Below are 144,179 nucleotides of genomic sequence, written 5' to 3'. Positions count from 1 at the left end.
ATTTGCCAATGCCCTTGTGTCACACACTGTGTCAGAGGGAATGACAGAGATTTAATAGATCAAAGGAACAATCTTTATTATAATCCAGTACACAAGGTAATCCACACTTGGAATGGCAAAAGACAAGGTCCCGAGGCAACGGAAGGCCTGGACGATGACAGACCAAGGTGGAGCCGGAGGGATGAGGGAGCCCAGCGGAGCCAGTGAACCGATGGGCCACGGTGGTGGAAGGAAGCCAGGAGCGATGGTGGAGCCACAAAGTGTTGTTTTCTGAGTTTAGTCAATTTTTTTTTATCTTTTTTTTCATGCATGTCTATAACTGTAATATAATTGAACCTGTTTTGTTGAACCCTGCACTAAGCAGCAAGCAAAAACAGAACTAGCCTTGATTGGTTACTTTACTGTATGTCAGTTTCTTCCTGTCAGCTCTTGGCCAGAATAAGCTATATTCAGTTTATATATTCTGCTGATGTGGCTTTATGGGATTTACAATCATGTTGATCAAAGAACACAATTTTTCTTTTTGTAATTCAAATTAAGCATTAACAAAATAACAATCAAGGGTTTATATATATATATATATATATATATATATATATATATATATATATATATATATGGGTCATTTATTAGTTAGTTGGAGCCCAGTGTGCATGATTGACACAGAACAGACAAGAGCATACAGTGTGTGCATGACTATTGTAAAGTGAGCAAGAGAGAAAGAACTGGAGATTACTGACAAGATAAATCATCAACAACAACATGAGCCATCTCTGCTCTAACCCAGCACTGCTGACGCTAAAGAAAAGCTAAGGTTGAGCTGTTTGCTGCAGCTCCTTCACCACATAGTCATTTTACAGGAGGCTCTGAGGGGCGCCTATCTGTATTCATCTGTCTCAATTTTCATTGTGTTTCCCCATGTTGTGGGAGAGACGCTGATGCAAACTGCACCAAACTCTAGCCATATCTCTGAGACTGCTGATGCTACACAAACCCACTTTACACAGAAGTCCAGTGCTTTGTCATAAGACATATTGACAAAGAGAGGCCGTTAGATAGCAAAAAAGGTTATGTCACTGCCTTTGCCATGAACTCCATGGTAGACAGGACAACATCACAGTGGATAACAGGTTTGTCAGGTAAGAGTTTATGGATGAAATGACTGCAGTGTTCATCTATCACATTGTGTCAATTTACAGCAAAGAATAGAATGGCTAAGAATCATTACACAGAATATTTACAAAACATTGAATGGTTAGGTAAAAATGTCCTGGTGTATGTGTATGTTATTTCTCTATTTCTAATATAAATTATTTCTCTCTCTCAAGTGTGAGTTGCATGCAGTGGTGTAAAAAGTACCTGAAAGTCATACTCAAGTAATAGTACAAATATCTTACCAGAAAATTACTTTGGTAGAATTTGAAGTCACCTTTAATAATATTACTTCAGTAAAAGTCTTAAAGTATGTGATATTTATTGAACAAGAAGTACTTGTGGTTAGTGAAAAAATTGGATTTGAAATCAAAGTTTCTGCTTCGCGCATTAAAAAGGCCATTGTGATTTTCTTGAAGGAGCAATGTTTGGTTGGTCAGTTGATTGAGAACGGAGTGTTAATAAGTGGTGATCCCTTTCAGTCGGTCACTCTCTACCAATATACTTTTAGTGCAAACTAAATGAGCCAGTGCACATCGGCGTGCAAGCATTGCATACAGCTGCAGCTGATCACAACGTGAGTATAAGAAGGCAGCAGTTGCAATGCATACCAGCTTTTAGCTTCAGAGCCGAGTGACAACATTGTTCTGCTCCATCCTGTGGCACTTGGGGCATATGGCAGCTGCAGTGGCACTTACACCGCTAGGGCTATTGCATATGAGATCACTTCAGTACTGGCTTCATGGCCGAGTCCCGAAGTGGACATAGAAGTGCGGCACTCACCGGGTGCAAGTTACACCAGCCTGTCATCAAACCTTCAACATGTGGTCAGATCTTACATTCCCCCGGGCAGGTGTGCCCCTGGAACAGGTCTCCAGGCATGCTGTGATTTACACATTGCTTCCACCACCAGCTGGGGGGCCACATAAAATGGGCACGCAGTGTCAGGGGTATATGGACGGGTCCCGTTCTGCACATATTCTCCTTGTGACAACCCCTCCCTGGGGGATTCCTCTGAGGAAGGATCTACTGACTCAGAGATGGGGCACCTTATGGCACCCTTGTCCCGACCTCTGTAAACTTCATGTCTGCTCCGTGGATGGGACGCGGAGGTTCTAGGTGACCTACCCCATGTGGTAGTTGACACCATCATTTCGGCGAGAGCACTGTTTACAAGACATGCTTATAACTTGAAGTGGAACCTTTTCGTTGAGTGCTGTTCTTCTCATCGAGAAGACCCCCAAAGATGCGCAGTCAGGGTCATGCTTTCCTTTTTGTAGCAAGGTCTGGAGCAAAGGCTGTCTCTCTCCACCCTCAAAGTCCAGGTTGCTGAGATTGCTGCGTACCATGACCCTGTAGAAGGGAAGTCGATGGTTAAGCATGACTTGGTCATCAGGTTCCTTAGAGGGGCCAGGAGGTTAAATCCTTCCCGGCCCCCCTCCATACCCTCTTGGGACCTGTTTCTAGTGCATAAATCACTACAGCAGGGCCCATTTGAGCCTTTGCACTCAGTTGAGCTAAAGTTTCTTTTATTGATAACTCTGTTCCTGCTTGCATTGGCCTCCATCAAGAGGGTAGGGGACCAGCATGCATTTTCAGTCTCTAAGTAGAGGATGGCCTACTGGATTGTAGATGCCATCACCCTGGCTCATCAGGCACAAGGTGTGCCCTGCCCGATCAGGTTGCAAGCTCACTCAACTAAAAGTGTTGCATCCTCCTGGGCGCTGGCTCATGGTAGCTCGCTGACTGATATTATTTCACTCGCTGAATCCTTGAGAACTGGTAAAAGCTGGGTTCCATTTGAGAGACCTAAGTGGATCCTATATGTGTAAAGTCCACGGTATAGCCTTAAAGCCTGTGTTTCGCCTTTATGGACTACACCACAAAGGGGCGCAGGTAGCTATCACAGGGCGCTTTGGTAGGGAATCCCAATTCGTCGGTGACCACATGCTGTACAGCCGCTAAGCGGCAGGGTCTCCGGCTCGGCTCCTGAGTGAAAACCAGGTATGCATTGCAACTGCTGGCTTCTAATACTCACACAGTGATCAGCTGCAGCTGGATGCAATAATTTCTTGCCAATGTGCATGTCTCATTAAGTTTTCACTCAAAGTTGATGGTCTTTCAAAGCAATATCCTAATTTGTCGGTCAGCAACGTGATGTCTCCATTCCCTCCCTCAGGGATCAAGGGTTACCATACGTAATGGAGACATTTTCTGGTGTGATTCCACTAGTTTGTAAGAATAAAGTGTTAAAACATGGGCTGTCATTTAGAGGCCGATTGTTTATGTTTTTTGAATCATCGTCTTTGGATATCTCTGTTCACGTTCAACATGAAGGGAATTCCTATATAATTTATGTAAACACAGACAGTTTAAAATGTTTTGAGTGTAGAGATATTGGACATAAGAAAAATATTTGTCTATACAAACCGCAAGTTGAAATAAATGAAAATGCAAATGGAACTGAAGTTGTTTTACCAACAGAAGAAATGCAGAGAATAGAAGTAAGGAAAGATCAGGTTGAGACAGAAAAACATGAAGATTCAAAATGTGATGCTGTGCAGGAGAGTGAAAGCAGGCCTATAGTCAGTGAAGTAGTAGAATAAAACAGTGGAAAAAGTGTTGAAGCAGAGAAGTCTGAAATGGAAAATGTATGGCAAAAAGGTGAAGATCACTCATTTGTTTCACAGATTCTGAGAATTGATTATGGAATAGAGGAAGGTGATGACGATGGTAATATGTTTGAAATGTCTGATATTCCTTCTCAGTGTAAAATAAATCAATGAGTTTCTGGATTAAACTTTTGGCAAAAAGTTTGTAGTAAAATAGTTTTTTCCAGATGTTAACAAGTTTTTAATTTCAGTGATAAAAAAATAAATAAAAATAAAAACAGAAATCAGTAGGTTTCAAGGAACTTAGTAGAAGGAAAAGGTTTGGACTGAAGAGAATTGTAACAAAATTAGGGAGATGAAAATGTTCAGCTACACGACTAATGGTGTTTTTCCACTGCAAGCTATGGCACAGTACGGCTCAGTGAGGTTCACTTTTTGGGGGGTTTTCCACTGGGTACAATACCTGGTACCTGGTACTTTTTAGTACCACCTCAGTTGAGGTTCCAAGTGAACTGTACATGTTGTGACATATCAGAAGGGGTTAGACCCATTTGCAGCTTTATTGAGTGTAGTCAGACAATACAGGATAAAATGCAGGATAATGGAGTTCAGGCAGAGACAGAATAGTAACCCCGGAAAGAGATCAGGGCAGGTAGTTAACAAACAGAGTCCAAGAGAACAGTCATAGACTCGAGAAACAGTCCAGGGTCAGTAATACAAGAAACAAACCATGGGTATAACAATCAAAAATGATAGCCAGGGAAAATCAAAACTTTGCAAGGAGTCCATGTAATGGTGTGACTTGTATGTGAGTCAGTAAATGAGGTGCAGGTGTAGCTGCGTTACTAGGTGTGAGTCTAATCAGAGGACAGTTCCCTCTGGTAATTTGGAGGAGGCGGTATGGGAGCCTCCTCTGTTACAGTACCATTAACAAAATGTGACGTGTAAACTCTGCTGTTGTTGAGTCATGGCTTATTGGTTGGAGAGTTTGACTCCTAACAGTAAGGTTGTGGGTTCAAGTCTTGGGCAGGTAATACCATGACTTAGGTGCCCTTGAGCAAGGCACTGAACCCCCAACTGCTCTCTGTGTGACGCAGCATAAATGGCGGCCCACTGCTCCGGGTGTGTGTTCAAGGAGTGTGCGTGTTCATTACTGTGTGTGTGTGTGTGTGTGCACATTAGATGGGTTAAATGCAGAGCACGTATTCTAAATATGGGTCACCATACTTGGCTGTATGTCATCTCACTCAGTTTCGTGTCAGTAATAATAAAAATGTCAAGTCAAGTCTGCTTTATTGTTAATTATTCCAAATGTACAACACTTACATTCGGGGAATTGAAACTGCATTACTATCAGACCCTTGCTGCATACAGAGAACACTAACAGCAGAGCATAAAAAAAGATTAAACATAAAAAAAAAAAAAATCAAAAAGTGAGCATTTATTTATTTAAACTGACCGAGGAGGTAGTTGAATGAGGACAGTTAACTTCTGAATGAGGCAATGAGCAGACCAATGCTGCACAAAGTGACTGGTGCAGGTCAGAGTTTGTTTGTGGAAAGGGGATGTGGAAGGACCTGGGGATGTGGGTCCTCAAGAAAGGGAAAGGGGTTCAGAGTTCATTGGTAACTGGGGCACAAGAGACGAGGGGAAGCAAGATCAGAAAGGAGTTCAGCTTCCTGACAGCCTGATGAACAAAGCTGTCCTTCAGTCTGCTGGTCCTGGCCTGGAGACTCTGCAGTCTCCTCCCTGATGGCAGCAGACTGAAGAAGCTGTGTGACTGGTGTGTGGGATCACCTGCGATGCAGAGGGCTTTTTACAGCTGAGATGGGTTCCATAAATGTCCTGCAGGGAGGGGAGAGAGACACCAATGATCTTCTCAGCTGCTCTCACTATGCGTTGAAGTGACTTGCGGCAGGACGCATTGTAGGCGCCATACCACAGAGTGATGGAGCTCGTCAGGATGCTCTCGATGGTGCCTCTGTAGAAGGTGCACATGATGGGGGGCCAGTGCTCTGGCTCTTCTCAGTTTGCAGAGGAAGTAGAGATTGAAGTAATAATTGTAATTGTAGTAATAATTGCACAGCGGATATACTGTGGTGTAAATTGTATATCAGAATAGTGGTTATACAGTGTATGCTGTCATACCACCCAGTCCTAAGTGGTTAAGTCTTATGTTTGTGGTTATTAATCCATGTAATGATGTCAGACCTTTGAGACAGGACAACGCCAACAATCAATTCAAATCAACTTTACAATGCAAATACCAATTTATTGCCACCAACAAGAATGGACTGAATGCAAGAAGGAAGCTAACTGTGCAAAGAGCATTTACAATTCAGAAAAAAAAAAAATATATAAACAGGAGACTGGGAAGAGTTGATGGATATACTGTGTTGTAAACACTATAACAGAATATTGGATGTACAGTTGTTTAGTCTAACGTTTAAAGGTTATTAAGCCATGTTCTGCTCTCAGATCTTGGAGAGTAAAGAGGTCTTTTGCACTGTAAAGTCAATTTGAATTGATGGTAGATGGAGGACTTCAGTATACGTTTACACCCCATATGATTGCATTTTAAGTGGCCCCAGAGCTCTAAACACAGTCTGCTGTTTGTATTAATATGTGCCATTGCCCACCAGGAGTCATCACTGAAAGGGTCTGAATAAGTAATAATGCAGATATGAATAAATAAAGGACAGTGTCAGTTTGAGATTGGTCATCAGAGACGATCGATTCCAGGTAAGCACTACATTCAAAAGAGTTTTGATTATTTATTTAATTGCCTGCATGATCCTATCTCCTCCGAGCATGTCCCGTTGCCCGCAGCAGAGGGAGAGACCCACGAGAAGCCACTTCCTGCTTTTAAACCCAGCAGAAAAAGCTGAATTGTGGGTGAGTTCCTATCGTGAGGGCTCTGGGGGACATGAAAAATGCATTAGTGGTAAGAAAAAAATAAAGAAATCTGAGTGGAGGGGGAGATGAGGAAATAAAAAAATGGTAGAAATTATCCCTTGATCCTGTTTGCAAACATGGTTTTGCCATTTAGCTCTTGCACAACTTGGAACTCTTGAAAAGGCTATCGAGCTGGACTGAAAGGGTATGTATAGCACAAACCGCAATCACTTCATTTTGTGCTAATAAGCATAAAGGCTGTGAAGAGGCTGTGGCAACGTGCCAAAAGTCGACAGGCAGTTAATAATTCAGTAGAGCTCAATAAAGTTTTTTATTTTTTTTAATGATTTTGAATGAATTATTGAGGGAGCCAAGCACCAGACTCCCATGTAAGCAGACTTTCCTAACTTTCCAGTTTTGGCCCCTTTTGCTGCAGGGCCCAGCGAGGGTTAGACCTCCCAACGAGACCACTATAATCAAGGTGCTTGATTGACAGTTTCAACGGTTGTATGACTTACAAGGCCGCAGCAGATTCAGTTTCATTTATCCCTGAAATCATCCCCGCAGTAATTTCTCTTACCTTCATTTTGACGTCCCCTGTCAGACTTGCACAGGGCTTCTTTTCAGTCTTGTTTTCTGTGCTGCTCCAACCAGATTGCAACTTCAATTTACTGTGGCTCCATGAGCTATTTGGTCCTGACAGTAATATGCAGCACAGCTCCAGAATGAGCTGCATGGAGCCAACTCATTTAAATTCAATCTACTGTTATAGGCATTGCACTTGTGCTCCCTTACCTTAGACAGTAGGATCTATTTACTCCATCAGTAGGATATGATCTGAAAACACACGTGCGCACACGCATACACAATTTCTACAACAACCTGTCATGTTTCTCACAATGGGCTTGCTCTCTGAGGGAGTGAATGCATATTGATCTGACGGCAAACTCTTTACACCAAAGGGCCATTAGGGCGACACATTACTTCCTGTATGTTTCACTTTCCTTTTTTCCCTCCTTTACTTACAGCTTAGCCCTGAGTAAGAGATCCATTGTGTGAATGACACACTCGTGCTGTTTTGACTGGAGCTGTCATTCATAGTGCTGTCTGTCTTCAGCGCCGCTGCTGTATGGGGTTGCACATAGCTCAGGTTACCAAGGACGGGGGCAGAGACAGAGATAGAGATGCACCGCAATCCTCAAGGCTGAATGAAATAAATGACTGGCACTGGGCAGGAATGGACTGAATGAAGGAAGGAAGCTAATTGTGCAGAAAGCATTCACAGTTCAGAAAAAATATATGTCTTCTAAAAATATATATAGGAGACTGGGGATAGTTGTCACCGCAGAGAATTTTCCTCTGGGTGGGTTTTTGAAAGCCAGTTTTTGTAAAGGCACAAAATAAAATTAATAGGTGCAAAAATGTTTTGGTTATAAAAGGCAATTACATTCTTCCAGATCACTGAAGTGGATGTCAAATTGGAGAGCCTATAGGTTTTTAAACTAAATGTTAACAGTAAAATGATTTCAACTGTTCTGAGTTTGGTACACTTAAAACTTGAATTTAGGAAAGCAATACACACCAGCAATCTTTCCAAACTTGTAATAAGAAGCTCTTATAAACCAGCAGTTGTTAACAAAAGAGAAGATTTAATGGATCCCTGCAGACTTGACTAAAGACTTGATGGTTAACTTTTGAAAATGAAGAAATGAAGACAAGACATAAAATGTTAGCACTGCATTTGTACATTTGTACTATTTTTTTTCTTCTTGAATTACATTTTTATTTAGTAGTGACAAATAAAAATAAATTATAATAATAATTATTATTATTTTGATATATAATCCCAAACATTTTGATCAAATTCAGAAAAATTCTGAGGGAAATCTAATTGTGACTTCTTCTTCTTCTTTTTTTTTTTTTTTTTTTTTTTTCAAATAGTGCAATGACATTAAACACAACATGTGACAACTTGTATGACATTTACAACACATTTGACCACTCTCCTTAAAGATTAGATCTAATGCTATTTCATGCATTCTTTTTTACACTGTTAAAGATTTGGAATATTTTGCTAAATTTGGCCTAAGTTTCTTCTAAATATAGTGCTTTAAACAAAATACATTGTGTCAAAGCACTGAACAACATTCATTTGGAAAACAGTGTCTCAATAATGCAAAATGATAGTTAAAGGCAGTTCATCATTGAATTCAGTGATGTCATCTCTGTTCAGTTTAAATAGTGTGTGTGCATTTATTTGCAATCAAGTCAAAGATATCGCTGTAGATGAAGTGACCCCAACTAAGCAAGCCAGAGGCGACAGCGGCAAGGAACCGAAACTCCATCGATGACAGAATGGAGAAAAAAACCTTGGGAGAAACCAGGCTCAGTTGGGGGGCCAGTTCTCCTCTGACCAGACGAAACCAGTAGTTCAATTCCAGGCTGCAGCAAAGTCAGATTGTGCAGAAGAATCATCTGTTTCCTGTGGTCTTGTCCTGGTGGTCCTCTGAGACAAGGTCTTTACAGGGGATTATTATCAAATTGCCTGAGTTTTGAGAACGTAGCGGACGTAGAGGAGTATAATGTAAAAGGAGCTCATTCAAATACTGAGGTGCTAAACCATTCAGGGCTTTATAAGTAATAAGCAATATTTTAAAATCTATACGATGTTTGATAGGGAGCCAGTGCAGTGTGGACAGGACCGGGCTAATATGGTCATACTTCCTGGTTCTAGTAAGAACTCTTGCTGCTGCCTTTTGGACTAGCTGTAGTTTGTTTACTAAGTGTGCAGAACAACCACCCAATAAAGCATTAGAATAGTCTAACCTTGAAGTCATAAATGCATGGATTAACATTTCTGCATTTGACATTGAGGGCATAGGCCGTAATTTAGATATATTTTTGAGATGGAAAAATGCAGTTTTACAAATGCTAGAAACGTGGCTTTCTTAGGAAAGATTGCGATCAAGTAGCACACCTAGGTTCCTAACTGATGACGAAGAATTGACAGAGCAACCATCAAGTCTTAGACAGTGTTCTAGGTTATTACAAGCAGAGTTTTTAGGCCCTATAATTAACACCTCTGTTTTTTTCTGAATTTAGCAGTCTCAGTACTATGATACGGTCTAAATCCTGACTGGAAATCCTCACATATACCACCTTTTCTAGTATCTTGGACAGAAAAGGGAGGTTCGAGATTGGTCTATAATTAACAAGTTCTTTGGGGTCAAGTTGTGTTTTTTTTTTTTAATGAGAGGCTTAATAACAGCCAGTTTGAAGGTTTTGGGGACATATCCTACTGACAATGAGGAATTAATAATAGTCAGAAGAGGATCTATGACTTCTGGAAGCACCTCTTTTAGGAGCTTAGTTGGTATAGGGTCTAACATACATGTTGTTGGTTTAGATGATTTAACAAGTTTATAATTCTTCCTCTCCTATAGTAGAGAATGAGTGGAACTGTTCCTCAGGGGGTCTATTGTGCACTGTCTGATGTGATACTGTAGCTGACGGCTGAATGGTTGCAATTTTATCTCTAATAGTATCGATTTTAGAAGTAAAGTAGTACATAAAGTCATTACTGTTGTGGTGTTGGGAAATGTCAACACTTGTTGAGGCTTTATTTTTCGTTAATTTAGCCACTGTATTGAATATATACCTGGGGTTATGTTTGTTTTCTTCTAAAAGAGAAGAAAAGTAATCAGATCTAGCAGTTTTTAATGCTTTTCTGTAGGATATGCTACTTTCCCACCAAGCAATACGAAATACCTCTAGTTTTGTTTTCCTCCAGCTGCGCTCCATTTTTCGGGCTGCTCTCTTTAGGGTGCGCGTTTGCTCATTATACCATGGTGTCAAACTTTTTTCCTTAACCTTCCTTAAGCGTAAAGGAGCAACTGTATTTAAAGTGCTAGAAAAGAGAGAGTCCATAGTTTATGTTACATCATCAAGTTGTTCTGAGGTTTTGGATATGCTAAGGAATTTGGATACATCAGGAAGATAACTTAAAAAGCACTCTTTTGTGGTAGAAGTGATGGTTCTTCGATACTTGTAACAAAAAGTAGAATTTACAATTTTGGCTATATGAAGTTTGCACAGAACTAAATAATGATCTGAGATATCATCACTTGGCTGAATAATTTCAACACTATCAACATCAATTCCATGTGACAGTATTAAATCTAGAGTATGATTTCGACAATGAGTAGGTCCTGAAACATGTTGTCTAACACCAATAGAGTTCAGAATGTCTATAAATGCTGATCCCAATGCATCTTTTTCATTATCGACATGGATATTAAAATCACCAACTATTAAAACTTTATCTGCAGCCAGAACTAACTCGGATGTAAAAATCACCAAACTCTTTAATAAAGTCTGTATGGTACCCCGGTGGCCTGTATACAGTAGCCGGTACAAACATAACAGGGGATTTATCATTAACATTGGTTTCTCTGGATAATGTTATATGAAGCACCATTACTTCAAACGAGTTATACTTGAAGCCTGCCCTCTGAGAAATCCTGAAATCCTGAAAACCATTTATCTAAGAAATGGTTTTAGAAATTATTCACACAGAAATCTGTTCTGTTTGTGTTTCACAAATGAAACCTAAGGTTTTTATATAGAAATGCAGTTGTTAAAAAAAAAAAAATCTAAATTCTCAGCATAAATACATCTATGAGATTCTAAGAGGATCAGATGGGCTAGAGACATCATGTCACATGAAAAGGTCTTTAGCTACACATCTGAAGCATTCATATGTGTGATTATGACATTTTGATAGATGTTTCCCTTTTCTGTGATTGCAGATAAAGGGGTGGCTATGTTTAGACCAAATTCATTCATTCATTCATTCATTCATTCATTCATTCAAAGGTTATATCTATTTCCCACAGTCAGTTCCTGTATTGACATCTGGGCTTCATTTGCAGCATTAAAATAAATTATATATTTAAATAAGTTACTATTATTTGTGCTAACATGGTCAAGGCAAAATGGTCCTCCAGAAAAAAAATCTTGCTTTTGTCTTTCTGATCAACAGGTTTTCGTTGTTGACATTTGCAAAGAACCAAACAGGACAAGAGCAGATTTTGAATTAAATATCAAAGAAGCTCAAATTACAACTATCGCAGCATGTAAAGAAGAATGTGAAGAGAAAAAAAGTGAAGCAACACATGCGCACTGTATCTCAGGCGAAATCGCTTCCCTGCCAGCTAAGAGTGTCATACTCCTAAGGAGAGAAGCTGGAGTGCAGCAACACAAAACATTACAATGGCAAACGAATCCCACAGATCTACACCAAACACACACCCACATTTCTCTTAAAGAAATATAGGCTCCTTCATCTCAGCAGACACAAGCTCTCAAAGCTACAGTTAAATGTTCTATTAATCAAACCCTAGCCGCTTTTCCACAATTGGGTGAACAGTTCCAGTATTTCTGCGTGAGCCTGGTACAGCGTGGCAAGATTACAAACCCTTCTCAGCCCAGAATTCTGGGCACGATAAGACAACTACTTCTACTCTGCTGGTAGAGTTTGTGTGCATGATGTCGCCACTCTGTTGCCTGGTTACCAGTTTCTTCATAGCTGACTAAGCAGAAGCGCGCTATTTGATCAAAAACCTAAGTAAACATCTACGCTACGTTCAGTATAAAAATAAAATGTCTGAAACAGTTTGGTTTGTGGAGGAAACATTTGCGCTTATTAATATTATACCTGTCATCGCCTTCTGTTTCATTTATCTTCCATGTCAAGAGTTTTTTTCTGTTATTGAACAAAGTAAAGAGTAATACTTGAAATATCTGATCATTGTCCAGATCACTGTTTATTTTACACTTGCGTTACCAAGGCAATGACTGATCCACTTTTATTGCCTTCCAAAGTGCCCCGTCATCAGCACCACAGTGGAAAATGAAATTGTATCCATGCTGACTGGCCCGGACCGGCATGGAATGGAATGGTTAAGCAAAGAGAACCGTTCAGCCTGTTAGTGGAAAAGAAGCTTATGTTTCAGCACTGACTGCTGAGGAAAAGAGAAAATTGTTAATGTGGATGGCTAACTATAATTCTTTACATAAATCTGAGTCAAAAGTTCTCCAGGTGATCTACTGACAAACGCAAATTAAAGGTGCAATTTAGGTGATTGTAATTTTTTAATTTTTTTCTTATGGCTAAAAGTCTCTTCACATTCCATTAGCCATCATAAAGTTAAGTGGTCTGAATTTATTTATACATTGTGTGGAAGGTGTAGGACCAAGAAATGTTGACTTTCCTACCTGCCTGTCAACATTTGTATTTGTATACCTCTGTGCACCGCAGACAGGATATGTCATCAGAACGTTCACGTACGCTGTACAGACATCTGGTATTGTAGTACTTTTACTGTGCTAAAGTTTTCTCACCAGTGTATGACATATGATGTATTGTACTAATGTTGTCTCTGATCGTCTGGTCTGTGTGTGTGTGTGTTCATGCATCCAGGGGATGTGGATTCGGACAGTGATTAGGATGTTCGCTTTCAGTGCTATCAGGCTAAAGTTCGCATTTTCAAGATCTCCTACTGTACCTTTAAAGAACACAGATGCAACATCTCCTTTCCATAATGACCAAACCACCAAAAGTGTGTAAATAATGAAAGAAGCAGCTCTCTTTAATGTTTATTAGTACTAAATGTTAGTAGAGGACATACTTTATAAAAAGAGTTCAGTTTGGGTTTTAAGTTTACATGACGAATGCCATAGACTTGAAGTCCATCTGCATCTTTGAAATTGCACATCACAAATGTCAATCCACTTGACCTAGTGAAAATAAATTTAATTAATAACATGAAAAACACTAATGGACCCCTGAGAGCATTTCTGACTTATTCTGTAGAGCACCTGGGTCAAGGTCTGTTGCACTGATAATGCCTACAACCGCCCTCATGGGCAAACACCTGTTTGCTTTTGCTTTCAGGGGTTGAGAGTAAATAATAAAACACTGAGTGGTGTTTTGGGTTTCATCAGAATGGAATGCCAATTTCTAGAAGTGAATATGAATTTCTAGAACAATTATATATATATATATATATATATATATATATATATATATATATACATATATATATATATATATATATATATACATATATATATATATATATATATATATATATATATATATATATATACATATATATATATATATATATATATATATATACATATATATATATATATATATATATATATATACATATATATATATATATATATATATATATATATATATATATATATATATATATATATATATATATATATATATAATACTGTATATACACACACATACACACACTGTATATTGACAGCCCTACATTTTCTATTTCTCAGGCAACAAGCGACAAGAATATACGACTCTAAAATCATTCCTCTCAGTGTATTAGCTGTAACAGGAGTCTTAATTAGTAATACTACTAATAAAATAACACGAATTAAAGTTAATAATATGCACTGTCAATTAATGAAATAACAATTCTATTATTATTTTTTCACTCTCATCTGAATTTTCAAGAAAACACACATGGAAAAACAACATATTAAAAACATACTGTCCATCAAACAAAATCTAATGATTTTACACACAAATAAATGTATACATCAGCCATATAACAGTATGTATGTGTGTGTGCATTTGTGTGATAATGTATAGCACACATGAAATACCACTTTGATTTTTTTCCCTGCTGCAGCAGGACAATGTAATTGAAACCTTTATGAGAATGGAGGGACAGGCAGAGGAAAAGCTGGAGAATGGGGAAGGCTGGGTCACTGAATCCATAACTCAATTTAATGGAACTATGGACTTGTGGCTGCGGAAAGTAAAACCAGAACACACGTCTTTATTTTCATTTTCAATAATGGGCCGATGACGCAGCAAAACTGCAATTGATTTCATGGTCAGAGCTCTTGCTCTCTCTGTCTGTGTCTCTTCTCTGTCTCACAGAAGTCAAAAGTACCAATAGCACCAGTTCAGAACTACAATGAATGCCTCTTTTATATATCTTTAAACTTAATCACTTTTCTACCATGAGCACCATGCTGTGTCGTACTGCAGTGGACTGTAAAATAAAAGCAGGAAGTGAAGTTCTGGGACTGAATCAGTCTTTTGAATGTTGTCTGCGGGAGAAGCATGACTCTATTAAGCACAGCATTGTGGAGTGACCATTTAGTTATTTAAAGTCAAAGTAAATTAAATATCACTAAAATTCCCAAAGAATGTAAGCAAGCACCAATCACATATGTGAAAAAGACTGAGGCATGGGTTACTCTTATTCTGTCTGCAGACTTTGATCCAAAAGATCACTGGACTGGTATTTTTTAATATTATTAATGATGCTTATGTTTGTCCTTCATTAGAGTAATATTTGTTTTTTCATTTTCCTTTTAACACAGGGTGCTCATTAATCAACCACAAGCTGCTTTCAAGGTTTAAGTACCAAAATATAATATGACATATTACGCTGCTTTATTTTCTTATAATTCTTGGTTAACACTGGATCAATTTGGGTAATAATACTGAAAATACTGTATAAGGCTTACTGGAATCTCAGTTGACAACATTATAGAATAATACTGATTACCGCAGAAAATAACTGGCCTATCCCTCAGTTTTGTAGTAGCAGGCATATATAGTAATGGAAATAAACCAGACTAGCGTCCTAAAAAAAAAAAAAGAGCTAATTTTCTTGTACATTAAGTATTTACATTTTTCAGTAAAAACATTTTTTTTTCCTATAATACATAGCATTGATATTTTGTTACTGATGCAATTATTATGAATTTCATGCGTGCAAAGATGGTTGGTTTCTGAAATCCTTTCTGCAGTGTAAAATATAAAAATCATGCAAACATTAATTCTACTGGGATAACCATGATATTTAATTTGAAAGATAAATCATAAAACCTACAACAAGCATTTCATACTTTTGTTGTGGCTATAAAATGTGTAATTTTTTTTTAAAGAACCAAGAAACAAGTCATGTAATATTTTTTTTGTTGCAATTGACATAATGCCTAAATAATAAGCTTAAATATCCTTCATAAGTATATCATTCAGGCCCTGTATGTATAGTTCATCACATGTGCACACTGACAGTGTCTCTTTCTCAGAAAAAAATGGCAGAATTTGTCTCATTAAAGATTAATTTGTGTCCCATTAGAACTGCATTTCTGTTTACACTTCATGTTAACCACTGTGCCTTTTGTGTGTGGGTGTGTGTGTGTGTGTGTGTGTGTGTGCTGCTTTTATTCTCAAGAAAGTCAAAGTCGTGGTTAATGGGGTACTTTGTTTTTAATGACAGCTTTCAAGGTTTCAAGTAAATGAGTTAAACATTTTCAGATTTATATATTATAACTCTGGACCTTATAAACTCTCTTATAAAAGCTAAGCTCCAGAAACATAATATAAAAAATAAAAAAGTATTCAATGTGACTTGTACAGTATATACAGTTATGTCCATATATTTGCACACTGCTACAATTTGCATCATTTAGAGAGTTTATGCAGAGTGTATGCCTCCAGAACAGAACAAAAAAAAAAAAAAAAAAACGATTAAGATGAAATGGAAGTGTGCAGCAGACTTCGGTGTTCAAGTGCGTTGAGACATGCCTCTGCATGCACCCTGAACACCAGAACACCACAGGTGCTGAATTGGGCTCTTTCACATCTTTCTATGTATGCTTAAACTGCAATTTGTATATGTTCATTCAGGGACAGGAGGACACAAAATTCCTGTAGGAGAGCTCAGTTCTGTGTAGCTGTCCATATGACGTGGCTCTCTGCATGTGCCCCGACAAAAGCCGCGCGAGTCCCACGTCTTCTGTTTGAATGCTTTAAACTCTTTTGAATGTTTAAACTGGAAAGGTTTAAAAACACGTGAAAATTATAAGCTAGTCGGTTGAGATCACTGGGGGCCCCTCTCAGCCGTGGGCTCCTATAATCGTCACCACCTTTCACCCCACTAGCGACGGCCCTGAGTATATCCCTGTACACTTCAGAATTCTTCAGGCTGCTTTTGTCTTCTGTCACTTCATCACTAAACACCAGTAACCCAGTGCATCTGGAAGCCATGCATTATTCTCATAACCACCACACTGCTCCACCATGTTTCCCAGATGATGCTGTATGCTTTGGATCAGGAGCTGTCCCGAGCCTTCTCCATACTCTGTTCTTCTTGTCATTCTGGTACAGGTTGATTTTAATTTCAGCTGTCCAAATAATGCTTTTCATTATTTGGACAGCTGGCTCAGATGTTGTTGTTTTTTTTTTGTTGTTGTTGTTGTTTTCTTTCTTTCTTTCTTTCTTTCTTTCTTTCTTTCTTTCTTTCTTTCTTTCTTTCTTTCTTTCTTTCTTTCTTTCTTTTTCTTAAGTCTTTGAGTCAATTGTCCAATTACTTATGGTCCCTTGAAAAAAAAAGGGGGGGGGGGGGAGGGGGTATACATATTAAAGAGCTGTAATTCCTTAACCTTTCCCCGAAATTTTGATGAGAATACCCTCAAATTAAAGCTCAGTGTATGCACCCATATTCATTATATAACTGTAACTTAAATATGTTTTGGTGAGCAGCTAAAATAATAAAAATTTTGCCTGTAAGTAAATAAGGACCTAGCTGTACTATATACACGATTGACTACATGCAGTATATACAGCCAAAAAAGTCAGTAAGAATACAAAGGGTGTCTCTAACATAAGTTAAATCTGTGACAGCCGAGGTTTTCTTTTTTTTTTCTTTTTTTTTTCTGGATCATTACTCCAGTCTTCAGTGTCACATGATCCTTCATGTGCTTACAATTATGATTTTTATCAGTGGTGAAAATGTTGTTTAATATTTTTGTGGAAACTGTGATAAAAAAGAATAATCATAATAAAAAAAATGTAATGTTTTTGGGACAAACAGAGAGACAGATGGTCATCACTTGCATGTCTCTCATATCTCTCATATTCACCACTATATTCTTTTATATTTTGGTGAGCTAATATTTTGTACACAAAAACTATATGAGCACAGGCCATGCAGCTGAATGAAAACCAAACATCCATTTTGAAAAGACATTCTCCATCTATTCGCTTTAAAACAGCCTGTGGTCTAAAGCAAAGTAAAGGTGAACAACAGCTTTTCTTAAATGTCCTTGGTGCCATTTAAAGATAATGGAAATTGTGTGCTGTGAAGTACGCTAGGTTTCTCTGTGGTAATTCCTCTTTGCATTATGGGTTGAGGACTCGGCACTTACCCGCCCTACTGCTCTGATCATTATTCATGGCCGTTGAAAGCACACTTACACACAAACACCCCGAACGCAGCTCCTCTCTGGAGGTGGGGAGGTGCAACAGAAGAGTCTGCCAGAGGTCCATAGAGTGCCACTATCAAAAGAGAGACAGACAAACAAACGGACTGTGTGTGGGGGGTTATCTATGGCTATGCATGTGTGGTTGTTGTGCTGCAACCACTAGCTGTTTTTTTTTACTGTTTTGTTAAAGGAATATTCCAGCTAAAACAGAAAAAGCTGTCATTATTTACTCACTTCCTCCACAAACCAGTGTGCTCTTATTTTTCCAGAAATTGAGAATTTTTGAAAAAGGAATCTTAATGCATCTCGTCTCTATTACATCAGCTCCCTGCTCCTAAAAGGACCACAAAAAAAAAAAAAAAACATTAAAACTATAAAAGTAGATCACAAGACTGGTTAGATTCTTCTAAAGCCATATGGTAAGACTGTGAGGATGTTGGGAGGCTAGTAAATATAAAATTGTCTACAAATTGTATGCACTCTTAATTAGCTCCGTATCCACAAAAAGTAATTTAGGTTGTAAATAAACAAGAAGATTTCAGTCTTTCTACTTCACATTTTCATGGTTATTTCAATGTGTTACTTGCTGTTTTTTTTTTTTTTTTTTTACTAACGTACTAGCAATTTCTGAGCTATTTTTTTCACCACCCATTTTTTTTTTACATTAAATTATTTAGTGATGTAATATACAAAATAAATAAAGTAAAATAAATAAACAAACAAATACATAAAATAATATGTCAGTGTCATTTAGGAATAGCATTTTTTGTCTCTATATATCAATACGTCCAGTTGCATTTGCAACATAATTATTTTTCTTAATTTATATTTATGATCATCCTTTTTCCTGTTTGTTTCCTTCGTCTACTAAGGTGATGTATTTCAATTTGTATGTTTTTAAGAACAATTCTGATCCAACAAAATCTCTTCCTCTATCTGGACCAGTGGTACTTTGGAATCAGTTTTAAATCTGGAACCATGTGTCATCATATAGTTGTTCTAAGATATAAGATCTGTGTAAATAAAATTTGAGAGATTTCACAATGGGGAAGATTGTAAGTAATGAGTAATCTTGGACTGTTACTCACACAATGCTGGCTTCAGAGGACCTGAAATGTGGTTTCATTAACAAGATTCGGGAGGAGCACTTCAGATACTTAGCCTAATTAGCACAGGTGGAGCCACTTAAGATAATCAACCCTAGGGTATAAATACAGCTGACTTAGCCTAACTGTCTCCATTGACAATTTATCAGCATCCCCCCTCCACCCCATCTCCTCCACTAGAGTTCATTTTACACTTTTATATATGGGGGGGACTCTAGGTTCGGGCCATTCCCGAGCTCGGAGCCCTTCCCCGGACAGCACGCCAAATATGCATTATAATACTTCAGCTAATTATATGTAAGTGTAAACTCGTGAAATTAGTCATAGACCATAATATGTCCTTGTTCTATGGAGCCATTATTATGACAAAATGATTTGAATTTGAATTGTGTAAACTTGAATTATTTGCATGTGTAATCTAACAAAATTTAATTTTAGGTGGTAGTTTAAATAGTTCTGAATTTGATTTTTTTTTTTTTTATGAATATTGAACATTTGAAATTTAACAAACTGAAATGTTTTTATGGCTGAAATTTATAGACATGTATTTTAAAAACTGCTATTTGTTTTGTTCTGAATTTTTATACTGCAAATATTCATCTAAAAAAAATTCAGATTCAAGTTTTCAAGATGAAGAAATTCGGAACTTAAAAATCAATGTCAAAAATTCCAACTCAAAAATTCAGATCTTACAGAAAGTAGGTCACGGGTCATCCACAGGGAAGAGTAGATGATCTCAGAAAAGTCGAACAGAGCATTTTGGCCAATTGGAGACTGTGGAAGTTTTCCAACGCGAACGTGGTGGTGGTTCAAGAGGTTGCCACTCTCTGACTCTGATCATGAATCATCCGGAGGTAAGTGATTCTTAAACATGAATGATTTTGTGTTTATATGTTAGGTTAGCGTTCTCAGCACGTGAGACATTTGTATAAGCGGTATCTGGTGTTTGTTTTAAAGTATATTTTGTGTAAAATTGATTAGAACGCCACCGTGTCTACCTAAGTTACACAGACAGGACGCAAGCGGCGTGACGCAACTCAGTGCTTGAAGCGACTGTTGCAAAGATCTGGGACTAGGTCCGAAATAGGAGGGAAATACGTGTGCTGTTGGGGATTTCACGGTCGCGTCGCACCGTTCGTGTCCGGTGTTGTGTAATATTCGGTTCCCGTGAAAAACTGTTCCCGGAGTTTACATGAATATTCATTAGTTCCCTAATCAGTGCACCCTCCTCAAATCGCTAACGTTACTTGGATTATTTTGAAAAGGTAACGAAGCACTGAACAGTTACTGTAACAGTGTCAAAACAATGCAGTTTGTGTAATATTAATCGTCTGTAAGCTGATTTAATTGATTTATTGCAGGCACACAGAAAAACAATAAGCGAATAACCTATGCTAACCTTGGGATATATAGTTCCTTAATCTTATTTTTTTTTTATTTTTACATTTGGATAAGAAATCATGTGTCTCATCATCACCAATGATATTATATTGCTTTGATTTGCTTTTGTGATGTTTCCACATATATTGATCCTCATGTAAAGTCACTGTCTGTTTCAGATTGGATGAGAGAGCTGAAGTCACTGTTACTGATCATTGTATGAACTGGACATACATGGAGGCTGTTCTCATCCAGAGACAATAAATATCTCAAACACTCACCTAATTTTGCATTGCTTCATTCCATGCTTACTTTCACACAACTTTCCTTGTCTTTTCAATTTGAGTTAAATTCATAAAGCAATTACTTCTGTACTTGTCATAGTAACATTTAATGAATGTAATATTTATGTGTTCTACAATATCATTTTTTGAGTATAATTTTAAACCGTAAACATACTTAAAGATAACATTTTATTTGTTAACCTGCATGCCATGATACTATTAATACATATCAGAGAACTGTCAACATTAAAGAGTGTTGTTAGATTATTGAAATATTAACTTTAATATATCTCCGAGGATATTAATTTCGGTAAGCGACAAGAGAACAGAGTTTTGCTGACAAAGAAACATTTGGGTTTCATTGTATGTAATAGTTGTAAAATGTGAAAAACAATTCTGAATAAGATTTTCAAATGTTAAACATTATTTACACAATGGATCACTATTCTTAAACATGACATGATGAGGTTGTTTTTCAGTGCTATGGTCAAAGAACAGATACAATGTATGCTTATGATATACATTATTATTATATTTATTAGTAGTAGTTCTTTCTCAGATTGTCTAAACCGTTAAGCTCTGTATTTGACTGTTAACTCAATGAATAAATAAAATGTCCATTTTAAAAAGACTGTTCATTTAAATATAAAAAATAACTTGCATGTTTCAATGTTGCATGACTTTAAAATCTTAGTAATAGGATAAAATATGTGACAGAAGTAAATTTGTATTTATAATAATAAATACACTGATGGGGCTAGGAAGGCTGGTAAAAACTGGTTATAAAAAAAAGATTGAAGAAAGCGTGACACGATGCTCAAACCAATTTTATTAAGACACAGATACATTTGTAGTGGTTTGTTTCAGGTTTTGTATACAAATTGTACTGGTCTCTCTCCAATGACAACTATGTAGTCTAATCAAAGCAAACTATTATTAAAAAAAGCCCCACAAATGAAATATATAAAAAGCGAAATACACCAAAAAGTGAAAACTATATTAGGTAAAACAGGTTAAATTAGCTTATTGATTGTTTTTCTGTGTGCCTGTAATCAATCAAGCAAAACATGGAAGACAATTTATCATATTACACAAACTATCCATTGTTTTGGCACTGTTGCAGTTAATTCTAATGAACACTTAACATTGACACTTCGTTACCTGTTCAAAATAATCAATTAAATCAAATAGAGATTTGACGAGCGTGCACTGATATTTTCAGTTCCATTCGTTTGCACGTTGTTTCAAGGACACGCTCACAATAAGGGAACTAAAGAATATTCATGTTAACTCCAGTATTTTTTTACTTTACAGTTTTTCAGGAAACCGAATATAACACAACACCGGGTGATTCATGATCACAGTCAGAGAGTGGCAACCTCTTGAACCACCACCACGTTCGCGTTGGAAAACTTCCACAGTCTCCAATTGGCCAAAATGCTCTGTTCGACTTTTCTGAGATAATCTACTCTTCCTTGTGGATGACCTGTGACCTACTTTCTGTAAGATCTGAATTTTTGACATAGAATTTTAGAAAACTGAATTTGAAGTTCCGAATTTCTTCATCTTGAAAACTTGAATCTGATTTTTTTTTTTAATGAATATTTGCAGTATAAAAATTCAGAACAAAAAAAATAGCTGTTTAAAAAAAAAATTCAGCCATAAAAACATTTCAGTTTGTTAAATTTCAAATGTTCAATATTCCTTTAAAAAAATCAAATTCAGAACTATTTAAACTACCACCTAAAATTCTATTTTGTTAGATTACACTTGCAAATAATTCAAGTTTACACAATTCAAATTCAAATCATTTTGTCATAATAATGGCTCCATATTGTTCTTCTTCTTCTTCTTCTTCTTCTTCTTATAATTTTTCTAAGCTTGAATTGAACTGTCAATAAACAGGAAAAGAATATAATCAAAATAAGGAAAAGTAAGTAAAAGAATTACGTTTACAACAGAATAACAGATTACTATTATTTTTATGTATTTTTTTTTTTTTGTGTGTGGGGGGGGGTGAATGAATAAAAAGGGCATAGAATTGAGTTTCAAACAAGCCCAATATAAGTAAATATACACATGAACAATGACTCATGGGAGAGATAACACTTTGAGCTGGTATGTTCTGTGAGCCAAAAAGCTGGACACCTGTTTCATTAACGGGTTTGACTCACTATATTGTCGTATAGCTGAGGACATAATGTATCACGGCAATGTATCATTACATGCTGTAATGATGTCAATAAGTGCGCAGAAAAAAAAAATAGTAGCTCATGTGGGAGATCTATGTACATTTGCCATCTCTAGAACAAGATGTCACAATGTCTTTTCAGCATGTGCTTTTAGAGAACGCCTCTAATTGGTCTAACAGCGGGATAAATCACAGTGTAAGTGGGTGTCCTGCAAAAAGTGGCTATACAAAACATCTCCTCCCAAAACCCTTGTTCTTTCGTCTTTAATTTTACATTTTCTTGGCACACAGCTCTCTCTCCATATGGCCAATCCCTATCAAAAGCATAAAAGCATCAGAGACTTTTTAATTGGGCTTTAATGTCTGGTAGTAATTAAAAATGAGAGGAACAAAATATAATGGACACTCACAGAGTGGTTGTCATCCTCATCAAAGAGCTTGATTAAAATCTGATTTGTCTTAAACATAGTAAGTGTAATGAAAGGAAATAGTGGATTGGATTTTCCTTTACTGTCCACACTTTAAAGTGCATGAATCAGTAATTCAGTAATGGCTTAATTCTTATGACCCTCATGAAAGTTTTAAAGAGATTGAATGGTATGACAGTGCCGCACATCTGTTGAAATTAGTTTTTTTTTTTTTTTTTTTTTTTTTTTTTTTTTTGTTCTAGTTAAATGCAAGTTGCAATGAATTCTCTGCAAAATGGCCAATCAGATAAGAAAATTTCAGATAACAGATGCCCAGAACAACTTCTTGGATCACATCCACAAGCAATAAAACACATAAGTGTAAATTAACCACAATAACACAGCTGTGAAAAAAGTATCCAAGCAACGGATGGGCTATCAGATGATTAGGGAATTTGGGAGTGCCATGAAAAGACGCAAATGATCACAGTTTTTCGCTCTCATGCCATCCTCACCATCTATACTGTAGCGAAACAATCGTAGTCCACCCACAGACACCTGCTGCCGTTGCTTAAAAGGAGAAGAGTTTTGGCTCCAAGAGATGCATGGGAGGAATATTATGATAGAGTACAAGCGAGAAGTTGAGTCATACTTTCGAAAGCTGACTGACAATCTGCTCTGTGCAACTGTTAAAACAGAGAATAAATTTGGATTTGCAATTAACTGGAGGCTTTTCTATGTGTCGTGAGAGGTTAGGTCATGTTTCTGAGTGAGGGAAAGGAGTCACGAGACAGACAGAGAAATTAAAGAGCGCTTTAAGCTTGGAGACAAATTGGCCGTTAACTTGATACGGGCTGTAAAATTTGGTTTCCGAGCAGCCGGACCTTGTAGCCTGAGAGTCGCCGTAGCGACAGAGGAATTGTGCTAATGACTCGGAGTGTTCCAGTAAATGTTATTGGTTAGACGCCCTAGCCATCGGACTCTTCCCAGTCCAGTGAGCACACATTGTTATTAATCTCTCTCGCACGCACACACAAATGGATGACAGTCGATAGAATAGAAAGTCTGAAAGACCAAAGTCTCACATTAATCACTGCAAACACACACACACATTCTTGCTCGTTTCTACTTTTCTGAAGCTGGAATTATCCGTGTTGCAACAGTGATAATGCATCACTATGGGTTTGTTCTGAAACCTAGTGAACTGCCTTGTAGCCTACATGTTGTGTGTTCTGCTATAACTCAAATGGCACATCATGATTTTGAAACACTCTCCATGTACAATCAAATGTTATTAACTTTCTCTTTGATTTCAGATAAACTATAGCAAAGATTTCCCAATTTCCTTTTTTATGTCACAACAGAAGATCTGTCTCTGCATGTTTCTTTTATCTTTAATCAGTATTTTTAATTATTTTACTTTTTTTTCCCCAAAATATATTTTCCAAGATCTCAATGTGGGCCTGACAGTATGTAAACATGGTCAATATCATCTGCTGAAGTGCATCAGTAAAGGGAAGAAATGTGATTTAAGTGACTTCAAAAAAGGCGTTGTTAGTGCCAGATGGGCTATAAGTATTTCAGAAACTGCTGCTCTACTAGGATATTCACATATGACCATCTCAAGGGTTTACAGAGAATGGTGAGCAGCAGTTCTGGTTCAAGCTTATAAAAGGCAACAGTAACTCAAATTGCTACTCATTATAACCAAGGTATACAGAAGAGCGTCTCCGAAGACACAACACATTAAACTTTTAAGCAGATGGGCTGCAGCAGAAGACCACACCACATGCTACTCCTCTCAGCCAAGAACAGGAAACTGAGGCTACATTTCATACAGGCTCACCAACATTCTGACGAGCCTGGATTCCTGCTGCAACATTCTGATGGAAGGTTCAGAATTTGGCATAAAAAAAAAAAAAAAAAATATATATATATATATATATATATATATATATATATATATATATATATATATATATATATATATATATATAAACATGTAAGCATGGATCCATACAGCGTTGTTTCAACAGTGTGTGGGGATAATATCTTGGCACACATTGGGCCCCTTACTGAGCATTGTTGAAATGTCAAAGTTACCAGTATTCAGTATTAACCAGTATTGTTGCTGGTCATAGTGTACCCATCTTGTGATGGTTACTTCCAGCGAGATATATATTTTACAATTTTATAAAGCTCAAACTGGTTTCTTTGCCATACTCAAATGGCCTCCACAGTCATCAGATTTCAATCCAGTATAGCACCTTTGAGTTCTGGTGGAACAAGAGATTAACATCATGGCTGTCTTGTCAATATGGACCAAAATATCAGAGGAAAGTTTCTAGCACCTTGTTGAATCTATGAAATGTAGAATTAAATAAGTAAGGATGGGAATTGTGTAAGTTAACATCAATAACTTTTTAGCAGTAGCTGATTCCTAAAGTGGACCTGAACCGACATGTGGTATGATTTCGTCCATCATCCTGGTGAAATGTGCTTAGCTCAGCACTGTATATTCTGGGACTACCTGTTAAAAGCACATTCAGATATTGGTTCAGTTTGGCAAGGTACAGTAAGGTACAGCAGCTCACTAGGTTTTGAAGCAAAGATTACCATTAGTATAACAAAGGAAATTATTTACCTGTAATAATTTTTCACAAAAATAAATCACCATGAGGTCAATAAAATAAATGTATGTCAACACTGATTAACCGGTCTGGTAAGATTATACCTATAAATTTAGTTGTTACACATGATCCGTGTGTTGAGTCTGAATAAAATTGCAAGAACCTTGACCCTTGTTACAAATTCTTCCATTCTACCCACCTTTCTGCAGACAAAATATGATGTAGATAAGTGTGTGTGTGTATGTGGCCACTATTCAGGTAAAGCAGCAGGGAAGTATGTTTAATACATGAAATGCACAGTTGGACACCTACTTGTCCAAATGAATTCTTTAAGTTATACAATATAATCCTCCTCTCACAATTTCAATTTCTCTTTCCCTCCACTCCATCACGCCCACACATAAACTCAAGCATACAAAATACGTTGTAGTTTTATACTTGTGTACACGTTGTTGCATCATTTTCCCCACAAAATTCCCCAGTGGGATTACCCAGACTGGAATTACCTGATCTTAAGAGAAGGAGCTGGCCTTTTTTCCAATTACATCTTAAGAGCATAACTGTGTGCAATAAAAAGTAAAAAAAAAAACTTCAATAATACTCTGTTGGCACTCTCAATTTGTGTAAAAAGAAGGTGAAAGAGGGGAGAGGAAATTCTCCATCTAAATTCTGAGGGCTGGAGTCCTTCAGGGTAAGTGCTTCTCGCCAGTGTCATATAAAACATGCTCAAAAGAGAAAAGGGCTTTAATGAGAGTCTCCTTAAAAAAGATGGCAGTGATGGAATGATGTAAGAAAGTGAGAAATAAATATAATTACATGGAATTAAAAAAACTGCAAAATATGTAAGTCATTTGTTCTTTGAGAGGAAGGATGTACCGTGACTAAGCAAGACACATTTGTGTCCATGAACCAAAAAAAACAGTCTTTAATTGATATCAAAAATATTATTATAATAATTATTATTATTAATATTAATACAAATTAGGATTTGTTAGGATAGGATAATATTTGGCTGACATACAACTATATGAATGTTTTGTTAATTAATATTTGAAATTGTAGCAGTTTAACAAAATATCTCCATGGAACATGATCTTTTCTTAAAGGGATGCTCCACCCCAAAATGAAAATTTTGTCATTAATCACTTACCTCCATGTTGTTCCAAACTTGTAAAAGCATTGTTTGTCTTCGCAACACAATTTAAGAAATTTGTATGAAAACCGTGAGGCCTGTGATTGTCCCATATGCTGCCAAGTAAGTTACACTGTCAAGGTCCAGAAAAGTATGAAAGACATCGTCAGAATAGTCCATCTGCCATCAATGGTTCATCCCTAACGTTACGAAGTGATGAAAATACTTTGTGTAAGTGAAGAAAACTAAAATAATAATAATAAACAACAAACAGCTCTGTGTCTCTCCATATCACTTGTATACTGCGTATGTTCTTCTGTATCAGCTGCGCACAAGGATGCACTGTTTTCTTTCAAATCAAAGTTAAATACACGTAAATACATGCATCCTTGTGGCAGATACAGAAGAACATTCACAGCAAACGGTAATATAGAAAAATATATTAAAAAAATTGTCATAAAAGAAAAATCAATAATTTTGACACATGCAGTGTATTGTTGGCTACTTCTACAAATATACCTGTGCTACTTATGACTGGTTTTGTGCTGCAGGGTCACATTTATGTAAATTAATAATTTTCATATGCCAGAAAACGTATCAGGTTACACATGTAACCATGGTTCCTCGAGGGAACCAGATGCTGCCTCAAACGCTATGGGGAACTCTGCATGGCCACGCTCTTAATCACATGTGTAATCAGCCCAATGGAAAGACAAGACGTCATAGGTGGGTGCTGGTGCTAGCTTCTGAGAACTAAGCATGCGCTGGCAGGGGTGCCAGGAATATGGCTTCGAGATGCAACTTCTCGTTCCCTCGATCAAGCATGGTTACATGCATAACCTGAAACTTTCCTCTTCAGGAATTTGAGCTGCTTCGAATGCTATGGGGAACGAGGTGCCCACACAACCAGACTTCCAAGTGCCTGCCTACTGTGCATCCGAAGAGCACAGCTAAGGCAAGAGAACAGAAGAATCTGGAGTGGCTCGCATATCAAATCCATAGAACCTCACAAAAGTTGGAGAGTGTGGACCATCCCGCATCATTGCAGATGTTCTGCATTAACACCTGGCCTCCATTCTCCATGTGGAATGAGCCTTGACTCCCATCGGCAAGGAGAGGTCAGAGGACTCATAGGCCAGGTTGATAGCCTCAACTATCCACCAGCTAAGTGTCTGCTTAGTTGCAGCAAGACCCCTTTTGGGAGGACCATAGCACACATTAGTTGGTCCGTCCTTCTCCACAGGGCAGCTCTGTGGATGATTAAGCTTCTTCTGGTCTGGCAGCACTATTGGTTGTGGTTCCACAGAAGGAACTTTCATAACATAACCCGCTCAAGGGTATAAAAAATGCTTTGGCCATGCCGGGTGCAAAGTCAAGATGAGTAGGGGCCACTGAGAGGGCCTGAAGGTCTCCAACTCTCTTTAGAGAAGTAATTACCATCAGGAAGGCAGTTTTTATAGTCAGATAATGATCTGATATCCCCTGAATCAGCTCGAACGGAGCTCCCGGGGGGACAACCAAGTCCCGGGGGGAACACGCGACCATACTGGAGGCCTCAGCCTCAATGCACCGTGGAGGAAACGTGTCACTAGAGGTTGTCTGTCCACTGACTGGCCACCAAGGGGGACATGAACTTAAGGTGGAGTGGGTCACCCCTGCAGAGAACCTGTCTTGTAGAAACTCCAGAAATGTACCAACTAGGCAGTCAGCTGGGTCAAGCTGGCAGTGGAGAGCCGTCGAGGAGCGTGATCAGATCTGAGAACCATACTCAGCCCAGCCAGAATGGGGCTACTAATAACAGCTGAACCCCATCCCAGCGTACTCTTGCCAGAAAAGCATACAGGGAAAAGCATACAGACAAATCCTCTGTCAAGTCTGTACCATAGCGTCCAGTCCCAGAGGAGCTGGATGAACTAGAGAGAATCAGAGGGGACACTGCAATGTCTCCTGAGTCGCAAAGAGGTCCACCTGAGCCTGTGCCAAAACTCTCCATATCTGCTTCACCACCTCGGGGTGAAGCATCTATTCCCCAGGCATCTGCTCCTGTCTTGACAGGACATCTGCACCTTTATTGAGATATCCAGGATTGAGAGGAGTTTTCCCAGGACCACACAAGGATCTGGTGTGCCAGCTTGTAGAAGGGTTGCGAACGCAGACCTCCCTGGTGGTTGATGTAAGAGACTACTGATGTGTTGTCAGTGTGCACCAATACATGATGACCTCTCAGGTCTGGGTGGAAGTGTTTCAATGCTTGATACATGGCCAGCATCTTCAGAAAATTGATATGCCATGGCCGATAGCGACCACTCCAAAAACCACGGGCAGGGTGGCCACTCATGACTGCACCCCAGTCGGTGAGGGATCTGTCCATCACTAGCGTTACATGGCGACAAGGATCTCCCAGCACCGGGTCCTGATTCAAGAACCAAGGTTTTTTTTCACATGCCTAAGGCACAGATACATTGCTGTGTGATAGTTTGGAGTGGATTATTCCTCTGAGAAAATCCCTTGGTCTTGAGCCACCACTGTAGGGGCCTCATGTCAGCAGGCCAAGAGGTACCACGTTGGAAACAGCTCCCATCAGACCCAGCAATCTCTAAACTGCTTAACAGTGAGTGACTGCCCTTCTCAAACTCTCTTGATTGACAAGAGGATCAACTCGATACGAGCAGGGGACAGACGTGCCTGCATGTTGTCGAATCCCATACCATGCCTAGATAAGTGGTCCTCTATAATGGAGATAGCACACTTTTCTTGGCGTTCAGTCTGGAAGATTAATAAGGGAATTAAGATCAATATAACTCAAAGGGGATTGAATTACAGTGAATAAGAACCAAATTAGTATGCAAATTATTCAGAATTAATATTTAACACTTTATCAACTATTCATCCACCGATACATTGAGATAAGGTTATTTTATCAAGTCTGGACAAAATATTAAGATTTGCACCAGTTTCAGCCAGAATTAGGAGATATTGTGTCCTTGTGTTTGAATGCTCCTTGTAGCTTTGGATGCGTTCCCTTCTGTAATGAAGTGGCTGGAGAGAGATTCTCTGGAATGACTCTTACTTTGACGAAGTTCAGCGAATGATCTTACAGAAGAGTTGATGAGTTTTGAGTGAGCTCTTGGTGGTTTGAAGAATACACGCTGGACAATGGAAAGGTCAGCACAAAACATTGGCAAGAGCCAAAGTCACTGCAAGCAGGGCAAAAAGCTTGGCAAAAATTTCAATCTATTGGTTTTGGAGACAAAGTCTCTGTAATTTACAGCTGTAGAAAGGAGGAGTTCCCTGGTTTAAGGTTTTTGGTGATCCTGGGCCAAAGGAATGCCTTAGCATCCTTTCCTGATAAGGCTTGAGATTTATGCATTGGGGTCACCACAGGGTTTCTTGGTCATTTGGTCTTAGGTTTGGGAAACAAAGATAAATCTTTTCCTGCTGTCCTGGCGTCACTGGTATGAGATTAGACAGGTACAGAAAGGGAAAGGGAGGTGACATCTCCTTTAGCCATCTTGTCACCATGACTGTGTTTTATGACGCACTACTCCATTGAATCTCGTCATTGAGAGCCGAACTGAATGCGATAGCCTTTTTGAGATGTATTTGGCAGTAGTTTCCACAAGCCTTCACCCGGGGAGGAAGTAGCCGCAGTGAGGGCTTCAGAACCCAGAGATCGGACAGATCTAGTGATTGAGGAAGGTGATAGAGGAACCAGCACCGTGAGGTATGCTGGTGAAGGCTCCCTCTCCAAAGAGAGCCTTCTGGGAACGAAGCAGACGCAGTGGGAGAGGCTCGCAATTGTTACAAACCCCACTTTTAAAAGACTCGATCCGGGAGGGGTTAGGCAACATAAAAAGGACGTGCAAGCCAAGAGATCAATATAGCCATTTATAAATGGGCAAACAGACACGCACTGGAACAGGGAGGGCCACTAACACAAGCTAAGCTTCCCTTTATATTCAGTCCAAAGCGTTCTTGCTCAACAAGATGCAGGTGTTTGGAGGCGGAGCTCAACCTTGGGAGAAAAAGATTAAATTAATCAATAAATACACACAATACCCACAAATAAACAAAACTTTGACCATGACACAATGTAGGCAGTCAGCCCCTTCAACGGCCGACTCTGCAAACTTCACTCCCAAACAAGCCAGGCATGTATCCCCACCCGTGATGTAGCGTGGGCAAGGAGGAACAGTTAATGGTTTGTTAATTTCGAGAATTGGATCTTAAGATAAAGTGTGAGCATTTCACCAATAAAACTTGAAAGATTTAAAAATAGAAAAGTATTTTATACTTACCACGTGTATTTATGTGAAAAAAAGAAAGAAAGAAACAGCATTACAATTTGAATGTTTTAAAACATAATTTATTCCAGTGATGTCAAAGCTAATATTAGTCATTACTCCAGTCTTTGGTGTCACATGATACTTCAGGCATCTAATATGCTGATTTGCTAGATAAGATACATTTATTAATATCAATAATGATGAAAATAGTTGTGCTGCTAAATATTTTTTGCGGAAACCATGATAAATGCTTTTCCACTATTCTTTGATGAATGGAAAGTTCAAAAGAACAACATTTATTGGAAGAAAAAAAAAATATTCACTGTCACTTTTGATCAGTTTACTGCATCTTTACTGATTAAAATTATTAAGTCCTTTCACAATATATAAATATATTATCTTACATCTCTAACTGGCCTCAAACATTTGCACGGTAGTGCATCATCTGCCATAAATAAACAATCAATCAAGAGCTAGAGAACTGCCTCCATTTTAAGGGAACATGGGCACACTCCCCATTACTGCCTGTAGAGAGTGTTTCAAATCGATTCCATTTCAGTAAGGATGGAGTTTTAGACAGCTGTAACCTATGTAAGAAGTGGACAGGAGTGCAACTCACTAGATTTTGGAACTGTTAAAATATAAACTAATCTTTTTAATGCTGACATCATTACCATCACTCTCCGGTAATTCAGACTGACAGAAAAAGTATTTTTATCAAAAGATGCAGATGTTCTCAAACTACTCTTTGACATGTATCATGATGTTTGCCCAGTGATTTTTATTTAGTTTCATTTCAGATCAAAATCTCTCACAACTTTCCGCATGATTCCTCGCTCTTGCACATGCCTGGCAGGAAATAAATCACATGCCTCTGATGTCTGTCAAGATCACACGCATTCCTAAGGCACTGATTAAAGCTCAACACCAAGGCTCTGAATCTGACCACTAGTGTTGTTGGTTCTGGATGGGGGATGGGGGGTGGGTGATGTCATACTGCCCTGACAGGTTAGGCTGTTTATAGGAGCCTCATTTAAATTCTCCCTCTAGAGCCAATGCAACTCTGCCTGTCTGGTCCTGACTGACAGGTAAGTCCTTGTGGTGGCTGCTTGCCCGTGGAGCAAAGGGCAGCATGATAGAAACAAAACAGTCTGCTAAGGTGGAAATTTCCTCTAATGAGTGCTTAACCTTAATGACATGAGGTCATATAAATATAGCCTTAGGCGTAAATACATGAGGGTGACCGTAAGATTGCTACCACATTACAGTGAACCAGTATAATGACACTGAAGATTCTATTCTATGCTATTCTATATATATATATATATATATATATATATATATTTTTTTTTTTTTTCTTTTTTTTTTTTTTTTTTTTTACAGTGTATTATAACACACACACAATGAGCTGTCTCCAGTAAAATCATATTGTCATTTTGCAATAAACATTCAATTTAAGGGAAATCTTTCCCACACAATTCAAAAATTTTAAATTCTGTCTTGATTAACCGACTCTCATGCTGAACACAATCTGTATGACTTACTTTCTTTGTTGAAAGATTAGGAAATTTATGTTAGCATGCTAAATATAACTTTTTTACTAAATTTAATACATGGGATGAGGGATAAAGTAGTGATTTGTCAATGCAATGACATATTTGTCGCTGCCCACAACCTAAGCTCCACTACAATGGTAACCACAAAAATGCAAACATAATAAAGTCTTATTTATAAATATCCAATAAAATTCTTTCCTTTTAATTTCAACACTTAGTATCCTGATCCGGCACAATGCAAATTATGCTGGGAACTATAGAAATTGTCATGTTGATTTCTGTTTTATACAAACAAACACCAAAAACTATAAATAAATAAATGTGTGTTGTGACCAAAAAAAAAAAAAAATTCTGTGGTTTTAACTATTTTTAATTAAATAAACTATGCAAGCTGGTAAAAAATAAAATACATTTTTTAAAGTGGATTGAACCTTGAACAGGCCACAAAACATGGTCATCATTTAGTAGAAATGAAAAATTCCTTTCCATGTTTGATTGCATTTTTTAGTAGAGAAAGGTTGGTGGTGCATACAGTGAAGTATTGTCAGAGGAAATGAGTAATGAGAAGGAAGAATAAACACAATATTTAAAATTGCAAAGTCTCCACAAATATCCAAAAGGCAATTTCAAGGGAAAGAGAAGAACTTGCTTGATGGTCATGGTCTAAACACTTTGATCGAATGTTTTGTGTTTGGCTCTGGCAACCCAGAATGACCCTCATTATTGGTTTTGGTTCTGCTTTTACAGTTAAAAGCCGATATTGTGTATCAAATGGTTTTTATAAATGACAAACATAATGGGGATTTCCCAGAAGTTCAGTCTATTTTCAAATGATGAGCCAGCAAAATGCATGCCGCACTGACTCCAGGTGCCTTGTGATCCAAGCTTATAATTAAAGTAAATAATGAAGCTAGACTTATTCTTAATGAAACTGAAGAAATTGAGGATGCCTAGAAAAGTAATTTATTAAAATATCAAGTAAAACAGTGTCCTAACAAGCTATTGATGAATCACTTGTTAGGATGCCTTTTCAAATATGCAGAACCTCATCATTTGTTGAAAAGGCCCAGGCTACATTGATTAAGCATTATTAAATGAACGCATGCTCTTGTATTGACTGCCTATTAAATGCATATCAGTAAGCAGCTAGTATGACAAATGATCGGGGTGTTTAGAGACTTCATTATTTATAAACCATTCCAGGAAGATGCTGTAACAATGTAAATAATGCTCCCCTTTCCCTCACTGAACCCCTTGGGATGTGATCTAACAGATGAGAGTGTAGTGGAAATGTTGAGGAACTCTGTGTTTCAGTAGAAAGTAGGTGTTTTAATCCCTTCTATCAATTGTTGAGGCTTAAAGACAGTCTGGAAATGCTGATCCCAGCAATTAGTACTGTTTAATCACATGTGGGTGGAATCATATTAAACATTCACATTATGAGAATGCTGATATTTTGATGTACCACCAGCTGGCGATTGGAAATAAAAATGTGTCACACATGGTGCAAAAATGGTCATGCTGGACAAACTTTTCAAATTGATATGACCTTAAATTACATAATTTAATCATGAAAGAAAGGTAAAAAGTCTCATAACTAATAATCATTATTGTTAATGAGTCAAATGTATGTCACTGAACAGAAGGAGACTACAAGGTGAGTGAATGGTAAGTGAAGAGGTACTGTATTTATTGATTAAACTCATAAAATTAGAGGACCAGAGAATCAGCAGGTGAGTATTACATTAGATGGTGAGATAACTCAACTTAGCTAGATGAGCTAACTGGAGATCTTTCTTCCTTTGCAGAAAGGTCAGCGAGGGTTCCACAGAAGATGAAGATTGTTCAGATAAACTATTCAGCAAACGGGTAATTAGATGAGTCTCTTGAATTGACTTCAAGACCAGACAAATGTCGCTGAGGAGTGAAGGTGGCTTTATACTGGTTTTGATTGCTTGGTGAAAGGAGCTGGGAGTTAGTATTCTGGTCAAGTCAAGTCACCTTTATTTATATAGCGCTTTTAACAAAATACATTGCGTCAAAGCAACTGAACAACATTCATTAGGAAAACAGTGTGTCAATAATGCAAAATGATAGTTAAAGGCAGTTCATCATTGAATTCAGTGATGTCATCTCTGTTCATTTAAATAGTGTCTGTGCATTTATTTGCAATCAAGTCAACGATATTGCTGTAGATGAAGTGACCCCAAATAAGCAAGCCAGAGGCGACAGCGGCAAGGAACCGAGACTCCATCTGTGACAGAATGGAGAAAAAAAAAAAAAAAACTTGGGAGAAACCAGGCTCAGTTACGAAAACCAGTAGTTCAATTCCAGGCTGCAGCAAAGTCAGATTATGCAGAAGAATCATCCGTTTTCTGTGTTCTTGTCCTGGTGGTCCTCTGAGACAAGGTCTTTACAGGGGATCTGTATGAGGGGCTCTAGTTGTCCTGGTCTCCGCTGTCTTTCAGGGCAGAAGAGGTCCTTTCTAGGTGCTGATCCACCATCTGGTCTGGATACGTACTGGATCCGGGTGACTGCAGTGACCCTCTGATCTGGATACAGACTGGATCTAGTGGCTACAGTGACCTCAGAATAAGAGAGAAACAGAAAAATATTAGCGTAGATGCCATTCTTCTAATGATATAGCAAGTACATAGGGTGTTATGTGAAGTGTTTCCAGTTCCGGATTACCTAATTAATGCAGCCTAGAAATCCTTTAACAGATTTGGATATTAGAAGCATATTAGTATGTTATGTGTATGCCAGGTTAAAGAGATGGGTCTTTAATCTAGATTTAAACTGCAAGAGTGTGTCTGCCTCCCGAACAATCTTAGGTAGGTTATTCCAGAGTTTAGGCGCCAAATAGGAAAAGGATCTGCCGCCCGCAGTTGATTTTGATATTCTAGGTATTATCAAATTGCAAGTTTTGAGAACGTAGCGGAGGTAGAGGATTATAATGTAAAAGGAGCTCATTCAAATACTGAGGTGGTAAACCATTCAGGGCTTTATAAGCAATAAGCAATATTTTAAAATCTATACGATGTTTGATAGGGAGCCAGTGCAGTGTTGACAGGACCAGGCTATTATGGTCATACTTCCTGGTTCTAGTAAGAACTCTTGCTGCTGCATTTTGGACTAGCTGTAGTTTGTTTACTAAGGGTGCAGAACAACCACCCAATAAAGCATTACAATAATCTAACCTTGAGGTCATAAATGCATGGATTAACATTTCTGCATTTGACATTGAGAGCATAGGCCGTAATTTAGATATATTTTTGAGATGGAAAAATGCAGTTTTACAAATGCTAGAAACGTGGCTTACTAAGGAAAGATTGCGATCAAATAGCACACCTAGGTTCCTTACTGATGACGAAGAACTGACAGAGCAACCATCAAGTCTTAGACATTGTTCTAGGTTATTACAAGCAGAGTTTTACTCGTCATCCAGTTTTGTATATCGACTATGCATTCCTTTAGTTTTTCAAATTGGTGTGTTTCACAGGGCCGTGAAGAAATATAGAGCTGAGTATCATCAGCATAACACTGATAGCTAACACCATGTTTCTTGATGATATCTCCCAAGGGTAACATATAAAGCGTGAAGAGTAGCGGTCCTAGTACTGAGCCTTGAGGTATTCCATACTGCACTTGTGATCGATATGATACATCTTCATTAACTGCTATGAACTGAACTATAAGTATGATTTAAACCATGCTAATGCACTTCCATTAATGCCAACAAAGTGTTCAAGTCCATGCAAAAGAATGTTGTGGTCAATTGTGTCAAAAGCAGCACTAAGATCCAATTAAACTAATAGAGAAATACACCCACGATCTGATGATAAGAGCAGATCATTTGTAACTCTAAGGAGAGCAGTCTCAGTACTATGATACGGTCTAAATCCTGACTGGAAATCCTCACATATACCATTTTTCTCTAAGAAGGAATATAATTGTGAGGATACCACCATCTTGGACAGAAAAGGGAGATTTGAGATTGTTCTATAATTAACTAGTTCTTTGGGGTCAAGTTGAGTTTTTTTGATGAGAGGCTTAATAACAGCCAGTTTGAAGGTTTTGGGGACATATCCTAATGACAATGAGGAATTAATAATAGTCAGAAGAGGATCTATGACTTCTGGAAGCACCTCTTTTAGGAGCTTAGATGGTATAGGGTCTAACATACATGTTGTTGGTTTAGATGATTTAAAAAGTTTATACAATTCTTCCTCTCCTATAGTAGAGAATGAGTGGAACTGTTCCTCAAGGGGTCTATAGTGCACTGTCTGATGCGATACTGTAGCTGATGGCTGAATGGTTGCAATTTTATCTTTAATAGTATCAATTTTAAAAGTAAAGTAGTTCATAAAGTCATTACTGCTGTGGTGTTGGGAAATGTCAACACTTGTTGAGGCTTTATTTTTCACTAATTTAGCCACTGTATTGAATAAATACCTGGGGTTATGTTTGTTGTCTTCTAAAAGAGAAGAAAAGTAATCGGATCTAGCATTTTTTAATGCTTTTCTGAAGGATAGGTTACTTTCCCGCCAAGCAATACAAAATACCTCTAGTTTTGTTTTCCTCCAGCTGCGCTCCATTTTTCGGGCTGCTCTCTTTAGGGTGTGAGTATGCTCATTATACCATGGTGTCAAACTGTTTTCCTTAGAAAAGGTGATTGTGATCGTGCAGGCTGAGTGCTGGGACCTGACGAGACTGGTGTTTCCCAGATAGTACCTTAAGGCAGCACATCTGAATGTATGTATGGTTTTCTGCAAATAACTATTAAAGTTTCAGTCTGTTCCTCACTCAAAGCTGTGGTATGACTTCAGATGACTTGAACGTGTAGGGTGTCAAACAGCGTGTATTTCTCCAGGGTCTCAAACCCCCTCAGATCCCAAAGAATTAATGAAGCATGTGGGGCAAAATTGACGCTACTGTGTTGTCTGTGTTTCTTTTTCCTTTATTCACATTGTTTATCTGGTTTCTGTTAATACTGCTCTCCAGCGTGTATTTGTTTAGTTGATCTTGTATTGTTAAATTTGTTCAAATTGTGTTAATTTTGTCTTATGTTTGTTTTCTTGTGTAGGCCTACTTGTTTTGCTTAAGCTCGCTAGTGTATTAGTTTCTCATAATTGTTTGCATTTGTTGTTGTTATTTCTGTTTACTTTGTATTGTCTTGCTCTCAGTGCGCTTTTGCTTTATATATTTTGCTTTGTTTAAAATTACTTTGGATGTTATTTGCTTTGCTTTGCATTGTTTTTTATTTTTTTGTTTTTTTTATTTTGTTTTTTACTTATTCTAGTTGTATTTGTTTTTATTTGTTTTGTTTGTATTTGCTGTGCTCATATGAAGATGTGTGAGTATTTACCCTTATTCGGTGCTAGATGCTTAGCTTCATAATAGGTGTTTTGTGTTTACAACCTTTCCTGGTTTAATAACTAAATATATTTTGCTTCTTAGTATTTTATTTTCTAGTTGTAAGGACTAGTATTTTGTTGTTATTTTGTTTTGTTTGTAAACTATTTTTGGTTAACTTTGTACCTTGTGGCAGGAGCCAAGGCTACACAAGTTTGCCCTTGTGTGTGGTGGTAGGACTCTTTACGTGTGTGTGACTTTACTTTACGTTTGTGTGTTCTGTGACCAGTTCATTGAGTGGTACGTTTTGCGTGATATAAATGCCTTGTGCTCATTAACTAGCTTCTACTCGCATCAAAGGCCCTCGTTTTTCAAACCACTCTCCTGTGTTCTTTTTTTGGTGATCAGTCACTAAGTATTAATATTTCCCTATTGAGAAGATGGCCTAGTCAGTTGTTTCTCATTTTCAACCATACCCCTCGCTACAAATGCATGACATACTGTGATATCATGAGGATCTCTGATCATTTTGGGAGTCTCGTCCCTGATGGTGTGAATTGCAAATTGCGAACTGGAACAGAACTGCCTGAGTAGAGATGAAAGAACGCCATTGTAAGTGGCTGCCAAATGCCAAGCAATGTCAAAATGCCATTCAGAGGCGACTTCTATGCTTTCGCCTGCCCTCCATCATACTTACAACAGATGCAGCCATGTGAATAAATGCTACAACAGATCTTATAAATCTCTGATTATTTGCCTCCTAGATTTCCTGGAGACATATAGTGGCAAAGTGACTTGCTCAAGGCCAAATAAGGATAGAGGCATGGCACAGGATTTTTAAAAGTGATTCTCACCTTGCTGGAAAATCTCAAGGGGATTTAATTCCCAAGTACATTTCCTGACCGTCAGAACACCATGAGAGCTGCACAGTAGAGCATGTGTCCGCTATAATGTATCATGCACAAGACAGCAGTGGTATGTGAAAGGTCTTGTGCCTTTAGCTCAACTTCTATGACGTGAATGACTGCACAAAAGCCTGCCTTTTCTTCCTCGCTTCGCTTCGATGTCAAAAGCACTGTTTTTCTCTCTTTTTTTTTTTTTCAAAATTCTGTCCTAGTTTGCTTCAGGTATGTCTATCTGCCTCAGTTTTTCATTCTCTTTCTTACTTTCTCCCTCTATTCTCTGCCCAGCTCATCTCTCTAGACACCGTGCTAATGAGCCCAGCTGTGTGTGAACATCAGCGAACCATTTATGAGCTAAAGAGGGTTTTGCAGGAAAAGGTGTGTTCGGCTATAATTCAAATTATTAAGACCATCTCTCAAGAGCACTCTGCACTCATTCCCACCTTTCATCACACAACCCCCCATCACTTCATCCTGCTATCGCCAGCTGTCATTCATTGGTTTTTCTTCCTTCCTCTCTGATGGAGCTTCTACCCGTCCTAATCTGTAAATCTCATCAGAGATATTTGAAACTGTTGGTAGACTTTGAAAACCCCATTTACGAGAACTTCAAACCATCATGGGCGGATGAAAATCTAATAGAAGTGACAGAAGGAAAATGTGTATTAAGACGGGAAACACTAATCATTTCATCTGCATGTTCCGGACTCCGTATGTTCAATGTAAATTGTAGATATCTCTTGCCATCTTTCATTTGACGCAGAGTCTGAAAGTCTCCATTTGGCTGGAGAAAATTTAATATTCTTTTCCATACATCTGATAATTTCCTTCAAAAATTTAAATCATAAGGTCAAAGTAACTCTTGGTAAAGTAAATGGATACTGAATAGATGCAAATGTTTTCTATCCAAGACTGAATAAGTTCCCATCCCTTTGAAAAGCACTTAACATGACAGTTGTTTTCATTACGCTTGCTACCTTTCATTATATTACAGCTGGAGATCGCATGGGGTAATGGAAATTTTGGGCGATATTCACAGTTGTCCTTGAAGACAACTTTCTTTTCAAGCTGTTTTTACCTGTTTGAAGAGCAAACAGGTGCTTCCTGTCAAACAAAGGGAGAAGAGTGTCTGTATAAAGAAGAGGTTGTGCTGAAACCTCAGACAGGCAGATGGGTAATTTGTGTCTTGCAAGAGCAAGATGTGAAGTTATTCTCTTTGATTCTCTCTCGCATTGGTAGAAATGTGGTGACTCCATGCAACCTTAATGCAAAACCTTTACAGGAGATCAAATGCTGAACAAAATAAACAAATGTTTTACAGCTGCTGGTATACTTTACATGCTTAATTTATAAAAGGGGTAAAAGTAAAGGCTTGGGTCAGTAAAAAAATATTTTAATCAAGTAAGTTTGAGACGGAACGTGAGTCATTCGTAGACATAAAACATGCAAGATATCCCCAGTCTCCAGTGTGGAGGTCAGTCTGAATATCAAGGATGCACCTGTGTTTGGCTCGCCAGATCAGGGTTTTTGTGAAAGCTGATACGCAGGCAGTTGTGGTCGACCACCACAGTATTGGCTTCTCATCTGACATTTGTTCACAGATCAGATTAGTGAGGAAAAGCGTCCTCCCTTAGGAACTAATGGGGTTTTTATCTCTGCAGTAAGGTATGTGAAGCTCTCTCCATTGTCAAAGGCACTGCTAACTTGTTATATGACCTATTGCTTTCTAATACACATACCCACTTTCAGATAGGAGAAGTAGTACCCTGAAAAGTGCTCTGTAAATGACACACTCGCATAAATGTCTCACTATAGTCTGATAAGGCTCAAAGATTCTCATCCATTGTCCTTGCTGTTGTAACCATGGTTACATTTTCTACAAGTGTTGATTGTTCTGTTTCATTCCCTGAATCAAATAAACTACTAAAACTATAGTGTTATATCTCGTATGCTAATTTAACCCGAAGGTCACTCAAAAAATTTATATATTTCATCATTTACTCTTTCCAAACCGTTAACATATATATATATATATATATATATATATATATATATATATATATATATATATATATATGGTCTGTTTCTCAAAAATGTGCTCATTTGTTTCCCATGGAAGAAAGTAATGGCTTACACAGGTTTGGATTTGTAAATGATGTACTTACTTTGCAGCTGATCTACACCAGAATATTGCCAAATAATTTCCTGCTATTAACATAAAAAAGGAACAACATGAAATTAAAAGCACAAGTATTATTATCTGCTTTTAAATGTGAAAATATATTCAGTGTGAGATATGAACTATTTCCCTTGTTTCATGATCCATGTGTCACTGTCATTTGCATTTACATTTAATCATTTAGCAGACACTTTTATTCAAGTGATGTACAAATGACTACAGAAAGTGAGAAAGCGTTAAATGTGTCAAGTTCTGTACTGTATGCATGTGTGATGTCTGTCCAATTCACACTTTCAACAAACAATTCAAGTTCTCCTCAAATTTTAGATAAAAGTTTTCAAACAATGCTCTATTACAACCCTCTTTCTTTCTCCAGTTCCCTGTGCTCTTTCATTTTTATCATCTTTTGATCCCCTCTTTTGTTGAAGTTTTGTGGTCGGTCTCACTGCATTTGTCATTGATACAGCAGTGTTTGATATTGATTAATAAAAGCTCAAAAGCCACAAAGAAACAGATGTACGCAAAGGTTCCCAAAGCAGCCACACAAACACAACCATGAACTGTAGCTCTAAAGTATTGATGAAAGCACAGTTCCTAATGTGTGTGTTCAAGCCACTGCAACATGGATTTTCTGCAATACTTCAAAAAATGCAACACAAATGCTTTAACCTGTTTAAATAATAGATAAAATGAAGCCTAGATGCATCACACTACCAAAACAGATCAATCGTGCTGCCTCACTTCAGAGAGTGTTAAGTGCCTGGAGATGAAGGCAATATCAACAGTTACATTTATTAGTATTGACGAACCTATAAAAATACTTCGAACACATTTCTGACATGATCATCACAACTTTTTTGAGCCGATCTCCTGAGCTGTAAAAATATCTTGTGACTCTGGAGTTGGAGAAAAATAATTTAATGACAATGCTGTTTCACTCTATAAGAACATGACAGGTACTGGTAAAACACAAACTATTCTATACTATTTATTTATTTTTGTTTATTTATTTATTATTTATTTATTTGAAAGAACATATTATTTTATGAAGGGTGGCATTACATTGATAACATGACAGTAAAGACATGGTTTTTTTTTTCATTTTAAATAAATGCTGTTCTTCTATTCATAAAAGAATCCTGAAAAAAAAAACATTATCACAGTTTACACTAAAATATGAAGTAGCGCAATTGTTTTTAAAATTGATAAGAAGAAGAAAGTTTATTTGAGCACCATATCAGCATGACTGATGAAAGATCATGTGACAATGAAGACTGCAGAAAATTGAGCTTTGCTATTACAGACATAAATTATATTTTAAAATATATTCAAGTATAATTTTGTTTGTTAAATTGTAATAATATTTCATAATATTTATGCATATATGTATGCATATATGTGTGTGTGTTTATGGTATTTTTGATCAAATAAAGGCAGTATACTGTATAAGGGTCTTATTTAAATAAGCAAATAAAATCAAACTTGAAATACAATCGATATGCAAACCTAACAGATAAAAATGCTACTGTAAAAAGTCTAGTATGGTCATGGGAACCAGCGAAACCAATATGCAAGAAATTCCTTATTTACATAAAATATATTTCTGTCATGAAAATTATCGGAGAGTTTGACTGAGTAATGTGTTTGGTCTTGGCATAGCAGATCTGCTATGCTGCTGAGTTCTGAGACTTGCTACTGCCAATACATCCACAATATGCTGCTGTGAGCATGTAAGAAGTATTACTGTTGCACATAACATACATAAAATAACCCCCATAGAGCATACATCAATCACCCCACAGCATATTTATGTAGGTGGAGCTGGGGAAGGTGGAGGGTTTCTGAAGCAAGCTGCAATTGCTACAGCAAGCACTAGCCAAGTAACTGAATGAGGAGAAGCAAGCTCATTGTCTGGTGATTACAAAAAGAACCAATCAGCTGAGCCATGTGATAATGATGTCATTATGTCAGACTGAATTTGACGTATTGAACTGAGCCATCTAGGGTTTGATGTCAGAACTTTAGATGTAGATATTTCTTGGATTGTTGTTTGCCTGTATTTATTAAACCATGCTTATTCGATGCTTAAATTCATTTATAAAACTATTCTGTCTAATTAATCTCAAGATCAAAGCCATCAAGTTTTTGTCCTGACATGAAGCGTTTGATGTACTGTACTAAGTTATGATTGCTGCAGAACTGCATCACTGGAAAAGGAAATAACAGGACTGATACCCATGGCTAAAGAGAACATAGACTTTCTTGTTCTGCTTTGGTTCTCTAAATCAGGGCCAACGCCCTTGGGAGATAAAGGGCAGCATGTCCTCTGGCCCCTCTGGATAAAGTATATAAAGTTTTATTTCTTACCTGTCTCTTAAAAACTACAAACTGCCTGGCAGAAATCCAATTAGCACTCTTAAGGCATAAGAGGCAGAAGGGGCTGACCTAATCACAGTGGAGATGCCGTCTAACAGATGGCATTATGGGATGTGGGGAGAACAGGGGGGATTTGTCAGTGTGCTGCTTGTTTGCTCCTGGCTGATTCCAAAGGTGTTACTTTCAGGAAGTTGATTTACTGTGAGTGGTGGAAAGGAAGATAAAGAAGGGGGAGGAGATAAAGAGAATGCTGAAGTATAAAGCATAAAACCCCAGAAATACTGGATTGAATCTTGGGTATTAATGAGTATGAATTTATGAGTTAAGTTCAACTTGTGTATTGCACTATGAAACAATGGTTTCAAATGGCCACATTTAAAGTCTAATTATGTATATAACTTTGTTTAGGGTGTTTTCTCATATAGAGCGATTTTACATACCACGTGTCATAAATCAATACATTCACAGGTGAAGACACTAGATGCAGGTTTCACAGCTAAAGTTTGTTAAATGAGGTCATGACGCAGTTCTGTCGGATGACGATGCCATTTTTAACCACGAAGCCAAGGCATTTATTCCAGAGTCGTCATCCACACTGAAATTTCCAAAGACACATTACATTTGCCTTACTGTGGATGTTTAAACCTCACTAAGATTATACAGACATTTTTATTATACAGAAACACAGGTTTCATGCAATTATTCTGGCAGGACCAATTTATTTAGGGACATATTTCCCCATTTACTGGCATGATCACTAAAACTTATCTAAGTTTTAGTGACTTATCTACTTATCAGTTTATCTAAAACACAACTACCATCGTGTTTTGCAGCAGGAGAGCTGCATATCTCTGTTGTCTTTTTAGGAACGTAATACGAAAAGCATGCAAGTAAATATCTTTAGAAACCACTAAGTGAATAGCACATAACTGCAATTAATGTTACTGCTAAAATCATGTCTATTGGTATAATGTTTTACAAGACTAAACATGCTTCATCATTTTCAAAAGCCTCTGTTTACACAGTCCATACTACAACGTGAAAACAGTATTCCAAATGTATCCGCTCTGGAGGCGATTAAAAAGGCTGGAAGGCCAAAACGAGAGGAAAGATGCTTTTCCAACAGGAAGTACTCATGCGGACCAGGAATCGTCAAATCAGGCAACCAATTGCTATGCTGGCAACACAGCAGGCTACGCGTTCATTATTTAGCTTGCCCCATCAAATGTTACTAACCCTAAATGCCAAAATACAGTATCATATATATATATATATATATATATATATATATATATATATATATATATATATATATATATATATATATTCTTATTTAACAATATCAATGCAAGATATTGGTAAGGGGAAAAATGTATTTACCATGTAAAATAGTTGTATGATCAAATGCTTTGCAATAATTATTATTTCTAAATAACTACAAACTGCTGCAGAATAAATTAATGTCAATGTTTAAGCTATTAGTGCTGGTCTAGATCATCAATGATCATAACAGTGCTGTTGACCAAACGTCAACCACTTTTTGGGAAAATTTACCGGTTAAGCTAGTGAAAAACCTTTGAAGTGGCACCTACTACATGCATCGTTCAAAACTCATATCCAAGTCTTTTCAACAGAGCAGTGTTCACTCTCGATCAGTTGGTTGCCATATTAGCATTCGTGTATATCTGCCATTTTCTTTGCCTGACTCCATTAGCGATGGCTGTATATCTTTGACTCCATATTGACTTTCTTTCATCTTCTAAAGGAAACTCTATAGCTGTAGATTACAGACTGACCCTAAGGCTCCCTACTCAAGAAGAGAGAGAGAAACTCATGCCAGCTGAAGGTATAAGACACACACACATAGAAAAGCCTTTGACAGGACGAGAAAATGCAGTCATGTTTCTTATAGTCTGTGTCTAAAGCATTTAGCCAAGCATATGTTCCCACACCCACTCAACACCACCTCTTTCTCACTCTCACACACAATTTTACATGTGTGTATGATCTCCCAAGAATGGGTAAGTCCGTGCTCTCTGGAGATGAGAAGTTTATCGGGTTATCTGCTGACTGACGCAGCTTTTGTACCTTCCTTCTATCTCCTAATATTCCAGCACATTCAAACTGACGTATTGTCCTCCCTTTTAAAGTCAAGCCTCCTGTAAAGACCTGTTTCACAGCAAGCATTGCAGGTGAGCTGAATCCACACCTCCACCATCATTAAGAAAAAACAAACCCTGAGTAGACCAACAGGGGGAAGGATTTACACCATATGATCATTTTCTTTGTCTGAATGCCAAATCGTGATGTGTGTGAGAGGTTTTACAGTCACCCGTGGCCCTACCTGGGGTCCATGTTCAGACACACGATACCGTACACAGCTCAGCCGGGCAGGTAGAAGAGGAAGTGGAACGAATCAATACACTTGTTAAAGATCGTGGATAATGAAAATATGGGAAAAAAATATATTCTCTGCCATCAATTATAGATGAGCAGAAAGCCCTTGGAGGCAAAAAGGCCCAAAAGACGCAAATGTAGAAATAGTATACTGGATAAATAATTAAATGAGTATCCTCATTGAGTTATCAATCTTATTTATGTTTCATTGTCTTCAACTCTTTTTTTAAAGGCTAAAATCTAAAACAATGCACCTTAAGGTCATAGCTTTGTAGCATAAGTTTGCATTCAATTATGTTTTCTTTGTAAAGCAAACTGTCAACAGCATTAAAGGGTAGCTCACACTAAAATGAAAATTCTGTCATCATTTACTATCTTTTATGCGGAACACAAATGAAGATGTTTTTTTTTTTTTCATCCATACAATGAAAATCACTGGGGTTCAGAGCAACACTGAAAAGCACGTCCTGATTTTGCCAAGTTCGATGTGTTCCTAGGTCAACATATTTTGTTGACCCTGGAACAACATTTTACTCCAAAAATATATTCTTAACCATATCCCTACACCTAAACCTAACCTCAACCATGAGTAATCCCTAAAATCAGAGGAAATGATAGATGAATGACACTGATGTACAAGCACCAAACACTGATTTTAAGCGTAAATTTCACAAAATCTAAAAACTGGTTCTTCAAATCTGATTGGTTAATCACAATGTTGTTCCAGGGTCAACAACGATGTTGTCCCAGGAACATGTCTCACTTGGTAAAATCAGGTTCTGCCACTGAAACACACTGACTACTGTATATCATCTTTCTTCAGAATATTTTATTTTATGTTTTGAAGCCTGAATACAAATTGTAAGAAGCAAAAATCTACATTTAGTCTATAAACAGACTACACTACGGTCACTTATAACTTTGGTATCACCCCCCAAACACACTCTCCTCTATGCGCACTAGACATTTTTCACACACTGCTGTGTGTACATTATCCCAAAAAAGGCTCAGTAATATGTGTATGCTTACATTCTCATGCAATACAAATCATCTTACACTGCTCCCCAGCCAGCTGCTTGACTTATGATGTTTCTATTTGCACATGTACAGTATTATTTGAAACATTCATATAGTTTGTATGTATAGGCAAACATTTATATAGTATATTTATAGCCAAAATCTGTCAGTAGGTTAGTTGTGTATACAGTAGGTACAGTATTTATGTGAATCATTCATATAGTTTGTATTTTTTATATTACATAAAGGTAAACATTTATGCATAGTATATTTATAGTCAAAATATGTCACTAGGTTAGTTGTGTGTAGGTTTATACTGTTTTACTTAATTGTCTGTATTTATGTAGCACCACAGTCCTGAAAGGCACAACATTTAGTTAAATTGTATGTCTACACTATTATAAAATAGTATGCAATAATAATGTATTGAGTGTAAATTATAATTTTAATTTAAATTATTAAATGGATTCCATTTTCTTGTGACAATGAAGCCCCCATCCCCCACCCCAACCCCACCCTATAATTTATTTTAAACTTTTGATTATTTCCTTCATTTTTATTGAAAATAAAAGTTTTTTGATGTGATATGAGATTTGAAAAGTAAGAAAAAAACGTTTGGCCAAAAGTCCATTTGAACTCGGGTTGATTGCGTCAAAAAGCATGTGCTTTACCCATCGATGCCACCAGAACTTATGTGCGACAAGTGTCTTTTGTAGTGTTGACTAGCCCAATCACACTTTGGTGGGTGGGGTTAGTGTAAATAGACACTTGTTTTGTGTGTGTGTGTGTGTGTGTGTGTGTGTGTTTTAAAATAACTAATCTGAATATACTTTAAATTTTTCCCCATTAAGATATTTTGTTTCATGAAAATGTTCTGTGAATGGTAAAGGTTCTTCATGGAACCAGATGCCAACAAAGCACATTTATTTCTAATAGTATAGGTTTGGAGCAACATGAGTATAAGTCAATGAAGACAGAATGTTCATTTCCCTTTAAAACTGGAACAAAAAATGCCCATTGATCTTGCATGTCATATTTCAGTGCTTTCTTTGCCAATTATAAGTGCATTTCTAAGCTAGCAAGCATTCTATATTGTCTAGTTATGCCTGATACATTTTGCAGAGGTAGTCTAATGGTTTGTGCAAGACTGGCTAATTTACTTGAGATCTAGTTCTACAGATGCTTGAATAAGATACAAACAAAATACTTCAGAAATCAGATCTCATCATTGTACTATAAATGTTTGCTTTTAGATCTCCATGGGAACAGCATAGGAAATATGCCATTAGAATGCACCTGTTTCTCAGCCTTTCATTAGCTCAAGCTTAGTTTCAAACGCTAAGGGGATTTAATAATATGCAGACCAGACGATGCTTTGCACGAAGAAGACACGTTGAGACTTGCATGGAGGCGTTGAAAATGTCTGCTGCTCCGTCAAGATAACCTTTACATCAAACAGAGTAACAGCTGAAACTCCCAGAGAGAGCGAGAGAATTTAGTATTCTACAGAATTTAAATATATGCAGAAACATCCTACACATTGCAAGAGGGGAATAAATATATAATGTGGAATAAAAAAGATAGCCACTTATAATAAATTCATAACATGAAAACTGTACTTAGTTCCTGCTTTAAAATTAAGCTCACACAACACACTTCATAAGACTGCAGCATCCCTCGAAATACAATATATGCTCTTAATCAATTAAAAAGTTCCTCAAGCTGACTGAAGGAGAAAAGAATCAAGCTGAGTTTAGAAAAGCTTCTATAAAACGAGATCTGCAGTGCCCAGGAAAAGCTATTCTTCACTGAAAGTTCACGATCTTGAATGTGCCATATTTTCCTCATCATGAGCTGTCATGTGACGACTCTCTCTGGAACAGATGAACATTTACATCGCTGACACTACAAGAGCATTCAAAGTCCTAACCCTTTCACTACTAGCCGCTATCCTGAGCTGTGAGGTCAAAGACAGCAGAAAAATGTCAAAAATGTCCAAGTCAGTTTCACCCAAGGAAACAACTTCTTCCTAAATTATTTATAAGATCTTGTCAGAATATTACAAAAGCACATTAACTTGCACCATTGAGCACTGCCACAAAAAGCACAATATTGCAGAGTACAAAATACAGATATTCAAAATCAGGCCGTGGTAAAACATCTGGTATAATATAATGGAACTTTTGAAAAGCTATCAATTCACAAAAATCCTATTTAGAACTATATAGTATAGTTTCAACATCTACTAGAAGGCACTAAGCTGTATTGGGTTAATCAGACAAACCTTGTCCTTTTTTCTTTTAAAACAGCCAGTAATATATCTAGTTCATTGTTAAAGAGACAGTGTGTAACAATCTATTGCTTGCCATCACACACTATCAGTAATAAATGTGTGTTTATATGAGTATATTTAGAAATGATATTTTTTGCCCTACTTTCATCACCCCACCATATATAAAAATATATTTTTACACTTTATTCAATATGCTGTACTTTCTCATTAACTTCTAACTGTATTATGTAAGTACTTAAATTCTGTAGCAGTATTGCAGTCCTCTAAACTTACTGTGTGTCTCAGTGTTTTAAAAGGTCTGGTTGGAGTAAATAATTAGCTTAACACTAAAGCATCACAATTCCACTTAAAATTGGTTGATTCATTCAATTAATTAAATTACAACCTTTACTGTAAAGGGTTTATTTCTACATTACAAGCCTACTGAAATGCAATGCGTAGATACTGTATAAGCTAGAGTTCAGAAGTTTTTATTTAAAAGAGCTGTTTTTTATGTGAATATTTTAATAATAATGAAATTATGCCTGTGATTGCAAAGATGAGTTTTCAGCATCATTACTCCAGTAAATAGTGTCACATGATCCATCACAAATCATTTTAGTATGCTGGTTCGGTGCTTAAGAAACATTTCTTCTCAATGCTGAACATTGTGCTGCTTAATACTCCTCTAATATTTATATATTTTCAGGATTCTTTTAAAGTTCAAAATACCAGCATTTATTTCAAATAGTCAAATAATAGTAATAGTACACATGAATAAGACGATAGGTCAGAGATTGTATAAATCATTTTCACTTACCTTATTACATCAAGCCTTCTGAAAATTAACTGGAGAGGTGGAGGGCAGCAGAGTTCTTGCTTTTCCTCATCAGTGGAAACGATTCCCATGTCCGCCATTGAGTGAAGGGCAGTGGAGATGAGAAGGCAGATTATGGTAAAAAATAAAGGAGAGGAGAGATTGTTTGCAGCTTAAAGGGTACGCTTCATTTCTCTTCATTTACTCTGAATTACCCCGGAGTCCCTCGGGAGGCTTGTCTTGCCCGGTGCCCTTCAGTTCATTCAACAAAGCCTTGAGAAGTTCACACTTACTTTACCTTAAAGGAAACTAAAGACCCATTGCAGGTAGAGGTTATGTAAAGTTAAATGAATTCCGTCTCCACACCAGTTGTTAACCTGTGGTAAATAATGATCATGAGGGTGAATATGTTGGTTTAGATACACATTATTTGAACTAGCAATCATTGTAAACACCACAATTTTGCTGCATGAAATTACTCATACATTTTGTTTCATGACCAGAGATATAATTGCACTTTTTTTAGCTAAATTATTCTTGAATATTGTTCCACCCAGCTCCAATATTTATCTAAAATGTAAATCTTCCCCGTGGCTTATTTACAGAATCCGTGATTCTTTTTGTTCCTCCAGTCAAGTCAGAAGTGCTGCCATCAACTGTGTGACATCTTAAACACATCTCTTTGATCTGATGTGCCTTTGATCTCCTCTCTGCTTTCTTTTTTGAATGGTAGGATATTCACTTTTGATTAGACACACGAGTTTTATCAAGAGTGCATATGGATTGAAAGGTCAGACAGTTGCATATTTATAGACTCAATCAATGTAATTCAATGCTTACTTATTCATACACTCTTCTAAAGATACTGCCACCGCAAGCTGTCAGGAAAAAACAAACTTCTTCATTAGCAGATACTACTGTGTTCTTTATCTGTATATCTAATCTTGAATCTTCAGTTTACGCTCAAAAATAAGTACTGGTGTAGTCAGACTATGAACAGTTTATGTATCCAATATGTGTCAGATGGTTAGTGAAAACAAGTGGTCTGTGGGTGTAACTAAATACAACTGGTGAAAAGTGGTCCGTTTAAAAAGCAATATCAACAAGAGATAGACATATAATAAAGTCATGAAACGGGCCTTTCATGTGTCATCAGATTGTATCTACTTCATTTCCTCACTTCTGTTTCTGCAATACTGAAGTGAATTGAACTCCAGCATGGAGTGGATGTCTCATGGCATTTCTCCCACACAGCCAAATCGCCCTCTACTCAAGCTCCACAGCGGGAGTTCAGTAGGTCAGACCTGTTTTAATGAGACACACAGACAGCATGCGTGAGAAAAAGAAAGACAGAGACCGTGTATTAGAAAGTCGTGTTCACATGCTTGCCGCTCTTTACTCTGGAAAGGATCAAACAAACATGTCCTTCAGATATTTACTCAGTCTGAAGCTCATGTTTTCTCATCACACACATAAACAGAGTACTCCCTTGGCGTACCAATATGTCATGGTGATTTCAATTCACTCTCTGACATGAAGGAACTCTCAATATTATGCCAAATATCTCTTAGAACCTGCCCAACACCAGCCGAACAAAGTAGACCATCATGATCTGAACAATCAAAAAGACTGGACTACAAGTCAAACGTTTATAATATTATGTTTTATTGTTTCGGTGGGGGGAGCGTATCTTATGCTCACCAAGGTTGCATTTATTTGATCAACAAAACAGTATAATATTATATATTATATAGATATTATTACAATTAAAAATATATATTTATATTGCATTATATTTTAACACATTTATTATTGTGATGGCAAATAGATGATTTAAACCAGTTAATTTAGGATGAGCTTGATAAAATTCTGACAAATAGGTTTTATGATTGATTGCCCTTTAAATATCAGCAGACAATAATATGTAAAAGTAATTTATAATTGTCACAAGGGTCTTTGCCACTATGAAATGTTTTCACTTGCCTGACATCCTAGTGGATGTGATCCAGTTTCATTTATACAAACTGATCTCAGCAAACACAAGGAAAATCCACCAATAAATGAGAACATTCTTCTTAGACAGAGCAATAAAAAAATATAAATCATATACACAGTTGTATTAATCATAGTCTAACTGATTTCTTCGTATTATTATTATTATTATTATTTATTTATTTTGCTTTAATAAATAAATGCAGCCAAGAGATAAGGCTTAAGGCCACAACAGAAGATCACGTTATCTCAACAAAATGTTGTCATGGCTTCAAAATACAACAGGGTATCACTATACTAACTCTACTAACTAACCTAAATCTAAATTGTACTAAAATAGAAATCTGCAGGACTGTAGTTCTCCAGGAGCAGGTTTGGAGGACTCTGCACTACAGCATGACATACAGGTATGTTATCAATTTTTGGACATTCTAGTACTTTTAAATTCTTATTGTTGCAACTTATTTATTGGAGAACTACACGCATTCGGACACAGTGAAAGAAGATAACACTTTTATTTTTTTATTTATATTTTATTAAGAGGCACACTACCTAAATATACATTAGACAAGTGAGCTCTCCATGGTCCTGGAATCCAGAGCGTGCCACTTGTATCTACATACACACAGTCATAGAACCCTTATTTGAAGCCTCTTGGTTTGGAAAACTGTTTTAGGTTTTCTGACCTAACAAGAAAAAAAGAAAAGAAAAGAAAAGAAAAGAAAAGAAAAGAAAAGAAAAGAAAAGAAAAGAAAAGAAAAGAAAAGAAAAGAAAAGAAATCGAGAGCACGCCACTTGTATCCTCAATCACACAGAATCCAAAGAGCGAGTGTCTGAGATAAGCACAGACTCGGAGAGAGAGAGGCAGGGAGTGAGAGAGGGAGACCAGAATCAGAGAGAGAAAGAGAGAGAGGCAGGGAGAGAGGGAGACACAGAGACAGCATCAAACATAGAGCGCGCGCAAGTTTTGGATCAGTCCTTCAGAGGGATCTGAGGAAACGGCGGGAGTCGCACGCTCATTCGTGGTGGCTGCATCTCATTGTGGCGGGAGTCAAAGCGCTACCTTCACGAGACTTAACGCTTTTCCCCTAACGGTTGTAACGGTCGGAGGTACCTCAAAAGTGTGGAGCAGAGTACTTTTCCAAATATGAGATTCCACAACGGCATCGGAATTCTTCTCCTCACGACGTTAAGCTCGCTAACTTCAGTTTTACTGGCGGGTAACTGTAAGTTAAATAATTTATTATTTCAAACACGGTTGTTAAACAATATGAAAGTTAGTTGTGATAAACCAAATAAATCTAATCACGTTCAAACCTGAGATATTTGAAGAAATCCAGTCAGGTTGCTGACTGAATTAAAAAGGATTTAAAAGGCAGTTTGTATACAGCCAATACGAAAATCGCAGTGTCGTTTATTTGTCAAGTATTAATGAATTAACATTCATTGTGTCTGTTAGGTATTTTCTGACGAGTTTTATACAGCAGCAGATAACTTCTCTTAGACCATTAGGCTTTTTGAAGTGACTCGGCATTGTTTGGAATAACGGTTTTGTCTTCACTCAAATCTGCATCCAATGTCCCTTCGTCGCTAAAATTGTGTATTATTTTATATACAAAAAAATATATGCTAACTTTAAACTTGGGGTGTGTTTAAGGTCATGTTAATTATGTTATCACAGCTGGTGTAAGCTTACACTGAAATGTCTTGAACCCTCTGTAGGTAAGAGTCGGTTATTCAACAAAGATGCATAAATTATCACGTCAAAAGAAAAAGAAAGAAAACTACTCTTTTGATAGCATACAACGAGTTGTAATATATCCTCGTCTTTCATCTGTGCTCTTTCTCGCGCATTCTCACATATACACATCAAGGCGTGCGCGAGCAGAAAGACACTTCTTGAAAAGTCACGCGCCGTGTTGCTCGCTCTCTTTTTAACATTTCATTTCATCTGTTTGGAAGCAAAGGCGAGAGATGGGAGGAGTACCAGAGGGGAAAAAATGCTTGCGATGCCTGTGAAGATCTGCGGCGATCGAACAGCCTCAGATACTCGCACGGAAGGATGCAGTGTGTGAGTCAGGTTCTAGGAAAATCGCATATAAAGGCACAAACAATGTCTGAGATATAAAAATGTAGAGAAGTGTGTATGTCAGAGTAAGGACAAAAATATTATTTGATCAGTAAACAACAGACCAGTAAACAATTTTTTTTAAGGCAAATATCTTTAGGTCTGAATGAGGGTTAGGCTTTAGGGTTAGTGTTAGGTTTAGCAAAGTATGAAAACCATTGTGTCTATGAGTAGTTCTCACCAGTATTGGGAAACCAACATGTGTTTTGGTGTAGCCTACACTAAAATACTTTTTAGTTGCGGTAGAGCATTAAGCGTGTTTGATTAGTATGTGAGTGTTTTGAAGGTTGCAGTGGACTGGAAATATGAGAGAGAGTTTTGGAGTGCACTAAAGCAGAGATTTTAAAATTTTCTTCATTCCAAGTACCAATTATTTTGATTCCCTTGCATGGGGCTGCCCTCTTAAAGTATACAGGCCCATTTATACTGTGTGAGTAAAGCAAGATATTAAATGGGCTATAAATTGTCATTGTACTGTGTGTGTGTGTGTGTGTGTGTGTGTGTTAGTGCTTTCAAAATAAGCGCGTTAATGCAGGTGATTTTTTTTTTAGTTTAACATTTTAAAAATATTTAATGCAGTTATTGCAGGGGTGGAGCTATGGTTGGCCACTCCACTCACAACTGCTGCTTCTGTCTAGTTTTTCTTCACAAGAACCATTGTTTATTAAAACGCAGAATGTCTTTATGACCACATCAAAATGTGAAAAGGAGACTTCACTTCAATACCAAGGGTCACAAGCACGGAAATGGTACTGTGCTTGCAGCATGTGCTCTTCAATTATATATACAAATGCTGCGTGCACATAAAATAACATGAAAAGCTATTATTATAGATTTAGTGTAATTTGTGTAGGCTATAGTTTTAAAAAATCAAATAATGTTCTGCTTATCTTTTATTTATTTTTTATTGTCTATATTCTATAAGTTGTATATACAGGTCTCAGTGCTAAGTATTTTTCTTGCCTTGCCAACATTTTCACTGGCCCTGCCACAAAATATTAGTTTTTGTTTTCATTGTTTTTTGACCACGTTATCTTGTACTCTCTCTAATAATTAGGATTGAATAATAATAATTTTAGATGCCAGCGAGGTTTTACAATTATCTGTTCTAAATTTGAAACCAAATACTAGCCTAACAAATATACAGTTCAAACATTATTAAAGACAAGTAAACACTGAGCAACAAGAACAAATAAACTACAAATTACAAGCAATAGCACAAATAAAGTTTTTTCAGGTTTGTACGTGATTAGGTAGATAAATCATATACTCACTCTGTATAACACTCTATAAATTAATTATAGATTAATTCTTGTTAAAGTTATAACAAGAATTAATCAAAAGTTGTTCACTTTACGACACAGTGCATGGGTTCAATATTAGCTTTCTTTCTCAACTGCGTATGTTCACTGAAGAAGAGGATACTTTAATCACCCAGATGGGTATTTTGAAAAAATTTTGTATGTGTTTGTCTGTTTAAATTCAAGTATACGTGAAGGAAACCCCAATCTGGTGTTTTTGGGTTGTCAGAGTTGTTTCTTTCTGTGTTCATGATGTGTGCACTATATATAAAAAGAGTGAGTAATGAATTGAGTTACTTTTACTTGAATGGTTAAAAATCACTTAAATGTTCAAATTTGCAAGACTTAAAATTGATTAAAAAAAATGATAAACCTTTGTGAGGATGCAGTAGTGGCCCGATCGGGCAGTTCTTATTGTCAAGCCCAGATAGCATAGGTTGTGTTCAGCTGTGTTTAGTATAAGCTGTGGGAAAAAAAAGGAGTGATTTGTCAGACTTCCAAAAAGGTAAATTATGGGAGCCCATTTAGCAGGAGCATCTGTATCCTTAACAGCTTAGTTGTTTGGTGTTTTAAGAACAATTGTGTGTATACAAAGTGTGGCAAGACTTCATTACCAAAGAGTAATCGGGGGCAAAAACTGAAAGTGAATGATAGGATCTGGGAAGGATTATGTTAAAACAGCAGAAAATTCAGAAAGACAACATCTATTAAAGAGCTGCGCCTGGTAAAACTTTAATCACAGACAGCAATGCTAAATGGAGAATAGATAACATGATCATAAAACCTGGACAGTTGGAGAACCAAAATGAACTTCATCTGACTTGAATGTTATCAAACCACTGTGAGCAGTTTTGGAGAGAGGAGTGAGAAGCCGATTCCCTTCTTCAACAACTGGCAGATGTTCTGACAGATGACACTGGACACTGGAGACTACTCATGAGTCATATGAATCCATTATAAGAAGGTTGGAAGCTGTATCAAAGGCAAAACTGATAGCCAAACCCTGAATTTCAAAATTATTTGTGTTGGTTAATTATTTGGTTCCAAATATATATATATATATATATATATATTTTTTTTTTTTTTTATAGAATATTGCCTTAGAATGCTGCAAATCTTCTACAGTAGAAGACCAAACTAAAGGCAACACAAATAAAAACCACAGTTCATATAAAGTTGAGCCGTGTGTATGTGTGTGATTGGTGTGGTGTTTAGTGTGCAGTAAGAGTAGTGCGTGAGAGTGATGAGGTTGCGAATGTTTTGTTGGAGGAATGTGGAAGGCTGCTGTCTGTGAGCAATCAGTGCTGCCCATGTCAGGCAGAGGTGCTGTAGCTTCTGTAAGACAGAGAAGTGGCATTCAACTCACTCCCTGCTGAGAACAAAAGTCCTCTGCAGTTTTCAATCTGTCTCTCACAGACTTCAGCGCCCATGAACAGGTGTGTGAGTGATTGAACTTGTGGACCCTTGCCAGGAGAAAATAAGTTTCCTTTAAATAAGTTACGCTTTGGAAAACGTGCTCTGAAATAGACAGTAACTGTGAGATCAGGGCTATGAGAATAATCAGACAAACCCCTAGAGGTAATGTAGCTGATTATGCTGGGACCATGCTTTTAACAAAAATGTAGACACAAAAGTGCATGCAGGCAGAAATAGGTTTTAGTTTTTACACCCTTTCAGCTTTTTGTAAATGAAGCAGCAATTGTTATAAGCAGCACTGTCACTTTGTAATGTGACAATGTCGTTCTGGCATCATACCATAGAAAATTAAATTGAAGTCAGTTGTATGGAAGTGTGGTTTCTTTGGCATTTGCTAGGGGTTTACATGTATTTCAGGCACATGCATGTTGTCATTACACTGGGAGAGCGGCAGACTTGTTTGTTTGCCTGCACAGAATGTGCTTCCATATTGTACACACACAAATGTCTTAAGAAACAGAAAACATGCTTGCATAAGCTTCCAGCTGTTGATGTAGATTAAAGAATTTAGGCAGTCAAGTCTCCCTGAATTATGCTATGTCTGTGTGCTTCTGAGTCATGTGTTTACAGTCTTTTCTGCTGAGAGTTACGTGTGTCTTGTGGGTGTTTATTTATGGAGCCGTTTTCAGTTAGTTTCCACCACATTCATGAAATGCTGGAGGGACGTCTTACTATATTTATAATCAGTTTTGGGCACCACACCAAATACTGAAGCTGGGTTTTAAATCATGTAGATTTTCAGCAGTGAAGCTATTTTATTGATTAGTAGTGGGGCATGGCTGACAAACTCTGCAGCATAAATGTTTTCTGACAGTATTCAAGTGATCAAGGCGTGTTTTTTCTCTCAGCTGTTTATAATTGGAGCAGACTTTGTTATTAAAGGGGTTATTAATTTTTGTTATCAAAAATGGAAATTCTGTCATTAAAGGGGGGGTGAAATGCTATTTCATGCATACTGAGTTTTTTTACACTGTTAAAGAGTTGGATTCCCATGCTAAACATGGACAAAGTTTCAAAAATTAAGTTGTATGTTTGAAGGAGTATTTCAGTTCCAAAAATACTCCTTCCGGTTTGTCACAAGTTTCGGAAAGTTTTTTTCGAGTATGGCTCTGTGTGACGTTAGATGGAGCCGAATTTCTTTATATATGGGTCCTAAGGGCACGTCTGCCGGGAGAGCGCGCGCTCCCATATAGCAGAGCACTGAGAGGCTGAGCACAGCTGAGCACTGATCAGAGCGAGAGCGAAATGTCACAAAAGAAGTGTGTTTTTGGTTGCCAGGGCAAGACAACCCTGCACAGATTACCAAAGAAAAAACAGCATTAAGGGACCAGTGGATGGATTTTATTTTTACAGAGCATCAACAGAGTTGTGCAAGTGTTTGTTCCCTGCATTTCGAAGATGCTTGTTTTACAAACAAGGCCCAGTTTGACAACGGATTTGCGTATCGTTTATTTCTTAAGGATGATGCAATCCCAACGAAAAAGGGTCACGATCGTGTGTTGGAACCGCAGGCGGTGAGTAAAACTGCTTAAAATATCTCTGCCTCCTTGTTAGTGCGTCCGCCTCCCATGCCAGAGACCCGGGTTCGAGCCCCGCTTGGTGTTAGTCGTTGCTGCTGCTGCTCTCTTTCAGTTTCAGCCTCGGGATCTGATTCTGGATCATAAATAAACAGCTGAATCTGTTAGCCATGGTTTGTTTTGGATGATGGTTTTTTCCTCAAGGTAATGTCACAGCTTCCAAAAGCTCTCAACGCAAAAGCCTCCTGGGCTTCCTGATTCTTTAGCTCCGCCCACACGTCACGCCTGCAGTCGGTCGTGTTTTTCCAGGAAAAATCTTGCAGCATAATCTTGATTTAAACCACCTGATTTAATGCAATTTCAGTTTAATTTCTACCCTACAAATTGCTCAATCTCATGTGGCACAGATCGGATATGACCGGTGAATGTGTAAGCAGGAAAAAAAACGCATGGGTTACGATTTTCTCAGATCGGATTCAGGCCTCATTCATGTATGGTAATAAATCGGATAAGAATCGGATACATGCATTTGCATGTGCCATGTAAGCAGACAAATCGGATGTTCCCCAGTAAATGCGAGTCGTACGTCATTAAAAAAGTGACGTCAACTCGGTGGACACCACCAACTGAGATCACATGACTTATTATAGGCGTGATGGAGGACGAAGGATACACACAGTGGAGTTGAGTAATGCGGAGGTTTCATGTCTTTTAAGTCTTTGGGGCAAAGAGACAGTGCAAGCAAAAATGCAGGGTTATTACAGAAATAAATCCATGTTTGAAGACATTTTACGAGATATGGGGAGACACGGTTTTAAGTGGTCGTGGCTACAGTGCCAATGTAAGGTAAAAAGCTTAAAAAACAAATACAAAAGCAAAACTCTGTATAATTTTATTTGCATCTGCATCCATTGTATTTCGTGCTGTTTTACTTCCTTTTCCGGGACAGAATGTCTACGTTTGGTAGTTTCAGCAGTGTATAGTGTAAATGCAAAAATCGGATATGGGTCACTTTTAAAAGATGATGTAAGCGGGTCGTCAAAAAAATTGGATATAGTCAGAAAATCGGATTTGGGCATCAAGACCCGCATTGTAAATGCAGCCTAAGTTTTGATATTTAAAATATATTTGATCTTGATTCAATTAACTAGTAAATACCAAAATGTGTTTATACAGTAGCTATCTAGCCAGTAAAATCAAGATATGACAAGACAAATCTAAGTGTGTTAGCACTTTCTATTTGACAATTAATTTGGTATAAACTAGCTCAAGCTGTAATGCTCTTTCTGCTAGCCAGTTTTCTGTTATCATACAGAAGTACAGTACTGATCAAAAGTTTGGAAAAAATACTATTTTAATATTTTAAACATTGCATATCTTTTGCTCATCAAGCTTTCATTTATTTGATAAAAATACAGAACAAAACAGTAATATTGTGCAGTATTACTGGTATTTAAAAAAATTGTTTTCTGTTTTATATATATATTTTTATATATTTGTTTTTTTCTGTGATGCAAAGCTAAATTTTGTACATCATTACTTCAGTCTTCAGTGTCATATGATTCTTCAGAAATCATTATTATATTCTGAATTATTATCTTCAATTTTGGAAACAGTTGTGCTGTTAATTGTTTTTTATATAATTTTCTTTTCTTTTTTTGAGAAATAAAATAGTTTTTAAAAAGAACAGAGTTCATTTAAAATAGAAATCCTTTTTAACAATCAACCCTCTACTTTGCAACAAAAAAATAAAATAAAATAAAAATGTAAGTGACGTGACATATAGCCAAGTATCGTGACCCATACCCAGAAATTGTGCTCTGCATAAAACCCATCCAAAGTACACACTCACAGCTATAATGACATTAGGTTGTTACATTCAGGGCTGGGAAGGTTAATTTTAAAATGTATTTCACTACAGATTACAAAATACAAGCTTTAAAAAGTAATCAGTAATGTATTTAGTAAGGTTCATTAACTTAATCTAAATATTCAGAATACTTTGAAATACTTAAAGGGGTCATATGATGTGATTAAAAAAAATTCTTTCTCTTTGGAGTGTTACAAACTTGGTGTACAAAGAAGATCTGTAAAGTTGCAAAGACTAAAGTCTCAAATCCAAAGAGATATTCTTTATAAAAGTTAAGACTTGTCCACACACCCTAAAATGGCTCATTCTAATATGCCCCCGTCATGTTTACATCATGATGTGGGAAGATTTGGATAACGCCACCCAAATGTTCACGCAAAGAAAGAAGGCGTACCTTTTATTCTCGCTGTTGCCGCCAGCAACATTTCTAGAGAAGCTGTGTTTCAAGCTTGATGAGCAAAAGATATGCAATGTTTAAAATATTAAAATAGTATTTTTTCCAAACTTTTGATCAGTACTGTACTTCTGTATGATAACAGAAAACTGGCTAGCAGAAAGAGCATTACAGCTTGAGCTAGTTTATACCAATTTAATTGTCAAATAGAAAGTGCTAACACACTTAGATTTGTCTTGTCATATCTTGATTTTACTGGCTAGATAGCTACTGTATAAACACATTTTGGTATTTACTAGTTAACTACGCGAAGGTTGTAAAGGTGTTAGGTGTCGCCCTGCCCGCAGCTCAACAGATGTCTGCCAGAGAGGCACGGTATGCTAATGCCCAGGAGGAGGCAACACTCCGAGTACAGTGGGCTCTCACCCCCAAAGGGATATGGCTTGCCGTGGGATTGGTACCCCAAGGATATGCCATTCACTATCCAGTGGGTCAACCTCTGCTTAGAGACAGCCTTCCCTTTCTGCTGGCCTCCAAAGCAGACAAGGAGCTCCTTAGAGCTTCTGAAGCTCTGGGTGTGGTCCACGTATATGCACAGTGCTCTTATGGGACATTGTAACGCCAAGGAAGGCTGGATCTGCCTCCTCCGGGGGCAGTTAGTGGGTGGGGGTTGTCAGAGGGCAGAATTCAGTAAAGAGACAGGTGTAGGGAAAAAGCGGTTCCTGAGTCTGCTGGTCATTGTCCGGAGGCTTCTGAAGCACCTCCCAGAGGGCAGGTTAAACAGTCCTTGTGAAAAATGCTGTGAGCTCATTGTAGACAGCGTTTTCTCCGGATGTCCTCAATAGCAGGAAGTAGTGTCCCTGTGATGCATTGGGCGGTTTTCACCACACTCTGCAGTGCCTTGCAGTCAGCAACTCAGCAGTTCCCATACCAGACTGTGATACAACTGGTCAGGATGTTCCTGATTGCATGCCAGTAAAAGTTCACCAAGATGGCTGAAGACTGTCCTGAGGAAGAAGAGGTGCTGGTGAGCCTTCTTGTTGATGTATTTCCTCAGCGACCAGCAGGGATCACCTCTAGGCATGACGAAGTGGATATTGTGCTCTTTTGGAAGGCCAAACAAAGTATTGTAAGTAAGTAAATCTAAATATTCAGAATACTTTGAAATACTTAAAGGGGTCATATGATGTGATTAAAAAAAATTCTTTCTCTTTGGAGTGTTACAAACTTGGTGTACAAAGAAGATCTGTAAAGTTGCAAAGACTAAAGTCTCAAATCCAAAGAGATATTCTTTATAAAAGTTAAGACTTGTCCACACACCCTAAAATGGCTCATTCTAATATGCCCCCGTCATGTTTACATCATGATGTGGGAAGATTTGGATAACGCCACCCAAATGTTCACGCAAAGAAAGAAGGCGTACCTTTTATTCTCGCTGTTGCCGCCAGCAACATTTCTAGAGAAGCTGTGTTTCATTGTGAAAGTGAAACTACTTTGTTTGGCCTTCCAAAAGAGCACAATATCCACTTCGTCATGCCTAGAGGTGATCCCTGCTGGTCGCTGAGGAAATACATCAACAAGAAGGCTCACCAGCACCTCTTCTTCCTCAGGACAGTCTTCAGCCATCTTGGTGAACTTTTACTGGCATGCAATCAGGAACATCCTGACCAGTTGTATCACAGTCTGGTATGGGAACTGCTGAGTTGCTGACTGCAAGGCACTGCAGAGTGTGGTGAAAACCGCCCAATGCATCACAGGGACACTACTTCCTGCTATTGAGGACATCCGGAGAAAACGCTGTCTACAATGAGCTCACAGCATTTTTCACAAGGACTGTTTAACCTGCCCTCTGGGAGGTGCTTCAGAAGCCTCCGGACAATGACCAGCAGACTCAGGAACCGCTTTTTCCCTACACCTGTCTCTTTACTGAATTCTGCCCTCTGACAACCCCCACCCACTAACTGCCCCCGGAGGAGGCAGATCCAGCCTTCCTTGGCGTTACAATGTCCCATAAGAGCACTGTGCATATACGTGGACCACACCCAGAGCTTCAGAAGCTCTAAGGAGCTCCTTGTCTGCTTTGGAGGCCAGCAGAAAGGGAAGGCTGTCTCTAAGCAGAGGTTGACCCACTGGATAGTGAATGGCATATCCTTGGGGTACCAATCCCACGGCAAGCCATATCCCTTTGGGGGTGAGAGCCCACTGTACTCGGAGTGTTGCCTCCTCCTGGGCATTAGCATACCGTGCCTCTCTGGCAGACATCTGTTGAGCTGCGGGCAGGGCGACACCTAACACCTTTACAACCTTCGCGTAGAGCCAGTTTCTTCACATGTGTTGGGTAATGTGTTACGCTTGCTGCACCATTCCCCCTCATACGGGATGCAAGCGCTTTTCTTCTCACAGAAGAATTCCCCTGTTGGCAAACCCTGGTTGAGCATCCCACAGCACCCTCGGAAGTCAAACTTGGTGGAGCAGTCTGACGCCACGCCTAGTACTGGTGTTAGCATGCCCGGAGTCCCGGTCAGCCCCTACACTGGGCTAGGTGTCCTTATGGCTTGATTCCCTACGGATATTCCCATATGTGTATTCTTCCATGTTAAGGTTTCCCTCTTGGTAAACCCATGTCTTCCCTTGACAGACCTGCTCTGTCATTCTCTTCTGGCAGTTGTTCCGTCCCTATGCTAAGGTAGAACTGGCCTTAGAGATCCATTCCATATGTAGTACTACCCCCTGGGTCAGTCCATATCAGTATCTCCATGTCACCTCCCTATGGGTAGGATGTGGTCTCCATAGCAACCTCTTTCCTTAAGGTTCACTTCCCCATCATTCTGCCAGACTGAAAGAAAAAAACTGGAAAGATTTGAGGTAATCTTTCACTGAAGGTTGCAATCCCTTCCAAAAAACTTTTTTGCAGCAGCAGCATGGACTTCTTGTCACGGTGTGTGTTCTGTGTTTCCCTGGGTCTCCACTAGTGGTCTCACTTCCCCATAGGCACCTCACCGTAGGCACTACAATTCCCACAAGACCTTCTCCCTTCATCACAGTAATTGCACTCCTGTTAATTGCGCTCAGGTGTCTTCACTTCATAGTCATTACCCTTCCTATTTAAACCGGTCTGTTTGATTTCATGGAGTTCTTACCTTCCTTCACCTAGTTTCCTCGCAGTCCCTTGTGGTTCTAGTTTCTTCTTTCTGGTTTGTGTGTTTTTTGGACGGATGTGTCTGGTTATGACCTTTTGCCTGTTTTTTGGATTTTGGATTACCCAATAAAACTCACACAGCTTTTGGATCTCTCGTCTCCTGTGAAGGACTCCATCTGTAATGATCGAGAACACAGGAGACAAGAGATCCAAAAGCAGTGTGTGTGAGTTTTATTGGGTAATCCAAAATTATGCCTATGGGGAAGTGAGACCACTAGTGGAGACCTAGGGAAACACAGAACAGACACCGTGACACTTCTCCAGCAGTGATGTACTCACCCTTTTGGTCCCAAGTGAGACCCCATATGTCTCCGTTCCCTCCATCAAGGAACGAGGGTTACATACATAACCAAGATGTTTACAATTCAGTGGAAGCTATTTGGACAGTTCACTCATGCACTGAATAATTTGGAGCGGTTTCTCACTAAAAGGTGAACGTAATTATATATGAGCATATGTTATAAAGTGATGAAAATGCACACAGACACAGGCAGCTGTGAATTCTTTGGGGCAGGACAGAGGTTATACTCTCCTAATCCTGCATAAGGTATTCAATTAAAAATGGCTTTCACCCTTACTTCCAGGACCTATATTTCATCATCTAACAGTGTCAATTATATGTGCTGGTGTGCAGGAGTGCCTATGTATGAAAAGCTCCAGAACAGTCATTCAACTCAGAGCTGTTGAGTTAAAAAAGGTGCAATCTATGTGTACAGTACTTTACATTAAGCATGAATGTTAAATGTGAATTAAATGAACCACACAAATCCAAAGCAGGTTTGAAGTGCCAGCAGCAGACAGGCATGCATTATCACAAAATGCCCTGTGTAAGAATTTATTTGTTTATGAGTGGAACTGACATCTGAAATAATCACAATTCAGCTTGCCAAGAGATCAGTGTGATTGTTTTCTGCTGACCCTAAAGCTGCGGGTTTAATCAGTGTAATCGACAGGATGGCCCAGACGTTGCTCAAATCCACAAGAAATTACTTTAAAACTCAGCTTTAAAACTCAGGATGCATTTCATGTAATGCAATGACTTTGATTTGACTGTGTCCTCATCACTGACCTCATCTTTTTCTTGTCCAAAAAAATAAAATAAAAATAAACATTATAAGTATTAGTTTTAATAATCATGCATGATGATTTATCCTTATGGGGAGTTGTTGCAAATACACTGAGAAATGCCAAGAATTGAAATGAACATGAAATTTGAAAAGTAGAAAGACTGAAATTTCATTTTCTTTTAAAACCTTCTCCAATAAGCTTTGAGATTGCATACCCCTGCACATTATCTGCACTAGTTATCATCACTAGTACAAACTCATGTTAGGACAGTATGCAACATTAAAAATCTGGAGCTCAGCCTCCAGATATTATGAGTTGAGCATACATAACACAGTATGTAAGGCAGGCATGCTAATTAGGGCTCCTTCCTGCTTGATGGCTGGATTACCTCTTGATTTCAGAGAAAGTAGCTCAGCCCAGAAACCACAGTTGACAGGCTTGCCTCATTCTGTTAAAAAGTCAGGATTACCAAAAGTTATGTCCCTGAATTTTCTGAAACTTTGACACCCAATAATGCACTGATGGATTAGAGAGAGGGGATTGAAAATTAAATTTGTATAATTAGATCATCAGGTAAACATGCATTTGAAGGTGAAAACAAATTGTGTGTGCATGCGTTTCATGGCATACATTTTGCGAATAGAGTCAGCATAAACATCTCACTGTTTGCTCATTATAAGTTAGCAGTGTTTACAAATTACATGTTATTTTTCTCCAAACACCCAAGACAATTACAAGAATCTTGAGTTTTCTAAATAAACCCCATTACCTTCACAGTCACTTAAAGAGCTGCATAGTTTGGGTTGTCCTAATAGCCAAGTGTCTGTGAACTTTATGCATAAAGAGATGTGTTTGGTGTCATATACTGTCTCAGGGAATTTGCTTATGTTAATTGTTTTTCAGCGGGTGGATTCTTGAAGGATGTTAGATGCTCTTATGTAATTTCTTTTTAAAAAAATTTACTGCACCACTTCTGTTTTAGAACGTTCACTCTGTTTTGATGCATCTCAGGAATTCTCTCTCTGTCCCTCTTTTTAACATGCTTTATAATTTAGCATATTGCTGGGCAAGTGAAGTTCTTAGTTATATTAGGTAAATATAATATTTTATTTTAAGGATATTTTGTTTACCTTTGTTGAAAAAAAAAAAAACCCTGTCTTTTGAAGTTTGGTTCATGGCAGAAAAATATCACTGCCGTAGACCCTTTATCAGGGTTTGACATGAAAAAAGAGAAGAAGAAAACTTTAGGTTAGTAATAAAAATTCAACACATGTGTTTTCTTTTTCTTTTTTAAATAATGGCATACAATGAGATTTAAGCACAATATTTCAACAATTTCTGTTTCAAACTGAAATGAATAATTCTTTAAATATTTACACAGCTGCTTTAAACTTTAGAAAACGCATATCATACCCTTGTTGTTTGTTGCCATAGCTAAGTTGAGTTGAAGTTTTTTTTTTTTTTTTTTTACTTTTTAGGGACCTGCATTGACTTTTTTTTATCTGAAAACGTGCTCCTAAATGTTCTTTTAGAATTTACACACATCTATTTTAGGACACAAATGCAAGTGAAATGCACTGATGAGCCCTGCTGAGATACATGAGGTTATATCACCCAATAGTCTTTCTGTCTCTTTCTGCTTTCAGTCTTTCTTTGTACTAATCTTAAGGGGGGGGGGGGGGGGGGGGGGGGGGGGGTTCGAGTATGGCTCTGTGTGACGTTAGATGGAGCGGAATTTCCTTATATGGGTCCTAAGAGCACTTCGCCTGGAAGAGCGCGCGCTCCCGTAGAGCAGAGACATTCACTGATCAGAGCGAGAGACCGAAATGTCACAAAAGAAGTGTGTTTTTGGTTGCCAGGTTAAGACAACCCTGCACAGATTACCAAAAAAAAAAAAAAAACAGCATTAAGGGACCAGTGGAGTTTATTTTTACAGAGCATCAACAGAGTTGTGCAAGTGTTTTTGTTTGTTCCCTGCATTTCGAAGATGCTTGTTTTACAAACAAGGCCCAGTTTGATGCCGGATTTGCACATCATTTATTTCTTAAGGATAATGCAGTCCCAACGACAAAGGGTCACGATCGTGTGTTGGAACCGCAGGCGGTGAGTAAAACTGCTTCAAATATCTCTGTGTTGTTAACTTAGCTATCAGCGCATAAGCACATCAAGTAAACAACTTGCGATGTTGTAATCAAACTGCGCTTTCCACATGTACAGCTTAAATTTTTTTTAAAAAATTTAAAAAAGACGACATAAAGTGGAACTTAGTAATTTTCCAAAACCGCTAAGCAAATATATACAGTTTCGATACATACCACATAGAGACGTCCTGATGTAGTCGTTGCTGCTGCTGCTCTTGTTAAATTTCAGCCTCTGGATCTGATTCTGGATCATAAATATACGGCTGAATCAGACTGTTAGCCATGGTTTGTTTTGGATGATTTTTTTTTCCTCACGGTAATGTCACAGCTTCCAGCTCTCAACGCTAAAGCTTACTCGCGCTCGTGATTCTTTAGCTCCGCCCACACGTCACGCCTCCAGCAGCTCGTGTTTTTCCGGGAAAAATCGGTATAGACTATCTTTCTCTTATAAATATAATAAAACTAAAGACTTTTTGGAGTTATGAAGGATGCAGTACTACTTTATAGGTACTCAAGATTAACAGGAAGGCAGGCAGGGATTTACAGAGATTAAAGCAAAGTGAATGACAAACAAAATCCTTGCGAGTTTTGATGAGGGGAAATTAAGGCTACGACTTACCATCGGACAAACAAATAGAGTGCCTCCCAAATGACACATTTCAGGAAAAAAAATATGCACATGCAAATAATATTTGTCTAGCTTTTAGCAATGATGTTATTAAATAAATAAAAAAAATGGCATTATATCCTTAGGGTTTGTTTTCATAAAAAGGCTGTTTGAACTGTCATGTGGTGTGACATGCTAAATTCCGTGTAAAACAGCATTTTTTCCCAATCTGTTTATACTTCTAATGCATTTTTATTGACATTAATTGAGAGACCACATTAAATATTGTTACTTTAAAAAAATAAGTTTGTCTCTCTGCAGGACCATTAGATTGAACTAGTGAGACATTAAGTGTTAAAATCTTGAAATCGTTCATGGACCTTTGCCCAAAACCCTATAGCCATTTCTGGAAAGAGATTTCAGATTCCTGTCCTGTGGTTTGAATCTCAAAAAATTATACATCAGATAACTAAAGCTCAAGGGGCAAACTGAGTTATTTGTCAGTCAATCTTATCAAAGCTCCCTTTACACTGTAAGTACTGCTGTCATTCTGCTGGGAGATGATTTAAACAATGCCTGGCGGAAGCACTGAGCAAACCTGTTAATCTGCCATTAATCTCCCACCTTAATCAGTGCTATCGTGGCGGCCCATCAGATGGGTGATCGATCCCGCTAGCTATAAATAGCTTAGAACAGTGCGGGCTAAACAACTCTCTGATGTGATGTATGTTCATTAGACCTGGATGCTCGGGGTGTTCAGCATATCTTCTCCCCTCAGTGAAGATCATAATCATTTCCTCTCTTTTTAATCTTTCACTCTACTCAGCCTTTTTTACAGTTGTTAAAAGCTGTCCTGTGATTCCTCTATACAGGGGTCTGCAGGCCTTTTTACATAAAGTGCCATGTTAACCTGTGAGTCAATTGTTTTAATTTTAAGTGTATATATATATATATATATATATATATATATATATATATATATATATATATATTAGGGGTGTAACGATACGCGTATTCGTATTGAACCGTTCGGTACGACGCTTTCGGTTCGGTACGCGGTACGCATTATGTATACCGAACGGTTCGTTGGAGTATTTAATTATATTTGAAAAAAAAAAAAAAAAAAGAGAGAGAGAGAAATATAATGATATGCGTTCAACAAGGTAGCCCAATAACCCAAACAACGTAACAGGCAACGCCCCTGACACTCCCGAAGAAGAAAAAAACACCATCTTATATGTTTATGTTAGGCTACTCAGCAGGCGCTCGCTCACTCAGTACGCGCTGAAGGCTCGTTGCAAAATAGCCAATGCGTTTAACAGACTAGAAATGAGAAGATCCCCCAATAACCAACAGGTCTGGTGTTTGGGTGCACTTTGGATTCCCTTTAAGCTATAATGGTGATGGCAAGAGAGTGGTTTCCTTTCCAAAGCGCTTGGGCAGAAGCGCTCATGAGGCGTCTGTCTTTGCTAAGCAACAATGACGTGCTCTCTCCATGAGACGCGGAAATTTCAGCGAAGGATAAATGGATTTGCAGCTCTAAAAATCGCTTGCAGTAGCTCTGCTACTAAATTTATTTCAAAATTGCAATCCATATACAACTATGATCAGCTGATCCTTCATCTTGGCTGAGCTCTCAACGTTGTTACGGGAAAGGATGAAGCTGATTGGTTGGTTCTTGTCACATGACCCGCGGTGCGCTTGCGGCATTCTGAAAAGTTGAGATGTTTTTACATTTTGCTGTATCTAAAACGTATCGAACCGAACCGAACCGAACCGTGACATCAGTGTATCGTATCGAACCGAACCGTGAATTTTGTGAACCGTTACACCCCTAATATATATATATATATATTTATTTATTTTTTTTTTTTTTTTTTTTTTTTACTAAACCTTCTTGCTTTTATTTTTGACTGACTGGTTTCAAAGTGATTTTAATGATACAAAATATCAACTATGAGTATGTTCCACTCTTTTTTGAAAACCAAAAAATAAGCCATTTAAGCCATTTTTATCGTTTGAAACATAACTCCTTGATGGGAAATGTTTTGTTTAAAACGTGGGACCACTGTAATTATGCTATATAGAAGAATTATCGTTTTGTTTTTTTTTCATTTACATTTTTTGGAAAAAAAAAAAAAAAAAAACAGTCAAACCAACAGACCGAAGTGCCTCATTGTTGCTTCACTTCTGTGGATGTGAGTAGGACTGTGCAGCTCCTGCACTCCTTAAAATAAAGCTGCTTTCTTCACATCGATGCATTAGAAGAACCATTTTTTGGTTCCACAAAGAACCACTCAGTCAACAGTTCTTTAAAGAAGCATTGCTTTCTTACCTTTTTACAATCTGAAGAAACAGATTATTTCGCAACAAAGAATCTTTTGTAAAACAGAAAGGTTCTACAGATATCAAAGGTTCTTTATGGAACCATTTAGACAAAAAGGTTATGCTATGGCATTGTGAAGCACCTTTATTTTTAAGAGTGTGTAGAGCATTCCAGTTATATGCAGTGCATCATTTTCTGGTTTGCGCTGTCTGTAGGTTTAGCAAGTAAATGGAATGGACCTCTGCGCTGTTCAGTGGGCCGTGCAAGTAAACAGATCTGCTCTCCAGTGATTCGTGCTATGCGATTCAACTGAGTAGTGCAGTTTCATCCCACTTTTTCAAGCATTTGGCTTCTCAAACAGCTTTATAACTCAATAAAACAGTCTGTGTGATTACAAAGCAGGGCTTCTGAAAGATTCATGCAGATATGATTGACTTCAGTTTTTCTAAAATAAACAACTAAATAAAATTATATGAATGATATTGTTCTCGCTCCGCTCTTATTGCCTGCATGGCAGTGATTACACCTTGTTCCAATGGCATCAAGCAAGCTTTCCCTAGTTCCTTTGCCGATCCTTTCTTCATACTCTTTCTTCACAGCCTTATTACCAGCATTCCCTTAAATTCTTCCTCTGTATTTCTCTCTGCCATTCCCACACTTTTTCTCTCTTTTCTATGTCTCTGTGACCACATGATTAAAGTACTTCTGTCCGTGCCACAGTGAGGCAGCACAGTAATAATGTCTGACCTTTTGAACAATGACCATGTGAATGCACTCTCAGGCAGGTCAGAATGAAGAGTCCTTCAGAGACACGGACCTGCCTGAAACATCACTGACTCGGGCCCAACTTTCTTAGGCCAAAAATTCCACATAATGTCTGTCATTCAGCTACTTCAAAATGCTGCTGCTCTGGGGTTATTTCATGGTGGAAAAATATAATTATGTTCCTGTTGCTAGGCAAACACTTAACTAGCACTGTGGTCTCTGTTATCCTTATGTTCAGATGTGAGTGTGTGTGCATGTGTGTAAAGCCAAAAGGGAGTGAGAATGATTTGAAATTGTGGTGATTTTTTAAAATGCTGAAAGGTCAATGAGACGCTCGTGCTGTAGATGAAGTGGATTGAAGAGAGGTGCTTTTGTTGTTTTAACCATGGAGGGCCATACACCATTTTTTTTTTTTTTTTTGAAAGATAAAAGCACACATTTTGATTGGCCTATGAGGCGGAAAGGGTCCTGCTCAGGGTACTTATGAAACCACCTACAATGGTGGACTTACGACATTGTTTTTTGAAGAATAATATTTCATTGTTCTTTTTAGTAATTAGCAGTATAATTGCATGAACTGACATCACATAAATCAAATCCATTGAATGCCTATTCAATTGTCTGTAATGACCGTTGAGGATATTTATAAGTTATCATTATTTGGCCTGTTCCTGGACATCTGCCGTCCTGCAATGTTCAGCTCCAACCCTACTCAAATACACTTGAATCAAATAAACAAAATCTTCAAAAACACATTCATGATTACAGCCAGTTGTTTTGGAGAAAGGTTGGAAATTAACTCCACAGGATAGTAGAATTCATGAAAAGGGACTGGGCACTTCTGAGCTAAACTTTAAGAGAATTTCGTTCTTAAACTTGTGATGAAACTGAAGTAACAGAAGTTTTTTTCTTCTGTATTCACCAGAGAGAATTATGTTGTTTCACTGAAAGATCAAGTTATTGTGTTTAAGAAAGAAAGAAACATATGCTTAAAAGAATTGTTCTGAATAAGATCAATAATATGTACTTAGAAAACGTCTCGGTTACGTCTGTAACCTCGGTTCCCCGAGAAGGGAACGAGACGATGCGTCGATAACGCTTTGGGAACGCATTCTGCGTGAGTGCGTCTGAAGCATCCATGTCAACTAGTCCAATGGCGAGAGTGAGCGTCAGGAGTGACGTCACGACCAGGAATTGATAAAAACCCCAACCGGAGCAACCGGTGTTAGCTTCGACAGTGCCGAAGCAAGTCGATCACAGGAACGAAGGAAGTATGGCAGGGAGACGCATCGTCTCGTTCCCTTCTCGGGGAACCGAGGTTACAGACGTAACCGAGACGTTCCCCATCGAGGGAGAGACGATGCGTCGATAACGCTTTGGGAACGAGAATACCCAAACCGCCATATTACAAGTGCCTGAGTGTCAGACAGAAAACCCAACGCCTCTAGAATTAAAAACCTGAGACCCGGGAGTAGCGTCCAGGTCTAGGCTATAAAACCTGATGAATGTGAGTGGCGAGGACCAGCCTGCCGCATCACAAACATCCTGAAGAGAGGCCCCAGATAATAAGGCTCTAGAGGCCACCATACTCCTAGTAGAATGAGCTCTGACCCCCAAAGGGCACGGTAGGTCAGAAGACTCATAGGCAAGAAGGATAGCCCCAACTATCCACTTACTAAGTGTCTGTTTAGTGGCAGGAAGACCTATCTTAGGTGACCCGAAACAAACAAACAGCTGATCGGATTTCCGAAAAGAAGAAGTCCGATGAACATAAGTGTCCAATGCTCGCACCGGGCACAAGAGGTTAGACTTTTCCTGGTCCGATGATGCAAACGGGGGAGGACAGAAAGCCTGCAGAACAATAGGTCTCGGAACATTGGTCGGTACCTTAGGGACGTATCCCTGCTTCGGGTAGAGAAATGCTTTGACCATCCCAGGTGCAAATTCAAGGCAGGTGGGAGAAACCGAGAGAGCCTGAAGGTCTCCGACTCTTTTAAGGGACGAAATAGCAAGGAGAAAAGTAGTCTTAAACGAAAGAAACTTCTCAGAGACCGAATCCAGGGGTTCAAACGGAGCCCTAGAAAGGCCTTCTAAAACTATAGCCAGGTCCCAGGCCGGCACTCTAGAACGAGTTGCAGGTCTCAGCCTCAAGGTGCCACGAAGGAAACGAGAGATAAGAGGGTCTCGACCCAGAGATGCACCACCCACTGGGGCGTGGAAAGCCGAGATGGCCGCCACGAAAACTTTTAAGGTGGATGGACATAGACCAGAAGCGAAGCGGTCTTGTAAAAACTCAAGAACTGAGCCAACAGAGCAGTGGACGGAGTCACACTGATGTTGGTAACACCAAGAAGAAAAAACATTCCATTTGAGTCTATAAAGTTTCCTCGTAGCTGGAGCTCTGGAGCTAAGAATGGTCTCCACAACCTCAGTTGAGAGACCACTCTCTATGAGTTGCGCCCCCTCAGAGGCCACACCCAAAGCTTCCAAATCTCTGGCCGGGGGTGAAATATAGTGGCCCCGGCCTGAGATAGAAGGTCTTTCCTGATCGGGATCTCCAAGGGAGAACCGTCGAGGAGATGAATCAGGTCCGCAAACCAGATTCGACTCGGCCAGTGTGGAGCTACGAGAAGTAGACTTACTCCGTCCTGGCGGACTCTCTCCAGAACTCCTGGGAGCAGAGCAACAGGGGGAAAGGCGTACAGACGTAGCCTCGGCCACGTCTGTACCATAGCGTCCAACCCCAGGGGGGCTGGATGAGTAAGGGAGAACCATAGTGGACAGTGCGTCGTGTACTGAGAAGCAAACAGATCCACTTCTGCTTGGCCATAACATTCCCATATGAGCTCCACCACCTCCGGGTGAAGCCTCCATTCCCCTGGCCTCAGCACCTGCCTCGACAGGGTGTCTGCTCCAATATTCTGAGTCCCTGGTATATACATCGCCCTCAGAGAGCGTAATTTCCCCAGAGACCACAGGAGGATCTGGTGCGCTAATTTGCAGAGTGGGCGCGAGCGCAGACCCCCCTGACGGTTGATGTAAGAGACCACCGATGTATTGTCTGTTCGGACCAGCACATGATGGTCCCTCAGGTCTGGCAGGAAGTGCCTCAAAGCTTTGAAGACAGCCATCATCTCCAGGCAGTTGATGTGCCAAGAGTGATGATGGCTCTCCCACAGACCCTGAGCTGAGCGGCCTTCCATTACCGCTCCCCAGCCGGTAAGGGAAGCATCTGTCGAGATGGTAACCCGATGACAAAGAGCTCCCAATACCGGACCCTGGGACAGGAACCAGTGTTCTCTCCATATGACCAAGGCGCGGAGACACCGCCGCGTGATCTTGATCGTACGAAGTGGGTTTCCCCTCGGGGAGAACCCTCTGGTCCTGAGCCACCACTGTAAAGGTCTCATGCCCAGCAGGCCAAAGGGGATCACATTGGACGCTGCTGCCATGAGACCCAACAATCTCTCGAACTGTTTTACAGTGCGTGACTGGCCTAGCTTTAGCTCCGAAGTGGCTGCGAGGATGTTGGCTACACGAGCGGGCGAAAGAGAGGCTCGCATCGTGACCGAATCCCATACCACCCCAAGAAAAGTGGTCCTCTGTAATGGATATAGCACACTCTTCTTGGTATTGAGCCTCAAACCCAACTTTTGCATATGAGCGAGGACGACATCTCGATGCCGAACCGCCAACTGTTCTGATTCTGCTAAAATCATCCAGTCGTCCAGGTAATTCAGAATACGTATGCCCTGCAGCCTGAGCGGGGCCAGAGCTGCATCTACGCATTTCGTGAATGTGCGGGGTGAGAGAGCTAGACCGAAGGGAAGTACCCGATACTGGTATTCTTTGCCCCCGAAAGAAAACCTTAGGAACTTCCTGTGCTGAGGGAGGATGGAGATATGGAAGTACGCATCTTTTAGGTCTATTGTGACGAACCAGTCCTCGGATCTGATTTGAGTCACGATCTGTTTGAGTGTCAGCATCTTGAATTTTAATTTCTGAACTGTACGATTCAACAGACGAAGATCTAAAATGGGACGCAGCCCTCCATCCTTTTTTGGAACAATGAAATAACGGCTGTAAAAACCCGATGCCCTGTCGGGAGGATACACCTGCTCTATAGCATTTTTCGCTAAAAGAGATTTCACTTCTTGCTCCATGACCAGAGCCTGCTCGGGATGCACTACTGTGAGCAACACCCCGTTGTAGCGTGGGGGACGAGAACCGAACTGGATTCTGTAACCCTTCTCTACTATCTGCAGGACCCATTGAGATATATTCGGCAGACTTTTCCATTCTGTCAGACATTCTACTAAGGGAACCAGCCTCTCGAGGCTGGCCTCTGGTGTAATTTGAACAGCTAGTTCGGGGACCTGAAGCCGAAGCGCAGGAACCACCCGAGCTAACTGCTCTTGGACCCCCCTCAGAGGGAGCGAGCCTGACGCAGCGTCTGGGAGACACAGCGCCAGAGACCCGCTGGAGACCGCTGCGCCCCGAGGCACCAAGGGTGGCGGGGTTGGCAGGACGGCCCCGTGAGAGCACCGAGACCGGACGGGCACCGTATACTGAGGTGTACACCGCACCGTCTCGATTGGGGCTGCCCTCACAGGTCTGACCCATTTGGCGTCAGGACCTTTTCTTCTGAGCCGAAGCTTTCTTAGCGAGAAGAACGGTCCTCAGATCCGGCTTCTGCTTAGATTGCTTTGGCTGTGAGTGCTGGCTCGGTCCCCGTGATTTTTGAGGAGGAGCGCGAGACGCAACACTCTCTTTTTGAAAAACACGATATGAGGAGCATGATGGCTGGGGCTGCCTTGCACGCCCAGCAGCATCAGGATTCGAACGGCGAGGGAGAAATCTTTTAAAAGCTTCAGATTGCTTTTTATTTTCTTGAAATCTTTCAACCACTTCATTCACAGCATCACCAAACAGACCTTCATGAGAAATGGGAGCGTCTAAAAGAAAAGATCTATCTTTATCTTTAATATCTGAAAGATTAAGCCAAAGGTGTCTTTCTGTAGAAACCAAAGCAGCCAAAGATCTACCAATAGCACGTGCTGTTTCTTTAGTCGCCCTGAGAGATAAATCCGTAGCCCGACGAAGTTCGCGAATTTCGTCACGGCTGACTCCCTCACTGTTATCTAACTCCCCCAGCAGCTCAGCCTGATAAGCCTGAAGCAAAGCCATCGAGTGAAGGCAAGCTCCAGCCTGACCTGCTGCTGTATAAGCTTTACCCACTAAATTAGATGTGATCTTTAAAGGCTTCGTGGGCAAAGTCGGGTTCTTAGTAGATGACGCTGAACCAGGGGAAAGATAGCTCGCGAGCGTCTGCTCCGCCCGGGGCATCGCTTCATAACCATTTTCTTTCAGCCCTCTTATATCAGAATAAACGCGCACTTGAGGGCTGAAAAGACGTGATGAATAAGGCTTATTCCACGATCTAGACAGCTCACTGTGAAGATCAGGGAAAAAAGGGAGACCCCGTGATGTAGGCGATGTTTTAGCAGACAGAAAACGCTCGTCTAATTTGCTTTTAGGACGAGCGCTCTGTTTATCAGATGGCCAAGATATATGTAATTTATCTACAGCTCGTGTTAATACATCAACCAACTCCTCATATGCTGGGGAAAGAGATGGCGAATCCTCTTCCCCCCTGATTGTGTCACCTTCACTGCCCGTTACATCTAACTCCTCGGAGCTAGAGCAACGAAGCAATGGGCTCTCCCCCCGGGCGGAAGAAGCCGCGGGGCGGGCTTCCGACACCGGAGTTTGAGCTATGGATCTCCCAGGTAAGGGAGGAGAAAGAGCCCTCGGACCCGTCTCCAACCCCGCTGAGAGATCCATTTGCGAACCCCAGGAATGCATTCTCCGTTCTGCCTCGGCAGAAGCGGGTCCTGCACCCTGAGGAGCGCGAGGCTCGCCGCTCTTCTCATCAAAGAGTGACAAGCGGGAGCGGAGCATGCGAAGCGAAAGCTTCTCACAATGCGGGCAATCAGTCTCCTCGAAGGCTGATAACGCATGCTCCACTCCCAAACAAACTACACAAAGCTCGTGTGTATCCCCACCCGTTAAATAACGCGGGCAGGGAGAAGCACACGGTTTGAAAGTTGCTTAGCCATAGTATATAAACTTTGCACAAGACAACAGTAAATATGACAGACAGGTTTGACACAGATCACTTGCTGAGGCACAGAAAGCTAACACCGGTTGCTCCGGTTGGGGTTTTTATCAATTCCTGGTCGTGACGTCACTCCTGACGCTCACTCTCGCCATTGGACTAGTTGACATGGATGCTTCAGACGCACTCACGCAGAATGCGTTCCCAAAGCGTTATCGACGCATCGTCTCTCCCTCGATGGGGAACTGATTTTCTGCCCATGTTTGGTCTGAAGTTATCTGTCAGTACAGTAGGTTTGTTTTAATAAAATGGTACAAAAAAGTACCTGGGTTCATCTATGTGTTTTCTAATAGCTGTATTTGATACCTTTATGTGTGGCAGGATCTGTAAAATACATATAGAATTTCAACACAAATTTACTCTCAGCTTTTTGTAGTGACTGTCAGTTGCTCTCAAAATGGGTCAACAAGCAACTGAAGACAGCTAGCATGATCAGTTTTCACAGTCTATAATTTCCTCTTCTTTGTTTGTTGCTTCCACATGTATTGTTTCTAAATCTTGAGTGGGATTATTAGTGTGAATATGTCCATCCCTAGTCTGTGCTTACAGTAATTAAACATTAGACCAATTTTGTGTGCCCTTATCATCCATTACATCTTCGGGTCTAGACACTCCATAGGGAAATTAATTTTATTTAATGAAAAAATCCTGTTAGAAATATCGCTGGAGTCAACAAGACCTCCAGTGTGTTTATAATGCTGACAGTAGCTGTTTATTAATTTTCCCACGCAGAAAGGGCTTGATTACTTTCAGGACATGCAGAAGTTCGGAAATATGCGCTTCAGTGAAATTTATAGGGTGCTTCTTGTGAATTCAGACATGAAATATTTTGTTGTACCCATCAAATGATGTCATACCCTTGAGGGTGTCACATAAACGTCAGGTATATCATTTGTAATCCCTGAGGTTGTATTTTCAGTGCAAACAAATCAACCTCAGATGAACTTTGCCGAACATTCAGTAGGGCATTTCATCACTTTCTTCCGTGAACTTTCTTAAAATGCTACTTATTGCAGTAGGAGTAAATCTGAGGAGGCTGCTGTGTGTCATTTGCTTAGCTGAGAGTGAAAGGACGATGCCGCAGCTGTTCTCTCTGATGCAGCGGAGAGCACTGCTGACTCAGATTATAGCTCTCTTATGGTGACAATAACACATGTGAGCCCCTTCACAATGGTGAGACTTCTCTTTTTTCTCATTAAGCTGAAGATAAAGTGGGATTGTGTATGTTTGAGATGGAGAGCGAGGAGGAAGGAAAACAGAAATTGAAGAGTGGGTGAACAGAAAAGATGGGCAAGATTGAGGAGGAGAGAGCAAAAGAGATGGAGAAATGGCCATAGGGAGCGTCAAAACGAAGAGTAGACAATTCAATGTCAAATGAGTGATTGTCAGGCAAAATGTTACCACAAACGCAGAGGTCCTCTAAATAAGGATATATATTTTTTTCCCTGGTCCATGGAGAGTGCTGCAAATTGCTTACGCTGCTGAAACAGGAGAGAGCTTTAAAATGCTCCCTGGACACAGCTAATGGCTCCCTAACCTGCTGTTCATTGTTTTGTTATTCTGACGATACATGCATATTTTGAAGGCTTGAGACTAATGCATTTGGGCTGTCGAGCTGCACTTCATTAGAGTTCTTTTGATCTGTGTGTTTCCATGGAAAAGGCCATTGAAGGATGCAGGAAAAACAAACTATGCCATGTTATCTACCTTTAAGGTGCAATAGTCTTACATTTGGTGTGGTCTCTTATGACCTTCATGACGTTTAGTCTTTGTGTACTCAATGATTGGTTGCATGGTTTTTGTATAATGTCTTTACATGGGTGATATATGAAAATCAGTTTGTAATTGGTTTTACACTGCTCGCTTTACAACTGATGGCCATAGAAATGCTTTTTAGTCTCTTTCATCAAAACTAAAAAGGGCCTTGACCTTTAGCAAATGGGTATTTTTGCCAACCACACTGAGCAAAAAAATTCAAAAGACTAAAATTACCACTACTGTAATAAACTGACAAGATTTGAATGAACTGTCTGATTCAGCTGGTACTGTCACATACTGTACCGATAAAAGAAAAATTTGAACCTCCCTTTTCCCAGCTTTGGTTTTGAATGCTATACAATTTCTGACAATCCAGACATTTTCAAACATGAAACATTGAAATTAATTCTTTAAAAACAGACTGAGGTCAGTGACAGACTGGCACTCACAAAGCAGGCAGATGAAAGGCAGGCTACATGTGACAGCTTGCAAGACTCAAGAATTTAATTAACTATCACAAACTGGCTGCTTTTGCAGAGAGCAGATGACTTTACATTACACCCTGCAATATGAGACTCCACCTCTGCAATTAAAAGAGAGTTTACTTTTTTGTAAACTGTATCTGGCAAAAAATTCAACCAAAATATGTATTGCATGCAATACGATTATTTAATATAATCATTTTGTCGAATAAAAATCATGTAATGATATTTATATAAGATTGAATAAACAATGCAAGGCTGCATTCAAATGGTTGCTTTTTCTGAAAAAATTTTTTGCTAGAGGTTGCACTGGTGCGATCCCCACATTGTCCATTTGATAAGATCTGGTGTCTGGTGTCGCGGGCCAAGTCTTGACACTTTTTGTTCTTATGTATGGAAAGCTAGGAAAAGTCACAAAGTCTCAAGAAAATCTAAAGTTTCTTACAATTCTGATGGAATTACACAATAAGCAAGTAAAGAGCACTCCTTTTATAATCACTGAATCTGTCAGTCAGTTCAGTATTATATAGTAGAATATTAACGTTTTCCCCTATAAAATTTGTTTTTTGCATAGTACATTTAACTTTTGTATTTCAAATGAAGACTAAACGTTTTTGGTTGTAATGCAAGTTTTCATTATATTTGTATCCAGATTACTGTGAAGAGCCACTGGTGACAACACTACCCCCGGCTTCATTCCAGAACTCATCAAAATTCTCTGACAGAAGGTCACCACACTATGCTAAACTCAACAGAAGAGAAGGTATGTGCTCCTGTCTCGTTGTTCTCCTGCTCTGTTTGTCCCAAAAAACATCCTCAGTTGTCTGTGTTTATGTGACTAGAGAATTAAGCAGAAGGGAAATGTGTCCTTGTCAGAAGAAAGTGTGGACGTAAAGCTTTTTTTATGAATACCTAACGTAATGTGATATAACTTCCACGAACACTGCAAAAAAAGTATTAGAAGACTTTATACTTTCATTGGATGGAATGTAACAGTCTGCTGGTGTCCATGAGCAGTACTGATGTGAAAAGCTCTGGTGATTAGCTGTGCCTGAAGCAACATTTTAAGATTTGAGAAGTCATTTCTCAAGTGTGACAAGACATAGACAAACATAAATCTCTAACAATATGCAGCAACCGTTCAAAATGTAAATTCGGACTCAAATGAAGGGAAAGGAACTTTAAAAAGTTTTGAAGTTTTAGTTATAAAATGTCATTTGTCAAAAGAGTTTTTTCCCCCTTAAAGGAAGACTCCACTTTTTTATGAAAATAGGCTCATTTTCCAATTCCCCTTGAGTTTAACTTTTTTTTTTTATCCGTTTAGCTGATCTCCGGGTCTGGTGGAAGCACTTTTAGCATAGCTTAGCATAGATCATTAAATCTGATTAGACCATTAGCATCTTGCTAAAAAATGACCAAAGGGTTACTAACCCTAATATTCATTTTCCATTGGTCTTGGTACAGATGTAACTACAGAAGGGTTAAGTTTTAAATATAGAAACTAATTTTTTGGGTGAGATGCTAACGGTCTAATCATATTCAATAATCTATGCAAAGCTAAGCTAAAAGTGCTACCGCCAGGCCCGGAGATCGGCTGAATGGATGCAAAAATGGTAAAACTCAACTATTTAACTCTAGGGGGGTTGGAAAATAAGCCTGTTTTCAAAAAAGTGAGAGTGTTCCTTTAATGCTTGGTGTTAGTTAATATTCAAATCAATGTTTACAAATTCTCATTCAGTGTTTGCAGATTTTCATCCAGTAGCATTTCCAGGGCTGCCAAAAGCATTATGATCCTAAACAGACTGAAAAAAAACAGTGGCCCTGGGGAGTGTTTCCCAAAACAATAGTTGCTAACTAAGTTAGCAACTTTGTTGGTTGCAATACAATTTCCCATTGCCAACCAACTAAGTTGCTAACAGGTCAGTTATTTAAAGGAAAATGTACTCAAACGTAATATTTTGTCACAATTTGCTCACCCTCTTGTCGTTCCAAAATTATATGACCTTTTCTTTTTACTGTGAATCTTAAAAGATGATATTTTGAAAGATGCCTGTTATTATTTTTTTTTTTTTTTAATCCATAAAATGCAAGTCAGTTGTGTCCAAAACCTTTTTTGTTACTATACCAACATTCTTCAAAATGTATTTTGTGTTTCACAGAAGATAAAAAGCCAAACAGGTTTGGAATATGATTAAATTATTATTATTATTATTATTATTATTATTATTATTATTATTATTATTATTATTAATTTATTTATTTTGGTTAAATCTGTATAAATCAGAAATGCCAGTAAATACATGTTTCCTAAACAACAGCAGCCCCAAAAACCATCAGACATTAAACCCAGAAAGAGTATAATGACTGCTCTTGATTTGCTTAATGATCCTAAAACACTCTTAGATGAACTATTGTGCCAGACTGAGCTTTGGCAAAGCATGGGGCATATCAAGAGGGCTGTATAAATTATGACTAAGCCAACTTGTTGTGGTTTTTACTTCAGGGAGGTGGAGAGCAGTTTGATTAGTGCAACCTTACAATCAGCAACTGATTACAGTCTGTAGAAGCACTTGAGAAAAGTCCCCAGCCAATTAAGCAGTTAAGCATAGACATGTCATAAACACCAGCTAATGCCAAGGCCCTCTGAGAGCTTTGTTTTGTGCACTGTAAGATGATTGACCTCGTGACAAAAACACACTTAAAGAACTTCCTTATGATACTTGTTGGCAATCACAAATGATCACACTACCAAACTCTTTAGTGGATTCGTAACTTTTTTGGATCAGTGGTGTCTTCCAGCGGTAATAATCGGGTCTACGATATGTCGGCTTGTCCCTGTCACCCCCAAGGCGTTTCGTTTTCTCGCCAAGCTTCTTGCTTAGTAACAGCAGGAGGTTTCCTTTTGCTGTGAGACACAGACAGGCAGTTCGTTCCCAGTCACTGCCAGCCTGATCCAAACGTGTGCAGACACCAAATGTTGATATCGTTTGATCTACCCATCTATTCATTAGCTGCCTCTGATGGTCATTGGAATATGGGACCTGTAAGTTGTAATTTATTTCTGTGCTTATTATGTGTGTCAGTTTGTAAATTATTTAATAAATTAAATAAATTGCTCAGGCTAAAAATACATTTTCTGGATGCAGATGCTGTATAAGAATGTTTTATCTTCCTCCTCATGAAGCCTGCACTGGAATGTAATGAGTGCAGATTGTTCATCCTGTATGAGGCGCCATGTAGGATTTAAATCAAACTTCGCTTATCAATACATACATAAAACACGTGCATATACACCTATAAATTACTCGCACATACATGCATACTACTGAATGTTCAAAAATACATATATAAAATACACGTGAACACTAATATGAAATCGATACCAATACATATAATGTTAGCAATGTATGCATACACACTTGTGAATAACTTGCGTATACATATAAACTTGACACGTGCATACACCTACAGACACTCACATATACGTATTAACTTGATCCATGCATATACACCTATTAAACACTCGCACATACATATAAACTCGCTGCATACAAACACAACTGCACATACTCGCACATACATATAAACTTGATCAGTGCACATACACCTATTAAACACTCGCACATACATATAAACTCGATGAGCGCATACACATCCATAAAACACTCGTGCATACAAAAACAATAACATTTACTAACGTATACAGTTCAGATGAGAAAAACATGTGTATGTATATATGCGAGTGATTTCATATGTGGATGTGCGTGAATTTTCAGTATAAACGGAAGGCATTTCAGTGTAAACGGAAGGCATTTCAGTGTAAACGGAAGGCGTTTCAGTTTAAAAGGAAGTCGTTTAAGCGTGTACGGAAGTAACCTGTCTAAATACCGCATTTGCAATCATGGACCGGGATTGTGCTACACCTGAAGCATTTTGCGGAATGTTCTTTTTTCGCCCACTATTATAAGATCAATTACCATCAGTTTGTGTTGCCTGCTCACCTGCAGTCTCTGTCTGCAGTCAGAAACACAATCTAAATCGCGCACTTTGTTTCGGCCTTCGAGCCCTGGTGGCATACAAAGCATCATTAACACCGCAAACGATGCGATCATCCGCCGGCGAAGTTCACGGACCGTGATATCACACTTGTCAGTGGTGAAGTAACTGGCAGTTTCGATCTAGAAAAAGGTGAGAATTTCACTTCTATGCAATCTTCACGAAATAACTTCCAAGCGCTATGCAAGTTAACGTTACACACACACATACACAGAGGGAGAGAGAGAGAGACAGTTTTGCCTCTAGTTAAAAAATATAAAATGTGTTCCCAACTAAGTCCCACTAGTGAACTTAGCCATTTTCAGAATTAAGTGTTTAAGCTATTTGCACAGAATCGGAATATCATAACTTCATAATATAGTGAGTATGTTTGCAAATATTTTGAACAAAACAAAATAAAAGCGATCCATGTGTCATACAGATCTATCGTGGCTGTGTTGTCACATGACAAGCATGACGCGTCGCCATGGAAACATTAAGGCGGTACATTCTAAAATAACGGTCGCCTAAAGAAACTCACGCTGGGGCTCAGCTAGAATATTTTAAACTCATGTGCGAAAGGGTTTTATTTCTGAAGATGGCTAAGCTATTTCGTGAAGATTGCATAGAAGTGAAATTGTGAAATTCTCACCTTTTTCTAGATCGAAACTGCCAATTAACTTACTGCTGACGAGTGTGATATTATGGTCCTTGAACTCGCCGGTGTTATGAAATGTTCAGTGTCTGAGATATTTGGTGTCATTGAGAATAAAGGACTATATATAAAGACTCCTATGTAGTAACAACTATTTAACTTTTTTTTTCTCCTTAAAAAAGGTTTCACATGGAAGTGCATGAGAGCCTACAGTTCATGTGGAGAATGTTTGTTTGTAATTAATGTATATGTTACAAATCAGCAGAGTTTGATACTTGCACTTCTGCCTGTTATTTTGTTCCTAGTTTGCAGAAGCTCTTCTAATGGGGGAGACTCATTCTCAAGTTATATATGAGCCACTACTGCACACATACATGAAGACATGGGTAAACCCAACCTTCTCAGAATTAAGTTTTTTATTATCTGATGCAGGGGATGGTGGATGTGTACTTTATCAGTGTAATAGTTAAACATCATATGCAAAAAAAAAAAAAAAAAAAAACTTGTTTGATACAAATTTTGTATTATTAACCAGTTTTAAAGTTTTACTACATTCTGTTCCTGAAATCCACAATTTTGAAATCAAGATAATCAAAGGTAATCAAATCAAGCACGTCCTAATAAAACATGTTTCGTGAATAAAGGGTATTGTAAAAAAAAAAGAAAAAAAAAAAAGAGCATGGTCTGTGGACAATTCATCTCAAAGTGCACCACAATTCAGTATATGATTAAAGACAAAAACAAAGTGTATAAAGACATTTTACAACCTTTTTTTAACTATAGAGTACATTTTATCTACTAAATGTATCAGTTTTGGGAAAAAAATTTTTTTGATCAAGAATCTTCCAGTTCATGTGTGTGTATATATACATATAACATTCCGATTTCGTTTTGTTATTAAAAACTTTTTTTTTTTTTGAATGACTGAGCAAACGATTAGGAATGACACAGATCCCTGTCCATAATTGCAAATTTGGTTACTTCCGTTCACACTGAAATGCCTTCCGTTTATACTGAAAATTCACGCACATCCACATATGAAATCACTCGCATATATACATGTACACATGTTTTTCTCATCTGAACTGTATACGTTAGTAAATGTTATTGTTTTTGTATGCACGAGTGTTTTATGGATGTGTATGCGCTCATCGAGTTTATATGTATGTGCGAGTGTTTAATAGGTGTATGTGCACTGATCAAGTTTATATGTATGTGCGAGTATGTGCAGTTGTGTTTGTATGCAGCGAGTTTATATGTATGTGCGAGTGTTTAATAGGTGTATATGCATGGATCAAGTTAATACGTATATGTGAGTGTCTGTAGGTGTATGCACGTGTCAAGTTTATATGTATACGCAAGTTATTCACAAGTGTGTATGCATACATTGCTAACATTATATGTATTGGTATCGATTTCATATTAGTGTTCACGTGTATTTTATATATGTATTTTTGAACATTCAGTAGTATGCATGTATGTGCGAGTAATTTATAGGTGTATATGCACGTGTTTTATGTATGTATTGATAAGCGAAGTTTGATTTAAATCCTACACGGCGCCTCATAATCCTGACCTTTTGTAAAAATCTTCACAGATGATATGTACCCAGTCACTGAACAGCACTGATGAAGCATTTATTATCTGACCATTGTGTTCTTACTTGCCCTGAGGCAACCCTATCACACCTGACCTTGAGTGTTTCCTTCCTCCTATACAGCTTGATGTTCTCTTGAAAAGCAGCTTTAATTGAGCTAGGTGTGTGTGTCAAAAAACATTTATTGAAAAAAAAAATCTCTCTAACTCTATATTTTTTGGGGATTTTGTCATTAACTAGATGATATTTCATGAACTTTTGCATTGAGGCAATATTTTTACCTTTATAATGCTAATCGTCAGAAACTTACAGATGTATACATTGTATGTCAATATCCTAATCCTTCCCTAGAGTAATAAGACACTGTTATCAGTTACATTAACTTTGCACTGGACAAATGGCATAAAAACTGCAACTGTAGAAGCATTTAGTATAGACTGTTTAATGCAGTTCAGAGTTGCTTACAAGCATTTACACTGCTTTTGCAATTGCATAAGTAATACTATGAGGTTGTTTTTTTTTATAGATTTTTAAATGTTACAATGATTATGAAATTATTTATTAATTATTGTTTTCTAAGCTGCATTTATAATCCTAGTTAGGGCTGTGACGGTGGCAGATTTTTACCACCGCAGTGATAATGAGACCAACTACTGCCGGTGATGCAGTGTTTATATATATATATATATATATATATATATATATATATATATATATATATATATATATATATATATATATATATATATATATATATATATATATATATATATATAAACAACATGCATGCAGTGTCGTGGTCAGTTAAGGCATGAAGTTAGCAAAAAGGCGATTAAAGCTGACTTAAAACTGGTCATGCATTTAATATATTTTATATGACTCAGTTTTTCAAAAACTGTTTTCAAAACTGTCCTGGAGCAGCCCAGCACTCGCTCATCTAACACAAACCCGATTTAACTCGTCAGCTCGTGTTTATTTTAGCACCTCCGTCAGTGAATATGCAGCCGGCAAAACACTAAAATACATATAAAAGAAATAATGCAGTTAAACAAGAAAGTAGTCTAAATAAGAAAGTTAAATACACCCTGTCTACAGTATGCGAGCGGTGCGGTGTGACAAAACACTATAGAAACACTGATCTGTATATGATCTATTATAGATCAGTGTATAGAACTCATAATAAGTGTCGCTACACTTTCGCCACGACACGGGATGACAAATCCCCGACAGTAAACTGCCTCGTCCTATTTATGAGGTACAGACATGGAGTTCAAATGTCCTGTGTAGACACTACAGACTCAAAATGACTCGGTGTGACACTGTTCGACGATTTGGTTTCCCACCAAGGTCCATCGCCCAACACAGAATTTATTTGCTGAAGGCATAAACTGTATTTTCCTGCGCTTAAACCTGCCAGTCTAAAGGAAATGCAGTATATGGCGTTTGAGATAATTGTGAATTACCATAGACATAGTCTAAATAAAACAATTTGCAACTATTACTGTTATTACACTTGTATACAAAACTTTGTATTATGTTTGTTACAGAGTGCGTGTCGTCACATGCATTACCGCGGTTGTCACAGCAACCATCACAGCCCTAATATGATTCTTCCATCAGAAACGGTCATAATATAAATACATATTTTGTATGTTTTACATTTTTACCCTCAGTTTACCCTAAGATTTATTTAGTAATGAAGCACCACTTTGTGTTGCTCAAAGGTATTGTGGCTTCAATTGCAAATTTTTGTAGCGAAAACAGACTGAAATCATTGTGTTTAAATTTTTATGAAGTAGTTTAATAAACAATGACATCAGCACTTTTGTAGCACACCCATAACGTGAGACAATTTTTTCGGCAGATTCAAAGGATGCAGTTTCTGAAGTTGTTCTGCGTTCGTTCCAGAAATTATTTTAGAAACCAAAAACAAATGTTGCATTAGAAAACGTGGGCAGTGTTCTTTATCGTTGTTCCAAGGTACATGTCATTTCTTTGCTATCATGCCACCTGCAGAAATCAAACACAGCTCCTTTAATGTACCTCTTGCTCAATTTATAGATTCTCCTGTCTGCCAGCATAATCCTTCCTGCAGGTACTGTTCAATGAATGCTGTAAAAAAGAAAAGGTGGTTGGTACTCAAGTACATCTGTGTGGGTGGACAAATATTTCCAAGAATTCTGTCAAGTTGTTGTGTGTGTGTGTGTCTCCTTCCTGAACAATCAATGTGGGAAAAACTCCAATAAGACATACAAGTGTACAAATATGCTGTGTAATTTCCAAATAGCCTTTTTTTAATCGCTGTAATATTATACTGCGCTGAGGTTTGTCTGCAGTCCTCCAGGGATGGGTTGGCGATTTCTATCTCAAAAAAGAGAGAAGCTAAGCCACAAAGTGCTGGAACAAATTTAATTCATTTTTTCCTCTGACCACTAAGCTTCAGTCCTGTCAGCATGATAAACCAGAGTATGAAATTTTAGTGAGTGGCCAATTCTGTTTCATTCCTTTTAGGTGGTGGGGGATGGTCTCCAAATGGAGAAGACCAACAACCTTGGCTACAGCTTGATTTACGGGACAGGCTGAAGGTCACATCCATTGCTACCCAGGGTCGGTGGGGCAGCTCTGACTGGGTCACTCGCTACCAGCTGCTGTACAGTGACTCTGGACGAACCTGGAGGCCGTATAGACAAGAGGACGTGATATGGGTGAGTCTAGCTAATTTCTGGAACATATGCATCTTGATGATTGCCTAGATATTATTAGGCATTGTTTGAATTATTGGACACACTGATAAATAGTGAGAAATAAGTAAATATGTAACAACTCTTTAATGTCCAAATGGCACTACAGCGAATGCTATTAATGGTTTTATTTAATATAGGAAAACTGAAAAATCTCAGTGCCAATCTGTGGGGCATCAAGAGTCACTGCAGAGACTGGTTCAGGTCCTTTTTATGTTTGTACAGTTATAGTTAGTTTTAGTTTTGTTTCAGTGATCGTTTTAGTATTTTTTGTATTTTTGTCCTACTTATCTGAGCTATACTTATAAGTTTCTCATCTAATATTACAATTCAACTCAGCTTTATTTCTTTATTTCTAAAAATAAATAAATAAAAAAAATTCTTAATATTAGTCGCTGAGTACAACACTGACTCTCTGTAGAGCCTCTTTGGGTTTTGCTTATGGGCTTAATGCAACACTGTGATCTTCATGGATCACCTATGATTTTTTATTTTATTTTTATTTTTTGCTGGATCCTTTTATTCCGTTTCACTGTCAAATACTCCAGCTTATGTTTTGATACAAACTCCATGTGGCATTGATGCAAGATGCAATGAAGCACGAGACATTATGATGAACTGCGTTCTGTGATGGAATTTTGTTTGGAATATGTTGATAAATTATTCTCCATGTCTGAGATCAATAAAACACACTTCGGGTCACTTAAGACCTGTCAGTGCATGCAGCACATACAAATGATTCATTAGACTATGTTAATTAATCCTGCAGTACTCTAGCGGCTTGTTTCAGTGAAATTATTTTCCTCTCTTCAACACAGAGAACAATTCAAATGTACCTGTTCTGTTATTTTAAGTACTTAATTGTCATTCAGACTCAAATGTGATGTGCCGTGTTACATTTCTAAGAAATGTCAATCAATTTCGTGTTCTTGTTTATTCTCATGAGGTTAAAAGTTACATAGAAACCACCAAATCCTAATAGACTAATGAGAGGGAGTATTAATTATGAATGTGTCCGTAAGCATCAAGAGTCCACTGTGACAATACGGGTGACACATTGACTTGAGCATTAATTATCTTGAAGGACATTTTGCTAATTTGCTTAATTATTTAGATTATTAATTAATAAGATGAATATTGCCCACTGGGATGACTTAATAGTAATTTGAGCGGGAAGAAACCTTATTGTATGGCAAGCAACCCCTGTAGATAAACATGAGCATGAGATTCTTCTAAGATTTAAAAAAAGAGTTAGGAGACAGAAAATATAAGTATAAAAAATAATCAATATATATTCAGCCTCCAGTCTAACCATTGGGTTCACCTTGAAATATCAAGTCTGTAACAAACAGAGATGGTGTGAGCTTTGGTGTGGCCAAAAGGATACATTCAAAACGGGAAGCTCAGCTTAGCTGTAGGACACACACTGGCAATAGGACCTTGAATTTTGCTTGTTTACAGAGGAGCAAACCATCTCACAGAGGTGCCAGTCTGTGCCAAGGTGAGTTGCCATGCCAGTTGGAGCAGATGCCAATAAGACAGACAGCCAGACAGACAGAATCCGATGCCATCTGTTTAACGCCAGAATACAGTCACACATTTTGCCTAAACTACTGCCCATTAAATAAAGGTCTCCTCTTTACTACCGCCCACTATATCCTAGCCATTAATCATAGTAAACATATGAGTTTCCATCAGTTCAAATCGTAATGGTATGATTCTGCTTCTTACATGATATTTATGAATCCATTCTTGCTGAGTGTTTGTGTATTTGCGTTTTTGGATTGGTTATATGTCTGCATATGGATAGATAGGAAATGTATATTAAAAAAAAAAACATCTATAGGCACTCCAGGGTTGAGGCTAATGGATGGAAGAGAACAGGAATATACAGTGGTGATTCTGCAAAGAGACAAATTTGTCATGATTCAGTCAGCCTTTCAGAAGGGCTGCTGAACTTTTCCATTTCCATTTTTTTTTTTTTTTTTTTTTTTTTTTGAATCATGGACTTTTTGTTGAACAGATAACCCTCTCCTTCTCTCTTTCCCACCATCTGTGTGAGAGCTTTCTGGGGCCTGGAGTACAGCTGAGGTTTTATTCCTGCTGGCACAAAGCATTTTATTCTCATCACAGCATAAAGGTGGTGCACTTTGACAATTAAATCCTATATTAGCCTCAATCTGCCTTCCTCCTTTTTAACACCATCTGTAACGTACCTTTTGCACCTTTCCTTTGTTTTAATCTATATCTGTACCTTGACATTTGCCTCATGTGTGCATGTGAGAGAAGAAAGAAACAGTCTACCATTATCCAAGAGGAGAACGAAGGACATTGAGTTTAATTCACTAGTCAGTTTAAAGGTCCACAGAAGTCCCTTTAAACACGCTGCATTATTCTATGTGGCGACGTAATATCAACTAAAACATGAAGAGAGGGCAGGACAAATCTAGCAGCCCCACCCCCTTTTTAAAATAGCCAATAGCATTTTGTTTATATCTGCTCGGACCAGAGCCATTGAGCTTGGTAAAGCCACATTTGACAGCCACAGTCTAATAAGTTACGATGCACATTCCTTTTGTTACTCTGAAAAAAACTATTACTTATTTAAATTCTTATCGTAGAATATTTAAATAACAAATCCATGTTTCCAAGGTGTGCAAGTCTTGCACACATTCTGTTTTAAATTTAGAATAAATATTAATATTTATGAATCGTTATTTTGATTATTATGTTAGCATGCAAGTACATACACCCGGTTTGTGAGCGAGACCAAGGCTCATTTGACATACGTGCCTCTTAACACATTTATGCAGCTACGTTATTACGCACCGTACTGCATGTTTTGCTCCAGTTTCAAATTGTAAAGTCCAGTGAGTGGCACTAAAACACAGGTTCAAGAAGTGACCTTTGCATGTATTTGTTATGCTGAAATAAGAATGTATTGCTGTTTGTATTACATTGCTTCAGGTACATATTGCAGTGGTTCATAATTCAAATATTCAAGGAGTGTTGCTAAAAGTTAATGCTCTGTCATGTTGGAAATATCCCCTATACACCAAACCCAACTGTAAACCTACCTGATAGTGTTAACAAATGCAAAAGTGGTATAAAAACGCATTTGTTGACTATTGTAACCGCAACCACAGTTTCACCGTGTTCGAACAGCTCTTCACCACAAGTGCAACACTGTATTGAATGAGCTACAGAGAAAACCTATTGAATTTGAAAACTCATGTATATGAAGCTGTATATGTATCAGCAACATTCTAATGCATCAGTTTTCAAATCTGCAGCATGTTAAAATTGTTTAGAATTCAAAACATAATATTCATCAATTAATTATGCAAAAATGTAGTTTTATTAATGAAAACTGTGGACCTACAAATTATACTTTGTGTGAAAAGGAATACAAGTTGTGTTTACATCCTCTAGTGTTCATTTTAACTGGAAACTGCAGCAATTTGTATGTATAGGTATGTTTTTTTTGTTTTTTTTTTGCTGAAATGTAGGTAGAGGCATGTATTTCCAATTAGTCTAGGTTAATTGTGTATGTTCTTAATTACAGAATGTGGAAAATTCTCAACGACCAAGTGTGTGTTTGTGTGTGTGTGCGCGTGCGCGTGCGTGCGTGCATGCCTGCGTGCGTGTGTGTTTGTGTGATCTAGAGTACACTGCTGATACCACTGTTGAAGTGTCAGTGTAATGAGACATGACATGAAGCAGCATGACAATACGGGAAGCCACAACCACTCTATATCTATATTCAGTATCCTCCTCAGTCCTTAAGTGCACACACAAAGATATACGCACTACATGTGACGAAGGCCAAGATATTATACTCCAGCTTCTCCCCGCTCTAATGGTCATGTTCAGGCAAGAAAGACTGAAGTGACTGTTTGATGGCTATATCCTGTGCACAGCAGCATCCAGGAGTAAACACCACTCTGCCTGGTGCACTCTATGTTTGGGCACGCAAGATAAAATGTTTCAGTCCGATGCGGAGGCAATACATGATATGTTCCAGTCCAATATTTTTGAACACAATTTACCGCCTCATTGTCCCAGTGCATGCAGACGTAGTTTGGTTGTTTTTTTCTGGCAAGGTGACACTATATATGTTTGCAAGCTGATATGAACAGCTTCAGATACAACTGCAGCCCTTCATCTCATAAATGCTAGCACATGAGTGCATTTTGGCTTAAAGTATTTGTTTTCTCTCAAATTTATGAGGGGTGGGCACTTCCAGTTCTGGAGCATCAACATCTTAAACCGCTAGCTGATTTATGTATTATGTTTCCCACTTGTCGTAATGATGTTGCAATAATGAATGTCCAGCTTAGAATCAGAATTGACCATTCCTAGAATATATGTGCAACTGCTGTAGTTGAGCAAGATGCAAACATTGAGGAATTTATCAGATTATACCAGCTGTTTTTTTTAGCCTGCTAACAGCAGACACTTATCCAAATGAGAATTATACAAGCAAATGCTATAAATCTAGTACAAATTAACCACCATTAGCTTGTTAGCTACAGAGGAATGAAAAGAGAAAAGGAACAAGACAAATGAAGATTCATGTCAGTGGACAGCAACTTTAATCACAGGCAATACAATGAATGGGGATACAGGAGTACTAAGGGATGTAGATCTCGAGATGTAGCAAGAGCTTGCATTTCTGTTTTCCTGTATGAATACAAGAAAAAAAGTAAGATTTTTGTGTATAGATTTAAATTGGTTTGTATTTCCCATCAATGTTCATTTAAACTGTGAGAGATTGATAGTGGGAGAATTTCCACTAAATGACAAATATTTAGTTTGAATCAGCTTCTCTGTTAAGTACAAAGATGGAATGTTTAAAAATGGATTGGCTGTTCAATAAGGGATAGCAGTACAATTAGCATTGGATTGCCCACTTATGGAGGTATACAGGTAGATATTTAAGCAGACTCTCCAGAAAATAACAAATCAGCAGGTGTCTAGTGTCTTTGAAACATTGCTTGAAGCTACAATCTCAAACGTACATTCACTTAAATACATTTTTGGAGAAAAAACGTGAAACTATCAAATTATATGTTTATTCATTAATTAATAAATTAATTTCTAATTGTTTATTAGGAAACTATAATGTATATATGCATACATTTATAAAAAATAAAATGGAAACATCATCATTTGAATAATTATTACATTGTTTTGTCAAATTATTGAACTAATATTGCATTATTGCCACATCTGACATTTATTTTTATTTATTTTTTTACCAGCCATGAAACTCTTTTTGCAAAAACAGGCAGTTATTACTACAATACTTTGCACTGTATTATTTGGTTTGCTCTTGTCATTTAATAATAATCTCGATGATCTTGTCATCGGAAAATATTATTTTATTCACTTATGTCAGAAACAGTGAATCTCTGTACAAACTCGATTCCAAGAAAGTTGGGGCACTGTATAAATTGTGAGTAAAAAAGGAATGGAATAATTTACAAATCTCATAAATGTATTCATATATTTTATTCACAATAGAATATAGATAACATATCAAATGTTGAAAGTGAGACATTTTGAAATGTCATGCCAAATATTGGCTCCATTTGGATTTCATGAGAGCTACACATTCCAAAAAATTTGGGACAGGTAGCAATAAGAAGCCGGAAAAGTAAAATGTACATATAAGGAACAGCTGGAGGACCAATTTGCAACTTATTAGGTCAATTGGCAACATGATTGGGTTTAAAAAGAGCCTCTCAGAGTGGCAGTGTCTCTCAGAAGTCAAGATGGGCATTAGAAAAATAATGGAGCAATATCACAAAGGAGTTTCTCAGAGAAAAAGTGCAAAAGTTTGAAGTTATCATCTTCTACATATAATATCATCCAAAGATTCAGAGAATCTGGAACAATCTCTGTGCATAAGGGTCAAGGCCAGAAAACCATACTGGATGCTCGTGATATTCAGGCCCTTAGACGGCACTACATCACATACAGGAATGCTGCTTTAATTGAAATTACAACATGGGCTCAGGAATATGCTGAAAGGTATATCCAAGTTCTAGAACAACATAAGCTCCCATCCAGATGTTGTCTTTTTCAGGGAAGACCTTGCATTTTCCAGCATGAAAATGCCAGACCACATACTGCATCAATTACAACATCATGGCTGCATAGAAGAAGGATCCGGGTATTGAAATGGCCCGCCTGCAGTCCAGATCTTTCACACATAGAAAACATTTGGTGCATCATAAAGAGGATGATGCGACAAAGAAGACCGAAGACTAGAACTAAACCTGTATTAGACAAGAATGGGACAACATTCCTATTCCTAAACTTGAGCAACTTGTCTCCTTAGTTCCCGATACGTTCGCAGACTGTTATAAAAAGAGGAGGGGATGCCACACAGTAAACATGGCCTTGTCCCAACTTTTATAAATATATAAAGATTAGTTAAATCCATCAGGTGTATTATGCATTAGTCAGCAAGTTACATACAAGTTCTGGTTCAAACAAACTCTCATTGAAAAAATGTTATGTTATGTCTTGCACCTCAGACCTTATTTTTAAATTATTTCATTACACCAGAAAAAAAGTTCCACCAAAATGGATTTTAACTGTAGTCTTAATATTTTACATTAGTGTTATTTGGACTAAATTGTAGGCTAATCATAATTCATAGAGGAGAAAGTTAAAGTGTGTGGGGGGGGGGGGGGGGGTAGCATAAAAAGCACTATTTATTTCCTGCTGAATGACTGTGTTGATTTATGACCAGTTGATGTGGCTCCTGCACCTTGGGGTTGTGCATTATTTAGAAATACATCAAAAGGAAAATATTTGCTAGTTCATTATTAGAATAAAACTAACCCCCAAGTTGTCATTTTGAATAAACTGCAAATAGAAAATTACAACAGAGAATTGCTAAAACTCCAATGATCTCTATAACTTAACACATGAGTGCTTTTAATGTCAGGTTTTGGAGTTGGTTTCAGTGCCCTAATGTTGGCAGATCCGGCTGTCAAGATGGACGGAAGACACACTGCAGGGCTATTGTTTGAATTACTGTAGTGCCTCCCATTGACTCCAGTTGTCTTTTCTTTAGTTTGGGCTTATTGCAACATCTCTGAAATCGATTTCCACTGCTCCTATCCACCGCTGGGTTATGTTCACGTGATCCACCAGGTGTAAAGCCCTAGACTTGCACAAACCCACACGTGTACGCATTCACACAAAATCAATATATTTCATTTCAGAACTCTCTCTTATCTGTTCCTCTGTGCTTGGATTGGTAAAGAAGATTAACCTACACCTTTTCACTAAAATAATATTACTGCAAAAATGCTGTGGCAAATATGAAAGTCCCTTATCTTGTACCATAATGGTTAGCTGTCAGTTTTATATAAAAGTAATACTTGACATCCAGGATGAGCTTCTGACGAATATTTTATTTAAATGATGCTCAGCGTGCAGTGTTTTAATTGTCATCAAGTGTCTGCAGTCTCTAAATCTATAGTGTAAGTAGAATCTCTGGTGGTTTTAAAATAGTAATGAATGTAATTATAGATTTTTTTCTAATTGTTTTTTTCTAAAAAAAAATTCTCTCACAATTAAAACAAGCATTTGAGGTTGGATTGCAAATTTAATCTGCAGGAGCATGAAAAGGTCAGAGCAGCTGTGTTATGTTTTGTGCTTTAACCCTGATCTCCAAGGCTTTTCATAATGTTTCTTTTTCATTAAGTGCTTTGATGCCTTTGCTCTGCAAACCGCCCACTTTTTATCCCACATAATAAGATTTTGGTGTCCATTTAAAATCAGTGGCAATAGCTAGGAGGAGCTTTAGCATAAGTGGCTAACAGCAGCTAATGTGGCAAGGAGGATTCATCACGTTGTGACAGATTCTATTAAACTACTCTAAAAAGGTCAATCAGTACAGAAATGTGTTTATAGATATTTTCTCCCAGCCATTCTGGTATGCTGATCTGTCTCTGTCTGGCTCCAAAGTTGTTTTAGGTGTGGTCCAGCATGTATTTGTATTTCCACAGAGCTGGAGGTGACCATTTAAAATTTTGATTATGGTGAGTTAAAGCCAGCTAAAGGTATATTCAGATCATCTTACTGTTGTGAAGAATCTTTTAGCTTAAAGGGTTTGGCTGCAACATGTTTCTTTTATCTTTCCTGTCTTTTAATATTTAAAGCATTTTCTTCCATTTCTTCTTTTTTTTTTTTTGTATTCAAATATTCAAATGCTAAATGAAGAAGTAGGAATTGACCATGATCATGCACAAAAACAATATAAACTCAGAATAAGCCAGATGGGAATTTATAGCTCGAAAAGTCTTCCCAACTTTCATACCTCTGCTTTCAAATAAGGGTCGATAGCTCAAAGTTAATTGACCTCCTTTTTGAACTTTAGAAATGACACAAAATGTCAACTGTACCTTTAAAATGCTAAATAATAATGATTAAAATATTAAAAATCAATACCTGCCGTCTGTGTATTGACTCTATATTGGGATGAAAGAGCGTCACAGTGTTATACTATATTGATTGGCTTGTCCCCACTTTAGTTCAGTGCATTCAAATAGCACCACATTGGCCAAATAAAGAAAAAAGGAATTTGCTGGACAGCAATTCAGTTAGAATCCATATAAAAGTACATGGTAAACAATATTTTGCCATTTTTAAGCTTAACTTGCAGATTCGTAGGTTGATAAATTCTTTAAATACCATTAATTTTAAGGTGAATATAAAACATCCTGAGAGAAGAGATACTGATATGCAGAAGGCCTGGGATGTGTGGCTGATTTGCGCTTTTCAAGCTTTATGATAGATTGAGAACATTTTGCAGATCAGCTAATGTAATACAAATTTAAAGGGTTTGTTTAGTTTTCTTTTGTACTTTAACACAAAAGGCTTAATTAATTTAAAGTGAAACTTATTTTATATAAAGGAACTTCACTTTGCTTGCATATTAAACAAAGTACCATCGTCTTTTTTAATAGCTTTATTCAAAGCTTAAGAATTTAATTTAAGTTTCAATAAGTTATATTTACAGTGTGTTGCTTAGTCTTCTCTCCTTTGTGTATCTGACTAATGAACATCTTTGAGAAGCTGTTGTACCTGACTTCCTCTCTTTCTTTCTTCCTCTCACTTTACCCATGCTAAATTAACACATAAAACTAAGCCTATTGTTCAGTATGAGGATTAAACCCCTAGCCCTTCATCCTTGAGTTGAGGTGAATCACTTGTAAATTAAGTTTTCCTGTCGTTGCCCACTGGGATGTTGGAGAAGTTCAAAAAGCATTGTATTATTCCCTTCTTCTCTGAATAAAAAATACATATAGCATTGTTGAATTATGGATAGAATTTTTGTGTTTCACTATTTTTTTCATGGTTTGTCTCCAAAGTAAATTTATGAGCACAAAAGAGATAATACTATGGAAGATGTTGAAGAAATATCTGAAGGTATGTCAAAATTGGCTATCCATATTAAACCAATATGTAGGTCATCCAGACATGATCTTCCAGCATCCAAAATTATATTAAAGTGAGTAAGATATGTCTTTTTCCAGAGTTTCTGAAAAGGTAAAATTGTAAAGCTTTTCCTTTGAAGAAAAACCAAGGCCTTAAATTCACGGTTTGACAAAACAAAACATAATTATAATGATTAACATTTGCCAATCAGCAATGCTGACCTTTCTGGCAGAATTGTGGTATTATTTTTTTATTTCTGTATTTTAATAATTAAAAGTAGACGACCATTGATAGTCCAGTTAAGGATGTGTTCATTTACAACGCACCTCAGTCATGCTGGAAGCTTGTCACCTGTTAGTCAGAGGTTTATTCATCCTCACAGTCTGTGAGCAAGGTCTTAAAATTCACTTGGCAAACAATCCAGTTACTCTCTCCTGCAGAAAAAGAGAGAGAGAGAGATCTATAAGTTTTCTCATACTTTCCCATTGTTTCATCACACCCTTGATCTTTCATTAACTTTAATGATGCAGACAAGATGAAGGAAATTAGTTTATTCTGGTTTGTATGCTGTTGGCATGCGTTAGCTCGGTGAAAGACAAACAGACTGGCTGCCAGCTTCCAAAAATCATTTGGCAACTTCCCCCTTACCAGCTTGGGGAGTGATTTATTTCCAAGGATCCTTTAATAAAAATGACAAAACAAAACAGCCCAGCGGAGAAGAATCAGCACACAGATGAAAGACAGAGAAGGTCAGAACTCATCAAAAATCCATTTAGTCTCGATGAGCAAAGAACCAAACTCGAGAGTGGATAATTTGTGCTAATATGATGTTTGCATCGTTGGAAGCATTGTATGCTAAATGGTGTCTGCGGGCCCTGGTTAGCATGGCAGCTGTTTTGTTGAAGAGCCTTTAATAAACTGTTGCTGAACTACTGTTGAAATCACCCATTTGTTTTTACTCTACTGTTTGACCAGCATTTTGGGGAACAGCTTTGTTTGTCTTAATGGAATGTAATGGAAACGTATCCCAAAAGTTAAACTATTAAGAACTGCCTGACCAATATCAATGTGTATTTGTGTTTTGTGTGTCTGTGTGTATATTTACAGACATTTACTGGAAACAGTGACACAGACACAGTGGTCCAACACAAACTCCCTCACTCAATCAGAACTCGATATATGCGACTTCTGCCCCTTGAGGGAAGCCCCAAAGGAGGAATGGGTCTACGGTTAGAAGCCTATGGCTGCACATACAGTGAGTGATACCTTACATGAACTGAGATAAGAGTTAATGATATTTTTCTATCCCATACCACTAAACCTGATTTTCAAATAAAACTTTACTTAGCTCTTTTCCTATTAAGTTAATATATAATATATATTATAATATAACAATTTTCTAGACTTTCCACAATGCTGGTAAAAGCTGATGTACACACACCAGAAAAAGTGAGCTGCATTCAGCGCAGCTTCATTTTCAAATCAACTGGAAGTATCAGAGCACACAGATCTTGGAAGGTCAGAGAAAGTGCAGAGAGCAGAGGGTCTTCTCACATTCTCTTTGATCTCCTTTTTCTGTCCTCCTCAGAGTCTGACGTGGCTGACTTCGATGGTCGAAGTGCCTTACTCTACCGGTTCAACCAGAAGTCCACCAGCACAGTGAAAGATGTGATTTCCCTGAGATTCCGGAGCCATCAGGCAGAAGGGGTTTTGGTTCACGGAGAGGGACAGAGAGGAGATTTCCTCACTCTGGAGCTTCAGAGAGGAAGACTCGTTTTGCATCTCAATTTGGGTGAGAGAAAGAGAAGGACGGGACACAATTCAGATTGACCTTCTATCATTTTATTCACACTCATGCACAAGTGTCTCAGTGGATTAGAAAGTGAAATTAGATATTAAAGAAAAGTACCTGAGGTGTAGTGAGTTTAGATGCCTGGCTGAATTCTTTGCCTTTAAAGGGTTAGTTCATCCGAAATGAAAAATCTTGTCATTAATTACTCACCCTCTTTTCAAACCCATAAGATCTTTGTTCATGTTTGCAATTAAAATTAAGATATTTCTGATGAAATCTGAGAGCCTTCTGTTGAATATCAGTCTCTCTTATTTCCTTGTCAGTGTATTCTAGTTCAAATATTTAAGGCTGGGCCAAAAAATGTTTATATACAGTGTGCATCTTTATCTGCTTGTAAACAAGGTGCAGTGCATCCGGGTTCTACGTCATGTACGCACACAGAAGACTGACACAGAAGAGAAGAATTTGTTAAATGAAGTCATTGTTTTGTTTTTCTTTGCACACAAAAAGTGTTTAAAATTAGTCATAAAATTACGGTTGACTGATGTCACATGGACAATTTTGACAATATCAAAACAATAGCGGACATGTACGGACAATATCTTTATGGGCCTTGAACATGGTAGTTGTGTTGCTGTCTATGGAGGGTCAGAAGCTCTCATATTTCATCAAAAATATATTAATTTTATTAACCTTCCAAAAATGAAAAAAGGTCTTATGGGTTTGGAACGACATGAGGGTGAGTAATTAACGACTTTAAGTTCCTAAGTCTAGGTTCCTATTCTGTCTTTTGCTGTCCCTCTACAGATGATGCCAAGCCTCAGTCTACTGGACACTCATCTTCAGTCATGTTAGGAAGTCTAATGGATGACCATCACTGGCACTCTGTTCAAATTGAGCGCTTTAACAAACACGTCAACTTTACTGTGGATGGACACACGCAACACTTCCGCAGTCCAGGACAGGAGGACACACTGGAGATAGACTATGAGGTGAGAGCTGAGTGTAAATTATAATAAATCTGAATATAATTAATTATTTTGATTCTATAATTTATGTTATTTATTTATACAATACTGAAAATATGATGACAGGCTATCCCTAATACACCACAGACACTGACACAGCTAAATATTTAAAAATAAATAACTTCTTGTCTTAACAGAATAAGACAATAAGAAAACAATTAGATCTATTACTGTGACATGCATAAATATATCATGTTCCCTTGTTACCTGAAACCATGTTTCAAAACATTTTATTCAATCACTGCAAACTTCTGAAAACAATACAGTAATATTAATAGACATTCTGACAATTTAAAGTTACTGTTTTATTATTTTCTAATATGTTAAGAAGTAATTTATTCCAGTGATGAGAAAGCTGAATTTTTAGCATCCTTACTCCTTACTTCACATGATCCTTTAAGAAAAAATTCCAACATGCTGATACGCTGCTTTAGAAACCTTTCATATTATAATCAATGCTGGAAACAGTTGTGCTAATTAATATTTTTTTTGTGGGAACCATAATGCATCTTAAGATTTTTTGATTAGTAGACAGTTGAATGGAACGGCATTCATATGAAATAGAATATTACATTTGGTAGCATTATACACTATGCATACTGTCACTTCTGATTAATTTTAAGCAGCATTATTAATAAAATAAAAACTATTTGGGGTAGTGCAGTTGCTCAGATTGCTATCAGCCCAAGGACTTAAGTGTTTCTTTCTCATTCTCATTTTTCCCCCATTTTTATTTCCTTTTTACTTTTAGTTCTTCATTCTTTAACCTTCGTTGTATCTTGTATCCCTCCATTGTTTTTGTGTGTGTATAAGTGAGTATTTCAAACATGAGAGCACACACCCCCTGTTTTTTGTATTTTTTTTTTTTTTTACTCATTCCCTCTTTAATGATTAATGGGTTCAATACTGAATGAAAATTGATACCATTTATAATAGATTAACCTCGTTAAAAACAGCTGAAATATTTACCACTTCCCTCGCTCTCTATTTTTTTTCTTCTTCTTCTTTGTTTTTTTAAAGAGCTTCCAATCTTGACAAGGGCAGCAGAGTATATAATTTTCTTATATTGTGAGTGCCTGTTTATGATACTTTGTGCCGTTATTATCAAACTACTATTACTATAGGTTGCAGCACTCAAAATAACAACCAAAAGTGCACCTACACTACTATTAATTTTTTTTTTTCTGAAAATACAGTAATCAATTTATTGATTTGATTAAAAGCTGGGTAAAACAGTCCCCACAAAGTAGCCTTCAGGGCCATTCTTTGCATTCCTTTTCTATTCTTTGTTACTGATCTCTGGGATATGTGGTTGTTTGTGTGTGTGTGTGTGTGTGTGTGTGTGTGTGTGTGTGTGTGTGTGTGTGTGTGTGTGTGTGTGTGTTTCTGTGTCCTTATTCAAGCTCAGTTTCGGAGGAATCCCTTTGCCTGGTAAGCCTGGGACATTTCTCCATGAAAATTTTCACGGCTGCATAGAAAACCTCAACTACAATGGCGTCAGTGTTATAGACATGGCAAAAAGACGGAAGCCACAGATCTACACAGTGGTAAGTGTGAACTTTTACAAGTGCTTTTGTGACTAAATATCACATTTCTACATGCCCTTCAATTGTGAGAATTAAATGGCACCTAGTGAGATTGAAGGCCATCAAATCTCTCTGTTCACAAAGTAATGTGAGACCACAAAAACGTAAAAACTTTACATAAAAAACATAAACGTAAAAACATTTTTGCTGTAAAAAGTATGAAACATAACTTTATTCACACAGTAAGCCTTTATATCTAAAGCAATTTACAACAGTGTCACATGGCAAATTACAGTAGCTCTGTGTGTATCTAAAGTGTGTTTCTGCAGTTGTGTGAAGTTGTGTGCATCGCACCATAAAAGGGCTCTCTTTCCCTATTTAACAGGCTGTGAAGTCTCTCCTCTAGTCCATTTCTCTCTCGCTCTTTCTGGGTGGTCTAATACACTCATTACAGAAAGAAAAGAAGAGCAGTGCCACATTGTGATCTTCATTTTGTCTTTCCCTCCCTCTTGTCAGAGGCATTTTAAGATAAAGAGCTTATTTCACTACAGTACATGCTGAATTTCATGCATAGATTGAGACACTCCACATGTCACTGACTAAATAATGTTCATGCAGTGCTATAGCTATTTATTATTTATACAGTGAATTGTTGTGGTACAATATAATTTAAGGCTGCAGGATATTATAATTTTGATTATTAATTGTGTTTAGCAGCCTGTAGATTAAAACTGTATTGCCTAATCTCTATGCCGATTACACTTTCACAAAGGTCTAAGAACTTAAACTTCGATAGTTTTAATAGTAAAATAGTAAAATCGATAGTAAAAGTGATAGTTAAATTAAATACATCACTACTGCATTCATGCACACAATTGCCTTTAATGTTATGTTGTAAATGGGAAACCTTCATCATTACAGATTTTCACATTTTTCAACATTTCACAATTTTCAACTTTACACACAAATCCAAGAATTGCACATACAAAATGCAAAATGCCTCACAACTCGAAGCACTGCATTCAAAATATCACAAACACATCCCAAAAGCAAACATTTGCAAACACCTTTTTCATAATATTAATTACTGTTAGATTTTTGTGTTACATAAATAATTGTGTGTTGTGTTTTGCAAAAAGTGTTTTATGAAATAGAAAACTGAGTCAATTAGAATTAGTGTACACTAATTCTAATTAGTGTACTAATTAGAATTAGTGTATGCCCTTACAAAAAAATGTTTATTCAAGTTTGCCATTAGTATACTTCTTTTGAACTAAAAATAGGAAAGTATACTTTCAGTCTACTTTTTATGTTCTTCCCGGAAATGTGCTTTATGTACTTCTCAGAAATATACTTAAAATTATTTTTAAGTATACTTGACTTAAACTTAGAAAACTAATGTTTAAGTTTTTTTTTTTTTAAGTTTTTTTTTAAGTTTTTAAAGTATTAAAGTTTATATATACAAATTAAAATTTGTATGTATATATATATATATATATATATATATATATATATATATATATATATATATATATATATATATATATATATATATATATATGCACTATTTAACTAGCAGTTTGCTGGGACTATACTTCAGAGTGTACTAAAAATGTTACAAGTATTTGTTTAGTAAACTACCACTATACCTATAAGTTCACTTTTAGTATAGGCGCAATACAAACTAAAAACATATATGTAATTTAGTTTTATACTCAAAATTGTATACTGTTGTAATAAAAGTATACTTAAAATTATACTTTTATACACTGCAAAGTGGGTCAGTTTAGTGTATTAAAATAGTACACTTACAAATATACTACTAGTCCACTGATATTTGTATACTCACTACATAAAATATACTTAAAATTATACTTGAACTTTAAAGTATAGTATTTATTAAGCATACTTAATAAAATAAACTAAGTATACTTCTTTTTGGTAAGGTTAGTCTTGCTGATTTGGTGTGCGGTTCTGGTGTTTGTGAGTCAGAAATTGTGTGACAAGTAAAGATTTTGTGTTTAAGCAGTATGAAAAAAAAATGCTTCAGTTACCGACGTTACATTCTTTCCTTAAGATAAGGGAATGAGTTTTGTTTATAGGGTAAAATTCGCACAAACCAAACCAAACCAGCGCCATTTCATCAGAATCATTAGACTGAAGGGACATTCATCAATCCATGTGTAGCTCATAACATGGCAAGGGACCCAACGCTCGTTCCCTTATCTCAGGGAACTTAGGTTACGTCAGTAACCAGAGTGTTCCCTTTCGAACATTCGCTTCACATTGTGATTGGGCAACTAATCCAATCACACCAGGCTGTGAGCAGAAACACACTACGCCACTTTGCAAACCAACTTATGTTCAGGGCCCCTAGAGAACATGAGCCAACTGAATTCCATAGCATAGCTGAGGACTTGGGGCATAGCTATTTCCACCATAGGCAGAAATAATCAGTTTAAGCTGATAAAATCCATGCCTGAAGAACAGGGACATCGAGGCTGTCAAATCTGGCAAATGTGTAAGGATTATCCAGTGGGATATTCTTTGCTTTGTAGCTGGCAACCCCTTAGTGCGGCTTCCAAAGCAAACGAAAGCTGCTCCAACTGTCTGAACAGGCTGAAGCATTCAAGATATATTCTCAGTGGCCTGACAGGGCAAAGAACATTGGGACTCTGTTCACCATCTGCACCGGGAAGCATCAGAAGGGTAATTACCTGGGCTCTGAACAGCTTCGGAACATATCCATATTTAGGCTTGAGGATGACTTTAAAGTCGCTAGGCCCAAACTACAAACAGGAAACACTGATTGATAGTGCTTGTAACTGAACTGTAGTGGCTAGAAGAGAGGACCCTGTATGGCCCTAAGGGCTATTGACGAGTCCCACACAGGTATGGTCAGTCAGTCTTAACGATCAGATCATTTCTGACAATCAAATGACCAGCTTCGAGGGAATGATTTGCTGTGATAGCTGCCATGTAAACTTTGAGTGTTGGGGCACCCATTGTCCAACAACTCTTGTAGAAATGATAGCACGTGGATAATGTCATAAGATACAGGTTCCAGGCTTCGTGCAATAGACGAAGCTTGGACTTCGTGCAATAGGTGAGAACTGACCCTTTCTTCTTTCTTTCCGAAGGCAGTGCAGGCTTTGTGGGCTGAGTGGATGGGGCTTTCTGGTGGCTAACTGTTGCAGCACCAGAACGCTTACGTTCACAGCGGGGCCAAAGAGGCCCTTTGACTTGACAAGAGAATCTGCCATCTTCTTGGCATTCCTTATTTCAATGAGGTTCAGCCAAAGGTGGTGTTCTTATACCACCAGAGTGGTCATGGTCTTGCCAATAGCCTGAGCTGTGGCTTTCACAGAGCACAAAGCCAAATCAGTTGCTGTGTGCAGCTCTTTGAAAGAATCCTGAAGATGGCCAGACTCATCCATATCATGGAGAAGACTGCCATTGTATGCAGCGCTGATCTGGCTTGACCAGCCGCTGCATACGCCCTGCAGGGTTTGGAGTGATGTGCTGCATGGGCCTTTAATCCCAAGGCAGATAGTGGAAACAAATGAGCAGCTACTGCCTCCTCCAGAGGGAGGAGCTTGCTATAGCTGTTTTCCTCAGTGCCATCAACTGTGGTGAGAGCTGCTGAGGAGGAAGAGCTAACTCGGGCTGAATAAAGGGCACACCACATCTTGGTCAGTTCTTCGTGAACCACAGAAAAGAATGGAGTGGGCCACTGGCGGGAAGGTGGCTAATGGTCTCTCATCTAATGGTCACTCATCTAAGAGGCCATGGGCATGCTCATCTGGAGCCAACCACTTGAGACCCAGATCTTCCACCACCTTTGAGAGAACAGGGATCAGCTCGCTGTCCCGTTTCGGCCACAATGGTTGGAATGAAGGGAGGGCTTCGGGCTCGTCACCGGAAACGCACCATCCCTCAGTGTCTAATGCAGTCAAGGACATTGAGTAAGCCAAGCCACTCTCTGGAGGGTCGGGGTGTTGATCCTTTTAGAAAGCGGAAGATGGTTTTCCGACGGCATCAAGTGGGTTGAGTCTCTTTCCATCTTCTTTCTTTGGCTTCTTGCAGAGTCAGCAAAGAGATGATCCTCATCGCTGAAGGAGAAGATTCTGATGAAATGGTGCTGAAAGCCGACTTATATACATATCGGCTCTGCCTTTTCTGGCTGGCTAAAGCGACATTGGTTTGTGCAGCTACACAAACATAAACAAATCAGGCTTCAGTAACAGAGTAAACAGGAATTTACCCCATGTACAATGTAAAGTGAATTTTTGAAAAGGAACTCCATTTTCACGTTCAGTATATATATTAATATATTAATATTGGCACAGTAATGTTTATTGGCTTTCTTTAAAAACATTATTGTTATATTAACAAAATACAATATTGATTGACCCCTAAGCTGCACGTTCATATCATAAAAACTAAATAAACCAACTTCAATACATATGTATATATTGAATAAAACGTGTCCTGAGGATTTTAAACTTGCAGTTACCCTGGTTTGCAGTTAATTGTGTGCCTGTTCTATTTATGAATCTAAGATTGAATCTGATTATTTATTTTCAGATTGTTTGGGTTTGTTCTGTATGGAAATACAGTATTAATGTTATTTGTGGAGGTCTTAAATTTGATTTTAAAAAACGATTTCTTTGGTCCAAGGCTTTAAACCCTTTACTGAAGAATTTTTTGGCATGTCAATGACAAATATTCTTAGAGAGCCTCTGGTAGAATACTTACAATCTATCACGTTTTTCCTTGGTTTTGCAATGAGATTTTTGTTCACACGTTTTTCCACAAAACCTCTAACTATTTGAGACAGTATATTAATAGAAGTCTATGTGAAGTCCCCACAGTTCACAGAAACAAAGGGGTTTGTATATATGTGTACCCTTCTACCAGCACACATCTATTGCTTCAATAATTAAATTACTATGCACCATGTACCCATGTGCATTAAATAGGGAATAATTGATGATGGGCCGTTGAATAATTAGAAAAATAATGTACGCCGAAAGTGGTGATGTGGCCATGATGCAAAGCACATTTTTCTAATAATCCAATGGCCCAGAGTAAATTATTCCACTGATACTACTGTTGCCACACCTCAAGACATAAATCAGCTTATATATTTCAAGCCATTTGTCTGGTTTTAGTATTAAGAATTAATTTCTTCTCCATCTCATCCCAAAACCTCCATTGCTAATTCCAAAACGTCATTTTAGACCAAATAACAGAGACTTGAGCTGTTAAAGGCAGACTAATGCAGTTAATAACTAAGTTATATAAGAGAGAGAGAGAGAGAAATTAAGCATGTTACCTTTCTGAGCCTGTGCATCTATCTCTCAACAGTGTTTGGCAGCAGCCTCTCTACAAACAGTAAAACTTTAAGTAAATTTTCTTAACAAACAGTGCCATTGCTACCTCAATTGTGAGAAATGTCATGTTGCTAAACTATTTTACTGATAAAATTTCCAGAGTAGTGCTAACAACATTAGCATGTTTCAGTACTGTAAGTTATGTATGTGAGGGAGAGCGGGAGAGATAGAGTATGTTCTTAACACACATAATAAAACATAATTATTTAGGAAAACTTTTCTTTAACTGTCTTTTTTATCATATTGCATACTATATTCATGTCTCCGACTAGTGTTGTGGGTTTTTCTTATTGTGCTGTTTTAAGACCTTTGAAATAACAGAAATCATTTCCGAAGTGATCTGGACATGTAATGTGTTCCAGAGCTCCCTGGAACTATGTTCGCCATGCGTTTCCCTGAAAATAATTGCACACTTTAGAACATTTGTCAGCCAATCAGATTCAATTATTCAAAGGCCTGTAGTATTATATTATTTAATTGTCCCTTTTCAGTTTCTTCTACTACAACTTTTTTTTTTCATTGTCCTACAATGAAATTTTTTTCCACAAATTCATCCTTTCTTTCATTATCTTCTTCCCTCTCTTCCTTACTAAGGGTAATGTGACGTTCTCGTGCTCTGAGTCTTCCTCAGTTGCTGTGACATTCCTCAGTTCCAAGGCCAGCTTCCTGATGCTCCCTGCAGATTACATTATGGAGAGTCTCTCTGTACGACTGCAGTTCCGTACATGGAATCAGGAAGGGCTGCTGTTCTCAATCCCACTCTCTCGTGATCTGGACACCATTAACCTGCTTCTGCAGCTCAGCCAGGCTAGGCTGCTCCTCTTGCTCTCTGGAGGGCCACAAAACTCTGCTCAGGTTTTTAGCGGTAAGATGTTTATTTATGATTTCCATGCTGTGAAAAACATAGATAGAATTGTTGAATCCTGTCATATAATAGGAATTTACTGCATAATGCTGAATGTCATGTAATTTGACAAAATTTTAATTAAAAATAAAAATAAAAAGCAGAGCTGTATACTGTAGTAAATCAAAACACAGTGTGGACAAGTATCTGTGAATATTTAAGTGCAAATTGACTATTGAAATATGAATTCAGTGTGTCTCTGTTTGGCCTACTGCACAAATTCAAACACGTGTGATGCTCAAAATGGCACAGATTCCATTTGGGAATTTGTAGAGCAACAATAGTTCATCTATTACTATATTTTTGAGATTGTATACTGAATATTTGTAGATGGACATGATGAAGTGATTCAGTCACTTCATCTTTCTTTCATTCTGAGGACTGCCTCATTATTACTGTTTGTTTCAGGTCAGAATTTGAGTGATGGACAGTGGCATTCCATAGCCGTTGAGATCAAGGGACAGAAGGTTTCTTTAACAGTCAACAACCAGAACCCTGTCACTATGGAATTCAGTGGGCTAATTCAGAACATTCAAAGGACTGCCATCTTCATTGGAGGTATAGCATCAGAAATTGAAAAAGCTAGTTTATCCCGATTCTTAGAAAGAGTTGTTGGCTATATTCAAATGCAGAGATCATAACTTTTTTTTTTTTTATCTGTTATCTACAAAGCTGAGTTCTGAACCAGCCTGATGGCTGTAGGCTAAAAGTGGCTATTACCCTAAACATTTTCTTGAATGCAAGGGACAATTTTCTTCTACTTTATTAACTATAACCTCCATCAACTGAACATTCCTCATATTTCTGAATAAATTACAGGCTTGGCAAGCTGAGCATGTTCTTAGGATATTACATTTCACATGCTGTTATTTCCAAATGTCCTGCTTTTTTCTCGAAGAGTTTTTTTTTTTTTTTTTCATTCAGACAGCTCAAACCACATTCAATTATTGTAGAGGATAAATGCAGTTTCTTTAAAGCTGTTATTGGAATCTTTGATTCAAACCTGCAATGTCTTAACTAAAACCTCTAAATCTCTCATTTTGCTTACTTCGGGGACAATGAAGCTCTGCTGAGATTTTATAAGCTGCTTTGCCTGAATTTCTCAGAACAGAGGTTTTTCTTTGTGCAACTTGGTATTAGTTATGGATGTTGTTTTTGATTTAAAAGACAGTAAGTTGGGATATTTCATTATTTTAGGCTGCCCATTAGACCAGAGTGGTTTCAACTGTGAAAACCCCAACAAAGGATATCAGGGCTGCCTTCGTCTCCTTTTCATAAACAGCCATCCAGTCAACTTCCTTCAGATTCAGCAGGAAAGCCTAAGCAACTTTAGCCATATTAGCTTTGATGTCTGCAACATACAAGACAGGTCAGTTTTCCCCATTGATTTTCTTGTGTTCACAATATTTTTTTTTTTTCAAGGGTTTTTTTTTTTTTTTTTGTGATTCACTCTGTGTTTCTTGCAATAATGTATGTAGTGATCAAATATGTAATTTGGCTTATAATCAGGCCCAGATGGAATTTACATAATTTATTTTCCTTTTTTATACACATTTTGGTGGAAAACATGACAATTTATTATCTTAATCCCCTTATACTCATTACAGAATATGCTTAATAAGCTGTCTGTTGCACAAATCTGCAGGATAAGTTACATATGATGATAAAATGCTGGGATGATAATGAGAAATTTTATTGGTAATTAAGCTATTTAAAAACAGAAATGATCACTGCAGTTGAACATGTTTATCCCAACAGGTGTTTGCCCAATCTGTGTGAACACGATGGTCAATGCTTCCAGTCATGGGACCAGTTTTACTGTGACTGTTCTGGAACAGGATACACAGGAGCCACCTGCCACAACTGTGAGTTATGCAAAGCCTCAGAACAGTCTATGTCTGCATAATGACTCAGATATGAGCCTGTTTTCACTTTTTTTTTTTACATATAAAAAAATAATAATACAAATTGATAATAATACATTGTCAAAGTTATTATTTTGTATGGGCTAAAATAAATTATTTAAAATATAGTTAAAAAAAATTTAAACAGTACCTAGTAATTGTAATCTACAGGTGTCGACATAGTGTGGGATAAAGTACCCTACTAAATGTTTTATTCAATTACTTTAATTCAATTACTCAACTTTGTTGTTAGTTTCACTAAAGTTGGCAAGGTCCATCTTTCACCATATGATTGTTTTTATCATTCATATAAACTGTATTTATTATTTAAAACTGCACTTATTGGATAAGTCCATTGCTGCTTACTTTTTATCTTTAAATCATTAAGATTATTTAGAGTGTACATAATGCATTACAGCTTCAAGCCTAAGTGTCATGTAACAATGATTTGAAACTGTGCACTCACCAATTTAGCCATTTAATTTTGGCATCCGTGTCTATGATAGTATTTCGAGTAAGCTGTAATTATTTTGGCAGATATGTTTTTACAGTTCCTTGCTGTAATCAAATTTGGCGGATCAATATGTTCTCATCTGCCACCACATGCACCGTTTTATCATACACTCATGACTGTTCATGTTCACTGGAGGAGAGAGAGGCATGACAATGCCATCTGTTAGACGTATTGCTTTAAAAATGTTATATTTCCTTTTTACAAGTCTGTGCAATTCACTGCTGTGCAATTCACCGTCAGCAAAACCAAACATGCAGCAAACTAGCTCATTCTACCACACAGAGGACTTCTCTGTCATGACGATCGGTTCCAAAGTAAACAATAATTACCTCTGTTTGCTAAATGAACTGTTTGAAATGGTTATGCCATTGTTAAGAATATTAATTAAATTTAAATGAAAGAAGACTCATTTGCAGGTCAACTCTTTTTATGTGTGACTGATTTAACAGATATCTACTGTTAATGGCATTTAAGCAGAGTGCTCTGTCTGAAGTATACTGCTGAAGAGCAAACGTTGACACACAATCTATCTTATATGATTACACTTTAAACGTCAAGGCAAGAAAACAATGTTCTTGATCTTACTTTTGTGTTTACTTCCTACAGGCTCAGTATCCCTGTGCCAAGCATGCAGATGTGCCAAAATGCAAGCATTATGTAATTAAGCGCAACATAAAAACAGCAGCAGATTTATTTCCATCATTTCTATGATTCATCATTTTCAGCAATATATGAGCGATCCTGCGAGGCCTTCAGGAAAACAGGAAGCCAGTCGAGTGTGTTTACAATCAACCTTGATGGGAGCGGACCTTTAGAGCACACTCAAGTCAACTGCACCGTGGCAGGTGACTGACCCAATTATGTATACTCAGATTTGCACATTTCTCGACGTAATATACAGTGATGTTCATCATCTTTCACATTATTGAATGATGAAGCTCAAAGCTCAGCACTTTTCATTTACAAACCTGATTCAATGCATGGACAGGTGTGACCTCAGCATGTGTGGGGGACTGCCTGGAGAAATCACACATCTCATTAAGTGAGTTCAGCATCACATGCTGTCTAGTTCAGCAGGTTGGATCAGTGTTGGCCAACCTTCCTTTAGGGAGACTCCGGTGAGGCAGATCTTTTGCTGAGGCACCACACAAACATCCCTGATTCAGCTAGACAGGATCCAAGGATGTACATGATGAGTGTTACCAAGACATTTAGATATTTAGATTATTTACAGTATTAAATATATATATATATATATATATATATACTACATTTAAATATATTAAAGTTACATTTGAAAAGTGAAAAAATTGTAATATACCAAACTACTTGAACCAAAATAATTTTTTACTGATATGAATGTGAATACCATAATATAGATGCCTCATGATAAATCAGAGTAAATTATTATTTACCTGTCCATAAAAAAATGAAATAAACATAAACTATATATATATATATATATATATATATATATATATTAGGGGTGTAACGGTTCACAAAATTCACGGTTCGGTTCGATACGATACACTGATGTCACGGTTCGGTTCGGTTCGGTTCGATACGTTTTAGATACAGCAAAATGTAAAAACATCTCAACTTTTCAGAATGCCGCAAGCGCACCGCGGGTCATGTGACAAGAACCAACCAATCAGCTTCATCCTTTCCCGTAACAACGTTGAGAGCTCAGCCAAGATGAAGGAACAGCTGATCATAGTTGTATATGGATTGCAATTTTGAAATAAATTCAGTAGCAGAGCTACTGCAAGCGATTTTTAGAGCTGCAAATCCATTTATCCTTCGCTGAAATTTCCGCGTCTCATGGAGAGAGCACGTCATTGTTGCTTAGCAAAGACAGACGCCTCATGAGCGCTTCTGCCCGAGCGCTTTGGAAAGGAGGAGAAAGACGCGCTTAGCGTTTTCCATGCGTTTTTAGGCACGATATGTGAACGGCCCCTAAGGCGCTCGCTCACTCAGCACACGCTGAAGGCTCGTTGCAAAATGTCTAATGCATTTAACAGACCAGAAATATAAGATCCTAAAATAACCAACAGGTCTGGTGTTTGGGTTGGATTCCCTGTAAGCTATAGTGTCTAAATGCGTGCATGTTTCTCCTTTTTTTCGTCTTTTCCCAGATAGTACTGACGCATATATCCCAGATATTCCCGCTGTTTTTTTTTTTTTTTTTTTTTTTGTAATCCCGCTGGTGTACCCTGTCATGTTGCAGATGCGACATACCGTTGTTTTTTTATCCACCACTCTCTTGCCATCACCATTATAGCTTAAAGGGAATCCAAAGTGCACCCAAACACCAGACCTGTTGGTTATTGGAGGATCTTCTCATTTCTAGTCTGTTAAACGCATTGGCTATTTTGCAACGAGCCTTCAGCGCGTACTGAGTGAGCGAGCGCCTGCTGAGTAGCCTAACATAAACATATAAGTTGGTGTTTTTTTCTTCTTCGGGAGTGTCAGGGGCGTTGCCTGTTACGTTGTTTGGGTTATTGGGCTACCTTGTTGAACGCATATCATTATATTTCTTTCTCTCTCTTTTTTTTTTTTTTTCAAATATAATTAATTACTCCAACGAACCGTTCGGTATACATAATGCGTACCGCGTACCGAACCGAAAGCTTCGTACCGAACGGTTCAATACGAATACGCGTATCGTTACACCCCTAATATATATATATATATATATATATATATATATACATAAAACCTAAAAGACCCTAATGTACACTACTGATAACATAAATTGGACGAAACAATTTAAATAAAATATAATCATATGTGATGTGTCACCATATAATTTGAGTGTGAATTATATGATCATTTGAAAAACAATACATCTGACAGTATTTTACAAAAAAATTAAACCATTGTTGTAAAATGTAAGGTAACTAACCGTTAAACAATTAACAGGTTTTTACTGTAGCATTTTGACAGTCTTTTTCTATAAACATTACAAATATATTTTGGAACTCATATCTAGAAAAGAGCTCTTTGTAACCGGTTTTGATATATCAAGACATAGCTTCTACCAAGACATGTGGAGGCAAGCAGATGCATCCTCTATCGCTAGGAACAATGCGTTTTCTCACTTCTCCTGTCAGGTTTCATGACCAATTTCACCGACCTTGGTTTAGGCCTCTGACATTCCTCTCTGCTGCATCAGATGCTAGACTGATTTGTCTCTGTGATAAGACTTTAATACATTATATCATCATGCAGGGAAATTCAAGCCCCATTATGTCAGCAGCAGGGAGAAACGCAGGTGAAAGAAGAAAAAAGTCAAGGAGCATGTCTGCCTGCAGAGACTGGCAGCGCGTGCTAGCTGCGACTGATAGCTTCATTTTTCTTAGTTTCATAGGCAGCAGGCTTTGGCTCTGAGGTTATTGGAGCTGCAAGCTGAGCGGAGAAAAGTAAGCACTGGGAAACTGTAATACACTGTGACCACCTGCTGCATGTTGGCGCAGCTAAGTTGGCTTTATTTTACAAAGTTAGCTTTCATTGAGCTTTAGCCAGATTGCAGAGCTAGCTTTTTCACAGTGAATGCATTAAAAGATCCAAAGTCCCAATACAAATAGACCTTTTCTCTCAGGCAACGCCAACAAGCACTGGCACGAAAATCGTTTGAAACTGACCTCAATTACAGGAGCTATTAGCCATGCTAATTCTGCGAGACACCGCAAACCAGAGCCTTTGGACATCGCATTCAGCTATTTCAATTTGCATAAGGGAAGGTGCTAGCGTAGACTACCGTACCCTCATCATTTCACACTCTCCTGAATGAGTGACCTTATGTTCTCTGCTTAATATTTGCATATGACTCCATCACTCTGTTAATCTCTCATTTCCATTCGTGAGCACATAGGGTCGATTGAGTGCAGACTTGAGAGGATTGATACACGATCCGAGTCAATGGGGATTTCAGTCTTTGTTTGTATGTGTGTGTGTTTCTTGCACAGAAGATAAAGTTTGGACCGTAGTGGGCCATGATCACATGAGGCCCATCGACATTCAAGGATCTACTCCACGCAGCCCTTTCGTTCTCATCTTCAACTACACCATCTCGCCATACCATCTCCGCTCGCTCGTGACCTCCTCGGAGCACTGCCAACAGGAAGTGAGATATCGTTGCAGGAAGTCTCGGCTTTTTGACACCTGGGGTTGGTCCAGCTTTATTGCTCTAGTCTATCTTATTTTTTTCATGTACTGTAGTCCTAAAATGTTGTTTTTCTTATGAAGTGTGTGATTTATGTTACCTCAGGAATTCTAATCTTCTATATTTGGCTAATATGTTCCAAAGGAACAAAGAAGTACCTCACAGCTAAATGATTCACAACAGTAGGTTATTACAACAGATATTAAAGGGGCTCAAGTGACATGACGACAATGCATGGTGAATGATGATGTTCACTTAAAAAGCGGTTAGAATGTAATTCTTGTCATGCAGGGATGGTTATGGGATGTGATGAGAGCATTTGAATTGCAAAGGTATGCATAAAGTCTTAAAAAAAGATTATACACTGGTACGCTAAATTATTCCATATGTTTTTTCTCACACTGCTTTAATACTTTTGACTTTGCAGGATTGATATGCTTAGGCTTTTAACTGAGTTGGAGGTAACTTATCCTCAAACATCCGGCTCATACTTTAGGTTTTTGATTAAACGGAATGAGATCCAGTGAAGCCTTTGAGCAAAAGATCCACCTTTGATCAAACATCGCTGAAATGGTGAACCTCCAGCACTTTAGACATCTTGCATATCTGATTGCCATTTGTTATTGGCTAAGCTCTTGGCCAGATCTCTGCACTGCTGTGATAGCAGATGTCTGGTCACGCACATTGTAGCAATATTATAATAGCTACTTGACTGACAGGAGTCTCAGAGCCCATTACTGACCAGCAGGGGCAGGAGACCAGATGTCATCATGCATGACTAAATTACTTTAGACTCCAAACAGTGTTGTCCTTATTTGCATAATTATTTACTGCCAGATAAGTCCAAAAAAAAAAGTCTTATCCTCTGGGCATTTTGTCCATTTTCAGATGGAACTCCTCTGTCATGGTGGCTGGATAGAGACGGTGTGAAAAGAACATATTGGGGAGGATTTCTGCCTGGGGTCCAGCAGTGCTCTTGTAGTTTGGATGGCAACTGCAGGGACATGAATTATTTCTGCAACTGTGATGCAGACCAAGACACCTGGTAAATCTTAATTTAACAGTGAAACACATTTGGCTAGTGAACGCCCAATGGCCAGTCAAAAACAGCCCAATGACCCTAGCCCAAAATTAAAAATACATAGTTTTATACACTATGGAATAAACATACAGTATTTGTTTTTTATAAAGGAACTCACAAAAGCTTCCTCTATAAGTATCTATCTCTCATAAAACATAACATCTAGCACAGTTTTAACATTGTTAAAATATAAAACATTTTAATACAAGCATTTTAGTCACATTACTTATTTAATATGTCAAACAACCCATGGTGAAAATATCCTTTTAAAAGTAGCCCAATTTCCCACACACATGGTACTGTATGAGCAATTTTCCCTACTTTGTAAGGTAACAGGATTGTTATCTTTCATCAGAAACGAAAGACATTTGAGGCAGATTGCAGAGAATTAGTCGATTAAATTGCTGTATAGGAAGTGCACTTTAAAACCCTTCATTAGTTTTTCTGTTAAAGTGTCCGAGATGCTGCAGAAAAAGCTTAATACTCGCCATAGGGCAAGAATTAATTTTTTTTTAAGCAACAAGTGAGGCACACTCGCTCCTCTGAGGGCAATTTTCTACCTCAGAAAGCGATTAAAAAGACCTTCTCCTAGCCTTTCGCTCATTACCTCATTTCTTGCATATTGTGATTCTCTCATTCTCTTTCTCCTCCTGCAGGGCAAATGATACTGGTGTGCTGTCTTACAAAGACCATTTACCCCTTAGTGAGATCGCCATTGGAGACACAAACCGGACAAACTCACAGGCCGAGCTCCAAATTGGACCGCTGCGTTGCTATGGCGACCGTGGGTGTTTTGTTTACCAAATTTAAAAGGGGAATGGGGGGTAATATGGCTCTCTACAGAATACATTTTCATATTTCAAAATGTGGAAGAGATTGACCTTTTTTATCGAATTCAGTGCAAAATTTGTTTTTCTACACGCTATGTGCTTTCTTGCCCGTCCCTCTGCTGCAGGATTTTTCTGGAACTCTGCATCTTTTTACCAGGAGTCCTCCTATCTGCATTTCCCCACGCTCCAAGCTGAACTGAGTGTCGATATTTCACTCTTTTTCAAAACAAGTGCTCTCTCAGGAGTCTTCTTGGAGAATCTGGGCGTCAGAGACTTCATAAGGCTGGAACTGAGTTGTGAGTTCTTGTTTAAACATTACTTGCAAAAGAAAAAAAAATGTCCTTTAATTTTTTATTTTTAAATATCTAAATTCTAAGTATAATTGTAACTCTAGCAAAATTGCATATGAAAAATAACAATTTTATATAGAAAAAATATATTTTGTTATGTAAATTGTAATGCAAGAGAGAATGGGTGATATGTTGGTTTTGTCTGTCCTGAAAATAAGGGTTTAAGCATGTTTGTTGTGAAGAAGTGCTCAGAGGCCTTTTCTGGAAGTACTGTACATTCAGTGAACTTTCAATGAACTTCATTGTAATACTTTTGTTTAAACCACACAGTGTGATTTATTTTATTTTATTTTTTACTTTCTTTCTCAGCTCCATATACAGTGAACTTCACTTTCGACCTAGGGAACGGACCAGTAACCCTTAACGTTCATTCACCTGTATCTTTGAATGATCGTCAGTGGCATTATATTCGTGCTGAACGAAATGTGAAAGAAGCTTCTCTACAGGTTGACTCCCTGCCGCCGAAGCTAAATGAAGCACCACTTGAGAGACCCTACCGTCTTCAGCTCAGCAGTCAACTCTTTGTGGGTGCGCAGACATGTAATCGAGCAAATGTCACTAATAATGAAAAAAAAGAACACTGCAGGAATAACACTACCTTGAGCTAAGAATACTTCTGGGAACAGAGAACATTTGGATAATTTAAATAGAAGGAACCTGTGATCACATTCATAAGTCAGAAACCATGGTGTTGATAAATGTTACAGGGTTGAAGATCAGTGCAAAAACGTTGTTATAGTCCAAGCATTTCACGCTCAATTTTGCAACTACAAATATATTTGTGCATAGACTTTGGATTGTCCTTTCAGGTTCTTAAAAGTATTAAATTCATTTTTCTCAAATTTAAGTAAAATCATAAATTTCTTAAACGGTGTAAAAATTTATTATTGAGGTCTTAAATTAGGGGATGGAAAAACAGGAATCGCATTAGGGCCTAAAGTGATTATTTAACTTCATTCATTTCTGAATAAATTGAATGAATTCAAGCACTGCATGATTCAAAGTAAAAATGTGACATGTTCTTGTGGCCGTTCTGTGGGCGTGCAGTTTCAAAGCAGTTGCAGTAAGTGAATTCCGCACATTTATATCCAGCTATTGCTTTTGATCATCTGTTCATGAAGTATGACAAAGTTTTAACTTTGGTTTTCTTCATGGAACATGTTCTAGAAGCATATTTGATGTCCCTCATTTGTTTGAGTGAGCAGCTGGAAGTAGTAAAGACCTTTTAAAATAAGTCTTGATGTATTTTCATAATCAAAAGTCCTGTGTTGCACAATAAACAGCATCTGACATTTAGTTCAACATTTAAAATAAATAAATAAATACATAATTATTAAATAAATACAATTTGAAGTCAACATATTTAAAATCTTATAGTATATTTTGTATTCAAGTAATTAATTTAGCTTGTAAGTGTCTCCTTATATCTCTTAAGGAAAAATCTCAGTTTGTTTTATGACAAGAACAATGCTTTTTAGTAAACTTATCTCTGTTAAAAAACATGATCAGGAAATGTTATGCTGTCATTGACAGCATAACTTAAATACAGTGTCACAAAACAGAGATCATTATTTTGAGAGTTCATAAGAGCACGTAGAGAAATAGACAAATAGCGCATTTACATAAACTTTAGAATATAACGATAATGTAATGCCATAAAAGCAGGTAAAATTGTAACCTATAAAACCTATTAATGTATAGCGGTGATGAATTGTAAATTGATGTTAAGGTATGATTATATATTAATCAAATATTTACATTTTTGTTTACACACTAAACAGAGTAAAACTATCAAATAATAATATTAAATTCAGGTAATTAAGTCAGTAGCTCGGACACATATGCCAGATAAATGGAACCGTTTTTTCTGAGAATGACACTATTATGGACTTCAAAAGCCTTGGCTTTCTAATTTACCTATGACAATTAATCATTGTACTCTTCCCATTAGGAGGAACAGCTTCTAGGCAGAGGGGATTTCTGGGCTGCTTACGTTCTCTCACCATTAATGGGGTTACCCTTGACCTGTATGAACGTGCAAAGACCACCCCGGGGGTGAATTCTGGTTGCCTGGGTCACTGCACCAGCGACAGCGTCTGCCATAATGGAGGGAGATGTGTGGAAGAGAGAAGCAGTTACACCTGCGACTGCACGCAGACAGCCTTTGACGGGCCACATTGCAGAACAGGTGAGGTTACGATCGCCTCCGGGCCAGCACGCTTTCATTGGTCTTGTTGCATTAATCAGAAAGAGCTAAATGAAACAGGCACTCTGGATTTAAGCACGCCTCAGATGCCTGTAGCTCTCAAACACCATAATGTTGGCATTCCGGAAAGGCGGAAGAGTTTTTATTGGATTTACACTTTGAAATCACACAATTAGATCAAAGCTTACAGAGAGAAATTAAATCAAGACTTTATAGGAGTTGATTTAATATTGGTTTAATCCAAGGCTTGCCGTGAGCTGTTGGATGTGGCATGAGTCTCACAATAGGAGACGTTTGTGCCAAAAATGTGTATAAAATGAAAGTCAACCCACTATATACTCTATAATATACTCTATAGAAATTTCTCAATTTAATCTGTTTTAGACAACTTTTAGTTTTCTATTATATCAGGAGGTTCGGCCGCCGGTGGATGACAACATGCCCTTGATGGCATATTCACCTTGAATTCCTTGAGGCTGGGCTGACGGCCTTGGCAGAAAAGCTTTAACTGACAAATGGAATTTAATTACAGCGGTCATTCGTCTGCCTCATACCCATCCAGCACCCTGTCAGTCAGATTAGTGATGTAATAGCTTTGTTTCTCTACAATGTGATGTCGCGACAGGTCCGCTCAAGCCACGGCTGTTTACTGCTAACTAGAATAGATGAACTGAAAATGAGAAGAGACAGACAGAATCAGTAGGACACGTCTCCGCCACGGTCTCAGCTGTGGTTGGGGAGGAAACAATACTAATGTTGTGGTTTGTTATCACTCAAGTAGTGACAGATGAGACACAAAGTTTGCAAGCAATCTGAATTTGCATAGAGATGATGATGATGATGATGATGATGATGATGATATTATTAGTAAAGTTAACCAGGAACTGCTTTCTCTCTTTGTGTCCATCACAGCTCTAGCAGCTTCCTTCGATAGTGGATCTTCAGTCCTGTACACTCTCCAGGAGCCATTTTCCGGAATAATGAATGAGGAAGCCAGAAAATCACCAGCCGGTTTCCATGATGTTGAAGTAACCACATCTCAAGAGAAAGTGTCGTTTGGGTTCTTGACACTTCATGTCCCAGCCTTGATCCTGACAGCACACACTGTGGACCAGGACTATATGGCTGTTATGCTAACAACAAACGGTACTAAGTCATATTCTAAACCATCAAAAAGCTTAATTTTTTTTTTTTTTTTTTTTTTTCCTTTGTTTAGTTTAGTCAATATCTTATTTCATTGAGGAGAAATACAATCCCCACAAGGGGAAAAAAATATTAAAAATAGTAAATGATCTGAAAGAAGTAACAATGCGAATAGGTTTTCTGCAAGCGATAGGTTCAGGGTTAGGGATGGATTAGAAGATATAAGATACTGTTTGGTCAGTATTAAAGTAAAAGAAGTCTATGGAAAGTCCCCACAACTCACGCTGTGTTCTGAAAAAGTTTTTTTATTTATTATTGTTATTATTATTATTATTATATGTTAATTTATGTCCCAGTCACATTCTCTTGTTTAAATAAACATTACTTTTAATTTTATTTTAATTCAATTTAAGTTTATTTGTATAGCGCTTTTTACGATACTAATCATTGCAAAGCAACTTTATAGAAAATTTATATTCTACAATATTTAGTTGTAGCTTATCTGTGGTGACTGTCAGTTTATGTGCATATGACAGGAATTTATACAATAAAAAATAGTACAAGATGTATAGTCAACCAGACGATGAACACTATTAACAGCAATTATTATATGATGCAATCACTCTTGTAGCAATATTTGGTAGTTCTGTATGTTGTTTCAGGGTTACCATCATTTGAGGTCCTCTGAGGGGTTTGCATCATCTCTTCTCATATGTTCTGGATCCAGACTGGAGCCTGTGTAAATCCTAGTTACCTAGTTAATCCTGGAGCATGATGGGTTGTAGCGTGGTATAAGGCTAGTTAGGTACGCACGAGCTAAACCATTTAGGGCCTTATAGGCAAGTAATAATAATTTGTAACTGATATGGAACTTAATAGATAGCCAGTGCAGAAACTGTAAAATTGGGGTAATATGATCATATTTTCTTGACCTGGTAAGGACTCTAGCCGCTGCATTTTGGACTACCTGTAGTCCAGTCTAGAGGTCATGAATGCATGAACTAGCTTTCCTGCATCAGAAACAGGTAAAATGTAGCTTGGCAAATATATAGTTGAGAATCATCAGCATAACAGTGGAAACTAATCCCATATTTTCTAATAATATTACCAAGGGGCAACATGTATACTGAAAATAGCAGAGGACCTAGGACAGATCCCTGTGGCACTTCATATTTTACTGGTGATAAATGAGATGACTCCCCATTTAAATAAACAAAATGGTAGCGATCGGACAGGTAGGATCTAAACCATCTTATAGCCTGCCCTTGAATACCTGTATAGTTTTTTAATCAATCTATGAGTATGTCATGATCTATGGTGTCAAACGCAGCACTTAGATCAAGTAAAACTAGCAATGAGATGCAGCCTTGATCTGACGCAAGAAGTAAGTAATTTGTAATTTTAACAAGTGCAGTTTCTGTGCTATGGTGGGACCTGAAATTCTTCATACAGATATTTTTTTTTCAGGAAGGAGCACAATTGAGCAGACACAACTTTTTCTAAAATTTATACATAAATGGAAGATTTGAAGTGGGCCTATAATTTGCCAGTTCACTAGGATCTAGTTGTGGCTTCTTAAAAAGAGGCTTAATAACCGCCAGCTTGAATGGTTTTGGGACGTGACCTAAAGATAATGCTGAGTTAATAATATTGAGAAGGGGTTCTTCGGCTACAGGTAACAACTCTTTCAGTAATTTAGTCGGTTACAGGATCTAATAAACACGTTGTTCACTATCAGAAAAAAAAAATCTATCAATATTCTATTTTTCTAAAGCTAAGTATGAATTTTATCAAGTTGGTGTTTGTATGCATGCTACATTTATTCCAAAATACAAACTGAAGGCAGTATCAGTTTAAACAATATATTTCATTTGTTAATTTATGTAAATTTTTGGGGTCATCATTAATCAGAGCTCAGTAAATATTGGTCACAGATCCAGAGATTTACTTAAAATTTTGCCAAGCTAATTACTCACTAAAAACTTGCACAATCATGTTTTCTGGTTATTTTAAGTCTTATTTTGCCATTACAACATGGTTATATCTAAATGTGCAAGTTGCTTATTTGCTTTTTTAAATCAGTCTTCCCCTTAACGCCATTATATCATTCACACTAATTCGCAAATGCACATGAACACAAGAGGTAGGATTTATAGCATGAACCAATCACAGCCGAACATAACCAGTCAAATCCAATGATACAGTGATGAGGCATTGCCTTCTCTCATGTGACTATCCCTCATTCCTTAACATTTTAATCACGATTAATCATAATATTGTCTGCAATTGATGGCATTATTTTCCATTAAACTAATAATGCATTTAAAAGTAGTGTATTGTGCACTTTTTCTCATTTAAAAGTAGGCCTCCTGCTATATGAAAAGTGTAATAACATTTGGTTTGCAAACACTTTAAATAGATAAGGTGCTTTGTAGTAGCAGTTAAAATATTTATTGCAGTCTAAATCTCAACTTATAACATTAATGTTATTAAATTAAATATAAAAGAAGCCATTTGTCACTGTCAGGACATTAACATTTTTATTGAAAATATTTTATAGTTCGTTATAGAAAATATTTTATAGTTTGTTATATAAAAACAAGTTATGCTCATAGTCCAGAGCCTCTTTCATAACATTATATGACATCATGTTGAGTAAAAGACAGAGTGAATCTCCCTTAATTCAGAACTTTATTTTTTGTAAATAAGTACCTAATTTATATAAGACGCTGCCATTTACCTTTAATCAGGCTCTTGTTAAACAAACATTTTACTTCAATTAAAATTCATTCAAACATTTATAAAGTAGTATCCAGAGTTGAGCTGACTAGTATTAGAAGGATGGTGGTCACAAGTAAAACCATGGTCCTCATTGAGATAAAAAGAAAAGTAACTTATAAAATTACATTTAACAGGAACACACAGGAGCCAAGACAACAGCGGACAGAATTGAGAACACTAAAGACAGACACTGATGGGACACGGCTGGAACCAAATAACAAAACAGGGAACACCTGAAACATGACCAAATAAGGAAAACAGAAACTAAGACTGGGGTAAAACAAGGAAGCTCAAGTCCACAACACTGACAATTAGATCAAATAATAATTTTTTATAATAAACTATAAAAATGTGTCCAATATACTTCATTGTCGTGGCTGTTTTCAGCCAGCATCACTACAGAGCCTATAATGCTCTCATATCACATGACTTTATAACAATTCTGTGACACATCTGAATGGATCAAGCTGCTTGCGCTGTTTATCACTTGTAAATAGTGGCAGAAGTGCGACGCAGGTTCTTCAGTGCTGTGCGGGTGATGCTCTGCTTTAATACGCGGCTAGCGGATGCATCCGTAATTTAAGAACGGCACCTTATATTCGGGGAGGTCTCCTTCACTTTGGAGAATGGAATGTCCCAGTGCACCTGATGGCCAGTAGGCAATCGTGGACCCCCCAGACCTCTGGGCCCAATATGCACTCTGTCACCCTTTTCCCCCGACTAGCAACACCCCTGCTTGCAACCAATGACTCATCACCATTTACAGCACTCTTTCACACCTCTATTTTTTCCAATTAGTGAAAAATAATTTGTCACCATCTCATCAAGAAAACACATGGCTGGTTAGCATGTCTTGCACAGCAGATAGCAATACATATCAATTTTTTTTTTAACATGGATGGATAAAAAAGAGAGAAAGGTAATAAAAAGAAAGACGTACTGAGGAGAGGAGCGGGAAATGCAGAACATAAAAAATAATTAATTACAGAAATTATTGTCAGAATAGTAGAATAGTATAATTTTTCAGCTCAAGTCAGTCCAATGTTGATTCAATACAGCTCAATAACAGAAGACAATATGATATCATTAATCAGCTCAACTTGGTTCAAGTTTCATTCTCATCTGATAGTCAGTGCAGTCAAATCAATATTATCACTGAATGTTAATTATCTTTTAAACCACAACTGAGAAAAGGGAAGGCTTGTAGATGGAGTTAGTCATGTTACACCTACAAGAAAAGTAATAATTCACATGAGAACTTTTCAAGTGCAGAGGTGATTGCAAAGACTTGTTTGTTCCTGTTATCCCAAATGACTGTTAAACATGTTCAAGCATTCATAAATCACAAATTGTTAATAGCAGTGATATGACAGAACATACAATTAATGTACAGTCTTATTTTCTAGAGTGTTATTGTCTATTTTGGGAAATATTGGTTTGCAGTTGCACATAAAAAAACGCCTATTTTATTTTTATTTATTTAGCTTCCATTCAAAAGCTTAGAGTCTGTAAGATTTGTTTATGTTTTTAGAAGAAGTGAATTTAGTCTCTTATGTTCATCAAGACTTTATATGGCATTTATTTGACAAATATTATCAACATTTAATGGTTTTATATTATTTTCATATACTTTAAAATGTAATTTATTTACTGTTATGCATTCTTGTGAATTTTCAACATCATTACTCCAGTCTTTAGTTACATGATCCTTCAGAAATCATTCTAATGATTTCTAATTCCAGTTCTTATCATTATTAATGTTTAATATAATTGTACAGCTTTTGTGTGTGTGTGTGTGTGTGTGTGTGAAACTGATACAGGATTTCTACATTTATTTGATTGAAATACAGTAAATAAATATACATAAAACATTGAATGTCAAGTCGCAGTGCTGTATACAGATTGTTTCAAAGCACAAGTGTTGATGTTGCGGAATTAATTAATGAAATAAGTTCATTTCAGCTTTAAGCAGCTCTACAGAACACAGCAGTGTCAATATTCAGCTCAAGACATGTCAACGTTGATTCAATTTAATTCAGTGAAGACGTTCAATTATGAAATCTATTCTGTTTAGCTATAAAGCAGCTACAGAGAAGACAGTAATGTCATTATCCCGCTGAATTCAGTTCAAAGAAAATAAGTAGACAGGACAGAAATAAATACAGAATGCTAGTGTTAGAGGGTCATTTTTTTATCAAGAAAAAACAAGTAGATATATTTAAAAAAAAGAACAGAACATTAGCGTTAGAGGTTCTTTTTTAATAAATACAAAGAAAACAAGTCAAAATAACAGAAATAAAAATTCAGAACGCTGGTGTTAGAGGGTCTTTTTTAATAAATAAAAAGAAAAAAGGCAAAAGAATTGAAAATGCTTATGTTAGAGGGTTATTTTTATAATAAATAAAAATAAAACAAATTGAAAGAATAGAAAATGCTAGTGTTAGAGGGTTATTTTTATAATAAATAAAAAAGAAATCAAGTAGATAGAATAAAAAAGGAATAGGAATAGGAAACATTAGTGTTAGTCTTTTTATATTCATCAATATTTTATTATGATCACTAAACATGATCAATCGTTGTCCTATGCAGACAATTTCCTACATATTTATTCTAGTGTAATATTTCTTGTATCAACATACCATCATTTATTCTTACTTAACTGAATGATTTCAACTCAATATTTCTTGTCCATTCATTTCTTTCTTCGATTATTAGCCATGAAAAAGATCACGGTGATACAAAAACACTTGAGTCTTGAACACCCTGTTGGAATTTGTATAGCAACCCATTACTCTGTAAATTTAAAACATTTATTCTCCTTGTCATGTTACAACTCTGCATTTATTGTACCGAACAAATACCTTATGACTTTAAGTCAATAGCTTTTACTTTGATTTCCCAGGCAGCCTGCAAATACAATACTTTTTGAACAAAGAAAAACAAACAGAAACGTTCAGCCCAGTGTCATCGAGTCTAGCAGACGGACGGTTCCACTGGGTCAAAATCAATCGAAAGGGGCGAGAGCTCCTTGTCCAGGTGAGTTTTAACACAGTGGTCAGTATCTGATTTTTAAAGAAGTGTTACTTAACCTCCTATACTCAACTACAGGAATTAGATTGGATGACTTTTCTGCTTGTCTGATAACTTATCTGAAATTTTAAAGGTCTTGAAACATATAAATGATATTTCTAAAAGCATGTCATAGCGATTTTTTTCTTCTTCTTTTTTCTGTGACTGATTCAAATCTATTACTGGTATCAATCTTTCCCAAGTTATCCGCCATTATCTGTCCCCTTCCAGATTGACAACACAATAACCCAGCAGTACAGCCTGTCTCCTGGCTCTGGTCTCGGCCCGGCGAGGTCAGTGATTCTGGGGAGAATCCAAGGTGAGCTTCTGACAGGCCTTTGAAGAGGACTCCATTTCTTCATGTTTCACACATTTCTATTTCACTGATGTGGCATCAGGCGTATGAATCCAGGCAGGTTAGGACAGGGAGGGTGGTTGTCTGGGTAGGGAGGCACACTTTTGACAGCGCCGTCACAGGTGAGTTGCCAAGTCAAAGCCAAATGGAATGCCTCAGTGTTGCCTAGGAGACCATTTCTTTTTACCTGGTAGCCAATAAGGAGGGTCTGAAAGTAGCACGAACCCCAGTGCTTTGATAGAGGCAAGTGAACATGTAATACAAATTAGCAATAAAGCACACAAAGAACTAAAACAAGCCCCTTTTAATCTCATTAGTCATTACAGATGCAAAAGGAACCTGCATTGAATGTGCTGATTTAATCTGTTTTAGAAAGGCTTTGTAGACACTAAAAAAGGGACTTGAGTAATATAATAATGAAGGTTATTAAGCAGATTAGAGGTTACTTGTGTGATTTTGCAGTCGGCTCCTTTTAAAATGAAAGCTGTGGAGTGGTTACATAAACAGTTTAACAGTTGACTTTGAATTTATTTAAAGCGAAATGCATATTTACTCTCCTTGTCTCCCATTAGTCAGACAAACAAAATTTCACTTCAAAACCATGCCATTTGTTGAGCCAAAGTCACTAACAGTGCCTTGTTTTGGTTACTCTTAATCAGAAGAGTAAACATAGAAATGGTTTATTTATAGAGTAGATTAGCATTTAAAAAAATAATAATAATAATTTTATTTAAAAAAAAAACAGCAAGATTGCACTAAATTGGTCAAAAGTGAATGTAAAGACTTTTCTAAATCATCAAATATATATAAAAAAAAATTATATCAATTTCTGAAGACTTGAGTAACGGATGCTTCTAATTCAGCTTTGCTTTCATAGAAATAAATTACTTTTTATATGACATTAATAGTTAATTTAAATTGTAGTAACATTTTTACTCTATTATTGATTAAGGTTTGGTGAGCAAAAGAGACTTCTTTGAAAAACATCTTACTGAAAAACATTCTGTCTCCAAACTTTTGAATAGCAGTGTCGTTGTCTCTGCATATTAAACTGGCATGGGATAATGTATTTTTACATGTAAATATTACACACATCACATTTAAGTTCAGTTGCTCAATTATTTTTCTTGTTTCAGGTATTGACATTACTGATAAGGAACTGGTTCAGGCTGGATTGAGAGGGTTTATTGGCTGCTTGTCCTCCCTGCAGTTCAATCTGGCTACCCCTCTGAAGGCAGCCCTGCAAAACAGCCAAAGCCCATTAGTTACTGTTATCGGCCGTCTGGAAGCATCAAGTTGTGGGACGGTATCCAGCTCAAACACTTTGAGCGACACACACACACGGTCAGGTAAATGTTCCTTTTATATAGTTTCCACACTGCATGAGACTCAAAAGCAAATGTTCTTCAGCCTGCAGAAAAGAATCACAAAAGCCAGTTCATTGTCTTCCTCTCACTCTCAATCTCCGTTTGCAGATGACTCAGCAAAAACAGATCGAGGCAAAGATCCACTGAAAAAGGCTGATCAAAATGACTTGGCAGTAATAGGAGGTATAGATCCCCATGATATTGTGCTCTAGGAAAAAACTTTTCAAAATAATATTCGGATCTGACAAGTAATAAACCATCCTTAGAAATTAACAGCCTCATACATCTTTAGTTATGGCATATCAGATTTATTTCATGCTGTGCTCATTTTTTCCACTGCAGCACTGCATTGTAAAGCGATCAATATACATTTGCAAAGCCATACCATTGCATTCAAAATAGTGAACCAATGTAATTTATTAATCTTTAGCATGTTTTAATTTTTCCATGCCACCTCTTCGTTTATCTAATGAACAGGAGTAGTGGCTGCAGTGGTGTTCATCACCCTCTGTGCGTTGGCCTTCATTATCCGCTTCCTGTATCGTCACCGACGGACTCCAGCACCCCCCGTAATCACCGGAAAGATACACCGACCCAGCATGGAGCATCCGCCGTACCGGGCTGCACTGGACCTGCACAAACCCAACCATGACAGCAAAGAATACTACATCTGACCTCGCCATCTCGTGCCTGGCTTTAATCGAACAGCCTGTTGCCAGTGTACATGCTAACAAACTCACCACACTGTATTATCTACACTGCAAGCTGAGCAGCCAATCAGAGGCCAGCAATGACCCAACAGGCACAAGACATTTTTGTTTGTTTGCTTATTTTCTACGAAGAGAGTCAAGCTTACGTGAAAGTAAGCGTGCGCTGGCCTCCTGGATGATGGCAGAGCTGTATATTGTTATTTTACGGGCATAATAATAGGTTGTACATGCACAGCACACACACTTTCCAAGCAAACAGCACAGCAGGAGGGCTGAAGCATTACTCTGAATTGTCTTTATTCAGTGTGCCTGCTCAAACCTGTCTGTCTCAGAGCCTGCATATACAGTGGGCTTAAGCTAATGGACTAAAACCCCTGCGGGGAGGATTCTGAGAGAACGGTTATGTGGCAGAGCGGCAGACCTTCCCAGATGTTGTTTTTAAAGGATCGATCAATGCTCAACATGTCCCAAAAAAAAAACAACAACTAAAGATTAAAGACATCTGCATCCGACAACCACGCATTTGATGTTGAAACTATTGACTGGTGCAAGGAGCCACTAAAGGCTGGGATTAACCACCAAAGGACTATAAGAATATATCAGTGGCGGCTGAGGGATGGAATACAAGTCATTTTTGTGTATCCCAATACCCATGGGCCGGGCACATTCAGGCAGTTTAATTCTCTTTCCCACCGTAATCGAGCTGGTCTCACCACTGAGCGTACCCAGCATGCCCTGTGAATGAAATCTCGTCCCTACTGAAGTGCATTATATCTCCTGACTAGAAAAAAAAAAAACAATACACACACACACAGACAAAAAAAAAAAGGAAAAAACACTTGCTTTCTATTGAGAATTAATTATATGGCTGTTTTTTTTAATTAATACTGTAAATTAATGGTGTACATACATTTCATAATTATATTTAATAAATGGAGCTTTCTATGAGCTTATGAGTGCAGATGACCAATGGTTTTGGTATATTTATGCAGAAATGATCATTTGTATGGCAATGTATGGAATACTACACTCAGGCTCAACATAATGATTGTTTCTGCTTCTTAATAAGGGCCATACAATTATAAAATTCAAATTTTTATTCAGTTAAATTGAGAATTTTATATTGCATTTTTAATATATATCCGAGATACTTCTGTCAACTGTTGCAAAAATGTCTCATAATGGCCCCAGACCAGCAGACTATCCTTATTTTTGAGCCCTAGTGGATTGCCGTACTACTCTTATTATTTCTGCAGTGTATAGTATGTTTATTGTGCATTTTTTATATCCATGTAACACAACCTGGCAAAATGTGCAGTATACAACAGAGCACATTGCGCTTCTACAGTGCAGTCTGTTTGACCTTCTATTTCCTGTGTGTCAAATGAACTGATAGTAATATAAGCCAAGATGGAGAAGGAAAAGGAGAGAGCGAATCAATTGTGAACCCTTAGGATACAGTGGTAATGAAACAACTTCTCTTGGCCATCTGCTGTAACAGGTAGGCTGTAGACAAAGCCAAACAACACCTCTCAAGGCAGGATGCACCTGATTGTCTGACATAAACAATCATCACACCTTCAAAACAAGCCCTCTGTTATAGGCAGCTTCACAATATGTGAACACACTTGACTGAAGTTAGACTACCAATCAAAGTGTGGACAGGATTCCTTGTGATCTGAAAAACTTTTGAACTTGCTGGTAGCTGTATGCTTTGCTCTGTATGTTGTTGTTCCAGCCACGTCGCAGAAATAGAAGCCATTTCTTACAGAAGCCGTTGCGTCTGTTTTAGGACAAAAACTTTGATTAACGTGGAAAAGATACCTCGTGTCGCGGCATCACTTTTAGTTATGACACGATTTAAGAAAACATTTCTTATTATTATCAGTATTGAAAACCGATGTGCTGCTATACATTTTTGGCCTTTGAGGCCTTCAAGGCTATTTACACTAACAGTTGCATTTTCTATAAAAATAAAAATGCACGGAGCAATGCCGTCTTTTCAACATTGATAATAATAAGAACGATTATTCAAATATTATCTTTTTACTGTATTTTTCATCAAATAAATACAGCCTTACATAGGCGGAAGGCTAAGCTTAGCTGAAATGCCACTAATTTGACAAAAATGCCCCTTTAAACAATTTAAATCTATTTAGTCTGTTGCTAACACAGTGAAAATAAATAAACAGTGTCGGCATTAAATTAACTCAATTCAATTTAATTCAAGTGTATTTGTATAGCGCTTTTTACAATACAAATCGTTACAAAGCAACTTTACAGAAAATTATGTTTCTACAATATTTAGTAGTAGCTTATAAGTGGTGACTGTCAGTTTGTGCGCGCATGACAAGATTTTTAGAAAAATTAATACAAGACGTAGTCGGCCAGACGATGAACATTATTAATATTATTAATAATTATTATATGATGCAGTCACACTAAGAAAATTAATTAAGATCTGCTCATGTTGCACCGTATTCCATTTGAGGTGTTTTTACAGTGTTGCGCATTTTAACCAATCACACACAATTCAGCTGAGCTTAGGAATGCCATGGCCAATCAGAGGCGTTCAGATAAGTCACAGCTAAAGCTGATTTGGTTCACCCTCTGCCTATGCGTGGAGAGCATAAAAGACTTTGTCCAAAAATATTTAAAAATCTGTGTGATTATTTAACATATGATGAGTAAATAACTTACCTTTTTATGATTCCATGTCTTTTTTGAAATTAAGATGTGAAAAAAAAGTATGTAAAAAAATTTCTAAAAATGCACAAAGGATGTGTGGATGAAGCATCTCTACGTTTCACATGACTAACTTGTTCTGCTCTTTTCTCTGAGCGAGATAAAAGGAAAACAGAGCATGTGGAGGAAAAAATATACATATATATGTAGATTGAATTATCGATGGGCCCAAATTCAATTCTCCCCCAGTATGAGTGGATATCGTAAGAAAAGTCAAACCTGAAAATGCAGCATGTAGAAAAATCTGAAAGTGGGTTTCCAGATGCGTTTTTAATCAACACCTCAACCCTTAAAGCATGAAGGAAGGAAGAAAAGAATACTGAAAGGGTGATAAAAAGAAATAAATTGCTCTTTCTTCTCTGCATGGATATTTGGCTTGAAGAGAAGCTGAAAGATAGGAAGAATACCTACAATTGTGTGTCATATTAATTTTTAATGCATTCACAGATGCATTATGCCAAAAGTATATTTGCCATTATAGGTGAGGTGGATGAAAGCTTTAGACGGCGCAGTGTAAGTCCCAGTCTGTTGATTGAATATGTTTAAACCACCCAATTACTATAAAATACAATTATAGTTTGCATTGATTTTAATTGGATGCACAGTGGACAGTCGAATGCCAGGAGCAGAGACTAAATCACTGCTGATGACTAAATCTCTTTTACTTAAGGCCTTGATTAAACCCATCACCCTCCGCACTTAACAAAAGCAAAACAATTTTGATACCGTCGATCAGCCTCTGGGGAGTCCAGAGAAGCCAATTAACCTTGGCTGCCATGTACTCTGGCATGAGATCTGAGGGAACTCTAACCCAGTGTGTCATCTGTTCTCTGCTATGTAATCTCATGGGGAAAAGCTGGCATAAACCTTGTAATTAATTTTTCTGGAACTGGCAGCATTTTTTTAAAAAGTCAGCTGGACCAGAGGACTTGTGGGTGGCTGGTATGAGTTCCATCCAGAGGTTGTGAAGCTCAGGAACTTTGAAAATACTTGTGTGTTTTTAACTAGAGTAATTGGTGGAGTCGGCAGATTCATCTGCATTCTCTACATATTTTATTATTTTTATTTATTTATCGCTAATTTTGTGTTGGACTAGTCACTTGCATTACTGCCTCTGTATTAATTAATAGAATGTGTGTCAACAAGTCACTTTCCTGTAGCACACGGTCACATGTGCAGCTGTCTGAACACATGACACTGTTTTGGATTCTTAGGGCTGCTAGTAAATCTCAAATTGCAGCAATATTACCTGAGCCTCCGCACACTTCAATTTGCAAACTTGGCAGGGTATGGGAAATGAGGCTTCATTGTAGCGCAGAGGGGTACAGTCACACCTGTTCTCACACAGACACACACACACACATAGACTTTACATCTGGTTGCCATCGCTTTTTTTTTTTCTGCCAGCTACAAGAATCATTGATTACTCAAGCAGGATAATTGTGTAAATTTACTGCAAAATTGCCTCTGCCTGTGCAGTTGAGTTACTGGAGCTTGGATTTTTTTTTATGTTGTTGCTGACAATTTACAGGCTCTGTGCTCAGCACGTCTCTGAAACGCCTGGATGTGCCGGGCAGAATCTTTTCCCATCAGGCATTCCTGCTGATCGGCCCCTGCAGGCGTACACAGATAAACCCACCCGCAATGTGTTTTCACCAGCCTCCGCTGCGCAGGGAAGCATATTTATCATACACGTTGGTTAGAGCTTAGAGTTTAGGGTGTAAATATTCATGATCTACAGTATCAGACTGTTGCCTGAGAGCGATGCACCATCAGGGAGGTCAAATGGATTCTGCTGTATATGGAGTTTGCTGTTGTTTGTGGCAAGCAGCATTGTGAGAAATGTTCAGGCTTCAAGTTAAGCTCATTCGACAACATTTGTTGCACATTTTACATTAAACAGAAAATAACTTCTACTCATCCTTCAGGTTATTTTTTGTTTTTGTTTTTGTTTTGTTTTTAAAGGAAGAAGTCAAGATTTAAATAAGGTGCTACAGTGAAGCATCTGGAAAGTTACAATGCCAACATATTAATCCCATTTCTGATAAAGCGCTTATATTAAAGGAATAGTTAACCCAAGAATGAGAATTTACTGAAAATGTGCTCACCCTAAGATCATTTAAGATGAGATGAGTTGTTCCTTATTTGGAACATATTAGGAGAGATTTAGCATTACATCACTTGTTCACCAATGGACCCTCTGCAGTGAATGGGTGCCGTCAGAATGAGAATGACTGAGCAGGTGATGTAATACAAACCAGACATTTCTAGTGAGTGTAGAACTCCACAATGACTTGGAGAAATTTTGTCCAAAATTCTGCTTCGACTCGATGATGTGAACTTTTCAGGTTGTCCCTTGACATATCTGTTGGGTAAAAATCAGGACTATAACTTGGCCTTTCCAAAATTACATTTCTTCTGCTTTAACCACTGTGTTAGACTTGTGTGTTTATTGGGTTGCAGGACTTACTTTCTGTTGAGCTTCAGTTCACAGAATGAGCCTTGACATTCTGCTGTAGATTTAATTATTTATTTTTTTAGTATAAAGCAGAATTCCTTTTGACTAAAGCATGACAAACTTCTAACCTACACTACCATTTAAAAGTTTAGGGTGACAAAGATATTTCTTGTTTCCTTTCTTTTTTTCTTCTTCTTCTTTTTGAAATAACAAATAAATACATTTTATTTGGCAAGGACATGTTACATTCATCAAAAGTGGCAATATAAAGACATAGAATGTCATAAGTTTTCAAATAAATTCTGTTCTTTTGAACTTTGTCAAAAATCCTGAAAAAAAATGCATCACACAAAAATATTAAGCAGCACGAATATGTTTAACACTGCTAATAGGAGTTTTTAAGCGCCAATTTTGCATATTAGAATGATTTCTGAAGGATCATGTGACCCTGAAGAATGGAGTCATTCAGCTTTGCCATCAAAAATTACTTTTTTTGTTTTCAAATTTGCAAATGATATAATTCATTAATTGAAACATGCAACTCCATTTATGTTTTTACTGATAATCAAGAAATTTGTTAAATCACAAGTTGCTTCAAAACAAGCAAATTCTCTTAAACTGTGTGTGTGTGTGTGTGTGTGTGTGTCACAGTCATAATGTACATATTTAGACGTAAATTAAAACTGTACAATACGTATGAGCCTTTATGTATTTACAGTGTAATTTACGTATTATCTGGACGTAATTACAGGTTCGATACATATCGAAATTTACGTAAAAACAACCTCAAATACGTACAGATAGAACGTGTTCTCTGAACAGTCAGTGAAATTTGCTCATGAAGCTGCTTTTCAATGCGTATCTGATTATTATTTTTTAATATTTATGAATATTTTCCCTTTTTATGATTTTATTTTTATAAATGTAAGTTCCCTATACCTCACCCGAACCTAAAACAACGCATTTTATACAGAATGTTAAAAGAATAAAACATAAAACACAATTTTAGTAAAAATATAACATCAAAAAAGTTTTTTTTTTTTGAGCCACAAATGTTAATCTTACAACGACCCCTAAACCTACCCATAACCATTTCTTAAAACTACATAACGTTACTGTTATAAATAAACAAATAACAGACAAACAAACATAACGTTAATCATTTATTTTTTGCGAAAAAATATCAAAAGTGGTACCAAAAGTAGTTCAAATGATAATGAGTTCCAGTCGCAGTCTGGAGGTAATAGTTTTTATAGGGTACAGAGCAGAATTTAATTTATTAATCCGTGAAATTATGAATCTGTCTTCTCTCCGTGAAGGCGCACTGGCGCACAGGCGCAGTACTGATTTCAAATGTCTATCAACTGAAACACGACATGTCGCAATCTGTGATGAATTATTTGAGAACCAATGAGACTTCGATATCAGTGCCGTAAACCATGTCGTAACGTGTAATTTTATGCTGTGCTTTTGTGTATCTATGGTTTGCAGCATGCACAGAAATGTTATTCCTATTAAGTATATGAGTAGCCTAAACTGCTTTCAATAAATTCAATTAAACCATTTATTGATACGTCAATTAAATACAACAGATTTAAATCATTAAAGCCACAATTTTAATATTAATACATGGGAATTCATATAAATTCACACTTTACGTTAGATTATTTAAGTTTTTTAGCTGCTAACACGTAAGTATTTGTACGTTTACTGCTATAAATATGTCTAAGTTGTATGTTTTTATGTGCATGAAAACGTAAGTAAATCTGTGTGGTAGAACCACATTTAACATAAAAATACACACGTATACTCATGAGATCACGTTGCAGCGTGTGTGTGTGTGTGATTTCAAATTAGTTTATAATTTATTGTAGCATGTGCTACTAGAGTGGTTTCAATCAGAATCACTTAAGACCTGAAAGGGTGAAAAGCTTCCATCTTGTCTTAAAAAAGCACAATCAGCAAAACATCAAAAGAGTATGTGCTTTTGGCATAAACATCACACAGATCAAATAGCTCAATTTAAACGAAATTTCCTGCTGCAATAAAAGAGAGGAAACACTTCCTTTGGTTATATGGTTTCCTTAAAAACTAGACGCAAGTGGAAATTTTGTTTTTTTGACCTGTCACATGCTGCTCATGCCAGTAAAGTCCACTGAACAAAGCCATCAGTGAGAAGTCTAATAGTGTTTTCACACAAAGCAACGTTTTCAGACACTCCTCAGCTGGAGGTGTTCCCGGAATGCATTGCCAGTCTTACGGTCTTTTTAGAAAAGCAAAGCATAGAACATGTATTGATTGTCATGACAAGTACGGGTGTCAAAGCATTTACAGTTTATATTCATTTTGTTGCAATTTTCATAAGCAAGTCGAAACTTTTCAAAACGCTTAGTACAAATCTCATGACACATCATCAAAAAGGGACTTTTTTCAAACATTTTTAATGTGGATTCAGTTGTGTTAGTACAAAACACAAAATCCCCAAATACACTTTTCACAACAAAGTATTTATTAGTATTTACAAAGTAAGTAAGTATTTACATTCTATGTAAACATTTCATTTATAGAAACTGCCTTTCATAAAGTTATATTTCTTTTCATATGCCTCTTGTTCAGGTTAATACATTTGTCTTTAATCCATCTGATCTTAATGTGTAATCAGCAAATCATCTGATAAATCTATACATTTCTATAGATTTAATTCTGTAGCTTCATGGTTTGCAATTTGAAAATGTGAAAACAATGTTGAAAAAGATGTGCTAATTAATATTTATGTAGAAACCATGGAACTTTTTATTTCAGGATTCTCTAATAACTGTTAAGTTACAGAATCTTTTTTTTTTATATATATATATATATATATATATATATATATATATAAATATTTAATTTATAATTTTACATTTTACATGCCCTTGTTGTAATTTGATGTATCCTTAATGGGGAGAAACCTAATATTTTTTAACAGTATATTATAAGTTAAAAGTATGCATTATGCAGTATTTTAATATTATAATTCAATTGAACGTGGAAGGATTTGAGTCAGAGGGGATGACACATTAAGTAAAAAAGTTTTTGATGTGGCCTAACACAAACTTCTGCATATATTAATACTTGCTATGCAACGAAAATAAAAGTGCTACTCGGATTTTGATCACTCAGTTCCCTTGATCAAAGAGTCATGAAAATAAAATGATTGGGGTGCAGAGAGAAATGTCTGAGAGATGTAGCACAGGGACTCATATTAGAGACATTTACACATTTACATTTATTCATTAAGCAGACTCTTTTATCCATGAGACAAGAACAGACAGTTGCTTTAGGTAATTTAGAATATGAAGGTATATGCAAGACTGTGTTTTGTTTAGTTTTTTTTTACTTGCATATAAAGATAAGATCAGTAAAAAATCACATAGAATTACACTGAAAGAGAAAGCTGATAATTTTTTTTTTTTTTTTGCAGAGAGTTTTTCACACTTGAAATAGGCTTGTTAACCCTGGAACTTTTTAAACCCCAGGTAAATGTTGATATTTAGTTGAATTTTGGTTGTCTATCAAATTGCTGTCAAATACTGACGTCAACCTGATTTTCAATCTCAAGCAAAATGTCAACCACCGTCTGTCCGACATCATGTCCAACGTTAACCTACCGTTATATTGATGTCCTGTGCCTGCTGGGAACTGTTTCACACAGTATTGCCTTGACTGACCAAATCACGCAACTGAAAAAAAAAAATAATAAAAAACATACTGAGTGGTTTTAGATATGTTTACATTTGAATAAACCACATAATCTGTAGAGATTATCTACAGTCAGTTAGTTTGTATGTTGTTGTTCCATACTTTCGTATTGCCTGTCATGGTATCGTGTTGTGTGTAGTTAGGACAGGGTGTAACACATGTAAAATGTACCTCCAGGGCTAAAAGCGAATTAGAACAACCCTAAACTGGTGTTAAGATTAGTGTGAAAAGCCCTATAGAAACTTGTAGATAGGCTTATTGACCAGGGCCAGGAAACCACCCAGAACATCCAGTAAAATCAAAATAGCAATGTCATGCTGACCACCTATAATATACCCAGTGTTTGAATTGTGTCAAAGGTTCTCTGGAGCCAAAACAAAAAAGGAAGACACTCACCGACAAGGGCTCATGTGGGGGGATTATGAGATATCCACAACTCTAGTTTAAAAGAGTATAATGACTGTGCCACCAGTCATATCTTCTAGCGAGAAAAAGCACAGAGACTGCATGGAAATTGATTGTCAAATGGAGTTTGAAAGCATGCTGCTGAAGGCTTTAGCACACAAAAACACACACAGTTATGTGAAAAGGTGTGGTTATGGCGTGTTACCTCGTAAACACAGTCTAAAATGAGTCCTGAATGACCGTAAAATTTTGGGAGAAAAGCGAATGTGTGTGTCAGATCTGCTGCATGTGCAGCAGGTTTTAAAGAGATAGCACTGCTTTTAATGAAGTCTGTCACTGATATAAATCAAAGAACAAAAGAAAAGTCGCTGATTAACTTTTGTAGTTTGAATAAAGATTCATTTATATTCATTTTATAGTTTATACATGTACAATTTGTGAAGGCTGTTTTAAGTTCACTTAAATTAAAAGTTCTCATATTTTTCAGAGCCTATGAAGTGTTGAAAATAATGGCTTTCAATTATATTGTTATGTTGAAAGGCTATAATTATTGGCTAAAATTTAGGGGAAATTAATTTAATAGAGATATCAGTAACATTATGGGTATCAATGATACTGGCTTTGATTAACAGTAGGCTACTTAGCAAAAAGATGCCATTAAACAGTATTTAAAATATACCATCTTTAAGTTGTTTCTTCATTAATTTGACCACCCCCACCCGACCCCCTTCAAATTTTCAATTTGATAATCTGGCCCTCAAATGAAACTAACTGAATAGCCCTGGTCTAGCTAGTGTTTAAGCACTCATAACTCATAAATGTTACAATCAATGAAGCTGCTACACTGCATGATAAATACATCTCTTATTTACACATTACATACATCTAAACAAAAATCTTGGGTTTCAGCAATTACTGAACGCCTCTGATTGGCTACTGTATGGCTAAGCTCAACAGAATCGTGTGTGATTGGTTACAATGAGCAACGCTGTAAAAACGCTAAAAATAAAATATGATGTAAAATGAGGTCTAAAATAAATACAGCAATCGAAAGTTCATTTTAACTATTTTAGCTTTATTGACCCCCCCCCCCAAAATGTCCCCTAAGCACCCCCTCAATTTGAACACTGAATATAACTATGAAGTTTTCAAGTTTTGTTTTTGAGTCACAGTTTTTTCCCCAGAAAAACAAAAGTGTAGTTAGAGTTAATTTTAGTAATTGAATCATTATTAAAATTGTCCATTTCCCTCTGAGAGCATACTGTATTGGTACTCAATGTGTTTAGTGTGGGCCACACATAAAACCTCAATAGCATAAAAAGGAACAATTGCTACTCAAAGTTAATACTTGTTGGAATCGCTCAAAATCAGGCACTTAAGCTTTGATGGGGTCCCTGCATCTCTGTAAACTGCTGATTGGGAGTCTCTAAGGCTTGCTGCACATAGTGGGTTTCTGGGAATTTAGGCCATTTCAAAAGCATGGTTATGCCTCTAGGGAAATAAAAATCAATACACAATTAAAGTATTACAGGAAATGGAAACTCCATTAAAGTGTACTTTGAACCTGAAACTGCAGCAGTGATATTTTTTAATGACCAGCAACATATAGTTTTGTAAGCTGTTTTATGAATATGTCAGACTTTTTGTACTAGTCAACACCATTACACCATTAATAGCAGTGATTTTAGTTATTGTGATAACTAAGGGACTTTAAATCTATTTATTTCTATTGTATTAAGACAAAATATTATTTAAGTGAAAGTGAAAGTTATTTAATTTATATTATATATTTTCACTAGCATTTGTTTGCTTGCATGCTTGTTTAATAGTCCCACGAAGAGCTGGGTAACTGATTACATGAAATCTGGATTATGTGGTTAGATTCCAAAAATCAAGTGCTCGTAATTAGAGCATATTAAATTTTAAAAAGCTCATAACTAGACAGATTTTTTTTTTATTTTTTTTTTATTTTTTTTATGGATTACATGATATTATTCACACAATAGCAGTAGATCATTCATAATTACAGTCTCCCTAAATTGTTTTCTCTCTCTCTCTCTCTCTCTCTCTCTCTCTCTCTCTCTGTCTCTTTAAATGTTCCTCTCTAAAACACTTTTAACACTGGTGATGCATGGCTGTGAAACTGTTTGTCTTCATCATATCCAGTGATCTTAAGTAACTGTTGATTCTCGAAATCTAGACATAAATATTTCAAATCTGACAGACTCTGGGTGTGTAATGCCATTTTTAATAATATTTGTTCCTGTAATGCATGTATTCCCAAATTTTGTTTTGTCAGCCAAACCTTTTGGAAATGATAGAATTTGCATTTGTGATGAAATGCGCTTAACTTTTTTTAATGAGGGTAATATTCCTTTTCACACATGACTGTACAGTACCTTTAAATTTGCTATAGAAACAGACGATAACCATATAAGAGCTTTTTAATGAACATTTAGTCATTTACTGCCATTTCAGTTTAAATATACATTTTTTTTTCTGTGTGCTTTGTGTGAGTGTGTACATTTATATGAAGCAAACTACCCACACTGCACTACCTGAAATGGCACACCACATAATCAGCAAGTAACCTCTCATCATGACACCATTAAAGCTTCAATCAACATTTTCAAATAACCCTCAACCTTTTCCACGAAACACACACTCTGTAGACTATTATGCTTCTGCTCTAGCAGATGCTTTTTGTACAAATGAACATTCACTAATTTCAGATCAAGTCTTTCCAAAGCAGCCTGGAGCAATGACTATGAAGCAAGGCCGGGGCTTCATTTATTCTCCAGTTCATACACCGATTTGGGAATATACATGATCCATTTGTGTGATCAGCTCGAATTCATAGCCATTTTGCAACTTTCACATCAGGTAGCCTAATGTGCAAATTATGAGAAGTATCATAGCAAAACATGCTTAACCTTTAGAACGTGCAAACAGAATTAGTATTTACATTTTAAGTTTTTATAAGCACTCACCAAGGCAACTTTGGAAGAAAAAAACTAGTAATTCCCATTATCATATTATCATAATGTCATTTCCCTGGACAGATAGCCAAGTTCACATAATTAAGCAATTGCCAAGAAGAACCACATATCCATTTCAAGGGACTTTAAATGATATTACTACCAAACAGAGTAGCTGAAAGTAACTAACCTAACTCTATTTTAGTTTAGCTACTTTTAAATTGTGTAGTTTCTAGTTTTCAAGTTTCCCAACTCTGTGACCAGAGTAAATCAGTCAAAAAGAGTTTACATAATCAATAACAAGAAGCAAAGTCATCTGAAGTGCACTAAAGTGTGTTAAAAATTAGACATGTTGATTATAAGCGAGAGAGAAGAAGAGAAAAGAATTAAGAAGTAGCTGTTAGTTTATAGGCCAAGAGTTTAAATACATTTGAAGAGACATTTGCTTTAGTAAAAAGAAGAACATCAATTAAAATATCCAGCTAATTAGCAGGAAATTATGTGACAGCCCAAAGGCAATATGGGAATTTGTTCCGAGGTTGTAAAACTATAGTCTGGTAAGTTTTCAGACTTCACTCTTATGAGGATTTTTGCAAATGTCCTTCTTATTAATCTTTAGTCTTGTTAACAACCTTACAAGTTGAGAATTATGGGAATTTTCTCTTTAAGACACGCAGAGTAAAGTGCTCCTTGCTTTACCCATTGGCTAAATGTAGCTCTTAAATTTAGTTTAATTGAACAGTCACTTCATAATATATTACTGCAAGAACAAATTCTACTCCCTGACCTAAAGAGTCCACAGGCATGTAACATACACACACATTTGTTTTTCTGTCATGTTCGGGAGTTTTCATTGAATGAACATTTCACCAAAAAGAAAAAAAAAAGAAAGAAAGAAACTGACAGATTCTCAGGCCATTAAAGATGTAGACGAGTTTTTTTTTTCTTCAGTATTGCTCACTTTGCAGTGAATGGGTGCCATCAGAATGAGAGTCCAAACATCTGAATAAAACATCACAGTAATCCACAAGCAATCCACACAACAGTCCATCAGTTAATATCTTGTGAAGTGAAAAGCTGTGCAGTCCATTATTGTGATGTTTTTTTATCAGCTGTTTCATTCTAATGACACCCATTCACTGCAGATGGTTTTTAATTTTTGTAGAAACCATTTCCCTCATGGGGTCTGTTGGCTTGTCCCCTCACTGTAGATAATTTCAGGTTTTACTATTCTTTTGGGTACATTCTTTCCCCAAAATGTAGGCAAAACCACACGCTCGTGCTCATTATTTTGCCAGTGCTCTCTGCAAAATAAATGTAAAATGATCAAAGCTGCCAAACACACACACACACACACACACACACACACAAAAAGCCAAATTTCCTGGTTTGGTTTAAATATAGCTCTTTGTTACACAGCATTTGGTTGAGGAATATGTGTTCTGCTGGGAGCAGGCCAGAGGGGAGAGAGATCTAATTTGGTATTCTCGTCGATTCCCCTATATATTTGTCTGGAACAATCAGGTGATTATGGCAGTGGAGTTGGATGGCAAATCAATGGCATGCCTCTCCCTGTTGTTTCTCTCGCTGTTTCTCGCCATCTCATCAGGAAGGCCAGATTCAGTTCAGACACACAGAACATACAATGCAATATGCTAAAGGTTAACAGAGCACAGGTCAGCCTTAATCAGATCGCTTGAAAATGTCAGCAAAGTGCAGAATCCTTAAAACTGCATGAGCACATTAAAGGAATACCTCACCCAACAATTATAATTATGTAATTTTCTCATCCATTGTATTGTTTTCACACATTAAAAAAGGAGATCTATTATACCACTATCTGTTAAAAAAATGTATAAGCATTCATATTTTTGTGTATGTGAAGAACAGAAGCTCAAGAACAGGTTTAAAGGGATAGTTCACCCAAAAAAGGAAATTATGTCATCATTTACTCAATTTTAAAGCTGTAGGAATTTCTTTCAGCTATTGAGCACAAAAGAAGATATTTTGAAGAATGTTGATGAACAGACTATTGACTGTACTGTTGTACTTCCACAGTATGGAGGGGGGAAAAAAGAGCATGACTGTTACCAATGGCTAATGGATAATTTAAATTTTTGGGTGAACTGTCACTTGAATGATTGATGTCAATGGCAAGACACATGAGAACCAACAACATTCATAAAAATGTGCAACAAAAAAAAACCTTGTTCGTAAAACAATCATAAAATCGTAAAATCATGAAATGTGTCTTTTACTCGTTCTGCTGCTCTATGCTCTATGCTGCCTCCACTGTATCTGTAATGCCATGACAGTTGAGAATGTGAGTTTGCAGCATGTAATGAATGTCACGTACTAAAAACACAGTTTACCGCAAAATAATGGCAAGAAAGGTATTTTTGTTGGCCAAGTCCAAAAACAATGATTCAACCCAACAAGTGTTATTCAATTCACTACCAAATGACTCCAATGAGTTGATCCGTTTTTGTGATAATTGTGTAATTTTTCCTTCATACGCAGCATGGACAGCAGGCTATAACTGAAATATGAACCTAAATGAATTGGTGTTGAGAATCGAATTAATAGCTTCTGAATCAAATATGTTATAGCCTGTAGAAAAGTGCTTGTGCATGTAACCGTATTGTTTGGACTATAAGTCGCACCTGAGTATAAGTCGCATCAGTCCAAAAATACGTCATTATAAGGAATAAAACATATATAAGTCGCACTGGACTATAAGTCGCATTTATTTAGAACCAAGAACC

General features: G+C 37.5%; 1 protein-coding gene across 1 annotated transcript; it reads left to right on the top strand.

Moving 5' to 3' along the window:
* The first annotated feature begins 53,199 nt into the window (after positions 1–53,199).
* On the top strand, positions 53,200–130,062 carry LOC127967720 (contactin-associated protein-like 5). Its single transcript, XM_052568359.1, has 24 exons — positions 53,200–53,492; positions 80,129–80,239; positions 88,275–88,468; positions 99,074–99,221; positions 99,555–99,758; positions 100,566–100,750; positions 102,190–102,333; positions 108,303–108,573; positions 109,021–109,170; positions 109,810–109,981; positions 110,371–110,477; positions 111,756–111,875; positions 114,999–115,199; positions 116,084–116,240; positions 116,933–117,060; positions 117,232–117,402; positions 117,766–117,984; positions 119,408–119,644; positions 120,575–120,808; positions 126,489–126,622; positions 126,887–126,974; positions 128,147–128,359; positions 128,486–128,560; positions 128,855–130,062. The coding sequence occupies exons 1-24, from the start codon at positions 53,414–53,416 to the stop codon at positions 129,049–129,051; spliced, it is 3,939 nt and encodes a 1,312-aa protein (XP_052424319.1). The 5' UTR covers positions 53,200–53,413; the 3' UTR covers positions 129,052–130,062.
* The last annotated feature ends 14,117 nt before the right edge of the window (positions 130,063–144,179 follow it).

This window comes from Carassius gibelio, chromosome B11 (assembly GCF_023724105.1).
Source record: "Carassius gibelio isolate Cgi1373 ecotype wild population from Czech Republic chromosome B11, carGib1.2-hapl.c, whole genome shotgun sequence".
NCBI classification, from domain to species: Eukaryota; Metazoa; Chordata; class Actinopteri; order Cypriniformes; family Cyprinidae; genus Carassius; species Carassius gibelio.
Note: the sequence above shows the minus strand (reverse complement) of the source record. Positions and strands in the feature narration are given on the sequence as shown.

What these genes read in the sequence shown, in the direction of transcription:
- LOC127967720 (XM_052568359.1), top strand. Translation starts at nt 53,414, where the DNA reads ATGAGATTCCACAACGGCATCGGAATTCTTCTCCTCACGACGTTAAGC. An exon ending in GCTGCGTTGCTATGGCGACC is followed by an intron (nt 117,061 to 117,231) that starts GTGGGTGTTTTG and finishes CCTCTGCTGCAG; the next exon opens with GATTTTTCTGGAACTCTGCA. An exon ending in CAGCAGTCAACTCTTTGTGG is followed by an intron (nt 117,985 to 119,407) that starts GTGCGCAGACAT and finishes TCTTCCCATTAG; the next exon opens with GAGGAACAGCTTCTAGGCAG.